The sequence below is a fragment of the Pleurodeles waltl genome, chromosome 11 (genome assembly GCF_031143425.1).
Source record: "Pleurodeles waltl isolate 20211129_DDA chromosome 11, aPleWal1.hap1.20221129, whole genome shotgun sequence".
NCBI classification, from domain to species: Eukaryota; Metazoa; Chordata; class Amphibia; order Caudata; family Salamandridae; genus Pleurodeles; species Pleurodeles waltl.
The window spans coordinates 626,671,314-626,815,492 of NC_090450.1; positions in this window are offsets into that span (position 1 = coordinate 626,671,314).

Below are 144,179 nucleotides of genomic sequence, written 5' to 3' on the forward strand. Positions count from 1 at the left end.
TAGAGGACACCATTAACACAATCTCCATTCTTAAGCCTGGGAAAGCTCCAGGTCCTGATAAAATACCAGGTGACCTTTATAAATCTGAACCCCAAATTTGAGCAAGTTATGCCAATCTTGTTTGTAACACAATATCAGCAGGGTAGGAGATACCAGATAACTGGAGGGAAGCTGAGGTCATCCCAGTTTATGAAAAAGGCAATCCATGTATACCTTCAAACTAGGAGCCTATCAGCTCTATTCATAACTTGCAAAAAACTTTTGCCAGGAAAGTCCTCGACAAACGTTTACATTGGGTTGAGGAAAAGCAGGAAAGTTTTGTCTCTGCTCCAAGCAGGATTTCGACCCAATACCAGTCTAGACTAGTTATTCTCTACTGGAAATATGTACTCTTACGGACGTAACAGTTGTATGTGGCTTTTGATGATCTTAGGGCTGCCTACGGTCTTGTTCTGCATAACAATCTGTGGTGAGCGGTGCTACAATGGGTGTTTCCGAAAACCTTTTTGCTGTAATAGCCAAGCTGCATACCAAGAACTATGCCCAGGTTCGGTGGGTCAGCAAGGTGGAACTGACGGACTGCATCTCAATCACATGAAGGGTGCATCAGAGGTGTGTCCTTGCTTTGTTCTCCCTTTATATTAATGATGTGGTGCAGCAACTTCTGCAGTGCTGGAATTACTCCCCTGCATTAAACAAGAAGAAGGTTCTTATTCTGCTTTTCACAGATGGCTCTCTTTTAATATCTAAAACACCAATGGGATGGCAGGTCTAACTTGGCAATTTAAATGGGCTTTTGCAGGTCATGAGGCATGGAATTAAATACAGCAAACATAAATTATATAGGGGGTTATTCCAACTTTGGAGGAGGTGTTAATCCGTCCTAAAAGTGACGGTAAAGGGACGGATATACCACCAGCCGTATTACGAGTCCATTATATCCTATGGAACTCGTAATACGGCTGGTGGTATATCCGTCACTTTTAGGACGGATTAACACCTCCTCCAAAGTTGGAATAACCCCCATAGTGTTTGGAAAGAGGGCCATGAAAACGTATAGCGTGAAAGTTGGGGGAGAATCTCTGGAGAGAGCCAATTATGTTGACTATTCGGGGGTCAGAATCTCAGATAGGCTCAAATGGGACTCTCAACTCAAAACTCCTTATTTAACTTACAACTAGGGCTATTTTGCAGTTACATAAGGCTTCTCTCTCTAGCTCGGTGTCTCCAGAATTAGAAGTATATTGTGTAAAAGCCCACAGCTCTACACTCTTTTGGGCGGAGGTTTGGAATTTTGCTGATACTCCTCAAATAGCCATTGTTGAAAAATGCTTTGCAAAACAGCTTCTTTTCTTATACCAATCAGTACTCTTTTAACACCACTTTTCTACGATTTGGGCATCAAGCAGCTCTCAAGTTTGGTAGCATTAAAACCTTTGAGGTATTAGGTCCATCTGTGGATTACACTTGAATTACAAGAATTCTAGGGACTCTTTTGAGGAGCATATTTTGTTTTATTTTCTGGTATATTTAAGCCACAGGTAGAGATGGATACACCCTATCTGTCGGAATCTTGGAGTAATCCGGTATCTTGTGGTTTACAGGCTCTTGATGACCAACACTTTAGATTCATTTGTGTTTGCAATCAATCGCTACTTGATGACAGTTTGGCATCAGTGTACATTTTTTCTGTCACTGCCCGAATCTGAGTTACTTCCATCTTTAGCCAGCCATTAAGGGTTATTATGTATTTGCACATTTTTAAACTTGGATCATATTCGAAGAATAATCTATATACTGTTTACACTCTTGTATTTTATGGATGATTGGTGTCAGCATTTACTTTTTTCTGTCTGCCACAATTGACATTTGATACTTGCCTTTCTGGTCAGTCATCATGGGTTGTTATGTATCTGCTCATTTTTAATTTGTTCATAAAGTGAGATTGTTTTATGTATCTATTGTTTATACTTATGCACTTTACGGCTGATTAATTTTAAAACTTTATACCGTTGAACTCTCATGCAAATAGTAGGACATTTTAATGCATTTTAGTGAGGTGCTTTATTCTTTGATCTTTGAACGCTACTTGGCTGTAAGTTCAATAATGTAAAAATGTTTTAATTCTTTTTGTGATTTTAGCTGCTTTGTTGGTTCTTAATAACCGAATAAAGTATTGGTTTGATTGATTGATAAAATACTCTGCACTCTGCCCTCTGAGCTGTCCAGGTTCTACCCTAGCGGTGATTTACTTGTATTAAAAAAGAATGCTTGGGTGTGGCAAAGGGTTTATTTTTCCAGGTCATAATGGCACTGAACAACTGCACATACTGGCTGCAATGGCAGGACTGAAACCTGTTTGAAAGGGCTACTTAACTGGATGGCACACTAAGTGCAGCAAGCACACTTGTAGCATTTAAATTTACAGGCCCTGGGTACATGTAGTACCACTTTATTGGGGACTTATAAGTAAATTAAATATGCCAGTTTGGGATAAGCCAATGTTGACAAGTTTTAAAGGGTGAGTGCATGCACTTTAGCATTGGTTAGCAGTGGTAAAGTGTGCAGAATTCTAAGGCCAGCAAAACCGAGATCAGCAAAAATGGAGGACGAAAGTCGAACGTTTTGGGGGAACTACCCTAAGGCTGACAGGTTTAACACCACGAAAATATGAAAATCCTTGCCAAACTCCATTGATTATAGTTATTGCAGTGAAACAACCAAAACTTGATGCAGAAGCTGTGACGTTATTGAATAGGTCTGATATTTCCTCTCTTAGGAGACTGCAAAGTTGCTCGCTTATGAGAATAAAACTACATCCATCTTCAAAGTACCTGTTTGAAAACTGTGATACCCTCAGTAAAAATGTTGAGTTCTTTCCTGTAAAAAGCAACTTTTAACACATTATTTTTTTCTCTTAATGCAAAACTGTGTCAACAATTGTGTTTTCCCTATTTACCTACTAGTTTAAATTTTGTTTGCAGACATCTTTCTTGATATAGTGTTGGAGTCAAACCTCAGTATTTATCTGAACCCTAATAATTGGTCAACAGTTTTTTGGGCTTCAGAATTCTCATTTGATTCAGAAGTTAGAGACTGCACTTCTCATTAGGGAAAAGAACAATTTAGCAGATTGAAAGAATTTAAAATATAGAGCTCATAAAGGACTGCGTTCTAGATGAAAAATAGGGGTGAGAATTTTGTTACAGAAAATGTAAAAAGCGGTACAAAGGAGCCTAGGCAAAAATCATCTTAAGCATGACCCATCTCATTTATTGTATAATCTAGACTTCTAGATGACCTAAACATTTTGTTTCAGGAGTAATCATATCTAGTCATCAGTCATGACTCCATGCACCACTAAAACTATAACATTTCAAAATAAATTTTACATGATACTTGCACATTTTGCATATTTTGGAAAACACTACAGCTGTAGCATGAAGCAAATGTATACATTTGTTTTGTACTGATAAATGGTGGCATGGCAAGCCTTGCTTGAAAAATAAATACAATATGATAAAACATTCATACTGTTTGTTACTGGGTTAAATGTCATAGTTGCTTCAAGCACAATAAGAGTGCTCTTTTAATTCAAATTTGTAATACATATAAACTCTTCGTGTTGTTGTTTGCAGAAATTGTGTTTGTAAGAAAAATACCTTGGGTTGTGGAAATATATATTTTTATTTTAAGTAAAAAAACACAATTTGCACCAGTGCAAAAAACCTCATACAAACAATTTCAGGTAGAGAACTGTTCAGATACTTTATTGATCATCACTCTTTCATGTGAAATAGTTCTGAACCACCACTTCTCTTTTGTGATTCCTTATTGGCTGGGGTAATATGCTCAACTACCATTAGGCTTTGTTATTTCCACGCCTCAGACAAAAAGCAGACCCTGACCATGGGCTCTCATCACCATAGACAAAAAGTCCTTACTATGAGGTCCATCCATGCCTGAGCCCCGTCAGACCCCTGCCGCCATTCTGCCGTTTAACAAGAGGCTTGTCCCAGAAGCGATGGCTCAATGGCTCCATTGAATTAGCCTTCTTCTTGGAAGCTATTATAATTCGACAAAATACTAGTTGCTACATCATGGCTTGCTCTCACTCTCAGAAGCCAATTGTATTAATTCTGGATCTAGGAGCAGGTAAACTCCCCTATTTCTCAGGGAAACACAAGGGCTATGTCCTTGAATTGTTACACTAGACAGACTGTCAGATATAGTCAGCTCTTCCCACCCGTCGCTCTACCATTTGTCACCCTCTCCTGTTTTTTCCAGTAAGAACCTCGCTATCAGCTGCTTAAAAATATAACAATAAACTATTCACGAGCTAGAGAAAGGCATCTGGGAACAACATTGCATCTGCACTGGAAAAACACATAATATGAAAATAAAACGAAAATGAAATGTGCAAGCCCCTTAACTTTAAACATGTGAATGCTACATTCAAAATGACATTAAAATGTGTAATATTTAAGTAACACAACATTTTAACTTAGGTGCTGATCATAATGGCTACGAAATGTGTTAACTATGCAAATGTAAAGTTTCGCACTTCAAGCTCTATTTAAATCACTACAATATGTTAGTGATCCAGATTAGTAAAGAGTGATTTCAGTGGCGTCTACTTCAGACTGAACATTATTATATACTGCTTTGTCCCCATTAAGTATATACCCAAAATTCATAAATACCAAGTTACAATTAGGCAAAAGGTCAGAACTACAGGGCTGCATTTTTTGTTTGTTTGAGGCTAGGCAGCACATGTGCTGCCTCTTCGAGACATGCTTTAAACAGTTCATAAGCTTTCATCCTGCCCTGTAGCTTTTTATTTGTTATTTGGTGTGTCCTTGAAAAGGGCTTCTTTGCTATTGGATAATGTATATTTCTTGTCCCACCTTGTGATCATTTGCTTCCTCCCCTGGTTGTTCCACAGTCATTCTTATCTGTTGTTTTTGCGCAATATTTTTTCTTTGGCTACTATTCTGCTTATTTACTGGTTGTGTTTGGAACTCCATCTAATGAACAGCCCTGCACTGCTTTTGTTTGTTGTTTTATTTGGCATCCCAAATGGCTATGCTGGCATTTGATGAACAGCCTTGCGCTTAATTTTGTTCCTAAAAGCCATACCTTTACCTGAAGCCGGATCCCCAGCTCCAAGATGAGCAGTTCTCCACATCCTCTGTCCTGCCCATTCGCTTCCATTTTCGATACTCCTATTTAGCAATCATGGCTGGGTCACTTCATAGCCGCTCCTTGCAAACCACCTCAATGCAGCACTCCTCTCAATCTATGGCTCACATTCTGACTGCCCCCTTGCATCTGCTGCTGTGGTTACAGATAAACCCTATTGTATCCTTTGTTGCAGTTTAAAGTTCTCTAATACCTTAATTTGGCTTAAGTGCCACACAAAGTTGTTAAATAAATGTAGAGATAAATAAATATTAAAGCTCATCATATCTCATTCTCCTCAGAGGAGGTACAGCCAGATGCACTGCAGAAACCTCCCTCAGTGCGCCCCCCCACCATCCTTCAACAATTGCAACTGAAAAAGGGCGTCATGCCCACTGGACTTTGCCCCTGAATGACCCCAGGTCCAGTGGGGGACGGCTGTGGTGCAAGGAGAGCTCTCTGCCCAAAAGTGAGAGAGGCACCAAAATGAACACCTGGTGTAGGGAGCCTGGCTCCCTACCAAGTTGGGAATCTTTGAGGCCAGGAGGCCTGAAGAAAGTGCTTCAGGTGGCAAGGGCTAGCCTCCAGGACCAGAACAGACCATATTGGCGTAAGGGGGCTACGAATTCTGGCCATCTGAAGGAGGTCATTGACCTTTGACCCCATTTCAGCATGAGAAGTGTGGGGATCCGCAGCTGTACCGGAAGGTGCCCCTGGAGTGTGCTAGGGTCCGGGGATGCCCCGAAAATGATAAGTTGGCAGGGGGAAGCACCATCTCTCTTCCTCAAAGAGGAATAGGGGCCCAGCTCCCCCTGAAGGAACACTGGAACCCCATCCCGGGGCCCCGATGGTGAGGAGATGAAGGAGGGAGTGCCATCGCACTCCCCCGCACAACCGAAGTGGCCACCGCCAGCACCACATCTGCCCACTGGAGCAGGCAGGAAACCAAGAAGGAGATGGGGGAGTATCAGCGTGCTTCCCCCTGAGGCCTGCTGGATGGCCGCATTTTGATTGTCTGCCTGCTGGAGAGGGGAGACCCAAAGTAGGAGCTGGCTCCCACATCAGCACCACCAGGTGCTAGCCATGTGAGGAGCTGACGGGAGTGGCAGGGGTTAGGCTTTCTTCACTGCTTCCCAATGTCAACTACATTGTGTGGGGTGTCCGGGTGGGACCAGACACCATAATGTGAAAGAGTTCATCACGAGGCCCCTAATGACTAAGCCATCAGAACAACTTTCCCTAGCACTGCGGGAGAGCTGCTCTTCAAATATGCATGGCACTCCCAGAGGAGCACCCCATAACGCATTGCGGGGCTAGCCAAAATGTAAAGACAAATTTACAAAATTGCTGTTTTTTGGTGCAGTGATGACTCCAGGAGAGCAGGGTCACTACCAAATTGTTTTCAAAGTGTGGGGGGAGCTGCAGGAGGAGTGTAGCCTTCACCCAATAATTTTTTCACATGTCCTTACCATCCGTTTCAGGGGACTGGGCAATTATAACCCCTCAAGGGTTCTAATGTGTTTTCAACCTCAGTCCCAGCTGGAACTTTTGCTCATTGTGGTGGAACTATGCCCTCTAGGGGTGAAGGTCATGGCTGCAGTCCTTGTATCCTGAATGTAAATTATATGATTTACCATAATGGTGTACACCCTCTTGGGGTGAATGGTTGTAATTACATGTGTACAGAAATTGAGTCCTTTAGTGACTATGCTCAAATGGTAACGTTTTCTGCTAAATGTGATTCAAAATGAATGGCTGCAGTGTTGTGGCTAATGATGTGACTTGTGTATGGTCATATGCAAAGAGACTCCCTAGCGGTGAAAGATGGAATTACACAATGTTTAACAATCAAGTGATTTCCTTTAGGGACTTTATGAATTGTGCATAATTTTAATGTGGAAGGTTCAACTTGGAATATGATGCACCTTTGCTAACATCCATTAGGGGTGTAGTTAGACTGTGAGGATCATTCTGAGAGCAATTGTAACAGCATAGATCATTCTGACATGCCTATGCATGTTTCTGGTTGATGCCTATTTGAGTAATGAGATTGACAGCCATCAGTGATCAAAGTAGAAGTACTTTATTGCCAGTATTAGGTGCTCTCACTCTATTTTACAGTCAACTATTGCTTTGGAATACAAGTTAATTTTTGCCATGTGGGTTGTTGGTTTATAGCTCCCTTTGGGAGAGACAAGAATGATTACACAATGCCATCCAAAAGTAATTTCCTCAGCTTGTGTATATTTGTAAATTGTTGCATAGTATTGAGTACTGTGTGTGTAATAATGTACTTTTGCTTTATCAAAAGAAAAGGCACAGACTGGACACTCATTTATTGAATGTTATTCTTGTGTGCTTGTGAATGGTGATTACTAGCCCACACCACCTCCCTTGAGTAGGCCCTGGACTGCTCTGCAATGCTACCCTTTGAGAGTCAATCACTACAATGGTGTGTTTCGCTCTCAGTGGTGGTCGAGTGTGGATCTATTACTTGTGCAGCCCACACAACTAATGACCCACCCTCCAACAGCCACCATTTTGACACAGCTGCACTCTAGCGTTCCGGAGGGCTAGATGAGTCTCTCTTATATGAAGATGTCAGCGGCATGGATGTGCCTATGGCAAATTTAATAATTCTTTAATCAACATTTGTGCCTTACATAAGCATGAGCTTGACATTTACAATCTTTTAGATGATCCCCAGTTAGATGTTCTCTTCATAACCGAAACATGGATGAGTGATTACTTGCCTGACTTACAGCTTGCGAATCCTGAAAATTATGCTTGGTCCCATGTTGACAGAGTGTGTGAACTAGCTATAGCACTTACCACTTAAGAAAAACCCCAAGTGTTCCACTTTCCATCTGGAAAATATGAATGAGGCAAAATCATTGGGCTTCTGCACATACCCCCCTGCACAATGTTCCTTTTTTTTGGGAATTTTACTTTACCACCCTTTGATTATGCAGAAGATTTTATCGGCTCACTGTCCCAGGCATTAGTGCTTAAGATCATTATCTGTGCTGATGTCATGGTTTTAGGTGATTTTAATATTCAGATGGGCAATACAGCAGACACCTTGGTCAACCATCTTACAGAAACTAGCGGCTCTCAATCTCTCTGTAATACCCACGAGATCCACTCACAGGGCAGGACACACCATTGATGTGGTATTGTCTAATATTCCAATTTGGTTGGCAAGTAGTCTGGTCTGACCACTCCTTAATTCCCCTCTCCTGGTCCGTACCCACACCTAAGGAGAATAAAGTAGATACTCATGTCTCCCTGGCTCGCACTTGGAACAAAGTAATGATCTGAAGGATGTTTCAATCTTCTCTTGAGTTATACTTAAAGGGGATGTCAGTATGGATGACAACATAGTGAGCAAGTGGCTTTCTGATACAGCTGGTTCTCACGTGAACTCGCCTTAGAAAGAAAAGTCAGTAAACAAACTCAAAAGATCCTGGACTCAACATTCCAAAGAGAAGGTAATTTACAGTATAAGCAAGCCCTGAATACTTGCCATAAAAAATTAAAGTTTGCATGTAGCACTTTTTACTGTCAAAGAATTAAGAAAGCAAATAATAATTGCAAAGAGATTTTCCAAAATTGTCTCAGACTGTACTGATCCCAAGGTGACAGTCCCACCTGGTGCCATTGACAATAATTCATGTATGAACTTGAGAGATTTTTTTTTCAAAATCACAAGGATTTTGTCACATTTATTAACATTAAATACTGCTAAGATTACAAAACTAGCATATAGTCCAGTGATGTCCACTGCAAATACTTAGCTCGTATAACTTTAACCCCGCCCCCCCTAGTGAGGACGAGCTGAATGACTGCTTCCGAAGGTGCAAGTCTGGCTCTCCTCTGAACCCGTACTCTCAGCTTATTTTGAGGCGATTAGCGGACTCTATATGCCCCGTGTATCTGGAGGTATTTATGGCATCTCTGCATTTGGGGATGGTACTAAACTCATGGAAAAGGGCAAATATTGTTCCTCTTTTAAAAAAAACACAAATGCTAATTCCAAGATCCTCTCAAGTTTTAGACTTCTCTCTTACCAGCCGCTTCAAAGATACTTTTAAAGACTGTTGATACTCAACTTTCAGTTTTTAGATATATTAATTCTTTAGCATACCTCCTAGTTGAGTCTAAGGACACTGCATAGCATAGAAATTGCCTTGTTGGAAATCACAGAATTATTCAGATGAGCCTTGATCTTGGTCAGAATGTCTCCCTGATTATGTTAGATCTTCTGGCTGTTTTTGACACAGTTTCACATGAGATCCTGCTCCAATAGCTTGAAAGAATTGGAGGGGGTGAGGTGGCTTTGAGATGGCTCAGTTCTTTTTTGAATCATAAAGAACAAGCAATGTGGTTGAAGCCCATTTTTTCAGATGTGAATACAGTGTGAAGACACTGAAGTGTGGAGTGCCACAGGGATCAGCACTGAGCCCCACTTTTTTTAACATTTAAATATCCCCCCTTACCTTTTCGGTAGAATCATTCTGCATTAAAAAACAATTATATGAAGATAAGGATATTGCTCTTGTACGAGGTTAATTCTGCTTCAGGCCTGGAAACTTTATCAGCACATGTAGAGGCAGTGATGGAAAGGCTTAGAGTCAACTGCCTACAGTGTAATCCAGATAATACGAAATTTTTGCTTTTTGATTCCAGTCTATTATCAGGGTGGACAGGCACCTGGACAAATGGCAGTCCTCCTCCCTCCAAAGTACGTGGCAAGGAACCTGGGAGTGCTTTTTGATGATCATCTCTCCTTCAAACCTGATATCGTCTGTAGTGGACTCCTGTTTCTCAATATTAAGAATGTTAAAAAAACTTATTGGACTTTCTTCCATAGGAAGCTCGGAAATCAGTGGTCTGGGCAGTGGTTTTATCCAGACTTGACTATTTCAATGTCTTTGTTGGGGAATCCCTATTCCAGAATACCTAATAAATTGTTTCCAAGTGGCACAGAACACTGCAATCCATCTGCTGTTAAACTAACAAAATAGTCTTCTGTGTCTCATTTCCCAAAGCAATTGCATTGGCTGCCAGTGAGCAAGACAGTTACTTTTAAGGCTTTAACTATTGTACACCAAGCCTTCTACAAAGCAGGACCCAAATATCTAGATTCCATGGATTCTACCCTGCTGGGGTCCTAAGCTTGAGGAATGGATTGATGCCAGTAGTACCCCACTTTAAAAGAAAGAGATCAGGCTCCTCTGCCTTTTCTGTACCAACTGCTAGCCCTTGAAATAAGCTCCCTTTTCAAATCAGATCCGTACCTAATGAGACCGACTTTTGGAAAATTGTTAAAAACAATCTGGGTATTCCTTTCAGCTTTTTGCCTCAACGCCAGGACACCCTTAGCCAAGCACTATCGAAATCCATAAATTCATTTTGTGAACACAATTGTGCACAGTAAATTCATAATTAAAGCAGTGAATATACTATTAGCAAAAATGAATTAACTGATAATGCTGTGTGATTACTTCAATGAGAATTCTGAAAACATTGTGTTTACACTGTAGGCTTCAAATGGTAGAAAGATAATTGAATCCTTCAATGCAGCAAGCTGAGAGAAATCAGCTTCATAATCAGGTGACTGTATCCTATAAACTCCCAATGAAATGTCTCTTCCCCTTACAGTTCTATAGAAAGGCATCACTCTTAATATGTAATAAGAAATGTACATAGGAACTCTCGATTGTAGCCCTGTAGCCCACTGTTGAGGTATATACTTAAAGATTGTAGTCCACAGCAAAGGGCTATACTGTTTTTAAAGGCCTTGAACCAGAGTTATAATCTCAAGCTACAGTTGCTCATCTATAAAGAGTCAGAAGGCATTTAACAACCAATTATAGCAGAAGGCAGAAGGGTTATTTTCCCCTTGGAACATTCGATCTACTGAGGGCAGTATGTTCTAAAATAAACAAGAAACTAAAGAAAAGCATTGGACCGTTGGGTCAGGAGGCATATACCAGCCAATATCGGTAATGAGAAACTTCTCTGTCTTCAAAGAAGCTCTCAACATTCCAATGCTCCAATAAAAAAAGCTCTCCACACATGTCACTGGCATGCGCCACAGGCAAGGGCATCTAAGAAGGGAGAGGGCCCTTAACAACCAGTATAGTCCAAGGAGGAAGGGCTACAAAGCTCTTAGAATAGTCTATCCATTGAAGGTAGAATGATTTAAATTAAACTGGGAGAAACAGAAAGAAAAACATTGGCAAACATTGTGAATTCAGAGTAAAAAGTGTAGACCAGCTAGTTTTGACCGTTTGCCATAACAATGTCTTTAATGGTGTTTGCATCATTCCAATTTCCTAAACATAGCTGTGAGAAAGTGGATTAATAAATGGTGTGGATGGCGTTTGAGCATACATTTTAGTAATGCTTTTATTGCACCAGCAGTCATCATTTGATAACATTTATACACATGTTTAAAAAGCCTAACCTAGAGAGAGCTGCATGGACACAGATTTTAAAAGTGTTCACATTTAAATTCTATGGCAGACATTGGGCTTACCATGGCAGACATTGTACCTACTAGAACTAACAAAGTGCTAACATGATTTAGAAATATGTTGCAATATATTTTAATTATTATATTGAATTATTAGTAGAGCTCAATATGATTTATAATGATTCATGATTAATTAGTATAAAGCTATATGTGTGCAGAAAAATAAATGCACATCTCTGTCATACCTAATATGATATTTGAATAAAGATTGCAATTATTAATTAAAACATTTTGCATATTATTAATGCTATTATGTGTGTTTTTTTAATGACAATAGTGATGCATTGTATTTTTGGTGTTAGCATAAGTAGGCCTGAAGTCTTAAGATTTGCAGCAGCATAAATTGTTGAATCATTTTTTTCTCTCTAACATAATTTTCCATTAGGTTGTTTCACGTAATTAGTAAAGAATCCTATTGTATTATGTGCAAGTTTTACAGTCAGTGTCCTTGAATGTTTCAAAATTAGAACATGATGACTGAAAGGTGAGTAATACAATTGTTTAAAAGAATTGATCCCATGAGAAAGGAGTAAATCGTCTTGTGCCAGGAGAAAGAACATGGATTGCAACAAGTGATGTACAAATTGTTAAAGTATTGGATTCAAATGGAAAGGAGGGATTACTTCATACCCATCCTGGGAGAGATTCCTGATGTTTCAAATACAATTTGTGCTTTAATTCCTACTGGATATGGCATCTTTTGCGAAATGTGGACTCTTGAATCTTGTTCTGGTAACTTGTCCTCTTGGATGTTTCCTGATTTCCATAGGCAGCCCGTGTTCTGCACTTTACCCCTGTGTCCTGATTTGGTTAGTAGTAGGGAGAACCTACGTCCCAATTCTTGATTTCTAAATCTTTGCAAATTGTCTTGACTAATGAATTCACTGTTTGAGTTGAAACATGTCTCTGTTTCACAAGTGATTGTTTTATTAATATGAATTGATCTTAAATGTTCAATGGTGCTGATTTTGAGCAGATTAAACTTACATCATAGATTTGGTCAGCCTATGGTGTTAATGTGTTTTTACAAATTGATTTTGCGCACAATGTATGTGTCTTTGGCTTTGTAGTTTTAAAATAAAACTTTTTAACTTTTATTGATTGGAGTTTTCTTTCGTCGCCACATGGAACTTGGTGTTTAAATTATTGATTGGGTTGAGATGTTTGTAAATGGTTACCACACTCCTCTCTGAGTGAAAAGATCCATCGAACAGAAAATGTAGTGACAAGAAACATTAGATGGGGTCAGAGTTTTTCCAGCCATTACAGAAGAAGGGGATGGTAGAAAAAAGCCTAAAACAAAAAGGAAGCAGACCTACCTGACAGAGCAGACTGCAGATGAGAATAAAAAGACAGTTGCACATGATAGTGATTCAGAAGGCAAGTTTATAAATCAGCTTTTAATGAATCTGGTCCTGTCATATCATTCAGTTGAGAGTGTAGTTCAGAGTGTAGTCCCAAGTGTGCCCACAGCTCAGTTTCACAGAGTCCGATTGAGGTAGTCCTGATTACACCTGTCAGTTCAGTGATGCAGGTACCCACATCTTATCCCGCAGTTCCTGTTGTTAGTAAAGAACAGCAAGTTAGGATCCCAGTTGTGAATCAGGTAATGCCAAGTACAAAAATGATTCCGATGGAATCAATGCCTAATGTGACAGTACCCATGCAAAATGTTAAACAGAGACAGACAATGCCCATGTATTCTCCAGTATGGACAACACCAAATATTGCACTGAATCAATCAGGACAGACTTTTGGAACAGTATAAATTGGTCAAAATGCAGGGGTGATGGTTCTGCAGGATCAGGCAAGTCTGACAAGACCTGAAGCATTGATAGTCCCCATAAGCATGGGTCCAGTTTTTCCACTGTATGCTCCAGGTAATACTGGGAGTAGCCTCCAGACCCCCAAATCCTGTGTCTGCAGGGATTTCACTGTGCGATACGCAAAGATCAGTGTATTAAACTAATTCAGAAATGAAAAGATTAGCTATGTCTGTTCCAGCTTTGACCCCCTATGTGAATTGCAGATCCCAACCAGATGTTAGATCAGACAGCTCCAATAATAGATGTGAGATATCCTCCAAGAAACCCAGTTTCACAGATGTCAGTGCCAGAACAGACAATAAGAGTACCATGTACTACATTTCAAAACCTGACATGGAAACAACAGCAGGGATTTTCAGCACAGAAATTCACTGAGTGGTTAGACGGTTTGAGTGGAGCAACGGGTACAGTAAGCAATAGTGTCAGAACAGGAGAGACCCCAGAAAGAGATGACGGTGAACATGCCCAGATAAAAATTAGAATTAAATTAATAAATCAAGGGAACACTCAATCTGAAAAGATTGGATACATACAATGACGAAGAATTGCGCTTCATGTGAAAGGATGTCACAAATCATACAGAATAGACATCAGAAATTAGTAGAATTGGGTGAAAAATATGATGTGGATTTAGAGAAATCAAGGGGCATATTTGTACTCCGTTTGCGCCAAATTTGCGTCGTTTTTTTCGACCCAAATTTGGCGCAAAACTAACGCCATATTTATACTTTGGCGTTAGACGCGTCTAGCGCCAAAGTATGAGTAAAGAGCGTCATTTTTTTGCGTGAACGCCTTCCTTGCGTTAATGAGATGCAAGGTAGGCGTTCCCGTCCAAAAAAATGACTGCGACGCAAATGCGTCGTATTTATACTCCCGAGCAAAAATCACGCCCGGGAGTGGGCGGGCCAAAAAACCCCGCATTTGCGCCTCTTTTTAACGCCTGGGTCAGGGCAGGCGTTATGGGACCTGTGGGCTCAAAATGAGCCCACAGCTGCCCTCCCATGCCCCGAGGGACCCCCCCTGCCACCCTTGCCCACCCCAGGAGGACACCCAAGGATGGAGGGACCCACCCCAGGGAGATTCAGGTAAGTATAGGTAAGTATACATTTTTTTTTTTTTAATATTTTCTTTTTGGCATAGGGGGGCCTGATTTGTGCCCCCCTACATGCCTCAATGCCCAATGACCATGCCCAGGGGACATAAGTCCCCTGGGCATGGCCATTGGGCAAGGGGGCATGACTCCTGTCTTTACTAAGACAGGAGTCATGTAAATGGCGTCTGGGCGTCGTTAAAAATGGCGCAAATCGGGTGGAGGCGATTTTTTTGCGTCAACCTGACTTGCACCATTTTTAAGACGCCCTAACGCCATTTTTCCCTACGCCGGCGCTGCCTGGTGTACGTGTTTTTTTTCCACGCACACCAGGCAGCGCCGGTCTGCTAGTGCCGGCTAACATCATTCAATAAATACGGCGCCCGCATGGTGCTTCAGAATGGCGTTAGCCGGCGCAAAAATTTTTGACGCTAAACTGCATTAGCGCAGTTTAGCGTCAAAAAGTATAAATACGGGCCCAAAGCCTTTGAGATGGACTTAAAGATTATAATTTAGTTCCACAGACATTGTAAATGAAAGATCACCCGGCATGAGAATGCACAATAAAGAATTAATTCTGAACATTCAAATATGGGGAGCATTAGATAAATGGGAAGGAAGATGCAGAAAGAAAAGAGAGCAGAGGAAAGCAAAACAGAATTTGCCTCTGACTGGAGCAAGTAAAGGTGATGAGAGTGTAAAAATGCTGCCTAAGACGGAGATGACATGTGGAGGTTATGTACATGTCCCTTGGAGCAGAAGTGACATATTGTCATTTTCAAATGATTACCAGAGGGACGAGAGAGAAACCAGAAGAATGGTACAAGCAAACAGAAAGGTTTGTGAAACTTTCAAAATGCTGGTGGGAAGATTTTAATACATTGTTTGACATTGTGGTTTCAGTCAAATTTGGGTTGAGTGCAAGTAGGGTGTTGATTGGTCAATCTGTGAAACACTGACAGATCCAGTAACAGGTGTGCCATCTGAAGAGGTGATGAAAGGGTGACGAAAGCAGCATTTCGCCCATTCGCCCAGCGGAAAACTCACCACAACATTGACGCTGACTCGAAATCGAACCTTAGGCAATGTTGTGGTGCGTCGGGTGTGACAGCACCTGTCGCGCATTTCACTGTTGGTAATCCGGGCAGTGAAATGTGTGACGGGCTTTCCATGGGGGCACCTGCACTGCCCATTCCAGGTACATGGGCAGTGCAGGGGCCTCCATGGGGCCCCCGACACCTGCTTTCCACCAGCCTTTGTATGACAGTGAGACTGCCATGCAAAGCCTGGTAGAAAAGGGACTTGAGCACTGCACTGGCAGATTGTGACCACCAAGACCGCCAGGCTGTCGACAGGCGGCACCTGGCGGTGACAGCAGTCGGACCGTAGCCCATCTGCCACAGTCATGATAGGGAGGTTGGACCGCCTTGTCTGCAGCAGTCCGACCACCATTGCAAGTGTGGCAGTCTGGAGACTGCCACACTCGTAATGAGGGCCCTGGTGTTCAGATGGATCATAATGGTAATGTGATTGTTGTTCAGTCAATGAAGAAGCTGAGCCCATATCATGCTTGCTGTAGTTTCGGCACTGGAAGTGGGTGTGTCTGTACAGTAATGTAAATAATTTGGTGCAGAACAGGGTGGTGTTGCTCTGAATGTGGACAGTATTCATGTTGAAATGCAGAGATTCTAAAGACCCCAAATTCAATATGTGACAGTTCCCACTGGTTCTGTCGAAGAGCCTGAACAGGCTGGTGAAAATCTGAGTGTGTCAAAAGCAATCGAAGGAGCAGAAGGGTCAAGTCAGAGTCAGTTAACTCCTGCTAGCTCAGTGAACATTGAAAATCCAGTTGTGCCTGAAAGAAGAACTGTGAGAAGAGACCAGTGGTCCATAAAAAGTCCAGACCCAATAGCAGATGTGCCTTCATCTATGGCCGAACTAGTTGAAGAATTGGATCAAATTGACAGTGAAAATTGTGCAGCACGGAGATCAAAAAGAAAAAGAGCACCAAGTCACAGGTACTCAGCAACTGAATGGTCATACTTTGTTGCTATTGAATGGGAGAAGTAATTAATTGCATTTCTTCTTGACAATTTGAATCCAGGTAAAAATTCTGGATCTTGAAATTGCTCTTGAACTGAACTTTGAGATTTCTTTGCTGCTCAATGAGCAGAGATATTACATGCTGGAAGTGTTAATCGGTGATTACCAGATGGTATATTATTAGAGACATTTGAACTTTTTGGTACAGACTTTGAAAATTTGCAAGAAAAGAAAAACTTGATGAACTTTTGAAAGATCAAGAACTGTTGTAAAGAAGTGCAAAATATTCTGAAGTATTTTTCATTTCGTTTTTGCTTTGTTCACGTTAAGAAAAAAAAACATTTTAAAGGCTGCTTTCCATTTTTGATTTTTGTTTTGCTTTTGGGTTTTTAAATTTGGTATTTTGGTCTAACTCTAGATGTCATGAATTCGGATCAAGGTAAACAGAGTAGGTATAAGTATGTGTGGATATGTATAGTAATAGTATGTGTGGATATTAGAATTTTGTTGATTGTTGGTTTGAGTATGTCTGTAAAATATAAAGTTGAGAGAACAATTACACCAGTGCATGAGGAGTCCCTTGTATGATGATGAGAGATTTCTTCATCTTGACAGTTCAAAGGGAGATTTGTCTTCAAATGTATACTACAGGTTACTGTATGAATACTTTGAAACTATGGATTTTAGTGATTGTTACGTGTGTGCATAGATTCCTTCATCAGTTCTGGAAGGAATCACATATCATTATTTGCCTTTAACTTATGAAATTAGTTGCAGTCTTGTATTAACCCGATTGTATAATCAAAAGTATAAACAATATTTCTATTCAAATATCGACCTTGTCTTTTCCTTTGCGCCTCTTAACCCGAATTTGAATAATATTGCTAAAGCTCACAATATTGATTTAGTGGGAGATTTCTTTGAACCAACACTAACTTTTGGAACTGCTAATGTGCATAAGAATAATTTAACCTCCATTCTTACACAGGCAGATAAAGATTTAATTGATCAAGTTGTTGACACACGAAAAGGAATGAAAACCAAAGTAGAAAAAGGAGTAGTTTTATAGGATTGGCAGAAATATGCTACACATCTTGCAGGTTGTGATACACAACGATGCTTAGCTTTAGATTGACAACATCAACATGAAGGGAAGCTATGTATATAAAGGCCGCAGTCATAGACTGACTATGAGTTTGTGAGGGACTAGTGAATGTGGACATATGTTTTTGTTTAAGTGTGTTTCAAATGTTAAGTTAAAAGGACAGAACCCTGCCATACCAGGTGTTTATTTCATTTGTAGGAAAAATGCCTATTACAAGCTGCCGAAAAGCTGGTATGGTATATGTTATTTAGGGGTAGTTTTCTGAAAATCTACCATGTGGACAATTTTGACAATCCAGTCTGGAGAGATCTAAATCCAGGACAAGAAGAGGAGCTAGGGCAGCAGGGATTACAGGTGATATATTTGGGGGTATATTTATACTCTGTTTGTGCCAAATTTGCATCATTTTGTTTATGCAAATTCAGCACAAACCAAACTCCATATCTATATTTTGACATTAGACACTTTTAACGTCAAAATATAGGAGTTTGCACCAATTTTGGATGTGTGCACCTACCTTGTGTCAATGAGATATAAGGTAAGCGTTCCCATCTAAAAAATGGTGTTATCCCCATAGCCCCATATTTAACCCCAGTGCTAAAATGACACACGGGTGGGAGGAGGGGCTAAATAATGGTGCAAAGCTTGTTTTGCACCTTTATTTAACAACTGAGTCAGACCAGGAGTTAGGGGACCTGTGGATCCATTTCCATGGTTTAACACCATGAAATTGGTCCACAGGTGCCCTCCCCAAGACCCAGGAACAACCCCACCCCTACCAGAGGGACACCAGAGGATGGGGACCCCATCTCAGGTAAGTAGGGTAAATATCGGTCAGTATTTTTTAATTTGTTTTAAAGTGCCATCTGGGGCCCTAACGTGGGGCCCCCTGCATGGCACATGGTACAATGGCCATGCCCAGGTGACACTTGTCCCCTGTGCTGGCCATTGGGGTGGTGGGCATGATTCCTGTCTTTCCAAAGACACGAGTCATGTTTTTGGTGGTTGTGCGCCAGAAAATGTCACTAATCTAGTTAGAGACATTGTTTTGCCTCTAACCAAGCTAGGGTCATTTTCTGACGCACAACCCCCTCCTTCCCTACCATCACCCCCAACCGGCTAGCGTCTTTTTTTAAGACGCTTGCCCAAGTTTAGCACCGGCTTGTGCCATTCCTTTAATTTAGCACCCAGCTGGAGCTGTGGAATGGCACAAGCTGGCACTATACTTTTTGCCACAAAACTGCTTTTGCTCAGTTTTGAGGCAAAAAGTATAAATCTGGACCTTGGTGTCCTCATTCCATCAGTTGATGTGATCTTGAATGATATCAAGATTAAAAAGTTGTCAACCATTGTGGAGAAGATATATACTGATTATGCTGGAGCAATGCTGCTCATGAATACGGAAATAGTTGCTATGAGATCAGTGGTTTTGTAAAATGGTCTTGAATTAGACATCCTATTGGGAAAGGAAGGCAGAGTCTACAAAGTTTTACAGAGTCTACATTGTTGAACGTTCATTCCAGACAATAGTAAGGCAATAAGGACGTTTATCTCAAACATGACAAATCTGAAAAAGGATATGAAAGACTTGAAGGAGACAAGTATCTGGGATACAATAGCTAAAGGATTTGCTGAAGTTGGATCATGGTTTGGAGATTTGGGAAAGGGAGTAGTGAGAATGATTCTGAGACCTTTGTTGATTGTGACATTGTGTGCTATAGTCGCACTTGGATTTTACAAGGTATACAAATTTTGAAAAGTACAAAAAGCTAGGAATACATAGAGGAGGGAAGAGACTGAAATGGAGAAAATTAGGAGTTATTACAAGAACCTGAAAAGAATTGAGAGTTTCAGTAGACCAAGGCAATTACATTATTAGATAACAAGGCTTTGAGTTGTCTCATTGAAATGAGAGTGACCTTTTTGTGATGGCATAGTTTGCCATCAGAGGAGGGACTATTAGAGCATACATTTTAGTGATGCTTCTAGTGCAACAGGAGTCAGATTTGGCTAACATTTATATTCAACCTAGAGAGAGCTGCATTGACACATATTTTAAAACTGTTCACGATTATATTTAATGGCAGACATTGGGCCTACCATGGCAGGCGTTGTGCCTACTAGAACTGACAAAGTGCTTACATGATTTAGAGCAATGTTGAAATATATTGTATCATTAGAATTGATTATTAATAGTAGAGATGAGTATGAATTATAATGTTTTATGATTAATTAATATAAATATTTATGTGTGCAGAAAAAATAATGCATGTCTCTGGGTTGCTTAATGTGATGTTTTAATAAAGATTGACATTATTAATAAAATTATTTTACATATTTTAATGATGTATTATTAATACTGAATATATGTTTGCAAATTATGTGTGTTTTATTAATGGTGATAATAATGCATTGTATTTTCTGTGTTAGTATAACTAGGCCTGAAGTCTTCCTATTCGCAGCAGCATAAATTGCTGAATCAGTTCTTTCAAAGAGTCCTATTGTATTATGTGTACGTTTACACTGCAGTGTCCTTGAATGTTTCAACATTAGAACATGATGACAGAAGGGAGAGTATACTATTGTTTAAAAGGATTGTTCTGATGAGAAAGGAGAACAATGTCTTGTGCCATGGGAAGGGGCATGGATTGCAACAAGTGATGTACAAATTGTTAAATTGTTGGATTCACACGGAAAGAAGAGCTGACTTCACACCCATCCTTAGACAGATTACTGATGTTTCAAGTTCAATTTGTATTTTAATTCCTATTGGATATTGTCTCTTTTGCGTACTGTGGGCTCATCCAATGGACCAATCAAACTATTTTGAGTATTCTTAATCAGGGAAGGACTTGTAAGTTTTAGTGGCAGTCCCCCACTTGAATCTTGATCTGTTAACTTGTCCTCTTGGACGATTCCTGATTTCCATGTGCAGCCCGTGTTTTCCATTTTCCCCCTGGTGGTGCTTCTAACGGACTGATGATCTACATCCTTTGCTGATGAAACTGAATTGAATGCTGAATCTAGCAAAGGTATATTCTAATGCAAATGTAATTTTCACTGACCTGCTTTTCTGAGTGAAGTTAGTGTGCTGACACCTGTCTTTGATTTTTCTTAGCTAGTTTAACTTAGCCTGAGATGTTTTCTAAATTATTTTTGTCTTTTCTTTTGGACTTTTGCCTGCATGTGTAGTCCACTCCCACACATGCTTGTCCTGATTTGGTTAGTAGTAGAGAGAACCTATAGCTCAATCCCTGAATTCCAAATCCTTTTAAAATTGTCTTGACTGATGAATTCACTGTTTGAGTTGATACATCTCTGTTTCACAAGTGATCTTTTTATTATTATGCATTGTTCCTCTTGAATGGTTAATGGTGTTGATGTTGAGTAGATTAAAGTTGTTTCGTAGATTTGGTCAGCCTGTGATAGTCATTTCTTTTTACAATTTGATTTTGCACACAATTTATGTGATTTTGGCTTTGTGTTTATAACATAATTGTTTGAAACTTTTATTGACTGGAGTTTTCTTCCGTGGCCACATGGGTCATGGTGTTTAAATTGTTGATTGGGTTGAGTTGTTAGTAAATGGTTATTACCACAATCTTCACTGAATGAAAGGATCCATTGACCTGAGGGAAAGGAAGCATTTTTCGAACCCTGAAGAGAGTAAGGGAAAATGTGCTAGCAATGGTAGTCCACCACAAGTAATAATGTCACTCTACCTGTTAGATCCAGTAAAGGTTTCAGTAATTTAGGCTTGAGCCACGACACAGAGCAGACAGTCTTAACATGATAAAATGTACAAAGCATTTAAAAACGTATCAAATCAGTTAAAAGGTCAAACACACAATACAAATCCTACTTCAATTTATAACAGTATCTCATAATTTAATATACATAATGACACCAGAAGAACAGACATCCAATGGGGGGAACTGGAGGCATGCATTTATAAAGTTTGAGTTACATTTTAGTGGCAAAATGCACAAAGCGCCAAACATGTGCAACTGTTTGCACTGGACCAGGACAAAAGTAAGGTTTAAGATCAACCTGTTTAAGGCTGACCCCTGCAAGTCAGATTCCATCCGGGCCATGGTACATTTTGACTCTGGGTTCTTTATCCTCCTGCCCTTCCACTTTGTTGTGGTAAAATGGGCATTGTTCCAGACTGCAGGTTCTCTAGACTTCACTGATGAACTGACTGGGCCCTTGTGACCACACATACACACTCAGGTAGACTCAGCAGTCCTAGCAGAGATTTCCAGGTCGTTTCCTAACAGACACTCCTCCTGAGTGGCAGGGCTTGCAGCTACCTTTTTCAGAAATGTCCAAATTGAGGGGACCAGTAGGATGGAGGGCCAGGGGAGCACCACGGCAGACACAGAAGGTGACAACACTGACTCTGATTCCTCCTCCGATGGAAGCTCCCTGGTGGTGGCGGACACCTCTTGAACCACCCCTGCTACAGGTTCAGCTGCCACTCCGTACCTCCACCGAGTTGCCCATGCCCGCTTACCCAGGAAGGTAGGCATCTCCTTTGCCCCACACACCTCAGGCCCTGCCCCAGTGAGCCCTGCTGCCCTCAGTGAGGAGGCTATTGACCTCCTGACATCCATCTCTGTAGGGCAGTCAACCATAGTGGATGTCATCGAGGGGCTGGCACCACAGATGCAGCAATGCAATGCATACCTGGAGGGCATCCACGGTGGGTTGGCGGCCTTACAGCTATCGTTTTAGGCTCTAGCCTCCTCTCTGATGGCAGCCAGTGTCCCTGTTTCTACTGTTAACCCCCTCCAACTATCACTTCCCAGTCCCAGTCTCCTCAATCCAAACCCATCCAAGGCACAGATACAGACAAGCATGCACACAAAACATCACACACGAGTAGCACAGCCAAACACAGGCAGCACACTTCAGGGCACATGCACTCACACAAACAGACACTTGCACACACAACCACATCCACTGCCTCCACTGTCTCCACCTCCCTCACAGTCACATCCGCACTCACACCTGCATGCACTGCATCAGCAGCCACCACCACCATCACCACATCATGCAGCACACACCCCTCACTTGCAGACACCTCCACAACATCCATCCACTCCCACCCTGTCTGCCCCACCTCCTAAGAGACACAAATGCACGCACACAGACACCCAACAGCCATCCACCTTAAACACGCACACTGTCCTTGCACCTGCACCCAAGTCCAGCAGACGTACACATCCGACAACCACTCCCTCAACCTCCACTCCCATCCCTCCTCCCACATTCTGCCCCAATGCCCCTAAGATGCTTTTGCTTGCACATCTTGACCTCTTCCCTCCCCCCAAGCCCCGTTCTGCCAGTAAGAGCTGGGTCCTAACGACCCAGCCCAGCACCTCAGCCGAACAGTCTGCCACTGCTCCCATCAAATCATCAGCTGCTGACACAAAGGGACCCCAGAGTGTAATGGATGCTACTCCTACTGAGAGCACACCTCTGGCTCAGAAAGGGAGGAATAGGGTGGTGAAAAGCAAGGGACATGAATCAGTGACTGTGGCCTTGCACTACCCAGCAAAGACAAATGGGCATTGAGCCCCCTCCAGAACCAGTGGGCAAGTTCCCCACTTAAATGACCGTGGCCTTGCACTCCCCAGCAAAGACAAATGGACACGGAGCCCCCACCAGAACTAGTGGGAAAGTTCCACACTTCAGAGACTGTGGCCTTGCAAGTTGGGCCTTGGACTGTGCCATGTGGCCATGTGTCCCTTTTGTACTTTGGACTGGCCATTGGCCCGTTCTGAACATTGTTGCCTGTATTTGGAATCAAATGGACAATATGGTGGCTGTTGGCATCAAATTACAGTGTTTGCTGATTCTCAAAGTTTCTTTTAATGTCTGTCCTGTGACATTGGTGTAACTCTGCAGCTAGTTCTGTGTATGGTGTGTGTGAATGGTGTGTGTTGTGCGTGTGTGTGTCACTCTCCTTTTCCTCCCTCCCTCCCTTGTGTGCTATGTGGCTGTACTTACTGTCATCATCTTCATCAGCATTGGTGTTCCATGAGGGCCATGGCGTAGAATAGCATTGGGAAGGCTTGAAGTTCCGGTTCCATGGCGGCGGCGGAGTACTCTGTGTACCTGTTGGTGAGTCTTTTGTTTTCTGTGTTCTGTTTCGGCTAGGCTTCTGATGGTGTTGGTACCCCCCGGAAATCGTGGCAGTTTGCTGTCATAATATGGTGGGCGGTACCTTGGCTTCCACCTGGCTGTTGATGGCTACCGCTATGGTCATTGGTGTTAACGCCCTGGCGATTGGTGTGGTACATTGGCTGTCTATAGTCATAACATGGCGGTATTTACCGCCAGCCTGTTGGCGGTATTACCATCACTTTATCACTCACCTCCAATGTCATAATGACCACCTCAGTTCTTACGCAGTGATGAAGTGACCAAACCCATCCTACATGCAGACCCACCAATCAAGTCCTTCACTTACCTATATCACAGCATTTATGGGTGGACAAATAATATAAACACACATCTGCCCACCTTGTGAATGATATCATTGCCTAATAATTTGCACAAAAAGTATATTCACATGCTGGATCCAGCTTAGCTCTATCAAAGCATTGCTATATTCCACAGCACACAAAAAGCCAATTTTCAAATTGGCACTCATTGATTGAGCATATATCCAATCCAACCACTTGAATACACATGTCCACCAATCAAGCCAGTTCAGAGCTCCATGTTGGGACAGGTTGTTCCCTTCTCCTTCATCCTCTGGAGTTGTCTCTTCTTCAGTGGAAATTTGTGCTTGGCGTGCTTGCTCCCCGGACATGAGGGCCATCTCAAAACCTGTATTCTTGGCATTGTGAATCAGCTTCTCCTTTCTTACTTTGACTAGGGCCATCACTTCCAGTATTGTGAAAGCTGTCAAGATAGACAGATAAAACTACATGCCCCCCCTTTGTAGAATGCACACAAACTGAATTAGAAATAATTTAGAATTTTTTTTAATTGCCTAATCAAAAGTCTGGTACCAATTCTAAATTAAAAATCAATTTTTGCAGTCTGTTCAATGTATTAATTTTTAATTTCCAACTTGATAGCAGAGTGTTACTTCTAAGCATAAGTTATGGATCCTACTGCTGGCCACCAATGTGAGAAAGTTGATTATTAGTTGGGGTGGAAGGTCGGAAGTATAGCCAATTTCAACAATTTTGAGGGGCCAGAGGCCTGAGTAGCAGAGTACCACCCAATAGAGTTCAGAAAAACAGCAGCATCAGGTACAAAAATAGAGCTGACCATGCAAAAAGAGACATTTTATTGCAATAGTTATGTCACAATACATTCTTCTGGGGCCAGCAGACAACATGAAAAGCAGACCAAAGAGCCGAATTACATCTGCTGTTCAAACAAATGAAAAGGGCAATAGATATTTAGCTCTCTTCTTCTGAGCATGATTTCCTAAATTTTCATTTATGCTAGTACCGGTATGTATTGTTTCTCGAACTCATTACATGCAATCAGAACTTTGATCTGATGGTTACTGCATATTTTGAAATTGAATTAAACTGCCTCACATGTTTATGACAAATTGCAGATTACATTTTTGCATTTATTTTGTGGTTTTGTACATATATTTTCACAGTTGATATTTCACATTTTTGACAACTATCACCAAATGATGTCTTTCATAAGAAGGAACAAGAAACCATGAATTTAAAAAATGGATTGCAGAGAAAGAGAGAGTCAGATATAGAGAATCTTTGTGTGTTATTGCCTATTATGAGGAATAAAATACCATCTTACAATACATAAACAGAACAATGCAAGTCACCGGGCTTCAGTCTTGTTCCTCTATATGGCCACATAAGTCCTCTGTGACTTACAATACTATTATAACATATGTGGGGATGCTTTATTCCATATGTGATGTGTTCTGCATGTTGAAGAAGACAGCAAGCATGTACCCTTTGTGCCTGACACACCAATAGGAAATGTCATGAAGCATTGTGCATGTCTTCACATTGAACCCAGGTTAGGTCCAGTGGTGCTGAAAATAGAAGTGCAGGAAGTGCAGCAACACCCTCATAATGTTTGAAAGAGTTTAGATGTGGAATGAACTATAAAAGGTCTCTTCAAATGTTTTTACTGGCAGTATTTGTTGTGTTTTCAAAGACAGACTACCATGTGTCTCCTAATCCTTTAGTGAGGTCACCGTAATTCCCATCACCCTCCCTCTAAAGGCTATTATAGCGCCATTGGTTTCATGGGCCCCATCTGTGAGCAAAATATTGAAAGATAATATATTTAGTTAACAGTAAGATGGCTACACTGCATGTCTCTGTGTCTCAATTTCTACAGACGTTGCATCGATTTTCCAATGTACGGGGATTGTCTTCTCTTTGGTGAAGTCTTTGAGGCCCTGAGACTTCAGAACAAGAGGCAAGCTCAATCCAAGCCATTGGAGTGCACTTGTGGGGAAGGCAGAGTCTTTCCAGCAGATTCAGGGGCCAGCAGGCAGCAGGGCAAAAAGCAGGGCAGCAGTCCTTTCAGCAAAACAGTCCAGGTGAGGCCTCTGGGCAGCCAGGCAGTCCCTCTGACAGAGTCCAGTTATAGATCCAGAAGTATTTGATTGGTGGGGTCAGAGATCCTGTATATATACCCAAAAGTGTCTTTAAGTGGGGGAAACTTCAAAGAGTAGTTTTGAAGTACACAAGTCACCCTTTCAACCCAGCCATGTCTGCCAGGAGCCCTGTGGGGGGTCATCAGTCTTTTGTGTGATGGCAGGCCACTGGCCTTTGAATGGACGTGAGTGCCCCTGCATCCTTCCTGCTCAGGGAGACCCATCTGTATGAAGATGAATGCAGATGTAGCTGAGTGTCCTGTGTTTATGGCTGTCTTGGTGGAATGCATAAGGGCAGCTGTCAACCAGCACAGCCCAGCACAGCCCAGCACAGCCCAGAAGTGGATAGGAAACAGGCTATAAGGCACAGAAGGCAGTAAGTGAAGGGCAATGCCCACTTTCTCAAAGTGCAATTTCTAAAATAGTAATGTTAAATCCAACTTCACCAGTAAGCAGGATTTTCTATTACCATTCTGGCCATACTAAACATGACAGGGCTACTCCTTTCAGATCAGAATCTACCACTTAAAAGTATATAAGGGTAGTTCTAATGCAGGCCTATGAGATGAGCAGGCCTCACAGTGCTGGTCACTACCAGGACATGTAAAACACACAGGTGTCCTGCCTTTTACTTATATAGCACCCTGCCCTATGGGTTACCTAGGGCCTACCTTGTGGGTGACCTATATGTAGAAAAAGGGAAGTTTACAGCTTGGCAAGTAATTTTAAATGCCAAGTCGAAGTGGAAGAGGAAATTCACAAACAGGCCTTCCAATGGCAGGTCTGAAACACGATTAAGTAGCCACTTATGTGGGTGGCACAATCAGTGCTGCAGGCTCATTAGCAGCATTTCATTTGTATTCCCTGGGCACATGTGGTGCACTTTACTAAGGACTTGCAAGTAAATTTAATGTGTAATTTGGGTATGATCCAATGTTGCCATGTTTCTATGGAGAGAGCATATGCCCTTAACACTGGTTAGCAGTGGTAAAGTGCACAGAATCCTAAATCAAACAAACATGAGGTCAGAAAAAGAGGAGGAGGAAGTCATAAACGTTTAGGTGACCCTTCAGAGAGGGCCAGTTTCCAAACACAACCCCCCTCCAGCCTAAAGCTGCAGTAAACTAATCAATACTTTGATGGACTTCTCTGTTTAGGGCGATAGAATGTGGACAATGGCCCACTACTGCAGGGACACTTGCCAGTTCTATGCCTTTCTGAACTCAGTTGGGCTCCCTGTCTATACTCTCTGGGGCCACTGAACTGACCCATGGGGCATCCTCATCTGTCGACCCCATCTGTGAAGCACCTAACATGTGCTCACAAATGCATCTCAGTAGACAGATAGTACCACCATGGCCAAAAGTGATGTGGCCCATTTCACAATTTGCATCTGACTTCTGACTTGGGTCTGACTTCTGTCCTCAGCCCAGGGAAAACTCTGTCTACAAGGGCAGCAACCAACAGAGGCTTCTGACAGCTGTCAACGTAAAGAGCCAGGCCATCCACTGTTAGGTGGAGACCCTACACCAGGTAAATGGGTAAGTTTCTCCTCCAGCATTTGGGCTAGCAAGGAGTTCTTTATGGGCTCCTGGGGTTTCCATGACCTCTGAGGCATCTGACAGTGAGGAGCAGTAGCCCCAGGGGATTTGCACTATACTTCCACTCTACCTCCCTCCAGTTCAGGGGTGGTTCTCCTGGCCCATGGGGTATCTGATTCCCCAAAATGCTGTCTAGGGGCATCTGGGGACTAACTATGATTCATCTCTGGGTCACCTCCCCACCCCACCCCACTCCAGGGCTACCAGGGAAATAGGGTGGAAAAAATCCTCTCAATGGGCTGGAGTCACCCAGCACACCTGGCCGGTGTACTGCTCTGTGGAAACTAGTCTCTCCAACATCATGTTAAGACTAGCCCTGGTGTCACTCAGAGCAGTGACTGGGACCCCATCCACTCCCACCTGGTGGAAGTGATGACTTCCATCTTCAGGGATCATCAGTTCACTCTCTGAGCCCACCTTCCAAATGAGGGACATTATGGCATGGTCTACGACCTGCTCCTGGGGGCTACTTTCCCCAAAGGCCACATTGGCCACCCCAGTGCATGGTGTCTTTGGACAGACAGAGTCCCACTGCTTGTGTCCCAGCTGGGAGCACTCAAAGCAGCGGGGCTGGAAATGGGGTGCCATGGGCCACCGCTCACCAGAACCATCACCCTGTTTCTCAGATCGGGCAGGGTAACTCTTTCCTCCTCCCTTACTCTGGGACTTTTCTGGGACATCTTTAACCTCCCTCTCACTCTGTTGGGAGGAACCTGAACCACCATTCTTGGGGTCACTCCCAGGTACCTTTTTGGACACTCTGGTGCTAGCCCAGATGTTGGCCTCCTCAGCAAGCTTCCTGGGATCAGTCAGCTTATTGTCAACTGGGGACTGGTGCACCTCTGTAAAACAGATACTGAGCAGGTACTCTCTCATGATTAAATTGTTTAACCCAACATAATCATTAGCTTTGCTACCCCGCACCTAGCCATTCAGTGCCTTATTGGAGTTATCAATGAAGTCTACAGAGGATTGGTTGAGGAGCTTGTGACTGTCCCTGAATCTTTGATGATACTTCTCAGGGATTAGTCTAAATTTGGCAATCAAAATGTCTTCATGGAGTGCACTTGGTCTGGTTCCCAACCTCTAATGTTAGAAGTGTGTTCCTCCCAAGTGTTGGCATATGTTTCCACAGGCCTGTCCATGGCCCCTTAGAAGTGGAAGCTGGTAACCTGCAGGTGAAAATTGACACACCTCTCCGTGCGCTCCAGAGAAATCAACGCAGCACCTGTCCTGCAGCCGACAATTCTTCCCAGGGCCTGCCTCGTGGCTGGAGAATCAACCAATGTCTGTTCTCAACATGGACCCTTCGTACAGTGCATCAGAATTTTCCACTTCTCAACCCTAGGCGTCAAATCTTCAACATCGCAGCAAGGACCTGAGACTGCATGTCCAGAAATTGACGCATTATTCTCCTGTGGGGGAAAGAATCAATGCGTCGTCTAACCGGTGGGTAAAGAATCGACCCACAGCCAATAAGGAACAACGGATTGCTTGCTTTTCTGATGCATCACCTCTCCTGCAGCTTTATTTTTTTACACATTTCGGGTACTTTGTGCAAAAAAAAAACACTTCAATTGTTTCTTATAGATTAAGACTATTTTAACTTTAAAAATTATTTTCTTTTGTAGGCTGGATGTTTGTCATTTTGTGTTTTCACTGTATTACTGTGTGTGTGGGTACAAATACTTTACACATTTCCTCTGAGGTAAGCCTGACTGCTTGTGCCAAGCTACCAAGGGAGTGAGCAGGGGTTATGTTAAGTGTGTGACTACCTTACTCTGACTAGCATGAGGGTCCCTACTTGGACAGGGTGCAAACCATTGGCAACTTGCCACACTTCTAAAAAATAGTAAGAGACACAGTTCAAGTTGTGAATTTCATTGTGTGCTGCAGTGAACCATGCATTATATCATTTGATAATGCATTTTTTTTCAACATTGAAACATCAAAAAACGTTAATATTCTATAACATATGGATAACACAAAATTTTAAGAACATCAGTTAGTGTTACAATATTACAGATATCAGATAATCCTAATTTCCAATGAGGCAGGTCATGTCTGGTGTAGAACAACTCCAAAAATTAGAACTCTTGCTCATAGACATCCTAATCCATGATTTTGCAATGGGTTATCCCTCCATTTTAAAATTTTGATTAGAAGCAAAGAAAATCAGGAGTTAAATTTGTGGCAAAATAATACTGAATGTAACCCATCTTTGCAAACGAACAAAACTGACGTTAGGTCCTTTATGACTTGACATTGCATCATGTTCATCTCGAATCGTCTAAATATTGAGTGTTTTCTATCCACAATTTTAATTAGAGATGGACTTCTCACTGCCAACACCTTCAAGGAAAGAGCTAAAGGTAGTACTGATTGGTGAATGAATTTCACAAATGTAAATCTGCCCTGTTCCTGGGGACATAGCTCTTGACAGATCAGAAAGCTTTAATTTGCAGAGGTAACATTAGTATCTGGCACTTGCTGACACCTAAATTGAATCCACCTACCTCAATTTACAAACTTTGTCCAAGTCAAAGAAATGCATTCGAGAGTTTGCTCTCTATCTACTGAATCTCTATTTTAGAAGGAAGTTGTAAGCATTTATCACCATAGAGCAAAGTAACCTCATATACCCTAAACAGTGCTTTAGTATTGTATTTTCCTAGTACAGCATAAAAAACTCAAAAGTCACAAACCTGCTCCGGTGACCTTAGCCACTTGCTTAGTTACATATTTTCTCCATGACAAATATTTGAACTCACTCCAAAATCGAGACACCCATTGTTGATCATCCTGGTCTTCTGGTGGGACACAACAGAAGTGTCAAAAATCATAGCTTAACAAGTAGCTTGTGATTGTCAGCAGAATTACGTGAATTACTTAAGAGGTGTTGTAAACCAATAAGAGATCATTCCATCGACATTATGTTGTTTGCAAACATTTTATTAGTTAATAAGCATTCACCAACTATAGAAGGATCATTTCAAGGTAAGTTAGCTAAGTTAGCTTTCGTGCGGGGTTGCCTAGGTGGAGAGAAAATGACAAAGGTGCTAGGACACAGACTTGTTGGAGTCTATATGCACCAGGGTCGTGAAAGTAACCTAATTTCAATCAGTCAATCAATCAAAGCATTTGTAGAGAGTACTACTCACCCGTAAGGGTCTCAAGGCGCTGAGGGGAGCTGCTACTGCTCAAACAGCCATTTCTTGAGGTGTCTCCTGAAGGTTAGTAGGTCCTGTGTCTGTTGCAGGTGGATAGGAAGAGTATTCCATGTCTTGGTGGCGACGTGGGAGAACGATCTGCCACCGGCAATCATTCTGTGGATGCATGGGACGGTGGCGTGGGCAAGGTCAGCGGACTGAAGCTGTCAGGTCGGGATGTAGAAGGAGAGCTGTCTGTTGAGGTATTCTGGTCCGGTGTTGTGCAGTGCTTTGTGAGCGTAGGTGAGGAGTTTAAACGTGATTCCCTTGTGATTCTCAGTTGACGGGGAGCCAGTGCAGGTCTCTTAGGTGGGCTGTAATGTGGCTGTGGTGGGGGATGTCCATGATGAGGCATGCGTTGCAGTCTTTTCTGGAGCTTGGCCGTGGCCGTAGAGGGTGTTGCTGTAGTCCAGTCTGCTGCTTATGAGGGCTTGGGTGACCGTTCTTCTGGTACCAGTACGGATCTATTTATAGATCTTCCAAAGCATGTGGAGGGTGTTGAAGCAGGAGGAAGAGACTGCGTTTACTTGCTGGGTCATTGATAGCGATGAGTTCAGGATGAACCCCAGGTTGCGTGTGTGGTCAGTAGGTGCGGTTCCTAGTGTGGCAGGCCACCAGGAGTCGTCTGAGGCATAAGGGGTGGAGCTGAGGATGAGGACCTCAGTTTTGTCAGAATTCAGTTTCAGGCAGGTGTTCTTCATCCATTCGGTGATGGCCTTCATTCCTTCGTGGAGGTTGGTTTTGGCGGTGGCGGGGTCCTTGGTGAGAGAGACCAAATCTTGCCCATGAAACAAATCTTACACAGGTATCTGAGTGCAACAGGATCAAAATGCCATCATGGATCCCAGAACCCGTTATCTTTTATTGAACAGTGTGGTAGGCCACCAGATCAAAGACTCGAAAAATCTATGAATTTAGTATAGACCTTCTTTCATCTATGGGCAGCATGCTTTTCCAGGAATGTCCTCACTACTTTAACATTACCTATGTCAGCATAATATTCTCAAACTTCGGTTGGCAAATAATTCGCCAACCACGTCTAACACAACTAACGGCCTGTAGTCTGTAACAACAGCCCTAACAAACTTTTTAGGTCTGGCCTAGAGAAAGCTTTAGACCATGAATTTAAAAAAAAAAGTGCAAATAAATATATATTTACATACATAGAGAGGATGAGCGAAGACTGCCTTATCATCTGACTTAATTTCTGAAACACATTTTGCTTCCACCTACCACTGCATACAAGCGTGGATTGTGAGACAGCCAACTTCAACCATTAGCACGCTTGCACTGTGAATGACAACATTTTGATTGAACACACATGCACATCTGCCTAAAAGGTAGTGAAATACAGTGCAACAACTGGTGGGTCAATCTCTTCTTTCATTTCATTTGTTATTTACTATTTTCTTTTTACTTTAAAATGTGTAATTTATTTTCCAAGTATTCCTTGCCAAGACAAAAGTTATCTAAAAGTTTCTTGGCTATGTTTGAGAAAAGAGGCAAAAAAATCAGCCCCTAAAATAGAGAAGATCATAATTCTGTGATAGGTATGACACTTGGTCCCTGAGCTCTATTGTTTAGATCTTCTTCGGTCTGGTGTTAGCCAAGATCTTTTGATTTTACTAAAATATAATATTAACTAATCCTTATAAAACACTTATGTATGGGGGCTTTCAGCCAGCCCTCTATATCCATTGGTCTATTGTGTGTTATTCAAATTTATGTTCCACGAACTACAGCATGCAGCACTGGACCAGACAACTTCAATCATTGACAGTGTGAGTGATGGCATTTTGCTTCTTTACAAGATGCTCATCTGTACACAAAGAAGTTGCCTTCAGTGTGAAGGACTACTATGTCACTGTGTGCTTCTTTAGACCTAAAAAATAAAAAAATGTTAGCACTGTTTTTCTTTTATTTATTTTCTTGAATTGGTGAGGCCTTGGAAGTTTCCCACAAAAACAAGTATTACGAAAACCATGAAGAAACAAAACAAGCATTGACAATGGCACCGGACCACTTGCCTTTTGCAATGCTTGTTTATTACTTGTACCACTGAAGAGGCAGTTATAGATACTGAAGTTTTCCGTGTGTTACCATGTACTACAGACGCGCACATACTATAACCATGTTCTAAGTCCTATATAGAATTCCATAAAGTGGGTTTCCCAGTCTTTCTATAAAGCCAGAAACACTTGATAAGCAATTCTCCGTCGTTAGCTCGAGCCACACATTGCCAGAAATTCCTCATGGTATGCATCATGAATATTTCTTTATCCTAACGAGGTTGGTGTTAGATAGAAACATTCTTATTAAATAACAAATGAGAAATGTTTATATTACTAACATCAAATCAAGCTACGTAAAAAAGCTACTGAGAAACATGCAAATACAAACATCTAAACATTGGACACTCATTCAAAAATGTCAACAGATATTAATACGATTAATAAAATCAACTGAATAATTACTTAGACTATCTAAATGCAACTTTATCTAGCTCGTCCATAATAAAAAATGTTTAGATCTATGCCAGCGTTAAACCAGTTGAATACCACTACATCAATGCTGGTCAATCGTGTTAAGACCAAACTCCTAAAAGAAAATAACAAATGTAGAAATGAATCTGTGGAAGAACTGCCTAACTGGCAGTGCCTGTTTTCGTATGCCACACTGTAGAAGATCCCAGGTATCTCAAGTCGAGGTGATTGGATTAGTGCTACTCTCACAAGTAATGTTAGGTCTGATAGATCATAATGAAAGGTTCACTAATGTAGAAATTGCAAAATGTAATATAGTGACCTTTACGAAGATATGCCACAATTTAGAATGTATTTATAATTTTCATTTTGCTGTTTTTTTGAAGCTATGTCAAGTAATACAGGTGTTAGGAGAAAAACATGGCAGATTCTATAACCACGTGTTACAGAAATTAAACTAAATCTTTTAATATCTATGACTGCCACTATAAGCTCTCCCTAAACATGGTAAACAGGTGCAAGTGTAAAGACAACATTCCAATTGGGCTTCGGACCAATCTCTAATCTCAACACCGGCAAAGGTGTATTCTTTTTCAGGGCCTGATTACGAGTATGGCGGTCCCCTTGCTGTGGCAGTCTGACCGCCGCATCCCTGATGATCTGCCCGCCAGATTACGATGCTGCCAGTCGGACCACCACAACACCACCGACATTACCAGGATCATAAAACCTGTGGTGTCAGTGGTGAAGAAAGCCATGGTCAAGCACAGCGGTGTCCAAGGCAGCACCACCATGCTGATTACGACTTTCCTTTCCGACAGCCTTTTCATGAAAGTGTCACCGCCACAAAAAGGCTGGTAGAAAGGCAGAGGTGGGGCCACAGGGGGGCCCATGCACTGCCCATGACCATGTCATGGGCAATGCGGGGGCCCCCTGTCAGCACACCTGGAATGCGCACTGTCTGCCACTGTCTGTCTCTCTGATAGCCGAAGCCAATGCGATCACACTGTTTCCCCTGTTCCCACAGGCCAGTCCGGCAGACACAACGTAACAGGGCGGTGGGGATGCTGCCGGCTTGGCGGCCGCCTCTCCACCATCGTATTGGAATTCTGGCAGTTGGACAACCTAAATCGTAATCAACCTCTCAGTCTTAATATGCCAGATGAAATGGGCCTTTAAGCTATATTTTTTCTTGTTCTTGAAAGAGAGCCATGCTGATGAGGCATATGTCAAACTAGATATAACTTTAAAATGAAAAACATTAAACTTTGGTTCATAAAATCAGAAAGGATTTCCTGTGGAATGGGTGACTAAACCCTATCAGTTTTCCTTTCTCCCAACAATTTGCAGTTTCCTTTTTCAGGTTTAGGAAATCTTCCAGATGTGACCCCAATAATTTCGAGGGACACAACAGTTGGTGATTGTTATAGGTGAATAGCAGGAATTCTGTTTGGTGGAGTAAAGTTTTCAGGAAATTGCTCGACATCCAGTTCTAACTTAGGGAGAAGCAATGTTTGAGGTGTTGGTTGTTTAGTGCAGAAGAGCCTTTCAAATATAGTTGTGAGAGCGCAATGTATTGGTGACATTTTATGCTGTTATTAGTGAGCGAAGCTAGTTGCACATTCCATGTAGAGGATGACAATGAAGATGAACACCAGGGAATCCAGGAGACTCCCCAGGTATCTTCTGGGATGTGTCCATGTGAAAGAACTAGAGAATGATGGATGTGTAGGAGGAGAACCCATGAAGGAAGTTTATTGTGACTCTCATCAGAGACATCAGGATGTGTATGAGGATGGGATGGTTGACAGTAAGACAGCTGAAAGGTCCCATATTATCATCTGGATTATTATTATTTTTTGCTGTATACCCAGTCCAAAGTCGGTAGTTCTGACCATTAGGTCACATCTACTCTCATCTTATTTATTATCAGGAAAGCATTGTGAAATGATGATGAGTGACACTTTCTTTAAGATCAAATCCGTTACGGTTTATTCAAGATAAGAGTTGTATGAAACACCCCAGCCAACACAAGTCTTCTCTCCGCTCCTCCTTTCCAACTGTCAGATCCCCTTAGTTACTGTCACCAGGTTCCGTAACCAGGTTCCTGTGAAGATTCTACATACAGAATGCCACACATCTCCCTCCCTTCATCAACAAAAGAAGAAATGTAACTCTAACAACAGTCAAGGGTGTCTAAGTAAAAATGACAACTTATAACATGAGAACACATAAAATAAAGAGACATAGGGGGTCATTCCAACCCTGGCGGTTGGTGTTAAAGCGGCGGCCAACCCGCCAACAGGCTGGCGGTCCAAAAAATGGAATTCCGACCCTGGCGGGAACCGCCAACACAGCCCGCCACTTTAACACTCCGACCGCCACGGCGGGACAAGCAAACAGCACAGTGGTCACCGGCAACAGACAGGCGGGAGACAATGTACCGCCCAAACTATCACGACCCACCAATCCGCCACCTTTTCCGGGGCGGTTGCCCCGCCGATAAAAGCATGGCGGAAACAGACTTTTCGAACTTGGAACCGGAACTACACATCCTCCCAGCCATTGTCTTCCTGCTCCTCTACCAGGAGCACGAACGCCGGCGCAGACGACAACGGTAAGTACCGCACCTACGACACAGGGGAGGGGGGAGGCAAAAAATTACGGGGACACACATACGCCACACACCCACCCCCACCCACTACAACACACACATCAATGCAGAGCAACAACTCAGAGTGACACCCCCCAAACCCCCCAATAGAATGCAAAGACAAAAGAAAATGATCATTAAAATTGAAGTATATTATAGCATATTTGAAGTTAAGTGAAATATGAAATATATAAATAAAATATATTACATCATGAACAATATATACATAGGTCAAAAGTCCGGCCCATATTGGCTATCATCCATTGTTTGTGGGCCAATGGGCCTAAACACATGGGCAAAGCCCACACACGAGACCCGATTCCATTGGAGTGAACACTGCAGGGGCATCAGATAGTAAAACTACAGGCACCTCAGGGGGAAGGGAAGGGGGGGCACCTCAGCCAGTTGAGTCCACGACGCCAGATCCACGAGGGGCCTCCATGCCCACTGTGCCATCCTGGGGAGTGCAAAGCCACAGTCTCTCAAGTCTCTACAGTGGGTGGGTTGCCCACTGTACCATCCTGGGGAGTGCAAAGCCACAGTCTCTCAAGTCTCTACAGTGGGTGGATTGCCCACTGATCCATCCTGGGGAGTGCAAAGCCACAGTCCATCAAGTGGATTACAGACTCCACTGGTTCTGGAGGAGGCATGGTGCCCAGAGTGCTTCGTGAAGCCCTGGCCTACACAGATCCGGCCCTGCCAATGGGCCAACGGTGCTTGAGATGAAGGGCCCAGCGGAGCAGTTCAGAGACGGCGGTGCCCAGCGGAGCGGTGCTTGACAGGAAGGGCCCAGCGGAGCGGTGCTTGAGATGAAGGGCCCAGCGGAGCGGTGCTTGACAGGAAGGGCCCAGCGGTGCTTGAGATGAAGGGCCCAGCGGAGCGGTGCTTGACAGGAAGGGCCCAGTGGAGCGATGCTTGACAGGAAGGGCCCAGCGGAGCAGTTCAGAGACGGCGGTGCCCAGCGGAGCGGTGCTTGACAGGAAGGGCCCAGCGGAGCGGTGCTTGACAGGAAGGGCCTAGCAGAGCGGTGCTTGAGATGAAGGGCCCAGCGGAGCGGTGCTTGACAGGAAGGGCCCAGCGGAGCAGTGCTTGACAGGAAGGGCCCAGCGGAGCTGTGCTTGACAGGAAGGGCCCAGCGGAGCGGTGCTTGAGATGAAGGGCCCAGCGGAGCGGTGCTTGACAGGAAGGGCCCAGCGGAGCGGTGCTTGACAGGAAGGGCCCTGTTCAGCGGTGCTTGTCTTGAAGGGCCCTGTTCAGCGGTGCTTGTCTTGAAGGGCCCAGTTCGGCGGTGCTTGTCACGGCGGGCCCAGTTTGGCAGTGCTTGTCACGGAGGGGCCCTGTTCAGCGGTGCTTGTCTTGAAGGGCCCTGTTCAGCGGTGCTTGTCTTGAAGGGCCCAGTTTGGCGGTGCTTGTCACGGCGGGGTCCTGTTCAGCGGTGCTTGTCTAGAAGGGACCTGTTCAGCGGTGCTTGTCACGGCGGGACCCAGTTCGGCGGTGCTTGTCTTGAAGGGCCAAGTTCGGCGGTGCTTGTCACGGCGGGGCCCAGTTCGGCGGTGCTTGTCACGGCGGGGCCCAGTTCGGCGGTGCTTGTCACGGCGGGGCCCTGTTCAGCGGTGCTTGTCTTGAAGGGCCCTGTTCAGCGGTGCTTGTCTTGAAGGGCCATGTTCAGCGGTGCTTGTCACGGCAGGGCCCTGTTCAGCAGTGCTTGTCTTGAAGGGCCCAGTTCGGCGGTGCTTGTCACGGCGGGCCGTGTTCAGCGGTGCTTGTCTTGAAGGGCCCTGTTCAGCAGTGCTTGTCACGGCGGGGCCCAGTTCGGCGCTGCTTGTCTTGAAGGGCCCAGTTCGGCGGTGCTTGTCACGGCGGGCCCAGTTCGGCGGTGCTTGTCACGGCGGGGCCCTGTTCAGCGGTGCTTGTCTTGAAGGGCCCTATTCAGCGGTGCTTGTCTTGAAGGGCCCTGTTCAGCGGTGCTTGTCACGGCGGGGCCCTGTCCAGCGGTGCTTGTCTTGAAGGGCCCAGTTCGGCGGTGCTTGTCACGGCGGGGCCCTGACGTACTGGCTGATGGTGGTGTGCATGCAGGTGTGAGTGGAGACGTCACAGGGAGGGAGGAGGAAGACGAGGAGGAGGGGGACACAGAGGAGGCAGTGGCTGTTGGCATGTCTTCATGTGGATGTTGCTTGTGTGAATGCTTGTGGGATGTGTGGTGCTGATGTCTGGATGAGCTGCTCTTGGGTGTTGAGGTGTGTGCTGGCTGGTCTGTAGGTGTGGCTTGGATAGGCAGAGGAACAGGGGAGTGGGACTGGGATGAGGAAATTGGAGGGGGGAGGCAGGAGACAGGGACAATGGCTGCCGTCAGTGCTGAGGCCAGAGTGTTAAACGATCGCTGATGGGCAGCCTGACACGAATGAATGCCCTCCAGGTATGCATTGCTCCGGTGCACCTCCCTTTCTACACCCTGGATGGCATTCAAAAGGGTAGACTGCCGAACAATGAGCGTCTGGAAGAGGTCAATGATCTCCTCACTGAGGGCAGCAGGGGTAACTGGGGCAGGGCCTGAGGTGCCTGGGGCGAAGGAGATGCCCGCCTTCCTGGCCGAGCGGGCACGGGGCGAACGCTGAGGGGCTGCTGGGAGGGCATGCATTGGCGACACCGTTGGCGGAGAGGACAGACACAGAAGCCCCCTGCACTACGCCGCGCACTCAGTGTACACTACTCAATTATTGTGACTTGGCCTACAAGCCTAGGGACGACAAATGCACACATAGGTAACCAGGGCCATGGATAGCTGTACTTAGCACCCTACAGAGGTGTGGGGCGGGGGCACAGGGCCATGCCTTACGGAGGGGCCTAGCCTACAGAAATCGCCCTGGCCTAGAGATAGCCACAGCCCTCCTTCCCCACCCAGACACCTCCACTGTGCGCTAATATAGCAGAATTTGCTGGTACTCACCCCCTTGTGTCTGCTGTGATGTCCTCACGCGCCCATCCAAATCGGGGTAGGCCACAGCCAGGATCCGGGACATCAGGGGGGTCAATTGCCGTGTGGCACCCCTCCTAGGTTGGGAGGCCATCCCCAGCAGAGCCTCCGCGGTCTTTCTGCTCCCGCGGCAGATGTCCTCCCACCCTTTCGGCAGTGGGTGCCCCGTCTGTTGTGGACCCCCAGGGTCCGGACGTCCTTGGCGATGGCACGCCAAATGTCGATCTTCTGATGGGCGCTGACCTATGTGACATGTACAGGGTGGGAAAATAAATATCATCATTTTCTGCATGGTCGATGTGAGTGGCCCCCCCTCCCCAACCTTGCCATATGGCACATGCTCTCATCTGTCGTGCGATGCATGCCTCATTCGCTCCCCTCCCCACCATCTTTCATTCACCCCACTCAACCCAGGCATTGGCCACAAAACATGGTCCCAGTGTACTTACCTGTTGGTCTGGAGGACCGTAGAGTAGCGCATACTGGGGGAGGACCCCATCCATGAGTTTCTCCAATTCTTCTGAAGTGAAGGCAGGGGCCCTTTCCCCAGTCGCAGCAGCCATTGTCTCTTCCAGACCGAGGTCACAGCAGCACTTGCAGTATAGGTCCTCTCCTGTGGATGATCAGGTCTCGAGTGATTAAGCAGATAGAAAATGGCGGTGCGTACCGCGGCGGTGCGTACCGCGACCGCCGGCGCACTTCCTCATTGGCTCCTGAAACCCATAGGGTCCAATGCGGCTTTGCACCGCGGTCTTCGACCGCCTACCGCCACGGTGTGCCACGCCAGCGCATTGACCTCACATCCCATTGTCAAACTTCACAGGTCAGGCAGCCGCCATTTCAAGGGCCCACATGGCTTAATTTCTACTGCGTCACACAGGCCTAGGCCTTGCATTGCCACTCATACAAGCCATTCACTGCATAGAGAATGTGAGCTGTGTGAACGTACCTGTGGGTTGCTTGACTCTGTGCTCCATGTTGTCCTTCCTAGGCACCGTCCGCTGGGACTTGCGAGGAGATGGAGGAATCCTCTGGTGTACAGACCGCTGGTGGACCTGTCGACAATGGAAGAAAGACATGTCATACTTACATACAGACTTGACCGTGCCACTATACAGGAACTGTGTGCCCAGACCTGATGTCACCCATCCGCCAACCCACAGGGATCCCCCCTCTAGTGCAGGTTCTGTCAGTGCTCCATTTTTTGGCAAGTGGGTCATTTCAATCTACAGTGGCCATTTCATCAGGGATGTCCCAGCCTATGTTTTCAAAGGTGTTGTCCAGAGTGTTGTCTGCCCTGATGAAATACATGCAGAGCTCCATTGTTTTCCCTGAGGTGGGTGATTTGGCTACAGTGAAGGGTGATTTCTATGCCCTTGGACATATTCCCAACATCATTGGTGCCATTGATGGGACCCATGTGGCTTTGGTTCCCCCCAGAGGAAGTGAACAGGTGTACAGGAACAGAAAAAGTTATCATTCAATGAATGTCCAGCTGGTCTGTTTGGCAGACCAGTACATCTCCCATGTAAATGCCAAGTTCCCTGGGTCAGTGCATGACGCGAACATCATGCGAAATAGCAGCATCCCTTATGTGATGGAACAGCTACAGAGACACCGTGTGTGGCTAATAGGTGACTCTGGTTACCCCAACCTGTCCTGGCTACTGACCCCAGTAAGGAATCCCAGGACCAGGGCAGAGGAACGGTACAATGAGGCCCATGGGCGTACTAGGAGGGTGATCGAGCGGACCCTCGGCCTCCTGAAGGCCAGGTTTAGGTGCCTGCATATGACAGGTGGATCCCTAATGTACTCACCAAAGAAGGTGTGTCATATCATCGTGGCCTGCTGTATGCTTCAGAACCTGGCTTTGCGACGCCAGGTGCCTTTCCTGCAGGGGGATGGTCCAGATGGTGGTGTCGTGGCAGCGGTGGAACCTGTGGAGAGTGAAGAGGAGGAAGACGACGGGGACGACACAGACAACAGGGACAGAGTGATACAACAGTATTTTCAATAACACACAGGTAAGATTCAACACCGGCATTTTACGATTACTTACAGTCTCCTGCCTCTCCACTGTCTGGCCTATTCCCCCAGTGTATGTTGATTGATTTGAGACTTTCCCTTTAAATTTCAGCGATGTGGCCCCCACTGCGTGACCTCTGCTTGGTTTACCCATGGACTACAGCTGTGTGACAGTGGTATGTTCTCATCACTGTGTAACAGGAAATTTTGGCAGCGTTATGTCTGATACATTTGTTCACAATACAGGCAGACTCAAGATGATTTTTGTGCAATAAGTGTTTTTATTAAAGTGCAGGAAATGGGGACATGGTTGCAAATCGGTGATGGGTGATGGTGGAGGAATGTCCATGGCAGAGTCCAGCTTTTCAGTCTCACAGGTGCATTGTCCATATGCCTGTGGAAGGATGGAGCAGGGGCAGTTAAAGGTTGGACAGGATGACAATGTGGGACAGTGGGATGACATCAGGGGGTATCCTTTGCTGGCGGGGGTCTTGGCATCCTACTCTGTCTTCTTACGAGATCTCAGGCCCCGCTTGCGGGGTGGTTCTTCTTCTGCAGGAGGTGGGGTTCTGGTGGCCTGTTGTTGTGTGGGGGCCTCCTGTCCACTAGCACCGGCGGAGGTGGTTGCCTGTTCTTGGTCCATGGTAGTGACAGGGGCCCTTTGTGGTGCCACATGGTCCCGCAATGTGGTGACAATCTGGTTGAGTGCCCCGACGATGGTGCCCATTGCGGAACTGATGCTTCTAAGTTCTTCCCTGAACCCCATGTACTGTTGCTCCTGCATGACCTGGATCTCCTGGAACCTGGCCAGTACCGTCGCCATCGTCTCCTGGGAGTGGTGGTATGCTCCCATGATGGAGGAGAGGGCCTCGTGGAGAGTGGGTTCCCTGGGCCTGTCCCCCCCCTGTCGCACAGCAGCCCTCCCAGTTCCCCTGTTTCCCTGGGCCTCTGTCCCCTGGACGGTGTGCCCACTACCACTGCCCCCAGGTCCCTGTTGTTGTTGGGGTGGTGGGTTAACCTGGGTGCCCTGTAGTGGTGGACACACCGCTGATGGACGTGTCCTGGAGACAGGTGCAGGGGCCCGCTGGGTGGGAGCTGTGCTGGTTTTCCCAGAGGGGGTTGGGTCTGCTGTGGCCAGTGGCTGTGTGAGGGGAACCGACTGTCCCGAGGTCCCCGATGGGCCGGGTTGGTCATCTGGGTCCAGGGAGACAGAGCTGCTGTCATCACTGGTGGCCTCTTCTGGGGGTGGGATGAACATTTCTGGACCCTCCTGGGCGGTGTGGTGGCGTTCGGGTCCTGCAGGGGTATAGAGGTATGGTTATTGCTTCAGTGTGTGCCATATCGTGCAATGGGTGGGTGCCCGTGTACCCCAGGGCTGGCATTCCTGTGTGGAGGCTTTTGTGAGGGTGGCTTGTGGGGGAGATGTGTATGTGCAGTGGGCATGCTTTGGTGATGGGTGTCCATGCTTTGTGGACGCATACAGGGCTAGGTGTTGGGATGGGTGGGTTGTGATGGTGAGACATTTGCAGGGAGTAGGTGTGATGGGGGTGGGGGTGAGGGTGGGGGTATGATTTGGGATGCAGGTGGGGTGGGGGGGATGAAGTAGTTAAGATTTGACTTACCAGAGTCCATTCCTCCAGATACTCCTGCGAGGCCTTCAGGATGCAGGATGTGCAAGACTTCCTCCTCCCATGCTGTAAATTCTGGTGGAGTAGGTGGGGGTCCGCCGCCAGTCTTCTTCACCGCGATGTTGTGCCTTGATACCATGGAACGCACCTTCCCCCATAGGTCGTTCCACCGCTTCCTGATGTCGTCCCGATTTTGTGGATGCTGTCCCACAGCGTTGACCCTGTCGACTATCCTTTGCCATAGCTCCATCTTCCTGGCAATGCTGGTGTGCTGCACCTGTGTCCCAAAGAGCTGGGGCTCTACCCGAACTATTTCCTCCACCATGACCCGGAGTTCGGCGTCTGAAAACCGGGGGTGTCTTTGGGGTGCCATAGGGTGGTGTGGATGATGTGTGGGGTGGTGTATGTGTTGTAGAGTGTGGTGAGTGTGGTGATGTGTGGTGTTTTGTGCGTGGATATTGTGTGGGTGATGGTGTGGTTTGCCTCTGTGTGATGGTGTTATCTAAGCAGTGCTGTCTGTCTCTGGCTTTCTGTCGGTTTTTTGGTCGTAAGGGTTTGTGGGTGATGTGGGTGTGTGTTTTATATTGTATTGGGTGTGTGGGAGTGTTGTTTGTATGTGTATCAGGTGTGTGTATTTCGAATTGTCCAATGTGGTTGTGTTTTGTACGTGTGTGTGTATTTCGAACGCGGCGGTGTGTACCGCCAATGGAATACCGCGGTTGAAAGACCGCCGCGTGGATTCGTGGGTCGGAATGGCATGGGCGTATTTCTGTTGGCGTGACGGTGGAGGTTTGGTCATCGCCAGTTTCCCGCTGACCTTTGGTGTGGCGGACTTTTGTGGATGTCGGGTTTTTGGCGGTTTGCCAGTTGCGGGTCAGAATAACCGTGGCGGTGAGCGCCTTTTACCGCCGAGGTCAGAATGACCCCCATAAATACTAAACAAAGTCATCTAAAATTTTAGGGCGTTTGATAATTCTTGAAGACTTCCTTGGTAAAAAATGATCGTCAACATTACCATGTTTTCCCTCTACATCATCTCCCACAGCTTTATTTTTCCCACAAGCAGATTTCACTTTGACCACTCTCCCAATATTCCACACTTTGTGATCTTCAGTTCTTACAGCATTTCCCAGAACTTTCTTAACTCTGAGAGGCATAGAGAATTTCGAATGTTCTTTTGAAAGACCAAAGTGAGGATTCTTTACCCTGACAAAATCACCTACTCGAATCACTACTTTCTTGACTGCTCTCCGCTTATCAAATCTGATCTTTCTTTCAGAAACCTTTTTAAATTCTTTCAAACATTTCTGCTTATCATTACATAAAGTTTCAGATTTTGAACCAACCTTTTCATTTACCCATGAAGGACACACCAACGTGTTAGGTTTTCTCCTTCTGAACAACTCAAAAGGTGAAAAACCCGTAACAGAATGAGGAGTCAACCAATAGATCCTAATCTTACATGACACTTCCTCCTTCCAACATTTATTATTTGCTAAAGCCATTTGAATAGTTTCTTTTAATACTCTATTTAACCTCTCTACCATTCCATTGGTCTCAGGATTGTAAAGAGAAGTTTTCTTATGTTTAATGCCTCTTTCACTCAAGAAGCGTTCCATGTCCTGTGAGACCAATTGTACACCATTATCTATCAGTATAGAGGAAGGAAACCCTTCTCTGTCAGAAATATCATTGAGAAAACCTATTATATCACATGTTTCTACGGAGGTAGTGATTTTGAATTCAGGCCACCTTGAATTCATATTCATTAACACGATTACATATTTATCAGAGCCGGAATGTCTAAACGGACCCAAAATGTCTAACGAAATTTCTTGCCAAGGTTCTTTTGGTAGCTCCCTCACTTTCATGGGTTGGGTTCTACAAGTTAAAGTCTTGTCAGCCTTGGAACATTCTGCACACTCCCTAACACATCTTTCGATTAACACATCCATACCTGCCCACCAATACATGAGTCTCAACCTTTCTTTTGTTTTGGAAATGCCAGGATGGCTCTCATGAGCTATAGAGATTAGCTCATCTTTCAACTTCTCTGGAGGAACAAGCCTAGTTCCTCTCAATATGAAATCACCATGAGTTGACAATTCATCTCTGACTCTCCAGAATCCTCATACTTGTTGATCATTCTTTTCAGTGCCATCCCAACCACCTCTGATTTTTTTAAGAACTTTCTGTAAAACCTTGTCCCCGAATAACTTCAACATCCATTCACTCTCCCTAATTATACCATCCCTGATCATACATACATCAACATCATCACTACCATGCATGGAAGCATCTTCAGACTCCACATTGTCATTTACTAACCTTGAACAACAGTCTGCAAGGTTGTTTTCAACTCCAGGTATGTACTGAACACCAAATGTGAATTCCTGCAAAGCTACTACCCACTTTCTGATTCTACCAGATACAGCATCCAAACCCTTTTTTTCAAAGATTTCTTTTAACGGTTTATGGTCAGTTTTTACCAAGAATTTGCTACCCCATACAAACTTTCTTAGGTTATTCACCGCCCAGAACACAGCTAACTCTTCCTTGTCGATAACAGAATAGTTTAATTCTGTCCCCTTCAAGGACCTCGATAAAAAGAGTATTGTTTTTTCAACACCACTATGTGTTTTTATTAAGACAGCCCCAAGGCCCTTGGTGCTAGCATCCGACATTATCCGACATTATTACTCTATCACGTCCAGGTTCAAAGCTATTTAAACTAGAAGCAAATTTCAAACTTTGTTTAATTGAAACAAACTCCTTTTCACACTCATTACTCCAGTTAAAGGTGACACTCTTCCTCACTAATTCCCTCATACATATAGTTTTGTCAGCAAAATGATCCACGAATTTACTGTAAAACTCTGCCATGCCAAGAAATGTTACCACCTCGCCTTTTGAGGAAGGACTGGAAAAATTAACAATAGTATCTACCAACTCTTTCTTGGGTTCAATACCCTGGGAAGAAATTTTGTGACCAAGATAATCAATTTCATGAAGATTAAATTTGCATTTTCCTGCTTTTAAGGTCAAACCACTCTCTTCTAGTCTCTGAAGGACTCGGCGTACTCTTTCATTGTGTTCTTTCCCATCTCTACCATATACAAGAATATCATCTTGATGTATCTTGATTCCTTGCAGTCCTTCTAGCAGTCTTTCCATGACACGTTGAAATACAGCAGCAGCTGAAGCCAGGCCAAAGGGCATATGGATAAACCTGTAGATGCCAAAAGGAGTGTTGAATGCTGTTATCTTGAGAGTCTTTATGTAAAGTAATCTGGTGGTAGGCAGACGTTAAATCTATAGAAGAGAAGCAATTCGCATTTCCTAATAAAGATAGCATTTCCTTAATGTTGGGCAAGGGATAATGATCCACTACTATGCACTTATTTAGTTCTCTCAAGTCAATGCAAAGCCTTGGTTCGCCATTGGCCTTTACAGCCATAACCACTGGGGCCAACCATTCAGTGGCTTCCACTTCTTTGATAATGCCATTCTGTTTTAGCTTATCTAATTCTGCCTTCATTTTTTCTTTGACCATTAAAGGTACACTTCTTACTTCACTGACCACCGGTGTGACATCTTTCTTCATCTTAATTTTATGTACTTAACCTTTCATACATCCAAGTTTGTTTTGAAAAAGATTTGGAAATTCTTGCTCATATGAAGGTCTCGGACTGTTAACATTGACATACTCATCGTCTTTCACAGTATCAATACACACATCATTTTTCAATCTTACAGATGGACATTCATTAGGGTCAAGAGACACTTTTAAATCTCTCTGGTGAAACCAGCTAATAAGGGAATCTCCTCTCATAGAAACATAGACCTTACCAGCCGTAAACCTATTTTTGAATTGAATTGAGCCAACAAAGTAACCTAATAACTTAATTGGTTTTCCACCATACCCTTTGGGTGAAATGTCTTGTTTGAAACGTTTTACAGAAGTTCTGAGATGTTTTTCAAATAGAACCCTAGGGATAAGTGTAATTTTTGCTACAGAATCAAACATCATGGGAATATGTATTCACTCAACTTGTACAGTCTCTATTGGACCACTGTTATCATTTCTGACCTGTAAAACAAATTCTTCAGGAAAATCTTCATCCTCTAAACTTATTTCCTGAACCCTTTTTTTTTATGTCTGCACTCCTGCAACAAGAAGTAACATGCCCTTTCTTACCACACTTCTTGCAAGACACTTTCCACCCAACACAGCCTTTGAAGTTAGCATAATGACCAAACTCTCCACACCTATAACACCTTCCCTGGAAATTTTCCTTCTCCTTATTGACTTTCGAATTCTCCTTCACCATTTTCTGAGGTTTCACCCTCTCTTGTGGGTTCTTCCTTTCACTAACAAGATGTACATCACATTCTCTTTCAGTAAAATTTTTCTTCTTAATTTCTTCAACACAAGCTGAACTATGTTCATGCATTTTAGCAATTACAATTACTTCACTAAGAGAAGGATTATCTTTGTTCCAAAAGGATTCTCTTGCTTTCTCAATGCTTCAGCCCAACATGAACAGGTCTCTTAACCTTTCTTCTTTATTACTCCCAAAACTACATGATGAGGCTAATTTCCTTAGGACTGTGATGTATTCCTCTACAGATTCACCTGGGTGTTGAACCCTTTTCCCGAAGTGATACCTTTCTAAAACTGTGGAAACTTTAGGTAAATAATGCAAATCAAGTTTCTTGGTACAAATCTCAAAATCATTGAGCTCACTCGCATCTTCAACAGAAAGTTCAGGAAGATTCTCAAAAACCTCCTGACCTTCAGCCCCTAGGCAGTGTAACAAAAGTGACATCTTGCGCTCGGCACTCAACGAAGTGCCACAAACCCTTGAATAATGTGCAAATACACATTTCCATTTTTTCCACTGAATCTGTGGTTCACCAGGAGAAGGTAAGAAAAATGGGGGACAAGTTACATTCTGCATGGTGAATGATAATATTAAAAAAAGTAATAATATCTCCTTTTAAATTATTAAAACTTGTACAACTCTAAAAAAAACTTTCCTAAATATCATGCAAAATACCCTTAATTATTGAATCTGTAGCTACTGTTTTACTCTTTTTAAACATAAAGCTACTCAAAATAATGCAGTATTCAGTAATCAAAACTAAAGAATTTCCTCCTTCAACACAAAAACTTATATATATATTATAGGAAAGTGTGAGATTGAAGAACATTAAAACTTTCAAAGTTCAAAAGCCTTCCTTTGCTTTCGACAGTTTCATTCATAAAAGTACACTACTGCTTGTACAGAACAGTTTCAGCTTTAAAAATTATACCCCCAGCTCTAGGAAGCATTTTTCTATGACTCCTGATCTTCCTTTGCACCCTAGCGCCACCATCTGGCACCCGGAACAACTTCCTGGAGACTTCAAGAGAGAGACACCGTCACACACTTCGCGGAGCAGCTGAGAAATTGAATCGCCAGTATACACTGCGGCTAGAATCAAGACCTCGAAAGAGACGTCATCGGACACTGTGGCTCCGCGGCTCCGTTGCACCACGGAGGAGCGGAGAGGCTGAGAAATTAAATCGCCACTTCGCTGACGGCTGAATTGTCTCTCCGCAGCTCCGTTGCACTGCGGAGGAGCAGAGCCTCTGAAAAATTAAATTGTCGCAGTTGACGCTGTCACACACAGTTGCTCCACGGCTCCGTTGCACTACGGAGGTGTGGAGCAGCTGACACTTAAGTCGCTGCCACCCTGACAAGCTGAATCAGACGGCGCTCCTTGCCTTGAAAGTGAAGCACTTTCAACAAGCTGAATCGGCTCTGGGGCAAGACGGTGCAAGACGCCGCTCCTTGCCTGGAAAGTGAAGTGCATTCACCAAAGAAGCTTGAACCTCAATCTCACAACTTGCGGCGCCCCGACCGAAGCTTGCTGCCAGAGTTCATCGAAACCAGGTCAGCTTTTACGCAGCTTCGCATATCCAGTAGTAGTGTTGGGGTGTTCACACTTCACTTGTGAAGTAAATCTTGATGGGTTCTTTTTCCTCGTCACCAATGAAATGATGATGAGAGACACTTTCTTTAAGATCAAATCCGTTACGGTTTATTCAAGATAAGGGTTATATGAAACACCCGAGCCAACACAAGTCTTCTCTCCGCTCCTCCTTTCCAACTGTCAGATCCCCTTAGTTACTGTCACCAGGTTCCGTAACCAGGTTCCTGTGAAGATTCTACATACAGAATGCCACACATTGTCCATGATTTTATGGATATAGCAGTCTTCATGCAGCATGATGGTTTAAAATTGGTTAGGAAATTGTGCAGTAGATTGTTATCATTGATGTTATCTCAATGTTGTGCATAGACTACTTTTTCAATGGTTTTGCTGATAAATTATAGATGCCACTAGTTGGCACGATTGTCATGGTCTAGTCTGGATTTCTTCAGGAGAGGGAGGTTCACTTCTGAGAAGGTGCTTTAAGTGAAGCAGGTGGTGACAATCGTAGTTAGGGGTGAGAGAGTTTTCTTTATTTGGCTTTGATGAAGGATGAGGGTAAGACATAATTTCATACATGGTAGTTTGAGGGAGTTGAGAATTGATTGTAGCAAGGTCTGTGAGAGGCACAGGTTTGAACAATGCCTAATGTGGATGCCGCACAGAAATGTGGGTGTCAGAGAACAAGGAAGTTTAGTGTTGTCATGTGCTATCTGGTCTTCTGCATGTTTCCACTGAATAAGTGGCTGGTGGCATTGGACTTGGTCATAGAATGTGGGATGGAAGGGCTATTCAGGCAGTGCTTGATTATCTTGAAGTGCCTTTGGATTCTTTTGGTTGCTTCTTTGTAGGTATTGATATAGTAATTGGAATTGGCTAAAGTCTGTATGTTACATGAAAGGATTCTGGAAGGAATCTTTAAGAATTCTGTTTTTCTTACATTTTCTTTCTTGTCTGGGATGAAGAGCTTGTAGTCAATGGGGACCTTGGAGTACCAGAATACTGAATGCTTTGGCTTGCATTTGCATGTTTAGGTTGGAGGATAGGTGTTGAGATGATTTTCCAGTAATGTGCTTAATTCGTTTAGAAGGGTAATGGCATCTGATATGGAGTGCACAGTCTGAGAGATGAATGAGCTTTGGGTTGTTGATGGAGAAGTCTTAGAAGGATCTCAAGGTTTGTTCTCTTTGTAGTTAACCTCAATGTGTTGGTTGGATGGTAAACAGGGTGATGGGTGTGGTGAAGTGGTCAGACCAGAACATGGGGTGGGATCCACATTGATGGAAATATGAAGAGGCTTGCAGCTTTTTGGGAAAGGGCTGGCTCCTTGTCCTGGTCTTATATGGAAAAAAGGTTTCAAACTCCTGGGAATCTGCTACCTTTTGAAAGTCCTCAGATCCACAGATCTGATGCTGAAACCAACATCTAGAAGTTACAAGAGGTTTTTCACAACTCTTGTTTCAGCTTCACAAGTTTCTGACCTAACCGGAATTATCCACAGGAGACAACATATGAGCTCTACCTCCTCCAGCAACATGAAGGAATGTCAACTGAACAAGGAGTCTTCACTGGTGGCACCTGGACAACGTTAATCATGCAGGTGAGCAAGACACAACCTGCTCTAGAGAAAAATACATCAACAGAAGTCAAAGATGAAGACACAGACAACTGTCTTCATTCCTCAGGTTGGCAAGTAAGAATTATTCTGCACCGCTGCAGGAACGCAAGTCTTCTGCCAGTCAGCTATTCCCAATGTGGCCAAGCAAAACCTAATACTAGCTACATGCTTCTCAATACCAAGGATTCAGCATAGCACTGTGATGCATTTTCTTTCCTGGTTAAGATGCTTCATGGCAACAAAACTGCCCCAGAGTCCCATGAATTTAAACACATAGATGGTAGACACCTACCTCAGTTGAGTGGAGCTGTTTACCTCCCCAGAATCCGACTGCAGCCCACCCATTTAACCCAGCTAGCTTCAAAGTTGGATCTCTTGATTCTAGGAAAGCACATACATTGAACAGAAAAGGTGCCATGGGGGTCTAGTAAATCCCTGATGCCCACCCTGATAGTTGTTGTAGTTTCCTTTTTCCTTTTCTGTCTTTTTTCTGGTCAATCCTTTAAATTAACAGGTTGTAGGCACACACGCCCAGAAGATGTGACAGAGTGTGTTCTAAGGCAGAATTGTATATATCTTCGGAAAGCACTTAGCTGATCAAATTCAGAATAAGTTTCATATTCCCAAACTGGTAGAAGACTATATCTTAAAGCAATCTAAATTATAAATTGATCTTTTCAGTTGAGATCTAACTAAATGTTTTCCATAGCACAGCCCTGTCAAATGTTAGAGATTTAAGATTTAAATGCATTGTATTCATTGGGGATGTGATCTGCAAGTGGTTGCTACAGAAACATATTCTAAGTGTATTTTTGTCAATGAATTGTAAAACTATTTCCTTCTCTCCCACACCCAATAGTTGCACTTTGTACAACAGTGCCATTGCCTAGTGCACAGATATTTGCCTTACCACAATGATAGTTGTGGCAATTTGGAAATAAATATGGCTATCCATATTAGCAACTACCATTGTGTGTGGACAATGTACCAAATGTCTGGGGAAAAAGGAGAAACATAGCAAAAATAGAAAATAGTTTACTATCATCCTCTTCGAAGAAGGCCCCAAAATGCTCCAACTTGCATTTAAATCAACCATCTGAAAAGCAAAACTGATCTATGTTGTTTTTTAAGTGCTGATAAACTTGTTGTTCTTAGTAGCAAACTGGTAATTTTCATAATTGATTCACAATATTATTAAAGAATGAAAGACAAGGAAATGGGAAAAATGCAACAGGATTTTAAGTATGTGAGAAGCAGGAAATATATGGATTTACAGAGGGGTGTGAGCGAGAAAAGGATTGGTGGCTGAATGGATGGAGGAGTGATGCATAGATGGATGGATGGATCAGATCTGTCAACTCACACGATGCCTCTGTGTGACACACAATATTGACTCCCATTACCCGGTCACCCAGTGAGGAGCCAATACCAAACAGTGACAGAGAAAACAAGCTGAAAACTACTGTAAGCAGTGGTTTTCAGCTCATTTTCGGAGGCTTTTAACAGCTCTGGTCCATTAATGGGTGTGAAAACACCCAAGGACATCAGCAACAGCCTCAGCAAGTTATTTATTTTTTTTTTTTTTTAGAAGGGACTTGGGGCCAGGGTGGTGGCAAAAGTGACTGTTAGGTGCTTCTCAGCATGAGACCATGCCCCACCAAGGGCCTGCCCCCTCTTCACAATGTGAGATTTGTGTTCAAGTTGCCAGGTCTGATGGATGGATGAATGGATGGGGACATGTATGTGAATTAACAAAAGATGATGGGTGAATGAATGAGAGAATGTAGCATGTATGGATGAAAAAGAAAATGGTATGAAAGGGATGGGCGGATGGATGGATTGGTGGATAGATGGATGGGTGGCTGGATGGATGGGAGATCTGAGAAGGATGAGCGTAATGGAGAAAGCAATAGATCGAGGAATGCAAGACAAAGAGAAGGAGGAATTGATGGCTGTGAGGAAGAAAGACACAGCTGAATGGAGAGGTGCAAAGAAGAGAAACACTAATGCATGTGTAAGCCTGAGGGTGGCAGAAAGATAAATGGATTGCAATGAACTGTATGGGAGAAATGAAAAAAGAAGTGAGGCAGAGAGAGAAGTGGGTGAACTGATGGCTATCCAAGTGAAAGTCAGTGATGGGTGAAAGTGATAAATCAGTGAATGAGAGGTTATTTTCCTATAACCTCTCTGAATCTCTTCAAAAATTAAATTGAAAGTTAGTACAATTTGCTACAATACATAAGGAGGCACAGAACTTCAGCTAGATAGTATGTAAAGCTCAGTTGGTACCATTTGACACACTTGCACCTGAAACAAGTCTAACCCAACTGATGTCAACCTGATTAGAATCTTTTGTAACAAGAAGTACATAAAAAGGCAAGCTTTGTCAAAGAACATTGCAGGTCATGCTAGTGATTGGTATAACAATGAATTCACACTCAAATGTCAGCACAGAACACAATCACTAGTGTATTGTAAACAATAAAGTTTTAGGGATAACCCTAAAATGTATACCTTGATTATGAAACAGAAACAGACTAAACAATCTATTTAAGTACAAAAACAATCTTTTAAGTATAAAACTTTAAAAAGCTATGAAATAGGCAGTAGCATTTCCTGACCACAAGACATTCTGGGAATTTGTCAAACAAGATTTCTCAGAAAGGACTTCAAAAGTCCAGGATCCAAAACTAGCACACATTGGGTTATGTGTATGAACTCTTTCAATAATACCACGATAGACCATTCATCGAACTTGTGCTTCTCTTTTCTCACTTGTCTCACTTTTTCCACACATTTTGGTGACAGTGAGTTCTGGAATCTGAGAGGAGCGACTAATTTACTTCCACCCAGCGTTCCCTCAAGTCTCCCGATAAAACCAATACCACTGGAAGTCAGTGTTTTACTGCCTATTAGACTTATTAGTGTATAAAGCCTTACATAGTCATCGGCCCTGCTGGCGTTGGCATAAGTATATTAAAGGAACATCCATACTGATGATCCACAGTCCTAACTCTATATTCAAATCCATATTCCAAGGTTACAATTTCAAGCTCTTGGAAGACTGTATGATCCATATTGGTTTGTAAAAATGGGATCCCCCTAATCTCAAGAATTGTCACCTTTAATGTTATACCCATGTGCATAGTAATTTTCATAGTTCGATTTAGTTGAAATTCATACCTAGACACATAGTGGAAATATTCTTCTTAGCAATCAGATGAGATTTCACCAGGGGCTCTCAAAATTGCACAGTGCAACTATGTTTTGGGTTATTAGCCTACAGGACCTTGGGAGTAGGATTTGTATTGCAGCAATGTGCATCTGTTGGCATATTTGATTATAGTCAAGATCATTGACTGTGGAAAAACCTACTGGCTTTAGGGAGATTCAAGAGGTTTGGTACACTTTCTTCCCAGTCTACATCATAACACCTGGACAAAGACAGCTAAAATGTAATTACACAAACCCTCAATTAGGGTCATGAGATCTGACCCTTCCTGTTGATTATGCCTCTATTTCCTCCAGAGTAAAGTTACATAAGGAAGGAGGGGTGGACTATGTAGATGATCCTAGTTTGTTTGACCAGGCCTCCTTGGTATGCAAAAGGTTTTTGCCACATTCACTTCCATGCATTGAAAATCAGTCAGGATGAGAGACAAAAATGATAATTGGCAAACACAGCTTTAAGAGGTCTTGTTGAAGGAATTCACCTGCAAAATGTAAAATTATACAAGTAACTTGATATTATATCTGACAGTAAGTTGATATGGGGGAGATTATTAGAGCTGAAAAGCACTGTTAAAATAGAACCTTGAATGCTTTCAGGCACTGAGTCGTAGGTTCAGAGGGCATTTCCTTTGACCTTAGTCTCCGCACACAACAAATTATGACTGTTCTATCTAAGTCCTCAATTTACCTTTGTAAATCAGTCTCTTTGTGTTCCATAAAATTATACAATTGCACAAAGTGGCTATGGAGGTCTCTGGGTGTTGTGATTTTAACCTATTAAAATAATTAACAAAAATGCTACCTCTAGTGAAGTTCAAAAGTAGACAAGGTATCACGGTTGACTAGGTGAAAGTGTTGCCCTTTTTCAATTTTTATTCATTTGGATGGAAGCATCAAATTTTCTGTTCCCTTCTTTCATTCCTTGAGTGCCCAGTATATTCAATTTTAGAAGAGAGGTCTGCATGTACACATGGGAACAGGTGTAAACAAATGGGAGTGTTCAATGTAGACTAGTTGTCTGAAGGCCCAGGCATTGGTCTGGGCCTTGTGCTGAATGTTATATGTGTAACATGGAGGGCTGTGGTGAGGTAAGTTAGAAGAGTAGCGATCAGACTCTGATATAAGATAGTTTGAGAGAATAGGGAGGAATAAAAGTTCCAGGAGGAAGGATGTGGGGCTAGTCATGCAGGCGGGATAAGTTGCATATGAGCAAAGAATTACAAAGAGTGCTGCAAGCCATGGAAGAGGAAAGGTGCAGGCAATGCAGTGCAGGAATGATGGACGGTGCAAGTTGGGAGGCTTCAGTGGAAGTAGCTGTGCTGGTGTGGACCTTGAGTGAACAGAACACATCACCACCACGAAAATATTGCCACACAAAAATATGAACAAGCATTGCACATTACCACCTCCAGAAATCTGTTTTTATAACGTGGTAAAAGTTCCTGGCACCAAACACTGCCTGAATTTACCACCCACGACTCGAAATAGCGCCAGTCAAAAATATTATGTGATCACTCCCCTTGGCCTTCTGGAACGAGCAGTAGACAAACTATTTTTCAGCTAAATGCAATGTGAGCAAAATAGTTCTATGAAAGATGGGTTTAAGGCTAACTAATTAGAAATGTATGACAGGCTTGAGTTTCTGAACGTGGCTTCCGAATAGCTAGCTTCACATGCAAATCAACAGGAAACAGCAATTTAAAAAAAAAAATCATTACGCTTCCGAAACCGGTTTCAATATGCTGATGAGATAGTTGGCAGGGGAAAATTAATCAGGTCTCATTGTAGTTTGATTTTATTCACTAGTCGCCAGAGTGTTGTCTTGTGATTTGGCTTGTGAATTTGACCTGGTTTGATAACCTTGTACTGCATTTGGGGTTCAGAAATATTCTATGGTTGCCTAGGATTTAATTCAATTCTAGATTGAAAAGCATTAGTGTAAACCAGGGCGGCTTTCCTTTTTTTTGGAAATATCACATAGAGGGTCGGTGATGACGCTTTTTATGCGGTGGTCCTTGGTGGCAAGTAAGCTAATGCTTGGCACAAACATCTTTTAACATCATCTTATTGCAGGAGATTTATAGAGGTGGTAATGTGTGACACGGAATGTTTGTACATTTTGTTAAGGTGGTGATGCTTTGTGTTGTTCTTTGTAATGCTGCATTTTAGTGGTCCATTTTTGTGTTGTGTTTTACTGTAGTTGTTTTCTTCTGTTTTGACTGTTTTCTGGTGCTATGCCCCCTAACCTATTAGTTGTGCAGTTATTTCTTTTGTTATGTCATAAGGTTGTGTTACGTTGTTTGTTTTAGAAATGCTAACGAATGCGGTTTTATTTCCAGCTAAAAGCGGTATGTCACTTTAAAGTTCTAATGGCAAGCTACCATTTACCCGTCTAAGGTGATAAACAGCAAATGCTACAGCAGTTAACTATTTGACATTCCAGTCAGAGAAAACATGTGGCAAGCAACTGTCTTAAATTAGCACTTCGAGTACTTATTTCATGTGATTACGGCCGCCAGTCTTTGCTCATTTAACTCTGACCATTCGTACACACCAAGCTTCTCTAGGTTGGCGACCATCCTGGCTTGTCAACGTTTATCATTAGTATCAGACTAAATTTATGTGCAAATTTATGTGCAAATTTATGTGCAAACAGTAGCCAAATGGATTTACTTGGAAAGAAAGTCATGTGGTGTACAGGGTGTGTATTCCTAAGGCACATACACAAAGAAAGGGCAGACTAGAAGTCACTCTTAAATCTTTTCACACCTGAGGAGCAAGTCATTTTCGTCCATTTTCATGGATCGCTTATCTGTTCGTAGAATAACAAATGCACCATTAAAAATGATTTTTTTCTGTATATTGGTTCACTCAAGTACCCATACTGGTATGAAAAATTATATAAACCCGACCATTATGCTCTTTCCGAAGAACAATTCACTAGGTGACATATGTGTATCACAGACTCAGGGTTTGTTTGGTGTAGACGGGATATTAGATACATTCTTTTCATGAAGGGGTATGTCTTGGGCAAAGAGTAAGAGTTGCCATGAGAGGTCAGGAGCTCCTAGTCCTGCCAGGAGTAGGGGCATAATAGCACCTGTAACGCCCAGCGTTCAAGTGGGCGATCTGTAGCAGTTAAGGAGGGCCTGAAGGTGCGTTTATTGCATTGTTTTAATTTTTTGTTCGGAGGGAAGGTTTTGCAGCTACTAGGGGTATAAAAAGAATAGAATTATTGCAGCTTATTTAAATGTGACTGACATTACAAGATTTGACCAAACAAAAGTAAAAATGCCTGCATTGGGAAAAGAGTGATGGACAAGTCAAATTAGATGTTTGAAGTATGTGACTAATGCTGCATTGCACGTACAACCACAGAATAGAGAGGACAGGATGTCCCTGGTGACTGGAGCTGTGATTTCACGGAAAAGATCTTGTAAAGATAAACCTGTTGACACGAGGAGACGCAAGAGTTTGGTCTGGATGAGCATATTAGGATCACCTTGTTCTAAGAACAAGGAAGCCTCCTGCCTGGAAGTGGAAGTTGTTTGTCCTTTCATTGTGTTCTAATGAGAACATGGGTGGGTTACAATCAGGTGAACTCCTTAAGAAAACGTCTATAATGGAAAACAATAATTGAAAAAACTCCTTGTAGTTTTTGTAGGGTGAGAAGGTGTTGCGAGCTTCAGTAAGATGCAAAGAGCGAATAGCACCTGGGCAGCAGGTACAGGCTTTCCTCACACATGGGAGACACAAGGTGAACATAGAGGGAAGAAATGAGAATGAGAGACACAGGGGACATAGGAGGTACAGGAGTCACAAGGGGGATGGGAGGGAATGAGGGCAAAAGAGGGCTTGAAAGGGCAATATTTACTGGGGAGGGGCAGTGTTAGACTTTTCATCCTTGACGTGGACTCCTTTAACTTTTTGCCTCTGTTTCCCAGTTGTTGATGTGTGCTGGACTTTGTTTTTGCTGTTTTTGTTACTTTGGGCACTTACCACTGCTAACAAGTGCTAAAGTGCAAGTGCTCCCACACAAAATGTGTGTGTAATTGGTTTATCCATGATTGGCATATTTGATTTACTCGTAAGTCCCTAGTAAAGTGTACTAGAGGTGCCCAGGGCCTGTAAACCAAATGCTACTAGTGGGCCTGCAGCACTGGTTGTGCCACCCACCTAGGTTGCTCTGTAATCATGTTTCAGACCTGACACTGCAGTGTCTGTGTGTGCAGTTTTTAACTCTAAATTGGACTTGGCAAGTGTACCCACTTGCCAGGCCTAAACCTTCCATTTTCTTACATGTAGGACACCCCTAAGGTAGGCTCTAGGTAGCCTCAAGGGCAGGGTGCAGTGTATGGTTAAGGTAGGACATGTAGTAATGTGTTTTATATGTACTGACAGTGAAATACTGCTAAATTTGTTTTTCACTGTTGCAAGGCCTGTCCCTCTCATAGGTTAACATGGGGGCTACCTTTAAATATGATTAAAATGTACTTTCCCTTTGGGAGCGGATAGACATGTGGAGTTTGGGGTCTCTGAGCTCACAATTTAAAAATACATCTTTTAGTAAAGTTGATTTTAAGATTGTGTGTTTAAAAATGCCACTTTTAGAAAGTGGACATTTTCTTGCTTAGACCATTTCTGTGACTCTGCCTGTTTGTGGATTCCCTGTCTGGGTCAGTTTGACAGTTGGGCTGGTTGCACCTCTCACTAGACAGTAACACAAAGGGAGCTGGGTTGTAGTCTGCATTTCCTGATGAGCCATCTGTGCCAGGAGGGAGGGGAGGAGTGGTCACTCACACCTAAAAGGGCTGTGCCTGCTCTCACACAATGCAGTCTCCAACCCCCTGGTGTGTGTCTGGGGCCTGGCCTGGGCACGGCAGGATTTCGCAATCAAGAGAGACTTTCCTTTGAAGTAAGCCAACTTCAAAGGGCAAAACGGGTATAAGAAGGGCACCCAAAACCACAGACTTTAGAACACTTCTGGAAACCAAGAGGAACCTCTGCCTGTAGAAGAGCTGAAGAGCTGAGGAAGAAGAGCTACCCTGCCTGTGACTGAGCTTTGTGGAGCTATCCTTCAGTTGCTGCTTCTGCCTGTGCTAGAAGACAGAGACTGCACTTTGTGTTGCCGTCCTTCTTGTGAAGAACTCTCCAAGGGCTTGATTTAGAGCTTTCCTTCTGTTGTTTGAAGTCTCAGGAATAGCAAAGAGTTCTCTCTGCCAGCACCTGGAGCCCAAGAGAGACTCCTATTCTGCCAAGTGGTACCTATCCACTTCCAGGGGCCCTGAAAAGAGAAGCTGGCAGCCCAAGAGTAAGAAATCCACGCACTGACCGCAGTGCGGGGAAAAGATCGATGCAACTCCAATCTGCGGCTGAAAAATCGGCACACCGCCGGCTTTGCAGCTGAAAATCGGCACTCGCCTGCAATGCGACCAGAAGATCGATGCCCGCGGCTGGAGAAACGACACGCAGCATTGCTGACAGAGGCTGGTGAGATCGCAACCCGGACTGCGTGTTTTTCAGATCATTGTGCAGCAGAATTTCTGACACAAACACCTCTGGGCGTGTAAAAACGACGCAAGGCCTGCCCGGACCCAAGAGGGCTCACCAGATCGACGCATCGGTCTGCTGTGGAGAGAAGAAACTAGGCACAGCGACCCAACTGGAAGAGAAACGACGCAAGGTCTCGTTCATGAGTGAAATCGATGCATTGCAAGCCCTTTTTGACGCACACTCGCCCATGTGGATTTTTTTTTACGCACCCAAGGTTCATTTTCACACTAACAGCGTTAGCGTTGTGTTTAAAACTACATGAAGACTCTTTTTGGTTTTTAATTGATGACTTGACTTGTGTATTGCAGATTTTTGTCGTTTTGGTCTTGTTTTGTTCAGATAAATATTTTCTATTTTTCTAAACCTGTGTTGTGTTGTTTTGTAGTGTTTTCATTGAATTACTGTGTGTGTTGGTACAAATACTTTACACCTAGCTCTCTGAAGTTAAGCCTACTGTTCGTGCCAAGCTACCAAGTGGGTGAGCGGGAGTTAGCTGAGGGTGATTCTCTTTTACCATGACTAGAGTGAGGGTCCTTGCTTGGACAGGGGGTAACCTGACTGCCAACCAAAGACCCCATTTCTAACAGGCAGCTAGAAGTGATCAACTGGAACTTCACAGACAGGGGCACAGAGTTGCACATGTTAGACTGGCATTGCGGAGCATACACTGATGTAGCTCAAGAAGCCAAAGGTGGCATGGGAAATTTTGTGTTCAATTTTGGATGCTGTCTCTGGAATAATATGTATATTTATGAAGATCTTCACAGAGGTGTTGTGTTCTTTACTGTAAGTCTAATCTGGAATATTGTGTCTGGTTCAGAAGCTATAATGCAATTTCATGTATCCACTTCTGGAGGCCCTATCTGGAATATCATGTTCAGTTCTGGAGTACTCATTGGGAATATTGCATCTATTTTGTAGGTGAACATCTTATTCATGAACGTAGGAATTTTGTGCAGTTATCTAGTCCTGCATGCATGTTACATTGTGAATGAGGATTATATTTAGGTTACACGTGTGTACTGTAGTCCAGGTGATTCTGCTAAGTCACCCATGTATTGCCGCATCATGTGACTGCTTCCAAGTATTTGCCAATATTGAAGGCAATGTCTTGATTGTTGGTGCACAAACTATCAAGGGTGGTTGTCATGCAGATGGAACAGAGCTCGATATAGTAGAAGGAACTACAGGGGCCAAGCTTTTCATGACTTATTTGGTTCAATTTGGCCATAGCCTGAGTGGAAGACATAGATTTTCTGGCATCTCTAAATTTGAGTAAGTTATCCCTCAATCTCAAGGGAAGAGCAGGGCACTGACAGTGTAGATACATATACAAAGAGGCTGCTGCCCCCAAATTTATAGGGAAAAGGTAGATGATCAACAGAATTAGAGATGTTGACTTAAGGTGCTTCATAGAATGTAAGGATGGAGATTCTAGTGTGGTAACCTGGAGCTTAATTATGGATGGACAGCTGATTATTGCAAATCATCTTTAACCTACCTTTTACAGGGCCTTTGTCCTTATTTCTTTATTTTTTCCTGCTTTGGTAGAGTAGAAAACACTGGATTCCCTGTTGTGTAGAAGGCTAACATTTTTGCTTCTTCTTTAATTGGTCCCTATGGATCATTTACCCTGGTAATCATTTACAGAGATGTCCGTCCTCTGCTTCTGTCAAGTGAGAACAGAAATGAGTGGGGCAACAACAGGTCTAACCTTTCTTTCTCTCCCTCTTCCTTTTCATTTTTTCATTTCATCAGTCATGTAAATGAAAGAGTGGGGATGTACTCAGCCCGAGGGCCCTGTTTCCTCTAAATCCTTTCCTATTTCCTAGTATAAGTAGTCTCCTTCCCAACTACCACCTATATTAAACCACCCTATCCTAGTTATGATTTTAGTTTCTACAAGTAGTCCATGTCTTCACCAAGGAATGACCTTCAATTATCCCGAACCCCGTGCCAGGCATAATGTATGCAAAGGGGGAATTCCCCTCGTGGCAGGGGGTGGGGGGTGAACAAATAGTGCAAAGAAATCTAAAAGATTTCTTTGCATTATTTTTTCTGTCACTTTTAATGCCTGCTCAGAGCAGTTGTTAAGAGGGGGCACACCATTGTTCACAATGGGCCTCAATGGCCTTTGTAGGATTAGCGCCAAGATTTTGAAGCTAATCCTGCAGAGCTTTAAACTAGCATATCAAATTCTGTAGCTAGTTCCCTCACTACCACCATGGTACGCTGTATCTTAGATATGGCGCACACATAGTATCATTAGGGGGGTGATAAGGGGCACAAGAAAAGTGGCACTGCAATGGGTGTAGCACCATTTTTCTTAAATCTGGCCCTAAGTCTCTTTACCCCAAGACCCTTTTACATACTGGTCCTCTTCTTAGGAGAAAATGGCAAGTCATACAAAATGATAACCAGATACTCCTGAATAGCTTTTCTCCAACTACATTGGTTGGTCACCACACTCTTGATGGAATCCATGCCTCCTCCACTGTTGAGGGTCACCAACCACCACTGAGTATCACTGCAAGGTTGCAGAGGCAGGTTGGCTTAGTACACAACTGCACCTTTGTTTTGTGATGAGCTGCTGACGAGCAAAGGAGAGGCATGCTGTCAAACGCAGCGCAATGCTGCGAGCCACGAGTGGAGTCGATCGTTGGTTCCTTGACTCCGCAGGCTCCCGGCCGCTTCGCATGCCTGCCGGCTACCCTGCTGGGGCTGGCTCGCTGGTGCCTGTCCGCTGGTCCATTGGTCCACCGGCTCCCCGCCGGCTTCCTTGCTCCTTTGCTGGTCCCACTGGCTGCTGGCTGCCAGTACTCCACCCGCATATGCGATCAAATGACTGTGCGCCTACTGGTTCCCCTCTGGCTTCCTTGCCAGCCCCGCCAGCAGCTGGCTCTCTAACCGCACATGCCACCGGAGGACTGTGTGCATTCCTTCTTCTTGGTAGGCCTAGGGCAGGAGCCCCTACCCCGACCAGGCTGTCAAGCTGTGTACAGAGCTCCCGAGGGCCCAAGTCACCCCCCTACTTGCGCCTGATCACCCCTGAAATTTCTGAGAGGAGATGCCAATCCACCTTGAGGACGTGAAGATGCTGCAGGAGCCGCAAAGACATGAAGAAGCCCTGAAGAGCGGAGGGAGCACCGGTGGTGTGCCGGCAGTGGGCCAGTAGTACGCCGCAAGTTGTGCAGCAAGTCACGTAACCGCTTCTTCACCCCCCTGGCCCGTCATACGGTTCTTTTGTGGGCCACAGACTCCCCAGCCGGCCCCAGTAAGTAAGCTGAGAAGTAATTGTGCGGGCTATTCAAGTTCGGTAAGGCCATCTAAGTCCTGTGAGGGATGCATACATCTGTCCATTGCCACAGAGAGAGGCAGTTGCCACAGAGAGGGGCAGTGGGAAGCCTGGATACGGCAGAGAGAAGCAGCCAGAAGCCCGGATACTGCAATCAGGGAGGAGCAGCGTGAAGTAAGGCGCCATGAGGACCCACGAGGAGGCACAGGAACCACATGGAGATGTGTAGTAACTCCAGAGGTCTCTGGGAGGAGGTCTCAGGCTATTGCAGTGAAGGTGCCCACCCGAAGCAAGAGCTTCTGTTTCAGCCTCTGTTTGTTCCTGCTACAAGGTACTGTTGTTTTCAGTAGGGTCTCCTGCTAATTGGAATATCTATTGTTGCAACTCAAGGCAAACTTCCAACATAACATTGCAAGTCACAATGACCGCTAAATAGCTGAGATCCGGCCGATTACTCCTGGGAAAATCTTGCTCTAAAACTAAATTCAATCCTCTTTGCAACAAGGGAGCAGTCAGTTCAGGTCTAAAATGCAGAAATCAAATCTCTCTATGGGACAAAGAGAAGGCTCTCCCTAATCCACCTAAATTTGGATCTCCTGGCTGTAGGGTCATTCTTCCTTCAGGCAAATTTCTCCCTCCTAGCTCTCATCTTAAGGAGTCAGCACATTCTCACATCTCGGCAGAACCAAACCGGGGCCTCTCCATGCCCCTTATATCTTCCGTCAATCTCGAGTCTCTGGCTTCTTGCAAAGCCGCCCCGTCTTCTCTTAGTGCAACTCCCCCTTCAATCCATGATTCCATCGGCTCGGCCCTTGTAAGGGAGGTTTTACCTTTTGGATCTGTAAATGTTGCTCCTCTCATTCATGCTGGCATGGAAAATCCCTCGGTGGATTTCATCCTCCCTGATCTAGACTTGGAACTTCTCAAAAGATACGGGCCCTGCCAGGAAGCAAAATCTCCCTCGCTTCCTTCTCTGCCTCCATCTATGGGTTTGCAGCTCTTCAGCAGTACTCCCTCTAACCACTCTTCATTATGTTCACATCTCTCAGTGACACCCGACCTAAGCTTAAATGTTAATTCTCTAAGTAATCCCCCTGACCAAAATGTTTTGGTCTCTTCTTCGCTTTTAAGTCTATAGCGTCGCTTATCTTCCATTTTGAACTGTCTAGAAAAACTGGTTGGGGGATCTGACTGTATTTTTTATTCCGTAACGGCTATACTAAAAGAAATGACTGCCGGCAATTGATTTAATCCCTAATTATTTAGATTACAACTCAAAGTTCATTTAGCACAGCCACATACTCCTGGGAACAAGGATATATCCCTTGGTACTGACTTTTGTTCTCAGGTTGGAGCACCCTAGATTGAGCTACCACTTAGGACTTGCTCCAATCGAAAGCCCAGTCATCTCCAATAGATTCGTGTTGGGTGATTTTTCATCAGGGAAAGGCCCCGATCCTGATCTCTAAAGCTCTGGGCAGGACATGTTTCCAGTCTTCAAAGCTCGACCAAAGGCAAACAGTATGACCAGGACCCCTGGTCTGTCTGTGCAAACGCCAACACATAAAACGAAAAAAGCTAAAAGGACTAAAAATCCAATAAGAAGGTTTTCTAAAAGAAGAAAAAGGTGTGATTCTCCAAAGAACACTCCGTCCCACAAGAACTTTAAACCTGGAGGCTCCGGCTCCGGCTCCACAACACCATTCCTCATCTACCATATCTCGAGCAATGATTGTGCATCAATGTTCAACCAGCAGGCCAGATATGGACGATTCAACTTTGATCCATGATCTGACTATAACCCAATCTATTAGGCCATCTTTAAACCCCCTTGCAGAATCTTTTAGAGTACCTCCAGGGCTCAAGCCCGCATGGGTTCTGTCACAGCCCCCAAAAATGGAACAGAGACGAAACCCCAAGGACACTTTGATTATAGATTTTATGCTCTTATTCAATACTGATCTTGTTTTAAATATATCTCAACTGTTAAAATGTTTTTCAGAGATTGACCCACTTAGACTAATTAAAAGTAGCGACCTACACCTGGTCTCTCTGGAGGATTCGGATTTTGGTCCTAAGTCCAGAGTCTCCTTTTTCTCAAAACTGACCATTAGCAAAATCCTAAATAATATAGAATGTCTACAATGTAAAGGTATTGATGTGGTACCTGTCTTGAGTGAGATAGGAAGCAGGTTAACCGAGTGGGCCCCTCAGCACCCTCATGATGTTATGTAAAACATATTCCCACGTCTATCCCCCTAGTCAATCTCGACACCTATTCCCTTGACTATCAGGATTTAAATATCTGATTGGGGGAGCATGGCTGGGAAGTTACTCAGGGATTCCCCAGTACGTTCACCTCACGATCTATGCATTAATTCCCACTCTTGGAACTGGTTACCGGCAGTGTTAAGTAGTTCCACCAGAATTTCCCATTCAGCAGCTCCTTCAAAGTAGCAACAAGCTTGCTTACCTTCGTATCTTAGAATGTGGCAGGTATTAACTGTAAAGGGTAACAAATTGATTTCCTGGACTCCCTAAATGCTGATTTAATTTGCCTTCAAGAAACTTCGTCCACTGGGGAGCTATTGTATGATAAATACTATTTGCTCTTCTACAATGCTACTCCATCAAAGAGGGGTCACACCAAGGGTGGGGTTGCAAGTTTGTTGTCTAATAGGCTTCCCTGGAGGTATGAATGCTATAGAGACCCCAGTAATCTGTTTTTAGCCATAACCTTACACAGCATTGGCAAAGGAGATGAGGTGATCCCATTCGCATTGATAAACTCTTATTTTCCCCCCTTGTGTCACTTTCAATAATCTTTTAGCTAAGGTATTTCACTTCATTAAGGAGCTATGCGATAGGGAGTCAGGAATTCAAATCATTTTGGTTGGAGATCTAAACTGTATGTTTTCTAATTTAGGGCTCCCATCTTTTTGGGATGAGGAAAAGGAGGAAGCATTTGGGATACCTCCCTGCATTTTCCCCATAAAATAATGTCCGATAAGCGTGGGATGCTCTTCCTCGAGTAGTTGAAAGCGAATGATTGCATTGTTGCAAAATGGTAGACTTCAATCTGACTCCACAGCCCACCTCATGCATAAGTCAACCGGGGGTGCTGCAATTTTGGATTATGTGGTTACGAGCTATCAGGCATTCTCTCTGGTAAAGGACACAGCTGTGTTACAGACTACTCTCAGTGATCATAACATCTTTGTCGTTTCTCTTGACTTGAAGGTGCTCTCTGTCGATCCCTGGAGTTTGGAAGGACAGTATTAGTTTAACGTCAAAACAGGTAGAACACATTGGTCCCCCGATAATCTCAAAGGGCTCAAAGGTATCTTAGAAACCACTCTGAATGACCTCAGCAATTGGGTAGGAAAACTTATGGAGAGATTCACTGCACTTATGCAAAGGCTTATTTTGACCTCCCACTAGAAGATCCAGAGCAAACACATAATAAAACCTCACCCTCTATTCTTATTGAATAGAGAAATCAATGTTCTTATTCGTAAACAGTATAGGGAACATACGTCAGTAAGGCAATCCCGGCTAGACATTCTAAAAAGGAGGAGGAGGCGTTTAAGAGCTCGCCTAAAAAAGGACACTACGGATAGATTCTGGGTTGCGGTAAGAGAAGCAGTTTCCGCCGGCCATACCAGGTGCTTTTGGTCATTGACTGCAGAGGGGTGTGGCACAAGAACGAGGCCCCTCCCAACGTCCATTAGCGAATCTGGCTCGTCGACAGTTTTATCTGGCCTTTATGCTTCTAATGGGACTGCCATGGAACTCCCCCAAGTTAGGATGGATTTCTTATAATCATATCCCACCATAAAGGAAATTGAGGTTGCTATAAGAGGAATGCGTAGCTCTGCCGCAATGGGCCCAGACGAAATCCCCATACAGGTAATAAAACACGATATACCATCCTGGTGTAAGATGTTATTCCCGGAGTTTCAATACTGCTATGAAACCAGAAATGTCCCTCTATCCTGGAAGGGTAGTATTATCATTCCCCTGCACAAGAAAGGGGATTGAAACTGCCCTGGGAATTACCGTCAGATTGCACTCTTGGATGCGGTCGGGAAAATCTTTGCCAAGTTTTTCATCTCACAGATTAATGATTGGGCATAAAGGGGTAAAATTATCCCCCTGGAACAATCTGGTTTCAGGAGAAATCATTGTACAATTGATAACATCTCAGTCCTTCAAGTAATTAATGAGAAATATGTCTCTCTGAGAGGGGGAAGTAATCTACGCAGGCTTCGTAGACTACTCCACATCATTTGATAAAGTAGATCATACCTTGCTGTGGGAAAGGCTCTTAAGACTAGGCATGCCTGGTATTCTCCTTGACTTAGTGGTCGCCCTTCACTCCTGCACCTGGTGCAGGGTATTGCTAGGGGGAGAACAAGGCCTGTCCCATATCATTCCTTCTAAAAATGGCCTAAAACAGGGGTGTATGTTGGCTCCACTGTTATTCTCTCTGTACCTCTGTGACTTACCTACTCATTTAACTCAGTGCAAGGGTTTCACACCTAAATTGAGAGGTAAACCATTATATTGTCTGTTTTATGTAGATGACATAATTATTTTTGATCGCACCCCAGAGGGGCTTAATAACCGTCTCCAAGCCCTCGGGCAATACACGGAAGCCCACTTTTTAAAGGTAAACTGCTCCAAAAGCAAAATCTTGTGTTTCATGGGAAAAAAAGGTTTAAATATAGCATTTTTTGTTGGACCTTAGGAGTCCAACAACTTGAGAAAGTAAACTCATACACCTTTTTGGGCAAAATGGTCTGTGGGAACCTTAAAGATAGAGAGCATACAAGGCTCAATCCCAGGCCAACGGCTTGAACGCCCTTTATAGGACAACAGGTAGAAGGCACTTCAAACATCTTCTAAAGGTTTATCAGACAAAGATACCCCCTTCCCTGCCCTATGGTATAGAACATATTTCGGTCTCCAAATGGATCTTTCTTGATAAACTCGAGGGACGTGTTTTGAGGAATCTCACATCCGTAAACTCCGCCTTCTCTGCAGCGATATTAAGGCTTGACCTGGGCTTGCACAGCACCTTCTTCCAAGGATTAGCTGTGGTAATTCACTGGATGGTTAGCTTGATGACAAGCGGCGATGACTTCCTACGGTCATTGTTAAAAAATGAAATCTTGGCCGTCCACAGAACAAAATATACTATCTGCAAGAATTTTAAGTGTGCTGTACAACTCTTAGACTTAGATTCCTCTACAATTTTTAAGTTCCCTCCAGCATTGCACAAATCTACAACTAAGAAAGCAATTTAGGCTGCAAGTTTTCACCTGGACAGACAGGCTTGTGTACACAGGCAGAGTTTTCAAATTATATCCGATATAATAAGGCCGAAGGTAACGCAGCCCTACCTTAGCTGGAACCTGCCTCATGGGGTGAGAAGATTCTGGCTCCTGCTCCAACAAGGGCTGCTTCCTCTTAATACATTACAGGCTAGATGGGTCAGTCCCTCTGCTATTTGTAATCTTTGCCATAATGGTGCCCAAGATTTGAAACATGTTATATTAATTTGTCTGGTTTCATTGCAACATCACCATAGGTGGTTGCGCCCTATTTGTCTTTCTTCCTTTATGCACTGCTTCGGAGCTATTGCATGCTCTCTTCATTTCACCAAATGAAATATTTTATATCAGAATTTTTAACTATTTTAAGTGATTCTTATCTTTGTAATAATTTAGTTAGCCGTCTAGGAATTCTTAATTTTTTACTTTGGTTTTTCTTACATTATGTGTATTTTTAAGTGGACCTCCTGTGGAGTTCCATCTCATAATAAATAAAAAAATTGACTTGATTGGTTCCTTGCAATACATGTTACTGACAACCAACAATTCTCTATCCAATGACATTTTGAAACTACGAAAGGTATGTAATAGGTTGCACAATATGGCAATAGCAAGAAGTGCATATTTGCAACAAAATCTAAAATGTATTTCATCTAGGTGCATATTCTAGATACTATCACCCAAATCAGTTCTTCTCATGTTACCACTCTTAAAATGAGGGACTCAGCTGGATTGCTGTGATTCAACCCAGAAACTTCAGACCTTACAAACAGATTTATAATTGATACATCAGCCAAAGGAACTATCTTGCAGTCTAGAGAGTAATATTTTTTCCCACTCAGGCCTCCACATGTCCAGGTTTTAGATTACTTATGACCTGATTTAGATCTTAGCGGGTGGGTTACTCTATCACATACATGAGGGTTATTCCATCTGCTGTATAACAATTTCCATAGGATATGATGGAATTGCAATACAGTGGTCGGGACATCTGGCACGTTTGTGACAGAGTAACCCCATCTGACAAGATCTAATTCAGGCCCTAAGTCTCATATCATTTTCTTAACGTGTTTAAAATGTTTCTGTTTTGTCTCTTGCAGTATTTCAGCACCATCATTGGGGTCACACTGTGGTAAGTTCATAGTAGAGATGAGTGACCACTGGAAGGTCAAGCCAGGCTTGAGCCAGATAGTTGGCTCTGACTCAGCTTGAAATCCTCTTGGATGTTCGATCCCACACCAAAATGAACCTTAATGTGGCTTCTGCCTGCCACCCATGCTCACACCTCATGTATCAGGAATTAAAGAGAAAACAATGTAAAATGAGTGAGGAAAAAGATTCCCAAGAAGAAGCTGGGTTGCACAATGTGAAACCAGTACCTGGGCTTAATCCCAGCTTCCCCTCTGAATCAAGATTTTTGATCCTGGCAAATATTTTATTTTAACATACCTCCTTTTTCTTCTCTTTATCATCATATATGAGAGCACGTTCATATGTGTGAGCTCAACATAGGTACAAAAAACTATCATGTGTTAGTTGTTTTAATAGATTTTATTGTTGATCAATGTACAGTAAGGTTCTAGCCCTCATTTAGGGTGCGTATGACAACCAAATTGCCACTTTTTTCAGGAATGGCATAGACCTCAGGGCAAAAATACTTGTGTTCTCTTCTTTAAAAAATATCTCTTTTAGTAACTACCTCTCAGCTGAGTGATATGATCTTATTTAATAGGCTTAAACTTTCTGGTTGTTAAAGTACAGTTATAGGTCTGGTTTGACAGTGCACCTCTTGACATACATTATGTGATTAACCTAAAATGACTTTAAGAAACACTACCAGACTGGGTATTTAGCTTCACCCATATAGTGGTAGCCAGGACTACATATTTTGATTGGGCAACAGTTGAGTGCTTCAACAAAAAAGGTTGCCATCCATGCAGCTGTGATCATTTGGTTTATTTATCCAGCTACCTTAGCTTGAACTTTCAAGAGCACACACATGACACTGTAATGTTATTAAAGTCTCTTAGATAATTCACAGTGTCTGTTTTTATCTGGCAGTGGCACTGATGGGATGGGAGTCCTTAGTTTTAGACTTCAGAGTGCAGTTTTGTGTTTGAGAGCCCAAGGCTACACTAACCTACATGGATTTTTAGGTGTGCTTTGAAAGTGCAACTGCCTCCTGACCTTATGTGAAGAACAAAAAAGTGCTTTTTAGAGTCTTACTGAGAGAAGCGCTCTCCTGCATGTTGGTTCTCCTGAGCACAGGATTTGTTTAGCCTCAATTTGTGTGCTTAAATTAAAAAGATTGCTTGTATTGCAATTTTTGGCCTGTGGCAAAGTTTATAATTGATGCAGCAGGACTGAGTTGGTTATGGTAGCAAGCCAATGATCATGGCTATAGGCCTGATCTGTTTATTATGAAACATTGTAATAAAATCACTGGACCTAATATATTCATTGTGAAAAGCAAATGTTAAATTTGATAGGGATGCAAGTGTGGATCATTATTGCACTATCTAAAGGCTGACATGTAGGAAGTTTGTTGCATATAATTGCAACAGATTTCCACAGAAGGCAATGGTTTTACTGTTGATCACCCATTGTGACAAGCTGTGGATGTAGAAGATTTTCTCTGTGAAAATCCTTGATAGGCTGTCTAGGGAGAGACAATATTTCCCTTGGCCAACTGTAATTTTGTATACCTTTCTAATTTTATGACTGTGACCCTCATTATGACTTTGGCGGTCAGCTGACAGCCACGCCAGCGGCAGAGGTTGTACCGCCTCCAGGCTGGTGGTTGTATCACTGCCAGGCTGGTGGTGAAGACCACCGTATTCTGACCAGGGCGGTGATCCCTCCCACATACAGCCAATGCACCGATTGAACCGCCAGTGCGGTCCAGCCACCGACGACGGTGGTTACCATCTGCAGCCTGGCAGCACACCATTCACCACCCACCACATTACGACATGGCAGACCACCAGGATTTCCAGGGCGGGACCACTGCCATGAAAAGCCTAGAAGAAACGAACATTATAAAAGGAGACACTCACCTCCAGGGACACAGAGGAGCCCGCAGCCGCAATGGAACCTGAACTGGAAGTTCTGCCGATGCTGTGCCGCACGATAGAAGACCAGGAACAGCAATGTCGACAAAGACGACTACCATAAGTACAGCTGCCTAGCACACAAGAGGGAGGGGAGAGTGACAAACCCACACGCACAACACACCCCACACACACATACCACACACATGGAGAACAATCCGTGGAAAAATACAACAATTACATAAGCCATAAGGAAAGAAAGCCAGGACAAATACCTGTGAGTCAACCACTGTATTCCGGTGGGAATAGCACCCACAACAATACTAGAACTATATGCAAAGGGCCATTGGCCAGTCCAATTGCCCACTGTAACCCACAGGGCAATGAAATAGGCCAAACTTGACTCCTGACAGCCCAAGTGACTCCACTGGGAAGGGAAACCAATGTGGCATGCAGGCATCTTAGGGGATGGGGGTAGTGGGTTGGGGGTTTTCTTTTTGGAAGGGGGGTCTTTTGACTTTGGTTTAGGAGGGGGTGAGCTCTTGCTCCTCTGCTTAGGGGGTGGAGAGTGGGTCTGGAGCGGGAGTGGGAGTGACTGGTTTGTGTCCTGGAGTGGAAATCTTTTTAACAGGGGGAGGGACATTGGAAACAATAGGGGGACCATGGAGGACTGGAAGCTGGAGGGACTGGGCTGGGGGAGTGGGACCTTACGTTTAGGGGCAACATGGAGTGGGTCTGGAGGAGGAGGAAAGAGGTCAAGGCGGGTAAGGAAACATTTTTTAGGTACAGTGGGGCTGATTGTGGGAGCAGGTTTGGGAGTGGAGGTAGAGGGAATGGTTCTAGGACGTGCAGGTGTGCTGGACTGGTTGTAGGTGCAGGTAAGTGTGCTTGTGTGAGGTAAATGACTGTTGAGTGACTGAGTGGGAGTACATATGTGTTTTTGGATGGGGGATGAGAGGGAGGGAGAGAACAAACAGGTAGTGTATGTGAATGTTGGGGTGGTGTGTGCAAGTGAGGTGGGTGTGCTGCATCTGGTTGTGATGGTGGTGGTGGTGACTGCGTATGTGGTGAATGGGGTGCTAGTCTGCATGTCTGTTGTTGTGTTGACCATGGGCAAGACTGAACAGGTGGCAGGGTCTGGGACTGAGGATGCAGAGCTTGCAGCTGTGAGTGCTGATGTGACTGTGAGAGAGTAGGTAGAGGAGGATACAGTGGAGGCAGTGGCTGCTGTTGTGTATGCTTCTGTGTGTTGGCTGTGTGTATGCTTGTGATGTAATCAGTGGTGCTTGTGCTTGTCTTTGTGAGTCCTGTTTGTTGTCTTTAGTGCATGCACCTCTGATTGTGTGCTTGGGCTGGGTGGGGGAAGAAGGTTCTGGGACTAGGTAAAGATAGTTGGAGGGGGGACGGAAGAACTTGGGACACTGGCTGCCATCAAAGAGGAGGCCAGAGCCTGAAACAATCCCTCTAGGCAAGCCAAGCCAATGTGAATGCCCTCCAGGTAGGCATTGCATTGGTTCATCTCGGATGCCAGCCCCTGGATGGCATTCACTATGGTTGACTACTCTACACAGATGGATGTCAGGTGGTCAATAGCCTCCTCAGTGAGGGCAGCAGGGCTGACTGGGGCAGGGGCTGATGTGCCTGGGGCGAAGGAGAAGCCCACCTTCCTGGGTGAGCAGGCAAGGGCAGCTGGGTGGGGACTACTGGGAGGGCGGTGCTGGAATGGCGGTGGCGGAAGATGATGTTGCTGGGGTGGTCCCAGAGGGGTCCGCCACCACCAGGGAGCTTCAATCGGAGGAGGAATCAGAGTCGGCAGTATCAGTCAGCTCCTGTCTTCCCTGTGAAGCTCCCCTCGCCCTCTATCCCAATGGTTCCCTCGGCATCGATGGACACTGCCTCCTGGGTCCAGTGGGCTGAAGCTCCCCCTCTCGCTGGTGCCCCTGCTCCTTCACCAGATGATACTAATGCACACAAGGACAGGAGAAGAAAAGCAGGGAGGCTGGGGCAGAAAGAAAGGGGGCACAGGGTCAATAACTTCTATGACAGCACATATGACATACACATCACAATAACTCAATTATATATTACACTATGCAGTGAAAACCACACCATTGCCTGTGTACAACAGCTGAAATGAAACTACCATCTGCACACCTACTGAAACACTCTAATTACATGTCTCCCTGTTGCCAAAGGTACAGCTACACTTAGGCCCATTTTTATACTTTTTTTGTGCCGCATTTGCATAATTTTTTGACGCAACAGCGGCGCAAACGTACAAAATACATTTATATTTTGTAAGTTTGTGCTGCTTTTGCATTAAAAAATGACATAAATGCGGCACAAAAAAAGTATAAATATGGGTCTTACTCCGTTACAGTGTCTGCACAACTTGCAATTGTCAGGTCACACCACCTAGGCAGTGGACATCAAAGCATCACTCCAACACTGGTGAGTCAGGACGCAGGCCCTTACTGAAGTGGAAATCCCAGCAAATGACTAATAACAATTGTACATACCACCCACCATAGCAATGCAGAACTACAACATTACCTACATGGGCATACCGAGGCATTCACTAACCATTCCCTTGGCATCCAAAGACCATGCTAGGCATTAGGAAACAAATGTACACAGTAAGTACTCACCCCCTTGTGGCTGCTGTGCTGCCCTCAAGTGTCCATCGAACTCTCGGTTAGCCACCACCAGTAAGCAGGCCATTATGGTGGTCACTGTCCGACATCCCCAGCTGGGCCTTCACAGTCTTCTGGGCCCAATGTCTCAAGTCCTCCCACCTCTTTCTGCAGGTGGTGCTCTGCGGCTATGGACCCTAGGGTCCTCACGCCCTTGGCGATGGCATGTCATAACCCGTTCTTCTGATGGATTCTGACCTGCATAGGAAACACAGTCAGAAGGACACCATTAATTACACACTACAGTCAGTTACAGCAATGGACTACATACTGCATAGATCCCACAGTCATCATACACATCACTCGTACCTCTGTGTACATATTGTATGCAGCAGACAATACTCACTATAGGACACACTGCATGGAAACACATTCATCAACATACATCCATGTTGCATCCAAAATACCTAAAAGGTGCTCACCTGTTGATCTGGAGGTCCATACAACTGTCCATACAAGGGTAGGACCCCATCCACAAGTTTCTCCAGTTCTTTGGATGTGAAGGCTGGAGCCCTATCCCCTGTAGCATGGGCCATTGTGGGTTCCAGACACAGGACACAGCAGCTCATGCAGTGGACGTGTTAATAGGGTGAGAGTCAGGAGTCAAGTCACATGAGCTTCTGAAAATGGTGGTCACGTCCGCGCCCGTAATCACTGTCACCGCCGGTGGTGATCATCATTGGCTCCTGTGCGCCATAGACTTCAATGTTAACCAATGAGCAGTCGCACGGCTGTTCAGACCGCCCTCTGCCATAAGGTCAAATGCCAGCGGAGTGAGGTCACTTCCGCCTGTCCTCTGCATGCAGGACAGGCAGGGCCTATTTTCTGATGTTTGTTGTCATGGTAGGCAATTAAATGTGCATCATAAGTACTTATGGTACAAACCAAGGTAATACCTACACATCTACATTATACATTTGGTGGCAGAATCTGGCTCATAAATAACAGCTCATACCAGTGCACTGCATCTAGAAGAGTAGTTGACTTAAATGTTAAATGTGATGGGACAATTCACGTCTCACAACTGAGACTACATCTGTGAAGCAGTATGACCATTTAATGAAAATTGATAGTATGAGAAGTCCTTTTGCATGTAGGGGTCACCTGAGCTGATTCCAATCATTGGTTGCCTGACATATATGAGATAGCTCTATTTACTGTGATTTTGTGTGTTTCCATCCTTCCTACTATCACACACGTGTGATGTTTTGTTTGTTCAGATACCAACCACTGCATAGGAGGAGGAATGCACTGGTGTACTGATACCTAGTTGACTTGGCTACAATGAAGGAACGCCATATAATTCTCACCTACCGTCTGGACAGGGCTACAATCACTGAACTGTGTGCACAATTGGAGCCAGATCTCATTACTGCTCTTCATAGTCCTACTGCAATACTTCCTATAGTACAGGTGCTGTCAGTGCTTCACTTCCTGCCCAGTGGATCATTTCAGGTGACGGTGGGCTTGGCTGGAGGTATGTCAGCCAATGTTTACAAAAGTGCTGAGAAGGGTTTTGACTGCCTTGCTGAAACACATGAGCAACTATATCACATTCCTCCAAAGGCTCTTTTCTATACATTGGGACATATTCCACATTTGATTGGGGCCATTGACGGAACCCGTATTGCTTTGATCCCTCCCAGGATAAATGAGCATGTGTTTAGAAATAGGAAGAATTACCATTCTTTAAATGTGCAGATGGTGTGCCTTTCTGATCAGTATAATTCCCACGTTACTGCCATGTTTTCAGAATCTGCACATGATGCCTATGTAATGAGGAACAGCAGTGTCCCACAGATGATGGTACAAATACAGAAAGATAGGGTCTGGCTCATTGGTGAGCATGATGTTACACACAATCAATGTCACAGTATGTTACCTAGAGTTGTCCTCTGTGGTATTGTACATATGCAGTTTGAGTTTCTCACTATTTCCATGTGACTCTGGCTACCCAAACCTGTCCTGTCTGTTGACACCAGTGAGGAATCGGAAGACAGAGGCAGAGAATCAATAAAATTAGGTACATGGACGAACCAGAAGAGTCATCAACAGAACATTTGGGCTACTAAAAGCCAGGTTCAGATGCCTACATATTTCTGGTGGATCCCTACTCTACTACCCTGTGAAGGTCTGCCAGATAGTCTTGGCCTGCTGCATGCTTCACAATTTGCTCCTCAGAAAGCATGTGCAATTCCTGCAGAGGAGGGGGAAGACAATGCACCTGCGGCAGCAAAGGAAACTGAAAACAGTGATGAAGATGGGGAGGAGGATGATGTGGACAACAGGGCACATCTGATACATCAGTACTTCCAGTGATAGTCAGGTATGACTGTAGTTCTGTTCATACCACTAGTTCAGTGAAGAGCTGTGTGGCAGCAATGATGTAACAAGCTCTAATGTGTGCATGATGAAACCTAACACCGTTCCATCTGTGGTTAGTTTTGCCAGTGGTATGATGATTGGTTAGAAAGCTAATTCTGCCTATGCAATCTATCAGCTGTTTTGCAGTTTCACGTACATGCCCACGTCCAACTGTGTCCTCAGTCCATACAGTACTTAGCGTTTGTTGCTGGAATTGTAGTGTGAGTTTGAATGTGTTTATACAATCTCTCTGTGATTTCATTGTCCCTAACAGTTTGGCCAGGGCTAGGTGTTACAGAGGAGGGATTGGCTTACTGAGAACATGTCATAGCGAAAACAGTGGTATCTTGCCTAAGGCCCTTACAAAAGTCATGTATTGCTCACAAGTAGTATTTGGAGCTCATTGCAGTGCAGAACATAAAGTTGCTGTGACCAGATGAATGTAGGCTGTCATGTTACAGGGGCTCATGTTGCTTTGCTTCCCTTCACTGCTACTTTGAATGCCACTAAAGGTTTCCCTTTTTTCAGATGTTGGTGTGGTCACTACTGTGTACTAATGGAATCACAACAGACTGCTTTCACACAGTTTGGTGGATGGTGGCTTGTGGCAGGCACTAACACTGATAATGTGTACCCCAAGCTGTCTGTACGTTGGATGGATTCACACTTTACATGATATTTGCCCATGGAAAGTTCAAGACATTGCATGTATATGCACGAAATGCACAAATCCTTCTTTGTGTTTAAGTGTGTTTATTACAATTACAAATAGGAAGGGATAGTGCAATTGAGTGGGGGTGATGGTGGACAAGATCGTCAGTGTAGAGACCCAGTTAGTTTGTAGCACAGGTCCAGAATCCATGGGGCCATAGGACAAAGGAACAGTGACAGTCCAAAGTAAACAAGGTATCTCAGTGGCACACATGGGAGACATGTTGGTGAGGCTCACTTCCTGGCAGTGGTTTTGGTCTTGGCTACAGTCTCTGAAGGATGTCTGGTTCGCAGGGAATGTTTGTGGGGTGGTTCTTCTGCTACAGAGGGAGGTGTGCTGGTGGTCTGTGAGTCCTGTGGCAGGGCCTCCAGCCCTCTAGCTGCAGCAGATGTAGAGGGCTGGTCAGTACTCTGGCTAGTGAAAGGGGCACGCTGTTGTGCTGAGCACTCCAAATGATGGTGGCAATTTCACTGAGCACCCCTGCAATGGAGGCCATGTTGGCATTGTGGGCCTGCAACTGCTGCAAGACCTCCTGGTGGTGTTCCCTCCACAGCCTCTGGTTCTCCTGCCTGAAATGGTTGACATCTGTTCCCCCTAGCTGCTCCAATTAAATCTGTTGTGTAGAACTTGGTGTACCTTTTACAGAGGATAAAATTCATACCCTCCCCTTATATATTGTGGAAAGCAGTATGGATAAAGGATACCAAATCTTTGAACAGGTAGATAAGAGGTGACTGTTTGGTCCTATAAGAGATGCAGCAAATCCCCTGGTTGAATCATACCAAGACGTTATGTACAGTTATTGGTTTGTCTACCTTGTTTGATAATCCAGAATAGCTAAAAGGGATCTCCTCTCTAAGATCACTAAGATGGGAATTGAAGAGAGGGAAGTTATTTTTTAAACATCTTTTTATTTTTTAAATTCAGACAATGGCGGTCATTATGAACACAGCGGTAAACACCGCTGACCGCCTTGGCAACAGTGAACAGAAGACCGCCGTTGGCGGTGAATAGAAACCCACCATATAATGGTCCAAAATTCCGAATCTGCCAGAAATCACCAGTCCACCAGTTATCGCCAGGACCCTGTCAGTTGAAATGCTGGACCTCCCACCCCACCATTGCCAAGCACACCCACATCCCACCCTCCAAATAATGATGCACAAATCACCTTGGTGGTCAGTGGAAGCCGAACGACCATTGGCGGTGCAGACCACCACGGGTGGCAAGTGGACCCAACAGCAAGAAGTGCACACATTGGATAAGCTAGAAACCCACACACCTGACACATAACCACAACACCAGAAGACACTCACAGACACACCCCACAATCCTTTGCAATGAAAGTAGGCTAACGAAGACAGAGATAACCAGAAGCAGACACCAAACGCGACTATACACAAGACTCACACCGAACCACAGAAGAGCATCCGCACCGCGATTTCACCCCCAACACCATTCACCACACTCACCATGTCACCCCCTCAAACACCCACACTTCACAGAAAGGGAGCTAAGGACCATGGTGGATGAGATCCTGAAGCTGGAGCCACAACTATTCGGGGCTCAGGTGCAGCACACACCCATCGCCAGGAAGATGGAGCTATGGCAGACCATTGTCAACAGGGTCAATGTAGTGGGACACCATCCACGCACCAGGGACATAACCCGCAAGAGATGGAACGACCTATGGGGGAAGGTCAGGGCCATAGCATCAAGGCACTACATTGCAGTCCAGAAGACTGACGGAGGACCAACACCACCCGAATACATTGACTGGGATGAAAAAGGACTGGCCATCCTGCACCCTGAGGGACTCACTGGACTCACTGGAGGAATGGACTCGGGTAAGTCGTCTACAATTACCCCATATCCATCATACTTGTAATGCATGCACCAACCCACCCCTCCAACACCCATCAGGGCCACTACCCCATCCAGCCCACATTGACAACATCCAGTCACCCTGCATGCCTGCAAACCCACTAACAGGCCCTCATCCCTCTCCCTGTGCAAGGCACCAACCCCTGCAAGGATTCACAATGGCACTACACCACCAACAATGCAACTCCACATCCAAAGCAAAATGCAGTGCAAACCTCACAAAGGCACCCTGCATGGCCCCAAAGTGTAACACCTGCACAAAACAGCCCAGCCCTGTGCACCCCATCCGATCATGAATTTGTAACAGACATATCCATTGCCCCCAACAGGCACCACCACCCATTCCACCCTAACGGACAGGAAAAGGAGTGCCAGTGCCCCCCCCAGGGAGACAGAGGCACCTCACAGGACACTGGGGATGGATCCCTGGACACTGATGAGCAGGCTGGCCCCTCACACAGTCCTGGACTGTCACCATTCAGCAGCCCCATCCAGGATACCTCTGACACCCCTACCACCCAGGCAAGAACGGCAGCGCAGGGCAACAATCCCCACACCTGTGTATCGAGGCCACAGACCGGTGGAACACAGGTACAGAGGCCACAGTCACCCCCTACCAACAGGCAGGAAAACAATGGTGCCAGTACAAGTGGGGCTAGGCCCAGTGAGAGGGCATCAGTGGCCCAGGGGGGAGTTCACAGGATGGATGCTGCAGCCAACCCAGGATGTGATCTCTGAGGGCCTGGGGGCCTACCAGCATGCCCATGACAGATTGGCCCAGATAGTATCCACCCTGGAGCAGAGTCAGAGGATGCAGCAGGAACACCACCAACAGGCCATGGAGCAGTGGAAACTGCACAACGCCACAATGGCCAGCATAGCAGGAGCACTGCTGCAGCTTGTACAAACCCAGTCTGAGACCCACACAGGACAGGTGGCCCTCACTACAGCACAGAAGACAGACCGGACAATGACAGCATCAGCAGGAACATCTCACAAACTACCCTCAGAGGAAACCCAAGGAACAACCATGTCATGCTATCTAGGTCAACAGCAGGTGCACAAACAGACCCTCAGGCCAAGATATGAGACTGGAACCCCTGCCAAAAACAAGGCCCCCTCAAAGAAGTTACTCTGCAATAACCTGCCCACCAACCATCTGACAAAATCAACCAACAAACAGTGCTAACAATCAATAAGAACTCATGTAAGCATTGAAGGACCAATCAACACTTACAACAAGGCTGCCACCATGTTGACATTGAGGACAACCACCCATGACCAACTGCCATCACTGTAATTTTCACTTTTCAATCCCTGCACCAAATAAAACACATATCACACCTGTAACACTGTCCCCCGTCCTAATGTGTGAACAAAGTGAAGTATGGATGCCACTGGCTGATAACTACTTTATTTGTAATGCATAGCATGAAAGTACACACTCATCTTACATGTTGTTGTGCCTAAATGTTGTAACAAAAAGAACCACTAAATTGTATTAGGTCCCATGCCGACCTGGACCCAGTTGCAAATAGTAGAGTTCAACCCCCCCAGATGACAAAGCATACTGACAGTTTGTTTCACAAACACCAATGTCAGCCCTTAGTCCCACATAGTTACTGGAAGTAGAGTTGTATCAGTTGGGTCCTGGAATTGACATCTTCCCCTTCCTCATCATCACCATCACTCTCGTCCCCTCTCTGAGGAAGCTGGTCAGGATATACAGCACCATCCAACTCTAAGAGGGGGATATAATTTCTCACTGCCACGATGTGCAGCAGGCCACCACCATCCTACACACCTTTTCAGGCCCATAGGCCAGGGAACCCCCAGAGATATGTAGACCACGAAATCTAGCCTTCAGGAGACCTATTGTGCGCTCTATCACCCTCCTAGTACGTCCATGGGCCTCATTGTAATTTCTTTCTGCATCTGTCCCAGGATTCCTCACTGGTGTCAGGAGCCAACACAAGTTGTGATAACCAGAATCACCTAGGAAAAGGTGCAAAACAGAGCAGTCATTGTCAAGCCTCTGAGTCAGATAGCCTGCCTGTCTGCTAGGTGGCAGTTAGTAACAGGAACACCTACCTATGATCCACCCTCTGTCTTCTTGTAGTTGTTCCATCTTGTGTGGCACAGTACTGTTCCTCAGCACAAAGGAATCATGGACTGAACGGGGGAACATGGCATTCACATGTGAGATGTACTGGTCTGCAGTACACACCAATTGGATGTTCATGGAGTGAAAGTTCTTTCTGTTTCTGTACACCTGTTCACTGACTCTTGGGGGTATGATAGGTATGTGGGTGCCATCGATGGCACCTATCATATGGGGTATGTTTGCAAACGCATAGAAGTCAGACTTGATGGCAGGGAGGTCAGTACTTTGGGGAAACCTCACATAGGACTGCAGGTGTCCTACAAATGCATTTAGAAATCTTGTCAGTATCATGCTGAACATTGGCTGTGAAAATCCTGCACCCATGCCCATTGTCACTTGAAATGAGCCTATGGCCAGGAAATGGAGTGCAGAGAGCACCTGCATTTCAGTAGGGAGGTCATGCTGATTACGATTTGCCGCAGTCAGTGCAGGATCCAGTAATGCACAAAGTTCGAGAATAGTCGCACGGGTGAGTCTGTAATTGATTATGATGTGACGCTCCACCATGGTCTGCAAATCAACAAGTTGTCTGTACACCGATGGGGCAATTCATCGCCACAAGGGTCGGTACCTAGGAGTGATTTGAAACAAGTGTGAGGGACACACATACATAGGCACACATTGTCATTCATTGAGCACTGCTGACTTGATTGTAGGGACTCAAAAGCTAAATGTTTTTGGCATAATTTAATCTAGACCATAATGATAGGACAGGGTTTGTCATGTGTGGTATTGTGAATGTTCACATGCATTGGTGTGTTAGGTGAACACTAGGGCCTGCATTGTGCAGATATCATTTTAATTAATGCGTAGTTAAGGCCAAAATGTCTGCCCCCTGTTATCCAGAACTGTTGTGGTGGAAGTGACCTCATACCACTAGCGGTGGACGTAACAGCTTAAGGCGGTGTTTACCGCCGTTCGCACAGTCATTGGTTAACATGGATGCCAATGGGGAATCCTGGTGTATCATGATCACCATGGCGATGATGGTGCACACCGCCGTGGTACATACGTGAATTCATCACCCCAACTTCACTTGACTCCCAGATCTCTGGTCAAAGAAATGGCACATGGTGCAGGGGAAAGGGCCCCAGGCTTCACCCAAGAGGAATTGGAGAGGCTAGTGGTCAGGGTACTGCTCCTGTACGCCAAGCTCTTCGGACGGCCAGAGGTACAGGTGAGTCAGGGGATTGTGGTCAATGGTTGTGTGTAATGTATGGTGTTGGAAGTACATATGTGTGCACCTCTGACCCTGCATGGGCCATGGTTCATGACATGCTGCGTGCGAATGTCCTGTACGTCTGTTAGTACTGTCCGTCCCATAGTGGACGTATAGCCAGCTGTACATATTTTCCAAGTTTCTAACCTCTGTGTTACATTTCTGTGTATCCCTTTTAGGTCATCCTGGTGGTGGCATACCCAGACCTGGATGAGCGCTTGAAGGCTGCACAGCAGTCACAAGGGGGTGAGTACACATATCACAATCTTAACCTTTGTTGGATGTCTGTGTGTGCATTAGTGTTTATGCTGCTTAGTTGCAGGGACTCTGACCGATGTCCATGTAAATGATGGCTCCTGTAGGGTGTAGGTGTATTTGGGTCAGGTCTCCTACACCACGGGTCCTTAGGTAGTTCAGGGAATGGATGTAGAGCAGGGTTCCGGGCACTAGTCAGGGGCATGGCCATGGGCACAGTGGAAGGTGCTGTCTGTTGGAGGGTCTTCTGGGTGGGTGTATGTATGGCCACTATGTGCACTCCTTTCAACTATTTACAAGTGTCTCTCCTGTTTTGTCTCCCCATCCCTGTTCTCTTGTGTTGTTTGTGTACATCAGCATCATCTGGTGAGGGAGCTGAGGCACCGGCGAGTGGGGATGCAGCGGCCCACAGATCCTCGGAGGCACAGTCATCTGACGCCAAGGGGACCAGTGGGTTGGAGGGCGAGGGGAGTATCACGGGGAGGCAACTACCACTGGAGGCACTGACTTCGATACCTCCTCCGATAGGGGCTCCCTGACGGTGGCGGAACCTAGTGGGCACACCCCTACAGTATCATCTTCCGCCACCCCCCAAGCCATCACCGCCCTCCCATTTGCTACCCACCTAGTGGCCGTGCCCGCTCACCCAGAAGGGTGGGCGTCTCCTTCGCCCCAAGCACCTCCTTCCCTGCCCCAGTAAGCCCTGCTGCCCTCACGGAGGAGGCTGTTGACCTCCTGAGAACCATCTCTGTAGGGCAGACAACCATCGTCAATGCCATGAAGGGGCTAGCATCAGAGATGCAGCAGAGCAATGCCTATCTGGATGGCATTCACGGTGCCATGTCTGGCCTAAAGAGATCTTTTCAGGCTCTGGCCTCCTCTTTGATGGCAGCTAGTTTCCCTGGTCATTCTGTCCCTCCTCCAACCTCCTCTACCCCTTCCATCACCCCACTCCCTTCACCCGTCCAAAGCACACAATCTGACATGCAGTCAAGCACCTCAACACACAAGAAGCGCTTTTCTAAACACAAGCACCACACCTCCCACCACAAGCATTCACACAGCCAACATACACATGCACACACAGCAACATCCATTTCCTCTAGTGTGTCCACCTCTTCCGCCTCCCTGTCTGTCCCCTCTACATTCACTCCCCCAGGCACTGCACCTTCAGTCACTGTTACTAAGCCTATTCCTGCAGTCACCACAATAGCAGACATCCATAAATGCACCCCAGAAGCTACACCTGCACTCACCACAACTACTGTAGTTGACACATGCAGCACACTCACCAGACTTGCAGACACCCACACAACATACATCCACACTGGCAGCCTGTCTTCTCCCACTGTGTCCACCCCCTGCTCCAAAAACATACAAACACACCAAGACACCCACCCATCACACATCCACCACACCTCAGCAGACTGTCCAGTCACCTGCACCCACAACACGCACCCCTACAACACTTATATCCACACCCTCTGCCTCCACTCCCACGCCCTCCTCCAGGCCCAACCCTATTGCTCCCAAAAAAGTTTCCTCTCCTGTGTTGGCCTCTTCCAACCCACTGGTCCACGCCGTCTTGTCCCTAAATGTGCGCACCTCCATGTACTTTCCACTCCTTCCACTTCACAGCCCGCCCCTGTCTGCCCTTCATATACCCAAGCCCCTTCCTCAGAGAGGAAGAAGCTCCGTGCAGAGCCAATTCCATCTGGCTCCACCCAGTCAAAGCACACACCCCCACTTTCCAAGGCCAAACTGAAACCCCCTCCACCTTCCGAACGCAAGTCCAAGCCCCACCCCCGTCACAAATCCCCACCCCACCACCTGCCCCTGTTTCCTAAGGTGCCTGGATGCCACATTGTTGCCCCATAAGGTGGAGTACCGAAGCACTTTTGGGAGTCAGGTTGGGGCCATTGTAACCCAAACACGTCTGGCACTATGGACTGACCATTGGCCTTAATGTGAATAGTTAGCTCTGTGAGCTGAATTAAAATGTTATGTGTGGCCTGTGTTTTGGTGGCAAACTCTTGAACCCTGGTCTCTCGTTTCATTGTTTGTGGGTGTGGGGCATTTGTATGTACTATGGTCAGGTTGGATTTGCCTTGTGTCGGGTAAGTACCTCTTGCTGTGGGTGTATGGCTTGTTTCAGCTGGTTCATTATTTGGCGGTCCAGACAGCTCTTCTGTTGGCGGTTTTTACCTCCACCACCAGCGGATCGGTTTTGACCACCGTGTTCAAAATGAGGGCCAATGTCAGGATCCAGCAATGAACGGACTAGGGCAAACATGTTGCAACACTCCATCTTTTGGAACATTCCCCTTTGAGACACAGATAGATATACTTTATACCACAATGCTGACCTTGCCAGTACCTGTTGCTCTCCACACTCATACCCTCAGTCTGATATGTTGAATTCTTCTTGGAAGGAGCGCCATTTGTCCAAGATCATTTCCACCTTTTTAACAAACCGCCTTCCTTAATATACCACTTTTTCCACATTTTGGCACCAGTCCATGTCCTCCTGCCATTCTTGAATCTGGGGAGGCAGTGGTGCTCCCCATACTTTCTTAATATTCCTTTTTGCCGCAATGGCTCCCATCTCCAACCACAACGTGGTGTACTTCGGCCATGTCCCCTCACCTTTCACATTGAGGAGAAACCATTTGGCATCTAGGGGGACTTCTTCTGCCGTCACTCTTGCCATTACCCTTGTGACACTCTCCCAATAAGTCTGAACCATTGGACATGTCCACGGTTTATGTATGAATGTACCTTGCTGACCATCTCCCCATATGCAGCTCCTCGAGGATACCCTCCCCATCCTATATAACAGTGTTGTTGTATAGTAGGATCTATGAAGAATGAGAAGCTGGGCTTGGTGAAACCCAGCCCGTATTGCTATGACTCTTGGACTTTGAAACGCCTCACCCCAAGCATCATCATCAAAGCTCCCCAAGTCCACCTCCCTCCTAGCGCTCAGGGGACCCAAAACATTCAGGTTATTATTCATAATCTCTTTATATATTAGTGTGTGAGAAAAGGGCTGATTGCAGAGGCCCCCTAAATGTTTGCCCCCATTTTCCATTTTTTGCTGGTGTTTTCCTGACTCTGATGGTTCCCTGGGTACTACTAACCAGTCCAGGTCCTGTGCTCTGTGTAAAATCAGTATGCAAATTAGGCTAATTATAATTGGCTAAGTCAACCTACCTATAAGTCCCTAGCATATGGTAGGGCATGTAGGTTTAGGGACCCCAGCATAGGTAGTGCACCAATAGGTGCACTGCTGAGGTGCCCAGTGCCATTTTAAAGGCAGGCCTGCCTTGCTAGCTGCTTTTAAACTATATATATATGCAAATTCAACTTTGGAATTAAAAGTAGTTCCAAAGTCTTAAACTACCTTATTTTTACATATAAGTCATCCCTAAGGTGTGCCCTATGTGCCCCTAGGGCTGGGTGCCATGTAACTATAAGCAGGGACCTTATAAACATAGTTTTATAAGCCCTGGTGAGGTAAAACAGCCAAATTTGTGTTTCCCTCATAGTAGTGAATGGCCTCCATAGGCTCGAATGGGGACACTTTATTTTAATTTTTAAAGTCCCCTTAAGTAACAGACACCAGATGTTTTGTATCAAATTAATTGTTATAATAAATCCCACAGCTTCCAGTTGTTGGATTTAATATAACTTGTTCAGGTAAAGAGTTTTAAACTTTACCTGAAAAGTTGCCAACTTCAGCCCTGCAGTGTTTTTGCAGCTGTGCTCTGATTGGCCAGCCTCTGGCAGCCTGGCCAGGCTACCTTGATGAGGTGTGAAGTGGCCTGGCTCCACACAAAGAGATGTGCCTGTGGGAGGAGATCTCCCCTCAGCAGATGGTGAGGCAGGAAGGGGAAGGGCTGCCAAACTGGTCTTCAAAGGCAGAGGTCATTTGGAGCAACCCAGCAACACCCCCACATCCTGCAAACCCAGACAATTAGGGCCCCCTTGATTAGATTAGGAGAGGGCAGGAGAGGGGTGTGTTTATGATTTTTAGCCACAGCAGTGGGTGGGCTCAGCCAGATGTAACCTCCAAAAATCACTTTCAGCCGTGATAGATTTTTGAGGAATGTTGCTCCCTGGGATTAATTTTTGCCACACTTCCCAGGGAATCCCAGTGGTCATCACAGGGGGGAGGACCCTGCCCCTGATTGGAGAACCAGGACCCCCTGTTTTTCACCCAGGAGCAAGGATAAAACTGGCAGACCTGCACCCACACCTCAGATCCCTATCAGATTCCAACAAGGAAGAACTACAGGAGAAGAAGGACAGCCCTGCTGGACCCCTGACCTGCACCTGGACACTGCACTCTGGAGGACTGCACCAGCTGCACACTTGGGCTTCACCACTAAAAGTACTTTACCTGTCTTCTACTGCTTCAAGAAGGGACTCCCTGTTTGCTACAGGTACAAAGGAGCTGCCTAGGGTCCCCTGCATCAAGTCCTGCAAGCAGAGCCCAGCAGACCAGCGTCCAGTGGCCATTTGAGGATTATGACCCGGTGCATTCTGGGAATTGTAGTCCCAACTCCCAAAGAGCAACTCAGAGCTTCTGGAACCTTGTATCAAGTTGTGGTCACTTCAAGGACACAAAAAGTACCTCTGGAAGAAGATCCAGAAGTTTGGAGACGTTTGGAGGTGCATTGTGGGAGTTGTAGTCCCAGACCCCAAGAGGCACACCAGAGTCTCTGAACCCTTGTCTGGTGCTGTGGACCAATTTCCTGAATCAAACACTTCTGAAAGTAAGTATGACAGTGTTACCTCGTGTGTGGCCTGAACTCTGGACTTTGTTCCTTTCCAGTGCGACTTTTGTTTTATTAAACCCTTTGAACGCTAGTTGCTTCTATGTGCTAGAAAGCATTAATTCTTTAAACATTCACATCTCCGGTTCCCCTTATCCGATTTTATTTGTTTTGGTGTCATTTTAAAGATAAAAATATAATCTTTGTTTAGAAATTGATCTTGGATTTTTAAACTGTTTCCTGTGTTTTATTTAATTACTGTTTTGTGATATTTGAATGTTTTGTGCTTTGTCTCCTAAGTTAAGTCTTGTCGCTCGTTGCCAAGCTACCAAGGGTTGAGCTGGGTTTAATTTACTGAGACCTAACTGGACCTAAGTGGAGGTTAGTGGCCTATTTCTAAGTGTAGATACTTACCTGCCCTTACTAATAACCCATTTCCAACAATTAGGGAGATGGCTTTCTCTGGTATAGGGTCCATCAAAAGTAGATTCTTAAGCAGGGAAGATTTCTCTGCCTGTAGCCCTTGGGTGAGATGAGTTGTGAGGGTGCGCATCATCTGTCAATAATCTTAATGCTCAGAGTCAGTCATCTGAAATTTGGTCTGTAATTTACCAAAGGGCCCCCCATCCCACCAGTCATCTCCCAGTCATTCTATGCCCAGGAGCGCCCATTTTGATAAGTGCTCAGGACTTTCCAATACAGATAAGAGGTCACTATCTCACAGGGGAGTTTGTTCCGTTATTTTCCCTGCCCATCCCAAAAATCTCAGGGGCGCCTCCCATATTTCAACCACTGTCTAAGTGTTCATCAGCAGGATCATTCTTCGTTCAGTCTTGTAGAGTATGGCATGGTAGTCCCTGGTGCCCAGTCATTCATGAATATTAACTGGGAGGCCCAGTAATATATCAGATTAGCTGGGATTGACAGACCTCTATCATAAATCCCTTTTTTGAAGCTTGTTCAATGCTATTCTAGGAGTCCCATCATCCCAAAGGAGAAGTTGAATCTCTCGATCAACTTTGTGAAAGAAGAATCTTGATATGGGGAATGGTGTATTTTGTAAGATGTATAAAAGGCAGGGTGAAGCCATCATTTTATATTGGACTGCCCTCCCTATCAGGGATAGTGGCAGCTTCATCCAATGACTACATCTCAATGGTGTCTGTTTAATATGACATATAGGTTCCTGTTTAGGAATTCCACCGTATCCCATGTGATTTAGATACCCATATAGATAACAACGGCTGGTTTCACGGTCAACGCTATCTCACGTTGTAAGTGTGGTACCACCCCCAAACTAGCAGAACCATGCAAGATTTTTCCCACTGTACCTGGTAACTGAAGTGGTCCCCAAATAAACAGAATACCTGCAATGCTCTATTGATGGACATGGTTGGATTTCCAAAGTATAACAGAACATCATCTGCATAGAGAGATATGCGTTCCTCCCATGCACCTGTTCCCCTAATTCCATAATTAGAGGATCAGTCCAAATCCAGGCTGCTAATGGTTCCAGTGCCATGGAAAATATTATGAGGGATAGCGGGCATCCTTGCCAGGTAGCCCTAACCAAGCCAAACCATCGAGACAGCACTCTGTTAACTCTGACCTTCGCCACCAGATTTGTGTAGAGGAGTTGGTCCTAGGCACAAAAACTAGGGCTGAATCATATACTCTGGAGGATGGCAAAGAGGTTGTCCCACTCAACACTATTGAATTGCCTACATGCATCCAACGAAAGGATTATTACCAGATCTACTCAGAGGTCTTGTGTCATGTGTAACATACCATATAAATGCCTCAGATTAGACGTGTACCCCTCTGTAGCATAAGTGCTGACTTGTCGGGGTGTATGATTGTAGTGATGATTTTCCACAATCTAAATGCCAGTCCCTTGGAGAAAACCTTGGCTTCAACATTCAGCAGAGATTTTGGGTTGGACAAGAATTCCATTGGGGGGTTCTTGGGGAGCACTACAATAGTTGCAATTCTTGGATCTAGTGGGAACTCACCCTCTTTAACCCCTTCTATGCCGGGGACGTAATGGTTAAGTCCACCGGCACAGTACTCCTATGCCGAGGATGTAACTATTGCGTCCTCGGCCTCGAACTCAGAGGGAGCACTAGCGCTCCCTCTGTGGGCTTCCCTCCCCCCAAGGCAGGGATGGAAGGGGAAGCCCTTGCGCTGACCTCATCAGAGGCCACTTCCCCATTGCGCTGGAAGCTCAGCTTCCAGCGTGATCGGAAGAGAAATGCTCAGCATTTCTCTTCCGATCATGTGATGGGGGCCTTCCCTTTGATGTCTCTCAGAGCATTTCAGAAGCCGGATTGTGAAGCAATCCGGCTTCTGAAATGCCCACTAGACTCCAGGGATTCATAGTGAACATGAAATTGGCATAAGGGGAGCGACCCATTGGGCAAGAGGCACTCCCCAGGGGGCCACTTTTTTTCAAAGCCTTTTCTGCCCTCACTGGGGGTAGATCGGCCTATTGCTATTAGGCTCGATCTGCCCCCAGGGGGCAGAAACCTCTAGGCACCAGAGATAATTTTCTTTTTTTTTCGGAGGTAGGGAGCGATCCCTTAGGCAAGGGTCACTCCCCTTGAGGGCAAATTATATTTAGACCATTTCCGGACGTTTTCTGTTAGGCCAATCTGCCCCCAAGGTGGGCATAAAGCACTAGGCACTGGGGATTTTTTTTTTTGCACCAATTTCATGCAAGGGGAGCGACCCCTTAGGCAAGGGTCTACCCCCGAGAGGGGGCACATTTATTTTAGGCCATTTTTGCTCCAATTGGGGGCAGATCGGCATATTTCTATTAAGCCGATCTGCCCCCAAGGGGGGGCAGAAACCACTAGGCACCAGGGATTTTCTTTTTGGCACCAATTTAACGCAAGGGGAGCCACCCCTTAGGCAAGGGTCACTCCCCAGGGGGCCAAATTTATTTTTGGCCATTTCTGCTCCACTTGTTGGCAGATCGGCATATTTCTATCAGGCCGATCTGCCCATGGGGGGCAGAAACCACTTAGGCACCAGAGATTGGTGTGTGTGTATGTGTGTGTTTCCTTTAGGGAGCAGCCCCTTGGGTAAGGGTCGCTCCCCATTGGGGCACATTACTGTTGGCCATATCTGCCGCCCTTGGGGACAGATTGGCCTATTTTTGGAAGGCCCCTTTGCCCCCAAGAGGCAGCAGAAAGCCCACCAGAGACCAGGGAAGTTTTGTTTTCCAAAATAGGAGTGTGGGGTATGGCCATACCTCCACCCCAAATAAATGGGGGCAAAGTTGCTATGCCCACCAGTGGGCAGATGGGGCAATTACCCCTAATCCACAACCTGGGGGGGCAGAAAGTCTACTAGATGGCAGGGAATTAAAAAGAATTGTGAGGTGGTGGCTACCAACCAGTGTGGGCCTGGTAATGCCCCCACCCCAACTGATGGGGGTAACAGTCTTTCAGCTCTCCCCCGCACACTAAAACATCTTATCCCACAACAAGCAAGAAGATATTTGATTATCTGGGGTTTTGGTTTTACATTTGGGCCATGAGAGCTTGGCTAACTCTCAAAATCGTCCCACTTAGAATGGTGAGGGCTCACTTTATGGAGTTTGGGACGCTGCCATGTAGAAAAATCTACAAAACCTAGACACATCTGAAAACTAAACACCCGGGTGATTCCAGGGTGGTGTGTTTCACATGCACCCCACACCATTTTCTTACCCACAATGCCCCGCAAGCCTCCAACTTTGCTGGAAATCACACATTTTCCCACATTTTTGGGATGGAACCTTCCGGAATCTGCAGGAATCCACAAAATTCCTACCACCCAGCATTGTCTCATCTATACCAATAAAAATTCTGCTGTACTTGTCAGCCTAAAAATTCAAACTGCCCTTTTGGACCCGCTTTGGTTCCTCCTCAATCTCGACATGTTTTTGGCTCTTCACTGTCACAAGCACTTGGCCTACCTACACAAATGAGGTATCATTTTTACCGGGAGACTGATGGGAACGTTGGGTGGTATGAAATTTGTCCCAGTGCGGTGATCCCACATAGAAATGTGGGAACAATTCGATTTTTTAGCTAAATTTGAGGTTTGCTGAGGATTCTGGGTAAGAAAACATTGGGGGATCCACGTAAGTCACACCTCCCCGGACTCCCTCGGTTGTCTAGTTTTCAGAAATGTCTAGGTTTGGTAGGTGTCTCTAGATGGCTGCTGACCCCAGGACCAAAAACACAGGTGCCCCGCAAAAACAGGTAGTTTTGTATTGATAATTTTGATGTGTCCAAATAGTGTTTTGGGGCATTTCCTTTCACGGGCAGTAGGCCTACCCACAACAGTGAGGTACCATTTTTATCAGGAGACTTGGGGGAACGCTGGGTGGAAGAAAATTTGTGGCTCCTATCCTATTGTTCTTTTGGCCAAATTTTGAGGTTTGGAAAGAATTCTGGGTAACAGAATCTGGTCAGAGCCCCACAAGTCACCCCATCTTGGATTCCCCTAGGTGTCTAGTTTTCAAAACTGTGCAGGTTTGCTAGGTTCCCCTAGGAGCCAGCTGAGCTAGAGGCCAAAATCCACAGCTAGGCACTTTGCAAAAAACATCTCTGTTTTCTTTGTGAAAATGTGATGTGTCCACATTGTATTTTTGGGGCATTTCCTGTCACGGGCGCTAGGCCTACCCCCACAAGTGAGGTAGCATTTTTATCGGGAGATGTGGGGGAACACTGGGTGGACGGAAACTTGTGGCTCCTCTCTGATTCCAGAACTTTCTGTCTCTGAAATGAGAGGAAAAAGTGTTTTTTTGGTCAAATGTTGAGGTTTGCAAAGGGTTATGGGTAACAGAACCTGGCCAGACCCCCACAAGTCACCCCATCTTGTATTCCCCTAGGTGTCTAGTTTTCAAAACTGCATAGGTTTGCTAGGTTTCCCTAGGTGCCGGCTGAGCTAGAGGCCAAAATGCACAGTCAGGCACTTTGCAAAAAACAGCTCTGTTTTCTTTGTGAAAATGTGATGTGTCCATGTTGTGTTTTGGGGCATTTCCTGTCGCAGGCGCTAGGCCTATACCCACAAGTGAGGTACCATGTTTATTGGAAGACCAGCAGGAACGCTGGGTAGAAGGAAATTTGTGGCTTCTCTCAGATTCCAGAACTTTCTGTCACCGAAATGAGAGGAAAAAGATTTTTTTGGGCCAAATTTTGAGGTTTGCAAAGAATTGTGGGTAACAGAACCTGGTCAGAGCCCCACAAGTCACCCCATCTTGGATTCCCCTATGTGTCTAGTTTTCACAACTTTGCAGGTTTGCTAGGTTTCCCTAGGTGCCAGCTGAGCTAGAGTCCAAAATCCACAGCTAGGCACTTTGCAAAAAACAGCTCTGTTTTCTTTGTGAAAATGTGAAGTGTCTATGTTGTGTTTTGGGGCATTTCCAATCACGGGTACTAGGTATGCCCCCACAAGTGAGATACAATTTTTATATGGAGACTTAGGGGAATGCTGAGTGGGATGAAATTTGTGCCTCCTCTCACATTCCAGAACTTTCTGTCACCGAAATGAGAGGAAAAAGGTTTTTTTTGGGCCAACTTTTGAGGTTTGCAAAGGATTCTGGGTAACAGAACCTTATCAGAGCCCCACAAGTCACCCCATCTTGGATTTCCCTAGTTGTCTAGTTTTCAAAACTGCGCAGGTTTGCAAGGTTTCCCTAGGTGCCGGCTGAGCTAGAGGCCAAAATCCACAGCTAGGCACTTTGCAAAAAACAGCTCTGTTTTCTTTGTGAAAATGTGATGTGTCCACATTGTGTTTTGGGGCATATCCTGCTACGGGCGCTAGGCCTACCCCCACAAGTGAGGTACCATTGTTATCAGGAGACTTGGGGCAACGCTGGGTGGAAGGAAATTTGTGGCTCCTCTCAGATTCCAGAACTTTCTGTCACCGAAATATGTACCTAGGATTCTCGATGAACCTACAAGCCCTATATATACCCACAACCAGAAGAGTTGAGTAGATGTAACAGTATATTTTTTTAAAAATCTGACGTCGCAGGTAAAAGTTACAGAGTAAAACATGGAGAAAAACGGCTGTTTTTTTACCTCAGTTTCAATATTCTTTCATTTCAGCTGTTATTTTCTGTAGGATACACTTGTAGGATCTACACAAATGACCCCTAGCTGAATTTGGTCTACTTTACAGAAATGTTTAGCATTCTGGGATCCAGCACTGGTTTATCACTGATTTCTGTCACTAACTGGAAGGAGGCTGAAAGCACAAAAAATTGTAAAAATGGGGTATGTCCCAGTAAAATGTCAAAATTGTGTTGGAAAATGGGGTTTTCTAATTCAAGTCTGCCTGTTTCTGAAAGTTGGGAAGATGGTGATTTTACCACTGCAAATCCTTTGTTGATGCCATTCTCATGGAAAAAAACACGAGCCTTCTTCTGAAGCCCTTTTTCACCATTTGTTTAAAAAAAAAAAACTTTTCGCTGTATTTTGGCTCATGTATTGGTCTCCTTCAGGGGAACCCACAAATTCTGGGTACCTCTAGAATCCCCAGGATGTTGGAAAAGAAAAGAAAAGACGCAAACTTGGCATGGGTAGCTTATGTGGAGAAAACGTTATGAGGGCCTAACCGTGAACTGCCCCAAATAGGCAAAAAATGGCTCGGCAGCGAAGGAGTTAAGCACCACTTGGTACATTGCCAATAAATGTTTAGATATCTTTGAGGCCATTCCTTTGTGTATTTGCACCAGCATACCATTCAGGCCCATTGCCTTCCCAGAGTGGAAGGATTTCAGGGCTGCTATGGTTTTGTTTTCCATGATCTCACTCTACAGAGCTTTTCTGTCGTCTTCTGACAGGGTTTGGAACTCAAAATAATCCTCAATTATGGCACCCGAGACCAGTGTATAAAGGGCCTCATAATGGTAAGCAAAGGCATTGGTTATCCTATCGGCCAATCCCTGAAGCTCCCCACCTCTGTCGCAGATCTGGAGTAACCACCACCTGTCCTGGTCTCTCCTCTCCAGCCATGCCAATAATTTGCCCACCTTATTTCTGACTTTGTATAGCTGGCATTGTGTAATAAGGGCATCTTCTCTGACCTCCCCTTCTGATATTGGCCAGAACTCATTCCATTTGAGTTGTAATCTATGCCCTTCTTTGGTATCGGATTTCCCCCTCTCCACATCTTCAATCTCCCTTTCCACCTTTTCTAATTCACCTTGTTGATCTTTTTTAATCCCAGTGATCAAAGATATCGCCTTTGCTCATATCACTGACTTGAACACCTCCCACAACATGCTGTAAGAGTGCATATCCCCCATATTGTCTCAAAAATAGTCCACTGTTGACTACCTGAGCTGCTCCATCCTAGTTTTTTCCCTTAAAATACCAGGGCTCTAGGCACTGTATCACCTCTCTCCAATTAGCTCTACCCTGTAAGACAATCTCAAACAGAGCATGGTCAGATATACCCCTTGCCTTATGTTGGGTATCTGTGTGCATCTATGTGGCATGTCAGGAAGTAAATCAAGTGGGAACTGCTGGAGTGGACTGTCGAGTAGAAGGTGTTTTTGGCATGCAAGGGGATTATGTGCCATCCAATGGCATACATAAATGCTGGCAATGGGGAGGAACTACTTGTCATGACCTGTCTGTTGGGGGATCCAATACTGCACTTCAGTCTCCTCCCATAACTAAGACTCCTGGGGCATTCCCACTATAATTGACTGAAATCAGGAAGTGTTTGTGCATGCATTTTTTATGGGAACATAAATCAAGCATATATTTAAGGTACATTCTTGCCATACGCTGGATTGTACAATGAATCTCCAACAGTAGTCGTGCTACGTGGATTGTGGGATGTAGGGAAGTGACTTCTTAATTAGTATCCCAACCCCATGGAGTCACCTATAAAGCTTGTGTGTGCTGTCAGGTGGTAACCCATCCTGTCTAGGGATCAGTATTTGTTACCCCTCAGATGAGTTCCCTGTAGAAGTGCAATGTCGATTGATTGACGGAGCAGTTACTGCAATACCATTGTTCTTTTTATTTTGCTTCCAAGCCCATTAACATTCCAGGTCATTATCTTTAGTGTATTTCTACTTGTGGAGTCTTCCCCCTGATTGTGGGCACCCCCCCCATCCCCATGTGTCATATCCACCCTATGCATAAGAAGCCCCCTTATCTATGCCTTTTGCCCGCGTCACTATCCCCATCATAGTTTTGCCCTGCATTGTCTTATCACTGTAATTAAAATCCATTATCAGAAACACAAATGGAAGCAAACCATAACCCAACACCTCCCTCCCATCCCACCTGCAAGGCAGGCATAGAACTGCCCACCACTCCAACATGCAGAGTTCCTGTCTCCTCAATAGAAACATCAAACAATGAGAACGTTGCTTGTACGCTGATCAGAAATCAATTGTTAATCGCTACATCTCAGTGATTCTGTAGTAGTTTCTGTCACAGCATGCACCCGGCCTATTAGATTCCCCTCCAGTAGCTTTGCAAAAAATACATTTTGGCTGTACAGCAGTCTTCCCTGGCAGTTCTCAGTATTATCTTCCAAGGAGTGATGGTCATCCAGACGTTTGTTGTCTATCTTAGTTTTCCTGTTTCTTTTCTTTGTGATCAGCCAGCGCTTCAACCAGTCCAAGACCTCAGGTGATTCAAAGTGCCAGGCCTTCCCTTCAGGAATGACCTGGAGTTTTGCAGGGAACAACATCATATATTTCAGATCCACTTTGCGAAGAGCTTTTATAACTTTCAGGAAGCTGTAAAGTTGATTCTGTACCTGAAGCATGAAATGATGGAAGAACCAGCTTTTTATATTCTCAAATTGAATATCTCCCTTCCCTTGAGCCACTTGAAGGATGATGCTGTGATCCCTATAATTGGGCAGACCAGTGCACTGTGTGTCCTCTCAGTTGTGAAGTATTAGGAGAATATTTTTGGTTTGAGTTGTTTGGGGACGAGCTTCTCCATGAATAGCTCAACAGTGGGGCCTTCTGTGGTACTCCTTCTACACAGATATTGTTGTGCCCTACCCCCCTCCTGATCCTCCAATTTAGCCACCATCAGAGTATGCTCCTTCACCAGTCTTTGAACCTGTTCCTCAAGTGATTTTGTGGACACCTGCAAGGCGGTGGCATTTGATTCAGTGCTGGTTACTTTGTCTGAGATTTTCTGGCATTCCATCTGGAGGATAGAGACGTCTATCATAACTACATCCATTTTCTGCTCCATCGATCCCTTTTAGTCTTTTATCGCCACCATTATTTCTTCTCCTTCTTTTTGTGATCTTTATGTTGCACCGAGGAAAATGTTTATTTTGCCATTGATAAGATCTTTACATTTTATACAGTGCAGACTAGCCGTGCAGTAGCTTCAGCAAATTAATTCCTGTTTTATTTGCTTTTCAATTGTGAACTTTTTTGTGCACATTAAGAAAATTAGAATGAGGTGTGTGGTATTTTAGACTGTGTTATATATTGAAACAGATTTTTAGACCTTAAAAGAAGCATTTTATATCAGTCAAGTATACTTAACATTTTTGTGAAACATGTTATGTTATGAGACTTTTATAGGTGTATAGGATTTTTAAAAATGTTATCCTCATATGAAATATATATGATATTGATGTGTAACTTAAGTGGCTAAATTAGCCGAATAAAGTTGACAAATCAATGATTTTTTTTTTAAATTTAAAAGTTTTGCTGCAAACAAATTGTGGCTACATTTAGGTGGAAGCAAGTATTATTTTTGTGACGTATCTTGCAAAAACAAGTGTACAAAAAATAACCTTTGGACCGGCGTAACAAAACGAAGATATTTGAAGAATAATGAAAAGGTGTCTGTTTTATCCAGGTGACTGATTGACACCTGATCTGTTCAATAGAAGTCAATAAGGACGCTCAATGAAGGACCACATGCCAATTATGAACACAATTTAGCTTTACTAGAGTTTCAGATGAATGCATGCATTTGGCACATCAACGAAATAGAATGAAAAGAGCAATAAAGAGCATCAATTTATATATGAACACACGACAAAGAGCATCTATTTATACATGAGCAAAGAGTTCATTGACAGATATAAACTTTGATTAACTGCATACAAAAATGCATATTTCTATTACTGCAGCAAGCTCACACTACGATGTTCAGGAAGCAAAATATAAACGAGCTGAATACTTCAGATTATAAACACAGTGCAAGCATAATAATCAATCATAATAATAGAGCAGAGAAACAAAGGCCTTTCATCCCTGGGTGGAACTTAACTTAGTCCATGAAATGCTGGGAAGCCCTCTACTGCCCACTTAGACCTCTCACCCCCTCGAGCGTCACGGTCTCTGAACAGCAAAACAGGGAGGCAGCACTGTGGGCCTGGTGATGGCAGCTTTCACAACCCCATCTGCGAGCTTCAATCCCCTCACCCGCACTTCAGTGCTTAAATAATCTGAAGCTTGGATTCTATCCCTTTCTAGCATTCTCTAGCTATAATATCAGCACGGGTCTCTTGGCTGCTCTGCCATTCCCTGGCCATTGTTTTCATTACATCTTTTTCGTGTACTCTCGTTCTCAGTGTTGAGATGACCTTCGTCTTTCGCTCCTACACATCCTGTTTCTTACACATGCAGCTGCGAATAATTTTATCTATGGAATGTTGGGAAACAAGCTTGAAAACAACATCGGGAACTTTTCCATGTTGTTCGGGTTTCAGCAGGCATCACGCTCATCTACACTGTTCAAGCTAATTAACCCTTCGCATCACAATGTCTTCTGCACCTTTCCCTATACTGATCAGTGGCAATTAAATAGCAAAATGTATGAGTATTGTTGGGAGATATTTTACAAAAAAATGAAATAAAGTTGCAAATGACAAGCATAGACACCATAGCAAGGGTCAGGCTTTAGATTTATATAAAAATGAATTATTGGGAATTGGAGAAATATAGTAATTGCATGTATTATTTCCACATCTCCAATGGTACTTAGTAGCAATCACTGCATTTTGCCAATGGAAAATGTGACACTTTTAGTCATACCTAGCATTTTAGCCAACTGAATGCTGAATTCTGGGATTTCAAGTTTAGATCATAAAAATTTAAATGAATGCTAAAACATTATTGCAGCCAAAGTGGTTTTGGATAAAAAAAAACTAGGAAGGTTTGAATTTGATATTCAAACCTTTGGGGCCACAAATTATAAGGAATAAAATATCCTGGCCACAATATGTGTATGGCACAGAACACTGGGTGATTGTAAATATTTTTATAACGGGGAGTAAAGTTATTTCATCTAATATATGAAATACATCACAGAAAACAAGAATTAATAATTTATTTAATTCCTTTAGTTTTAATTAGGGTAACATTTATTTAAAGGTTTAGGCTATACTTATCTATGTGAAAAGATTTGGGGTTAAGCTTTTGAGTATTAATTTAAAGATAGGGTTGAGGCTACTGATATTTTGAGAGGCATGGTTATTGTAAAAATATTTGAGGTGTTTTGACTTAGCAATAATTTGCCTTTTTAAATAACTTTTAAAATAATTTAATGAATGTATTGATGTAGTTAAAGAAACCATTTCAACTTAATATATACATAAGTTAATGGATAAGGATTAGGTTCAATACCTTGTAAATTGAATTTAAGAAGCTATAATTAGGGGTAGGGTTAGGGTCAGGGCTAGGGCCAATGTCCTGTTTGCTATTGTTATATTTTAGATTACAGTGAAGGTTAGAAACAGGCCTAGAGCAGGCCTGGTCGAAAAACTCCGCTCTGCTGATGAAGTTTGAGGATTCGGCAACTCAGTGTCCCGCGGAGAATGTGGAGTTACCGATTTACTCCTCACTCCACAACAAAGCAGAGTTTTTTTCTGTTTTTCCCCCATTGGTGCACGCCTACTGTCATTTCGCACATGTGGGAAGTGAGACGAGAGACTTCCGTTCTCTCATGAGCACAAACAAGATTTTTTACCCACTCGTGAGAGTTAGCACCGCACTGCACCAGCAACTTCCGGCGTGTCTTTTGTGAAGTAGGTGAGTGCGAGTGAGTGCGATTGTCTAATGCTGCAACCTAGCGAAGCTGAAGCAGCTAAAATCTACAACTTTGAGTTAAAAATCTTCTCTAATGGACTGTTTGCATTATGGTGAGGGGTGCTATTTTAATTTTCTTTTTTTTAAGAACAGGAAGCGCCCCAGAGACTCCAACTTCCAGTTCCTGCCCAGCAGGCTCCTCCCAGTGCTTTGTCCATCTCCTGGTCACTTTTCACTTGGATTTCGAGTTGGAAGCATCACTTTCCTTGTCTCCTGGATGTATCATTTGATTTAAGGACTTGTATTTGAGATTTCACATGCAAGTTTATTTGATAGAGGGCATGCACCAGGATTTATCTGTACTTTTATTAAATGTTTATAATTTATTGTGTGGGTGGCCTGGATTTGGGACCCAGTTATAGTTTTACTTGTAATTTGTGTTCTATACAGGAAAAATGTTTTACAGTTCACTATGTTTTCTCCATGCTTTGTTTTGTAAATTTGCAATAATCATTTAATTCACAATGTTAATGTTGAGTGGCCATGGGGGTTATTACGACCTTGGCGGGTGGCTACCGCCGGCCGCCAATGCGGCCGCACTCACGCGGCCCCCATTATGACATTCCCGCTGGGCTGGCGGGCGCAAACCAAGTTTGCGCCCGCTGGCCCAGCGGGGATGAGGCCGCAACATAGGAGCTGGCTCCTAATGGAGCCGGCGGTGTTGCGGCTGTGCGACGGGTGCAGTTGCACCTGTCGCGCTTTTCACTGTCTGCTATGCAGACAGTGAAAATCTGTCCGGGGCCCTGTTAGGGGGCCCCTGCACTGCCCATGCCATTGGCATGGGCAGTGCAGGGGCCCCCAGGGGCCCCAGGACACCCCTTACCGCCAGCCTCTTCCTGGCGGTGCAAACCGCCAGAAACAGGCTGGCGGTAGGGGTGTCATAATCCCCAGGGCAGCGCTGCCCTGGCGGATTATCACCACCGGGGCTAAAACGGCGGGAAACCGCCGGCCCCGGCGGTGCGACGTCGTAATAGTGCTGGAAGCACCGCCAGCCTGTTGGCGGTGCTTCCGTCCTTTTAGCCCTGGCGTTCCGAGACCCCCCTAGTCTGCTAAAGGAATAGGCCTTCCAGATGTAGGCTCAGTACTAGTCAAGGCTGCATGATGAAACAACTATTTGTGATGTCTGTTGAATTGAAACACAATGGATGGCATTGGATTAAAGATACAACATTTTTTTTGGTGGTATTTCACATTTTGTTCTGCAAACAGTGTATGGTGGGGTAATAGTACTTGATGCCTTTGTATGATGTGTGTTGTTGTAACATATTTACCCCCATTTCCGTTATTGGAATTACTGACTTAATGCTGTTTTTTTCTCCTGTACCAATGCCTTCTTTATGTGGACAGTGCATGAGAGTGTTTGTCATAGGTCACCATTTGTCATGTGGCCAGGGGCCCTTTTTGTATAGTAAATTATAGTACTATACCTATGTGTTTTTTGTTTTCTATTCATCCTGCTTGTTGTTTGACCATGTGTCTGGCAGCCATATTGTGTAGGCAGCCAATGTGCTTTTAGGCCTGCATATGTTCTTCTTTGTTGTGGTGGCCATGCCTCCTTGCTTGTTGTTGTTTGACCATGTGACTGGTGGCCATTTTGTTTAGGCAGCTAGTGTGCTTTTAGGCCCGCATGTGTTCTTCTTAGTCGTAGTGGCCATGGCTCCTTACTGGTTGTTGTTTGACCATGTGGCTGGCTGTGATTTTGTGTATTATTCAGACCTAGTAGGTCAATGCCTAATACTAAATGTACTATATGAGCAGTGCTTTATATTTTGTTTGCATTTCTCACCTCCACCACTTCTTGCCTCTCAAATCCCTATGGTTTTTCATGGCAGTCCCCCTTCCCCTACTATATCAGTAATTGAATTCATTTATTTTTTAAATGTTATTCTTTTTTTTTGTAATTTGTTTCGCAAACTTTATTTTACTTAATATTATAACAACAGTATAATAATAATAAGTAAATATGTTTTACTCTTGGTTTTATATTTTTTTAAACAAATTACAGTTTTGTGGGTTCTTTTTATTATTTTTATTTTTTTTTAATTTCCCCATTAGCCCTATGTCTGCCATGAGTGTACAAGTGCACTCTGGTACATTATTTAAGGATTATTATTCCATCTGTCACCAGCACCTTCATGAGTGCCACATGCCAACTTGATGCAGATAAAGCTAAGAGTTACATTCTGTATGTTGTAGTTGTTGCTCCTTCTTATCCTTCATGAGTGTACATGATAATGAAAGTTAGGTTGGTTTGGTTTTAGGAATGAATTCGTATTATCTCCTAATTGTTTATAAGTTTAGTCAAGTAACCATTAAATGATATTGCTACTGCAACAATGCCATATTTCACTGATCCTTCTTGCATGTTTGCTTTTAGGTGCACGACGAGAAAGAGATACCACCCACGGTACTGGCTTGTGCACGACGTGATGAGTAACCACACTCATGACCACACCAACATCTCTTCAGCTTGTGAAGCTAAGGGCTACAGCCAACTGACAGTTTCAAGATGGCCCCAAAGAAAGCTGCTACCAAGAAAGTGGCCAGTGATAAGAGGGAGCTTTCCACCACTGGTATGTCACCCCAGACCTTTTTTGGGCAAAAATGTGTGCCTCCTGCACAAGCCTTTGGGGAGCAAGCTAGGAGCAGCACTCCCGCATCAGCAGCCATATCCCAAACTAGGGCCAAGACTGGCACATAAGCAGTCTCTCTAATCACAAGAACGCTGACAAGCAGTGACGTTGAATTGGACTTATCTCTTTCTCAAAGCAGTACCCAATCATTGCCAGAAACTCAGGCCAATGGCAGCCAAAGCCAGCAATAACAGTCCAATTTGAGGAAGCCAAAGAAGCTCCTCTTTCACATGATCAACTGTCTTCTACATCTCCGCCATCTTCTTCTCTTCTGATGACCAAGACTCCACTCGGATGCCACCTCAGTCTGAGACACACCTGGAACGGCAAGGAGTGAAAAGGAAGGTTCCTGAAAGCCTTAGAATTGTGGATGAAGAAGAGGAGGATGACGAGTCTGACAACAAGCCAGTCTTTCAAGCACTGAAAAGTATAACGGGCTGTCCATGGGGGCCCCTGCACCCCGTCTCCACCAGCCTTTGTATGGTGGTGGAACTGCCATGCAAAAGCTGGCAGATACAGGAGTCGTAATCCCCAGGGCAGTGCTGCTTGCAGCGCTGCCCTGGCAGATTAAGACAGCTGGCACAGCGAGTATGTCGGCTGTCAAAAAAGTGGTGGTGCCAGCGGTCGGACCGTGGCGCTTTTGCCGCAGTCATAATGTGGCTGTAGTACCGCTGCTTTGGCAGTTGTCCAACTACCACTGCGAGTCTGTCGGTCCTAGGACTGCCAGACTCGTAATCAGGGCCTGAATCTATTTTGTGGGGGTTAGAGAAATCATATCTGTCGGTGTTGACATAGCTGAAATTTGTAATGGTGTTCGGAAGCATGCAACAGTAGCTATCTTCACCATGGAGAAATCCCATACAGCTGCAAACATCTTGGATGACTTTAATAACAAGGTCTTTGAATGGCTGCACCCCAGAGAGCTTAACATTTGTTACCACGGACAATGGCAGTAATATAGTCAGATGGTGTATATTTCAGGGTCCTGTGTTTGGCGCACTTCATAAACATCATTGCACAGGACATTCTCAAAAAAGAACCCAGAGTCAGCAACTTACTGTCCACATGCAGTAGAATCTGCACTCATTTTAGTCATTCTTTTAAAGCCTGCAAGTAGTTGAGGATTATCCAGCGTGATAATAGAATGCCAGTTGAAGCCCTCATTCAGGAGGTGCCAACACGTTCAATTCTACTTATTACATGTTGCAACATCTGTTTGAGCAGTACAGACTGATCAATAAATATGTCACGCAAAGAGGGGATTCAACTGTGAAAGGCATGATCATTGAGATGGACCAACGTCTGCATGACAGAGATGCTGCTTCCTTTTAAATTTTTCACACAGAAAGTCAGCAAGGAGGACTGTATCATTGGGGCCAAACTATCCCATTTGTGCATGTGCTGCTGAAACAGCTAAAGGTGGTGTCTCAAACGTATGCAAGTGTTGATGAAAAAACAGATGCGGAGGAGTTGCCGGAGAGCTTAATCCCTCGCTTAACTGTTAATACAAGGCTGCAAAGAGACATTGTATCATCCAAACATTACATCTGTGCCACAATATTTGACCCATGGTTCAAACAATTACTAGCCACTTTCATTCCTTTTTCAGACGTGGATATTTCAACCTACAAGATGTGAATTGCTGAGCAATCCAGAGACCTAGAAAAGAACGGCTGGAAATTAGAGGCCCACTCATGTGCAGAAGTTATGGGGTGCAGCTTTCAACTTCCATTGAGCCTGCGGACAGTGCTGTTGACTCACAGCATCCAAAATTAATACCAGCAACAAGGACAGGAACAGGAGCAGCAGCCCCAAAATCTGCATTTGACTGTTTTCTAAAAGCAGGGCTTAAGTCCACTGCAGAGGTGAAGGCAAAAGAGGTCAAGCAAGGTAGATCACCAATGACTATTGAGAGGATGGTTCAGTCCTACATGGAAGACCCAACGGAGGACTGTCTGGGGAATAGGCGCCAATGGCCAGTGCTCAGCAGGCTGGTAGTAAAGTATCTGGCTTGCCCTGTAGCCAGTGTGTCTGTTGAGCATGTGTTATAGTTAGAAGGACCAGTCTCTTGCCCCAAAACGTCGAGAGATTGACCATGATCAAAATTAATTAGCACTTTGTACCACCAAATTACAGTATACCTGAAGTACAACAGGAGGTGGATGAGGGTGATTGGACAGACTGAGGTCTTAGTAATGTGTTAGCTGACCAACCTCTGGGTGAACCACCTGAGTCTGAGGATGAACTCTCCTTCCCTGACTTGACCATGGGCACCATAGAACTTTCTACTTTCTTCTATTGATTAACTGCTTTGAGAAAAACATATATCTAGCTGGGGAACCTTATAATTTTATATTGTTTGTTTCTGTCTCAATGACTAATGACCTACAACTCTTTTAGCCACATGTATGGCTGGGTTGGATTTGGACAAGTGTGCATTGAAGAAGCCTCCAAACCCCCCAAAATCACTTCAAGGAGATTTGAGAGACAATACCTGCCTGTACCTATCCTTCCTTTTTTCCCCTAGCAGGACTGCTCCAGATATTTGATTTACAACTTACTGGCCAATGTGTGTTTAATTTTCCTGGATCAGCAATGTGCCACTACGCTTGATTGGAACAGGTAAGTAATGCTATAAGATACTTGTTCCAATGTTGAGATGGTTCATGTGGCTCATATCTAGTGGTGGCAGGTAGTGAGAGTGGGTGTTTATTGTTTAACTATATTATTATGCTTGCTTGTGTTTGTGTTGTGATTGATTTACAATGTTGGTGGCATAATAATAATGGGTGATAATTTTTTTTACTGAAGGTGATTTCTTTTCCCTTTCTATGACACTTAGCAAAATTTGTTTACTGGCATTTTCACACTGCTTTGTTTTCTGGTTCACATTTATCATAGAAGACCCAACTAGTCTATTTAGCTAACCAATAAAATCCTAGATCAGAAAAAAAAATATTCAATGTTTCACTTGTTGTTAAACACAGCTATGCGCTACAGGTCACGCTATTAAAATTGGGTTCGGAGTCTTTGACTCTCGGGAGCAGTTGGTATGGAATTGGACATAATAATCTTTAATCAGAACCTGGAGGACAATGGAAGGAATCTCAGTGTGGATTGACAACTTAAACAACTTCCAGAAGAAGGAAATTATCAACATGGAAATCAACATGGATAATGGTGAGTCTAAGAGGCCAACTCCAATCTGTGGACTGGTGATGAAAGGTGTGTTGATTACTTGATTTGGGAAATGCAACGCTGCTGCGTGTGTCTGCTGGCTGGCTCAAACTTGAAACTTTGTGGTTGTGTGGGGGGCCTGTTGTAGGAAACTGGAGGTAACAGGTATGTGATGGATGATAATGTTCCATTATGTACATGCTCTAGGCTAAATGTTATGATCATCGTGACAGTTGTGAGCTTGATCATCCCGATGCATGCTGCCACTTATCTATGATTATTGGTTGTTGTACTTGCTCTCACTTAATTCATCGCACATTAGTCATAAAATGAATGATCACAAAGGTCTTTGCTCTTACTCTGCCACCTCTGAGTCTTATTGGTACACTACTGCTCATAAAGCTTACCTTCCATTCAATCCTCCTTGATTCTACAATATCATGATAATCATTATGTCTGTAGGTCTTCTCTTCTCCTGTACCATAACCCTCATGATTACCTTATTGGACCGCTCCAGGCAGATACCCAAGAAGATTGGCAGGGCAATCCAAGAAGATTTCAGATGCACCACCCAATCTGACTAGTATCTGACTAGTATAATTTTTCTTTCAATAATCTTTTTTTAGCACTGTGTGTGTTAGCTTCACCCCAAGATTAATTATATGTACTATTTTTGCAAAAGTAGGTGACCAAACATTTTTAGATATATATTATAACAACTTGGGTCTCACTAGGGCTGACGGAATGTAAAGTTATCTGTGTCATGCATGTTCATTTTTTCTATTCCTCCCACAACAGGCTGCTGATCATTTCCCAGATGAAAATTGTGTTTGTGTAGTGTTTGTCTTTTTGTCACACCCTTCCCCAAATCCCTTTCCCATCCATTGATCAAAACGCTAACCCTCTTCCAGTGGGCTGTTTGATTCATTGAGGTGTTACTTAATAATTAACACCATTGATTAATCACACACTTAGTGGGCGGATGTGGTGGAATCAATGTCAAATCAGTGGGCAGGATCTTCATTTGAGTTCACCTAGGTGGAGTGGGACCTCGCTTCTGATGTCTTCACTGTTAGTGCGCTAGCATGCTACTACTACACCACCATGGTACCTTGAGAAACCATGCAGCCCTCGCTTCATCTATTCAGGTAAGAAAATTATGGAGCATTGCTGTACTTTTAGTTTAGGCATCATAATTGGCAATGGCAAATCTCTCCGCCCCACTCCTATAGGTCAAATTTTTCCGAATGCTCTGCAGAGACTAGGAGAGTATTAAGACAATGGTGCCTAACCGCATAAATAATTGGTATACACTATGAGCAGATTTGTAAAACATGCTGCGCTAAAAGGAATAACCGCATAAATAATTGTTATACACTATCAGCAGAGTTGGAAAACAAGCTGCATAAAGGCAGTAGTGTGAAGTAAAACACCCAAAAAAGATTTGCGGCATAAACATTTGTAAATAAATGTTTCTTTTCCCCCATCCCTAACAAAAAGAATAAACATCCACCCCTTACACCTACAACTGGCCCACCCCATCCCCAAACAAGAGTCCCTTTCCCCAACCAATATCTAAAAAAAGCTGTCCAATTGTCTACGATATAACACAAAACTAAGTAGAAAGGTCCTACAAAAATCCATTCCCTATCTCTCCACCCACAACAAGTCCTACCCATCAAAATAAATGGTTGAAAAAGGTGCAGAAAAGGGTACTAAAAAAGGGCCAGGATTCGTTTGAGGAGCTCCTCCATGTGTGCCTGTTGGGCCTCTAACACCGCACGCCTCTGAAGGACGCGACATTGGAAAATGGTGTCTGGGGCAGGGGGTGGGCGGCAGGGATGATATGGGAGCAGATTGCTGCCCTGGAACTGTGGTGCTGGTATTGTTGGGCTGGAGGCACTGGGCCTCACCCTGAGTACTGAGCGGGACTGCTGCTGATACTCCCTCCTCCTCTCCCTCAAAGACTACCAGCCTCTGGTACTCGGCCCATATGGCCTCCAGCTTCTGCTGCTGCAGCAGGGCTGCTATTTCCTGCTGTGATGTTGGATTAGCAGAAATAGCTATATCAAGAAAGGAAAAAGAGAAATTGTAAACAATGCTGTAAGCAAAACACTTGTTTAAAATCATGTAGTGTATCAGCACAGTAGCAGTACATTTGGTGGTCACCTCAGGCCATTCAATTTTAAGGTGATTAGAGTCACAGCCATTATGCACTATGGAGTACAAATATTCTTCTCTCTCCTTGTACTAAATTACTGTCTGCATCTAGGGCAGCTGTAGTAGAAAATTATCTTATTCCAATGGCCCTGTTCTTCTTTGTACCCGGATTACAAGGCCAATGAATACTAAGAATGAAACAAGCCATGTAATATAATAAAGTCAGTCATGCAGACATCCTGTCTGCCATAAGTAGGCGATTGGAAAAGCGATGCACTGCAGTACAGGGAAAGGATTAAGGAATGGGATCTATATAAGTAGATTGTATTTGGTGGAATTGTGTCGTCACAGACTATCCCATTCAGGAAAATCAAGGCACTTACTTAGTACTACTTTACTCAGTGTCCTCATGCCCCTCCTCCACCACACTTTGCAATAACTACTTTTTTGGCAAAAAAATACAATTGCTTTGCAGTAAGGAGAGGAATCTTCTAAACTTACTCAACTGCAGGGTAAGGATGGATTAGGATCGGTGGGTAGAGTATACACTTTAATGATCAATAAATTCCTCATCATGCTCATCATGTGCCTAAGGTTTGGCTTCTAGTGTGACTCATTGTGGTTGGCAAATGTTGAAAGGGAAAAATTAAAACAGACATAAATCCGTTATGTAAGCCATAACAAATTATATTTATATCACTTGGCTAGAAAAATGTGGCATAAGGAAAGATTGGATTTTTCAAATTATTCAGAAGTCTGAGACAGAACTTAAAATAGAATAAAGGAGTGAAGTACTAGGAACTGACTGACCCAGTGGGCACTGAAAGGAAAGGGAAACACACAGAAGGGGAAGCTTCTAGAGGGTCCTAGAAAGGGACCACACCCTAACACACTCAGTAAGCCTGCAGCAATACCTTGGAAATGAACAGTTATTGCAAACATCATTAATGGTGCTTTTCAAGGTTAAACTCAGCAATGCAAAAGGTCAACATACTGCATATAAATACAATGCATGAATTATGCTCCTGCTTAATGACTGGGTTTTTGCATTTTTGTCGCCCATAGAGTGCACAGTATCCTGATGTTGACACTGTCGCTGCTGGCCCCAGCACTGGTGGTTGGTGCAGCTAGAAAAAAGCATTCCACAATTTAGTTGCCAGATACTCCTCACTCTATTGTTTTTTTGTAATAGCAAAATACAACCGCAATACATTAATATGTTCCGCTACAGACTTCTCTTCTATCAAAATATCAGGTGGGCATTTTGTTGTTTTAAAAGCCAGGTGGTAGAGTAAAAAAAAACTTTTGGTAATGGAGGGGCAGAATTTGCCATTGATGAATCTAAGTTTTACAAGAGAAATAAAGGGTGCAAGAATTGGTCAATGAAGGACATATGGTCTTAGTTGGCTAATGCGGTGGGGCCATCCTCCTCATACTTCCAACCATGGGGCACGGTAATGAACTGCTAGTATACTAATAATACATATATAACATCAAAGGGTAGAAATAATTAGATGACCCTGTTCCAAAACATGTTTTTTTTCCTTTTTTTTAATGATTGAGCTGGAGCAAGAAAAAGAAAGCCTTATCACGAAACATGGGTAGAATACCTTACATGGGCATGCAATCTTTAGTAGATGGATTCTCTGATCCTTACCACCACTCCACAAGATAAGATATGTAAGGGGAGAGGGAAAGCTCACTGACAAAGCAGAAGAAAGGAACCTACAGACAGACTAGTACAGCCAAACAGTTTGAAGTAAAGAAACTTGAAATATGGAAAATAAGTAAATAGGATAATGCAGGGATAAGAAGAATTTACAAAACAGATAAATCAAAGTGTAGTTAAAAAACAAATTAGGAGACAGGCACAGTAATAAGGTAGAAAATAATTCTACATTTGGAGCAGTAAAAGTCAGAGAAATACATATTAAGATTAACAACAGGAGGAAATGCTGGGGCCAACAGAGCCATCTGCCCCCGCACTTGTGGATGGGCCACCTTCAGCTACCTCACCTGCCTCACCAGTCCTCTTCCTGACCCTGGATACTGGATGATGTAAGAAAAAAATAGAAAAGATTAGTGGTACAGTTAGTAAATAATCTCTCCAAGAATATTAATTTTTCAAAGGAAAATGCAAACACATTTCTACATCAGAGGTTCAGAGGGCCTGTATAATAATAATAATACTAGTATCATGGACCATCCTATTCCAAATTTCCTAATCCTATTCCTAATTTTCTAAACTATATTTTGGAATTACTAATAAATTGCAATGATTGATTTCTACAGTTCACGACACCTACACAACAGCTTCGGACACCAGACCCAGCCAACCACCACAGAACCTACAACCCCAGCCATCATTCTCAACACCTGGACTCACATCAGCGTGGAGGAGACCAAAGCTACCATGAACTCCATCCACTCTGGTGCCCCTCTTCACTTCATCTTCAACAAAGCCGACGACATCATCGCCCCTCATCTCCAGACCATCATCAACAGCTCGTTCGCTTCTGACACCTTCCCCGAGAGCTGGAAACACGCGGAAGTCAACGCCCTTCTGAAGAAACCTACGGCGGACCCCAGCGACCTGAAGAACTTCCTCCCCATCTCGCTCCTCCCCTTCCCTGCCAAAGTCATCGAGAAGACCGTCAACAAGCAACTGACCAATTTCCTTGAAGACAACAACCTACTCGACCCCTCCCAGTCCGGATTCGGAGCCAACCACAGCACAGAAACCGCCCTCATCTCAGTCACAGACGACATCAGAACTCTGATGGACAACGGAGAAACAGTCGCCCTCATCCTCCTCGACCTCTCGGCTGCCTTCGACACCGTCTGCTACCGCACCGCCTGCGCCGCCTGCGCTCCACCGGTATCCAAGAACTGGCCCTGGACTGGATCACCTCTTTCCTCGCTAACCGCTCCCACAGAGTCTACCTCCCTCCGTTACGCTCAGACCCCACCGAGATCATCTGCGGCATCCCACAAGGCTCCTCGCTCAACCCCACTCTCTTCAATGTCTACATGAGCCCCCTCGCAGACATCGTACGCAAACACAACATCAACATCACCTCCTACGCCGACGACACTCAGCTGATACTTTCCGTCACCAAGGACCCCACCAGCACCAAGACCAACCTGCAAGATGGAATGAAAGACGTCGCAGAATGGATGAAACTCAGCCGTCCAAAACTGAACTCAGAAAAAATGGAAGTCCTCATCCTCGGAAACACCCCGTCCGCCTGGGATGACTCTTGGTGGCCCACGGCCCTTGGCACTGCACCAACCCCCTCAGACCACGCACGCAACCTCGGATTCATCCTGGACCCACTTCTCACCATGACCAAACAAGTCAACGCCGTATCATCTTCCTACTTCCTCACTCTCCGCATGCTCTGAAAGATCTTCCGCTGGATCCCCGCCGACACCAGAAAAACTGTGACCCACGCCCTCGTCACAAGCTGCCTGGACTATGGAAACACCCTATACGTAGGAACCACCGCTAAACTCCAGAAACGGCTTCAGCGAATATAAAACGCCTCCGTCCGCCTCATCCTCGACATACCCTGCAACAGCCACATCTCCGCCCACCTGAGACACCTGCACTGGCTTCCCGTCAAAAAAAGGATCACCTTCCGGCTCCTCACCCACGGACACAAAGCCCTCCACAACAAGGGACCCGAATACCTCAACCGTCGCCTCAGTTTCTACACGCCCACCTGTCAACTTCGCTCCGTCAACCTCGCACTCGCTGTCGTCCCTCGCATCTGCCACACCACGGCAGTTGGGAAATCCTTCTCCTACCTGGCGGCCAAGACATGGAACTCCCTCCCCGCCAACCTCAGGACCACCCAGGACCACCCTGCATTCCGGAGGCAGCTCAAAACCTGGCTCTTCGAGCAGCAGTAACCCCATTCCCCTAGCGCCTTGAGACCCTCACGGGTGAGTAGCGCGCTTTATAAATGTTTTTTGATTGATTGATTGATTGATTCTCATTCTCATTCTCTCAATACATAGATTGGATGCATGCATGCAAAACTACTATACATCACTGGAAAATTGATTGGCAGTTGCACTGTACGAGCTACAAAAAATAAAGACACAGCGAAGTGAGAGAACAAGCTAACTCACTAATGCTAATATTAACTATGGCTATCTCAGACAGGGCACAAGATGAGTCTCTGCATTACTTCTTAATCAGCCCAAGCAAGTGCCAAAAACAAGTACAATTAGGAAGCGCCAAGCCCCTGTTTCGATGACAATCACATAATATTATATTTGTAACACAAAGTTAACTTACCTGCATGTGAGCAGCATGCCTGCTATTTGGGAAGAAACTATTAGCATAGAATACAACAAAAAATTAATTATTACTCACCGAGCCCCCCAAATCTTTATGTATAGCAGGTTGAGCAGGTTTCATGGTCCAGGATATTGGCCCACTGGTGCGTTAGCTGTTGCTGGGTGCACCGGACCCCAGAGCTATGGGGCACCTCTCCCAGCATTGCTGGCGCTCCCGGAGGCTGTATCCAGATCCGGGCCTGCTGAGTGCTGTCATGGTTGAGGGTAGGTGGCACTGCATGTAAAACACCAAGGCAGCCACCTCCACCTTGTTAAAAATGGCACAGGCTGCACCCTTTCATGTCTCCGCCAACCGCAAGGAAGGCAACTGACGGTGGTGGTTGGGATCCTGCCGCTGCCGCTCCCCTGCTTTGCCACAGCTCTGGGGACTTGGGTGGGAAGAGATAAGGCAGAAGGAAGAGAAAAAAAAAAGAGAAAGTAAAGCAAAAAGTTAAAAGGTCACAAAAAAGACAATAAAATTAGGGGAAAAGTTAAACTATAAAAACACAAAGAGAAAATGTAATCTAATTAACAGAAACTAGGACAAAATAGCTTTTAAAAGTGTGGGATGGGGCAGGTATAGAGGGATATAAAAGTAGGCCCCTGCACCATAACAAGCGACAAAACAAAACAAGATGGCCACGCCTATGCGAACCGCGTGGTGCCCTTTAGACAAGAATTTCAATGCGAGGATGCACTTCGCATTGCCAGTGATATTAGATGTCATGCAAATGGGCGTGGCAAGAAACTCTGCCTGATAGCAGAACTCTGCATAGCGCAACAGAGATTTTTTGCAACTTTGCGCAGTTTTGCATAGCACTGCCACGCGAACTCCTCTGAGGCTTAGTTTAGAATTAGTTTTATGTGTAATATAAGAGGTGTGGCAAAGGTTGAAAGGATGGATGTTAATAGATAAAGGTGTTGAAGTGATGTAGCTCAAATGGATTTGGTCAAGTAAAAGTATGCATCAACTTGCAAAACATTATGAATGTATAGATGCCCTAAAAATCCATGTGGCACATCATCACCCTCCTCCATATGCTTAAGTAGATATCATAAGCATAGCTGGATTTCTGGATTTTTTTAAAATGTGTATCGTCGGTATTGCAAAAGATACTTTTGAATGCATATTCCACATCATCAAAAAGCTACACGTGTGCCATTTATCTTCTACAATAGACAATCGTGATTCACCATACTATTGTTATGAGATACGCAACTTCAATACTTGTTCCACATATTTTTTGGTTCCTGGCATGATGCTGACGTGCTGGACGCCTCTAGTGTCTTGGCACAGATGCAAGTATTCTCAGTTACAGTAACAGTGCTACTTAGTGAGGAGAGCTCAATGATAAAAAAGCACCTCTACCAATCTTAATAACCTCTTACAGCTCCCCACTGGCCATGTCGAGTCACAAAGGCTACCCCTCAAGTCCATGTTTGGTGACGCTCAACTGGCACCCAAAACTCAGGGGAAAAAGAAAGTACAACACACATATTTGAACTATTTGCAAAATCATGAAGCAACCGGAGTGTTTGGAGATGATCTATGTGCCTCCATCATAGAATTTGCCAAATACACTCACTGACATTAGTGAGCTTTCCACAGGGTTGCTTTATTCTACCCAGCATGGTCACCAAGAGCCATTCGCAAATCCTGGAGGAAAACAAATAAACACTGCCTGGTAAAATAACACAATTACATCAGCTTTTGACAATCATGAAATAGCATCTATCAGCATCCTGGAATACATCACTACCTTTGTCACAACTAAGCAATGTAAAAACCTGTAGGATGTCAAGTGCATACTGGGAGCCTGTAGCATCTCCTGGCTAATACTGGCAAATGTTTTGCCATAGCTGTGTGTAGTATCTCGGGCTGTGACGGGTGGTGAACTTAGAATGTTGTGAGGGCGAGTATGTTCTCTCTTTGGAAGTTAGAATGCTGTCATTGGAATTATGACTCGGTTGAGGCTCATCACTTCTAGCTAGAGTGAGCAATGTGGCCCAATTGTTCACAATACCTTACTTCTCTTCCACAGTGAAGTGTCTGCCATCTTTTCTACACTAATCACCACATTTTCTTTTTGCCAATGAGTTGTCAGTGGGCTGCTAGTAACCCTCAACCTGCTGTATTTTTCAGGCATTGCAGACGGCTGTACTCTTTGTGTCTTTGTCAATGCCTCCCTCTTCATAGTCAGCCTGTGCATCTCCAACAAGATCACTGGAAGCTCAGTTTTAATGAGTGTTAGGCAGTGGGGATGTTTGTACCCTTCACAAACATCTAAGATCAGAGATCCTTCGCCCCTCTGAGCAAGGATCCTTTAAGCCTGCAGTGGAATGCAATGTTTGTTCTTGTCTCATTCTTCAGCAATATGATAGCAAAGCTACTCCAGTCTAATTGAGGATTCCACAGCATCTATCATTTTGTCATAGCACATCTACAGATTGGTGATGTACACACCCATCTTTGCATAAAATTGTATGTGAAGCACATGTTAGTCATTATACTGTTTGCTGCTTGTCAAGTATAGAGGAATGTATTTGGAGGTCCCAGTTTTCAAATTCACATTTTCATACAACACTTTCTCTTCTCAATATATTGTTTCATGTTGAATCTCATTGGCCCACCCTCTGTGTTTGTTTATTCTATGTTGGTGGATCTTTTACTTACTCAGCTTTTACATCTGTGCTGGGCACACATGTTAGCCAGCTTTTGTATGTCACATCACAATTTACTTAAGATTTCTATTAGTGACTTTGGGCCTGATTACAACTTTGGAGGACGGTGTTAATCCGTCCCAAATGTGACGGATATACCACCTACTGTATTACGAGTCCATTATATCCTATGGAACTCGTAATACGGTGGGCAGGATATCCGTCACCTTTGGGACAGATTAACACCGTCCTCCAAAGTTGTAATCAGGCCCTTTGACCTTTCTAATTCTACACTCATCTTTGTTCTCCTTTTAACCACCAATATGCAATCAGGTAATTCACTCCCTCCTTTCCTGGAATGCTCTGGTGATCTGCCTATTTGCTTGAGGCATTGCTTCGATGGCTTGTGGGCCATTGGAACTTCAGGATTTAGCCTGGAACTAAAATATGCTTCTTGGTTCATTCTTAAGGACTCAAAAGAAGAGCAATTTTCATGCAACTTCTGAAATTGCCTCTCAATGCTGATGAGGCACTCAATGAGTACCAAGAGGTGAATAGGAAGTTAGAAAGCTAGAAGGTGCTTTCATGTAATGCCAAGTTTGGTTGTGCTAATGCACACATTTAAAAAAAGAACGCAGAGTCATGAAGGAAGTGCTGACTTGTACATCACAGCGCTGCAACAGCTAGCTGCAGTTGGATATTTTGTAGAATATGGTGACCAGTTGGTCAGGGAACAGTTCACTAGCCACTGCTGTGAAAAAGGTATTGATTTGAACTTTCTCTCCCAGGGGAATTCATGTTTAGAAGAGACTATCCTCACTGAAAAAAGTATAGAGACATCCCATATCTCCGCAAGTGAACCGGTGAAAGCTCTCTGAGGTGGTGTGTGCTCTTGAAACAAAAATAAATCTATGGATTTTACTGACAAATAGGACTTTTTATAGACAGAGGAACATTTGTTGCCAGTGTGGGTTTCCTCCTCACGCAGAAGGTGGTAAACCATGCCCAGTCAGAATTTCTACAAGTGGATTAAGTAGTAAGGTGTGACACTATGCAAATGTGGGTCAAAGTGTGAAGCAAGGAGTGAACAGGGTAACAACAGTTTGTGAGAAATACGACTCCTCATCAATTGTTAAGCTTGCGGACAGTGACTTGCATGACATGACTGAGATCATAAAGGACGATGTTATTAGGAATGGGATTCTGATGGACTTAAAATAAAAGGGGGTGGACCATCTGCCTCTCTTCCCAAGCCTCATTAAGCACTGGAGACCCCATTCTGCCAGAGATCTTTTTTTAATTAAAATGGAAGGGGGGCCACATGTCCCCATCCTGAGCCCTGTGAGGCCCCCTTCCACTTAAAAAATACAATGAAACCTGGGTATGATGTTCCCAGGGCCAAAAGTGACCCGGGGAGGGGGGCCATGTGCCCATCTACCTCTGAAAAAGACACTAGGCTCAGGGGGGGGTTTGTTCTTGGGATCAAAATCAGCCTGGGGGCGGGTCCACTTCCTTCCCCGTAAATAAGATGTTGCGAGCCCGAAAACAGCCAGGGAAGTGGGGCCAAGCGCACCCCATCCCTCAAAAAACAAATGCCTTATTTTCCCACGTCTGTGCCCACCCTAGGGTTTTTAAAAAACAAGCACTGGAACCTGGACTTGTTTCTTTTTTTTTATTTACTACAGATTTGCAGATAATCTGTGAATTTGCAGCAACATTTTTAAAAAGAAAATGTTTTTGGCCCCAGGCAGTTTTCAAATGGGGCCCCACCATCAGGTCTAGTGGGTCAGGGTATCCCTTCCCTGCCCACTTTTGTCTTTTTTTAAAGACTTTTTTAGGACTTGGGACTGAGGACTGAGTCCTTAGTTGGCTGCCACCACATCCTGGTTGAGGGGATGGCAGTCAATCACATCTCAGCTTGAGAATTATTGGGATCCACAGAGATTCTGCATCCCTAGTTATGCAAAATATGTGAGCATCAATTGCTCAAAAACTACTTAACAGATTTACACAAAAACACAAAAAGCACTTTTTCTCAACCAAGATCTAGCTTTCTGCCAAATTTGGTGTAAATCTATTCAGTGGTTTAGGCCTTAGCTTTGTCTAAAGTTAAAATTAATGAGGAAAACAAATTTTCTCGAACCCCGCTTAACAAACTATCCCAACACTTTCTATGCACAAATTAGTCAAATAGTAGGACTTTTAAAAAAAAACTTTGGTGGAGATTCATCAAACAGTGCCAAAGTTATTAGCAAAATGCACAAAAAATGCATTTCCTATGGAATCCTAACTAAAACTACGCAGTGGTGGCTACCACTGGGATATATATATATGTGTGTATATATATATATATATATATATATATATATATGTATATATATATATATATATATATATATATATATATGTATATATATATATATATATATATATATATATATATATATATGTATATATATATATATATATATATATATATATATATATCCTCTAAAAGAGATCAGTCCACTCTTGTTCAGTGAATACCACTTGATTCCAATAATAGCATTCAATCATCAGATCCAAAAGATAATTATGATATAGTTCCTCCAAAAGATATTTAATGATTATTACAGCCAACATGTGTCTTTTTCAGGTCTGTTAATTAAAAATAAACAAACTTTAAAACATATCATCATTATGTGCAGTAAATCAACAAAAGCCAAAAAACATTCCTTATTTGACGTAATCAAGCTTAGACATCTCAATAGTAAAAACATATTGTATATGACACCACCAACCTGCATACGTGCTATCTTTATGTGAAGTGACCTAACATACACTAATGCAAAGATTCGCATAACATGATTCATGTTAGTATAGAAACACAGTAGAAATATAATAGTTGATTCAGAAATGTGATACATTATTGCGAATTAGGTAAAGAAAATTGTAGTAAAATATATTTTAAGCGCACCTTGTTAAACGATGTTGATGACGAATAATACACTTAGGCCCTCATTCTGACCCTGGCGGTCGGCGGAGAGGCGGCGGTCGGACCGCGAACAGACCGGCGGTATTAAAAATGGCATTCTGACCCTGGCGGGAACCGCCAACACAGCCCGCCAACTTAACACTCCGACCGCCACAGCGGTACAAACAAACAGCGCGGCGGTTCCCGCCAACAGCCCGGCGGCAGACAAAGTACCGCCCACCCTATTACGACCCACCAATCTGCCACCTTTTCCGGGGCGGGAGCACCGCCGATAAGAACACGGCGGAAACAGACTACGAACGGGAAAACGCTCACCTCTACGCACTCCACGCGAGATTCCGGCAGTATGGAGCCAGAGTTACAGGTCATCCCCGCACTCCTATTCCTCCTCATATACCAGGAGCACGCCCGGCGGCGCGGAAGACATCGGTGAGTACTGCACCTACGACACAGGGGAGGGAAAAGATTACCGGCACACACCCACCCACCCACACCCACTACAACACACACATCAATGCATTCCCACAGATCACTGTCACAACCCACAAACCACCCCCCTCCGAAATAATGCAAAGACCAAAAGAAGAGATCATAAACGGCCAGATATATTGAAATATGGACACCAGTAATCCAAATAAATAAATAAACTATGTACAAAATATATACAGCTACTAAATGTAGTCCAACCACTGTCCGTGGATCACAGGGGTCCTGTGCAAAGGGGCAAGGCCCAGTCCCACGACAAGAACTCCACGGAGAGAACACTGCAGGGGCATCAGAAAGAAAATAGGACAGGCACCTCAGGGGGAAGGGAAGGGGGGGCACCTCAGCCACTTGAGTACACGACGCCAGATCCACGAGGGGACTCCATGACCACTGGCCCATCCTGGGGAGTGCAAAGCCACAGTCCATACAGTCCATACAGTGGGTGGCCTGCCCACTGGGCCATCCTGGGGAGAGCAAAGCCACAGTCCATACAGTCCATACAGTGGGTGGCCTGCCCACTGGGCCATCCTGGGGAGAGCAAAGCCACAGTCCATACAGTCCATACAGTGGGTGGCCTGCCCACTGGGCCATCCTGGGGAGAGCAAAGCCACAGTCCATACAGTCCATACAGTGGGTGGCCTGCCCACTGGGCCATCCTGGGGAGAGCAAAGCCACAGTCCATACAGTCCATACAGTGGGTGGCCTGCCCACTGGGCCATCCTGGGGAGAGCAAAGCCACAGTCCATACAGTCCATACAGTGGGTGGCCTGCCCACTGGGCCATCCTGGGGAGAGCAAAGCCACAGTCCATACAGTCCATACAGTGGGTGGCCTGCCCACTGGGCCATCCTGGGGAGAGCAAAGCCACAGTCCATACAGTCCATACAGTGGGTGGCCTGCCCACTGGGCCATCCTGGGGAGAGCAAAGCCACAGTCCATACAGTCTATACAGTGGGTGGCCTGCCCACTGGGCCATCCTGGGGAGAGCAAAGCCACAGTCCATACAGTCCATAACAGACCCCACTGCCACTGGAGGAGGCAAGTTGGCCAGAGGACATCCTGCAGCCCTGCCCGAGATAGATCCTGCCCTGCCACGTCTGCCAAAGGGCCAGCGGTTCTTGCCCTGAAGGGCCCAGTTCAGCGGTTCTTGAGACGGCGGGGCCCAGTTCAGCGGTTCTTGCCCTGAAGGGCCCAGTTCAGCGGTTCTTGAGACGGCGGGGCCCAGTTCAGCGGTTCTTGAGACGGCGGGGCCCAGTTCAGCGGTTCTTGCCTTGAAGGGCCCAGTTCAGCGGTTCTTGAGACGGCGGGGCCCAGTTCAGCGGTTCTTGCCTTGAAGGGCCCAGTTCAGCGGTTCTTGAGACGGCGGGGCCCAGTTCAGCGGTTCTTGCCTTGAAGGGCCCAGTTCAGCGGTTCTTGAGACGGCGGGGCCCAGTTCAGCGGTTCTTGCCTTGAAGGGCCCAGTTCAGCGGTTCTTGAGACGGCGGGGCCCAGTTCAGCGGTTCTTGAGACGGCGGGGCCCAGTTCAGCGGTTCTTGAGACGGCGGGGCCCAGTTCAGCGGTTCTTGAGACGGCGGGGCCCAGTTCAGCGGTTCTTGAGACGGCGGGGCCCAGTTCAGCGGTTCTTGCCTTGAAGGGCCCAGTTCAGCGGTTCTTGAGACGGCGGGGCCCAGTTCAGCGGTTCTTGAGACGGCGGGGCCCAGTTCAGCGGTTCTTGCCTTGAAGGGCCCAGTTCAGCGGTTCTTGAGACGGCGGGGCCCAGTTCAGCGGTTCTTGAGACGGCGGGGCCCAGTTCAGCGGTTCTTGCCTTGAAGGGCCCAGTTCAGCGGTTCTTGACACGGCGGGGCCCAGTTCAGCGGTTCTTGAGACGGCGGGGCCCAGTTCAGCGGTTCTTGAGACGGCGGGGCCCAGTTCAGCGGTTCTTGAGACGGCGGGGCCCAGTTCAGCGGTTCTTGAGACGGCGGGGCCCAGTTCAGCGGTTCTTGCCTTGAAGGGCCCAGTTCAGCGGTTCTTGAGACGGCGGGGCCCAGTTCAGCGGTTCTTGAGACGGCGGGCCCAGTTCAGCGGTTCTTGCCTTGAAGGGCCCAGTTCAGCGGTTCTTGAGACGGCGGGGCCCAGTTCAGCGGTTCTTGAGACGGCGGGGCCCAGTTCAGCGGTTCTTGCCTTGAAGGGCCCAGTTCAGCGGTTCTTGAGACGGCGGGGCCCAGTTCAGCGGTTCTTGAGACGGCGGGGCCCAGTTCAGCGGTTCTTGAGACGGCGGACGGTCTATGGCCAACTGCTAATTGCCTGGTGGTGCCCTCCTGGGCAGCGGGGATGGTGCTCCTTCACTGCCCACCTGGGCTGTGGGTGGTGGGGCCCTCCTGGCCAGCTGGGCTGGGTCCTCCCTGGGCAGCGGCTATGGGGGTGGTGGGCTCTCCCGGGGCAGCTGTGCCGGTTCCTCCCGGGGCAGCGGCTATGGGGGTTGTGGGCTCCTCCTGGGCAGCAGGCCTGCTGCCTGACCTCTCCAACTTGCTGCCCTTGCCCTCCTTAGTCGTCGGCCTGTGGCCCTTGCCTCCCTTTGGAGCTGTGGCTGGTGACTGTCTCTGGGTGGTGTCCGGGGGGGATGTAGAAGGCGGGCTCCTGCGGTGCCCCTTCCGCCTTCTGCTCCTCTTCCCAGGGGGTGGGCTGGCTGTCCCCTTGCTGCTGGGCGAAGATCCAGACATGCGGGCTGGCGGGCTCCAATACCCCTGCACCCTTGTCAAGGGGGCTGCAGGGCTGGTGGTGGCTGAGGTGCTCTTCTTACCCCGACGAGAAGGAGGGGGGGGCTCAGGGTCAGGAAAGAAGTTAGTAGTGGCGAGGAAGAGCTTCTTGGGACAATGGAGAGTGGTAGGTACAGTGGGAATGGGAGTGGAGGGAGAGGATGTGGTTGTAGGTGAGTCACGTTTGCTGTCTTTGGGTGCAGGTGCAGGAGGGATAGGCTGTCGTGAGGTGGATGGCTGTTGGGTGGGTGGGTGGCTGCGTTTGTGTGGTGTGGAAGAGGGGGTGACAGACACAGTGGGAGAGGACACAGGGGACGTGTAAATGGCAGTGGGGATGGTGACTGCACGTGTGCGGACTGGAGTGGAGGGTGTGCTGGTGATGGAAACACTGGCTGATGGTGAGGTGAATGGAGGTGTGAGTGTAGACGTCACAGGGAGGGAGGAGGGAGACGAGGAGGTGGGGGTCACAGAGGTGGTAGTGACTGTTGGCATGTCTGCATCGGAATGTTGCGTGTGTGAATGTCTGGGTGATCTGTGGTGCTTATGTTTGGATGAGCTTCTCTTGGGTGTTGAGGTGTGTGCAGGCTGGTCTGATGGTGTGGGTGGGACAGGCAGAGGAACAGGAGACTGGGAGGAGGGAGTTAGTAGAGGCAGGCAGGAGACAGGGACAATGGCTGCCGTCAGTGCTGAGGCCAGAGCCTGGAACGATCGCTGATGGGCAGCCTGACCCGAATGAATGCCCTCCAGGTACGCATTGCTGCGATGAACCTCCCTCTCCACCCCCTGGATGGCATTCAAAAGGGTAGTCTGCCCAACAATGAGCGTTCGGAGGAGGTCAATGACCTCCTCACTGAGGGCAGCGGGAGTAACAGGGGCAGGGCCTGAGGTGCCTGGGGCGAAGGAGATGCCCGGCTTCCTGGCAGAGCGGGCACGGGGCGAACGCGGAGGGGCTGCTGGGAGGGCGGAGATGGTGCGCTGGGTGGCGGCTGTACCTGTAATGGCGGGGGGCACGGATGGTGCCACCCCCGCAAGGGAGCCCCCTTCCGAGGACGTGTCCGTGTCGCTGCAGGCTCCAGTCGTCCCCGTCGTGGAGCTCCCCTCGCCCTCCGTCTCACTGGTCCAGTCTGACTCTGTGGCATGGCCCTCCTGGGCCATGTGAGATGCAGCTCCCTCCTGCCCCGATGCCACTTCTCCTCCGCCTGATGATGCTGATGCACACAAGCACAGAAAGACAAACAAAAAGGGGGGGGGAGAGAGAAATAAAGGGATATTGAGTACATGGATCTCCGGTACAGTTAGCGGACATGACAGACACAGATGTCCCCTGCACTAAGTTGCGCACTTGGGGTCCGCTACGCATTCCGTGGAACATGCCCTACACGCCTAGAGTTGTCAACTGCACCCATGGATGACACGGCCCAGGGATGGCTGTACTGACACACTACTGAGGGTGGTGGCTGGGGACACAGGGGCTTACGGGGGTGCCCAGCCTACAGATATCGCCCTGGCCTAGGGGGACCCACAGCCCTCCTCCCCCACCCAGACACCTCCACTGCACGACAACAGAGTAGATGATGCTTGTACTCACCCCCTTGTGTCTGCTGTGCTGCCCTCACGCGCCCATCCAAATCAGGGTAGGCCACCGCCAGGATCCGGAACATCAGGGGGCTCAGTTGACGGCAGGCACCCCGCCTACGTTGGGAGGCCATCCCCAGCAGAGACTCGGCGGTCTTCTTGGTCCCGCGGCGGATGTCCTCCCACCTCTTGCGGCAGTGGGTGCCCCGTCGATGGTGGACCCCCAGGCCCCGGACTTCCTTGGCGATGGCACGCCAAATCCCGATCTTCTCATGGGCGCGGACCTATGTGACACGTACAGGGAGGGAGAAATACCACGTTCAAGTTACTCAGCATTTTCCTTTCCAGTGGCCCAACGCCCCCCATCCCCGCCAGGCCCCCCGCCAGGCCCCCCGCCATGCCCAACATGCCCCCCATCCCCGCCAGGCCCCCCGCCAGGCCCCCCGCCAGGCCCCCCGCCATGCCCAACATGCCCCCCATCCCCACCAGGCCCCCCGCCAGGCCCCCCGCCATGCCCAACATGCCCCCCATCCCCGCCAGGCCCCCCGCCAGGCCCCCCGCCATGCCCAACATGCACCCCATCCCCGCCAGGCCCCCCGCCAGCCCCAACATGCCCCCCATCCCCGCCAGGCCCCCCGCCAGGCCCCCCGCCATGCCCAACATGCACCCCATCCCCGCCAGGCCCCCGCCATGCCCAACATGCCCCCCATCCCCGCCAGGCCCCCCGCCAGGCCCCCCGCCATGCCCAACATGCCCCCCATCCCCGCCAGGCCCCCGCCAGCCCCAACATGCACCCCATCCCCGCCAGGCCCCCGCCAGCCCCAACATGCCCCCCATCCCCGCCAGGCCCCCAAGCCAGCCAGTGGCCCCAAATCCAGATAGAATTAAACTCACTTGTTGGTCTGGAGGACCGTAGAGTAGCGCATACTGGGGGAGGACCCCATCCACAAGTTTCTCCAACTCCTCTCCAGTGAAGGCAGGGGCCCTTTCCCCAGTCGCAGCAGCCATTGTCCCTTCCAGACCGAGGTCACAGCAACACTTGCAGTATAGGTCCTCTCCTGTGAAAGTTCAAGTCGCAAGTGGATAAGTAGATAGAAAATGGCGGTGACGTCCGCGGCGGTGCGTACCGTGGCGGTGCGTTCCGCCACCGCCGGCGCCCTTCGCCATTGGCTCCTGAAACCCATAGGCTTCAATGTTAACCAATGCGGCTTCGCGCCGCGATCTTGGCCCGCCGCCCGCCGCGGTGTGCCACGCCAGCGCATTGACCTCACATCCCATTGTCACACTTCACAGGTCAGGCAGCCGCCATTTCCAGGGCCCACATGGCTCAATTTCAACTGCGTCACACAGGCCTAGGCCTTGCATAGCCACTCATACACGCCATTCACTGCATAGAGAATCGTATACTGTGCTAGCTGTGAGTACGTACCTGTGGGTTGCCTGACTGTGTGCTCCATGTTGTCCTTCCTAGGCACCGTCCGCTGGGTTGGGCGAGGAGACGGATGAATCCTCCCGTGTACCGACCGCTGGTGGACCTGTCGACAATGGAAGAACGCCACATTATCCTGACCTACCGTCTTAACCGTGCCACTATCCATGAACTGTGTGCCCGGCTGGAGCCCGACCTGATGTCCCCCATCCGCCAACCCACAGGGATTCCCCCTCTGGTGCAGGTCATGTCAGTACTCCATTTCTTGGCAAGTGGGTCATTTCAGACAACCGTGGGAATTGCTTCTGGGATGTCTCAGCCCATGTTTTCAAAGGTGTTATCCAGAGTGTTGTCTGCCCTGATGAAATCCGTGAGGAACTACATCATTTTCCCTGAGGTGGGCGAACTGGCTACAGTGAAGGGTGATTTCTACGCCCTTGGACATATTCCCAACGTAATTGGTGCCATTGATGGGACCCATGTGGCTTTGGTTCCCCCAAGAGACAGGGAGCAGGTGTACAGGAACAGAAAAAGTTACCATTCAATGAACATCCAGGTGGTGTGTTTGGCTGACCAGTACATCTCGCATGTAAATGCCAAATTCCCAGGGTCAGTGCATGACGCCTACATCCTCAGGAATAGCAGCATCCCTTACGTGATGGAACAGCTAGAGAGACACCGTGTATGGCTAGTGGGGGACTCTGGGTACCCCAACCTGTCGTGGCTACTGACCCCAGTAAGGAATCCCCGGACCAGGGCAGAGGAACGGTACAATGAGGCCCATGGGCGTACTAGGAGGGTGATCGAACGCACCTTTGGCCTCCTAAAGGCCAGGTTTCGCTGCCTGCATATGACCGGTGGATCCCTAATGTACTCACCTAAGAAGGTGTGTCACATCATCGTGGCCTGCTGCATGCTTCACAACCTGGCTTTGCGCCGCCAGGTGCCTTTCCTGCAGGAGGATGGTCGAGACGGTGGTGTTGTGGCAGCGGTGGAACCTGAGGAGAGTGACGAGGAGGAAGACGACGGGGCTGAAACAGACAACAGGGACAGAATCATTGAACAGTACTTCCAATAGGACACAGGTAACATTTCAAAGATAATTTAGTAAAAGTTAACTACTCTGCAGCATCTCTGCTGCCTGTCTATTTGCCCCAGTGTATGATGACTGAGTTTTGGCTTTTCCCTCCCTATTTCAGATCTGGGGTCCCCACTACGAGTCCTGTGCTTCGTTTCCCCATGGACTACAGCTTTGTGGCAGCTGTTTGTTGACTTCACCATGTACAAGGACATATTTGCACTGTCATGTCAATTACAATCTATTGAAATCACAGCCAGACTCCTGATATTTTGGTGCAAAATAGGTGTTTATTGAAGTGCTCAAAATGGGATGGGTGGTTTCAAGTGGGTGGGGGCTATGGTGAAGGAATGTCCATGTCAGAGTCCAGAGTAACAGTCACACAGGTGCATTGTCCAGAGGCCTGTGGAGAGATGGAGCATGGGCAGTTCGAGGATGGACAGGGTGACAATGTGGGACAGTGGGATGACATCAGGTGGTATCCATTGCTGGCGGGGGTCTTGACATCCTACTCTGTCTTGCGAGATCTCAGGGCCCTCTTGCGGGGTGGTTCTTCTCCTGCAGGAGGTGGGGGTCTGGTGGGCTGCTGCTGTGCGGGGGCCTCCTGTCCACTAGCGCCGGCGGAGGTGGATGGCTGTTCTTGGTCCCGGCTAGTGGCAGGGGCCCTTGGGTGTTGTTCAGTGTCCGCCCTGCTGTTTACGAGGTCCTGCAGCAGCCCTACCATGGTAACCAGGGTGGTGTTGATGGCTCGGATGTCCTCCCTGTACCCCCGATAGTGTTCCTCCTGCAGCACCTGGATCTCCTGGAACCGGGCCATTACCGTCGCCATCGTCTCCTGGGAGCGGTTGTATGCTCCCATGATGGTGGTGAGGACCTCGTGGAGAGTGGGTTCCCTGGGCCTCTCCTCCCCCCCCTGTCGCACAGCTGCCCGCCGAGTTGCCCTGTTTCCCTGGGCCTCTGCCCCCTGGCCGGTGTGCCCACTACCACTGCCCCCAGGTCCCTGTTGTTGTTGGGGTGGTGGGTTATCCTGGGTGCCCTGTAGTGGTAGACACACCGCAGATTGACGCGCCCTGGAGACAGAGGCATGGGCCCGCTGGGTGGGAGCTGTGCTGGTGTTCCCAGAGGGGTTAGGGTCTATAGTGGCCTGTGCCTGTGTGAGGGGAACCGACTGTCCAGAGGTCCCCGATGGTCCGGGCTGGTCATCGGTGTCCAGATCGACAGAGCTGCTGTCATCGCTGACGGCCTCTTGGGTGGGGGGTGTGGAGAATTCTGGCCCCTCCGCCGCGGTGTGTTGACGGTCGGGTCCTGCAGGGGTATAGAGGTATGGTTATAGTTTCAATGTGTGGCATATGGGTGTATCTGTGGGTTCCCGTGTCCCCAAGTGCTGGCATTCGTGTGTGGGGGCTTTGGTGAGGGTGGCTTGTGGGGGGGATGTGTATATGCATTGGGCATGCTTTGGTGATGGGTGTCCATGCTTAGTGGACGCATGCAGGCCTAGGTTTTGGGATGTGTGGGTTGTGATGGTGAGACATTGGCGGGGAATAGGTGTGCTGGGGGTGGGGGTGAGGATGGTGGTGGGGGTGAGGATGGTGGTGGGGGTGAGGGTGGGGGTGAGGATGGTGGTGGGGGTGAGGGTGGGGGTGAGGATGGGGGTGGGGGTGAGGGTGGGGTTCGAGGATGGGGGTGAGGGTTGGGGTCTGATTTGGCATGCAGGTGGGGGGGAAGCAGTATTGAAGCTTCAACTTACCAGTATCCATTCCTCCGCCGACTCCTGCGAGGCCGTCAGGATGCAGGATGTTCAAGACTTCCTCCTCCCATGATGTGAATTGTGGGGGTTGAGGTGGGGGTCCTCCGCCAGTCTTCTGCACGGCGATGTTGTGCCTGGATACCATGGAACGCACCTTCCCCCGTAGGTCGTTCCATCGCTTCCTGATGTCTTCCCGATTTCTGGGGTGCTGTCCCACTGCGTTCACCCTGTCGACAATCCTCTGCCATAGCTCCGTCCTCCGGGCAATGCTGGTGTATTGGACCTGTGTGCCGAACAGCTGGGGCTCTACACGAACGATTTCCTCCACCATAACCCTGAGTTCTTCGTCTGTGAAGCGGGGTTGTCTTTGGGGTGCCATGGGGTGGTGTGTATGATGTGTGGGGTGGAGTATGTGTATTTAAGTGAGTTGAGTGTGGTGGTGTGTGTTGTTTTGTGTGTGGATAGTGTGTGGGTGATGGTGTTGAGTGGCTGTGGCTGTTATGTTTTGGATGCTGGTGTCTCGCTCTTGCCTTCTTTACGATTTTGTAAGCGTAGGGGTTTGTGGGTGATGTGGGTGGGTGTTTTATATTGTATTGTGTGTGTGGGAGTGGTGTGTGTATGTGTATCAGGTGTGTGGGATTCAAATCGTCCAATGTGGGTGAGTTTTGTTCGTTGGTGGGTATTCTGACCGCGCCGGTGTGTCCCGCCAATGGAATACCGCGTTTGAATGACCGCCGCGTGGATTCGTGGGTCGTAATGGGATGGGCGTATTTCTGTTGGCGTGGCGGTGGAGGTTTGGTCACCTCCACCTTTCCGCCGACCGCTGGTCTGGCGGTCTGTTGTGGCGGTCGGATTTTCGGAGGTTTGCCTTCTGCGGGTCAGAATGACTGTGGCGGGTTTCCGCGACCGCGGCGGGATTATGGAGGATTTCTGACCGGCGGTAGGCGCCTTTTACCGCCGAGGTCAGAATGACCCCCTTAATGGTTGCATCAATCAATTGTTCCTATTTTTGGTTCGATAAACTCATAATAAGTGTAACCTTCGCAATAACCAAAGCAAAACTGATAAGTACTGGAAAAGTACATTTGCATGCATGAATTTTAGATCCAGTACCATCACATGTTCCAGTACCATCACATGTTCCAGTACCATCACATGTTCTAAGCGGTTTTCAATGAGAAAATATGACAGTTATACAATATATTGCTAAAACGTGCAAGAATCTTATTAGGAAGTTAAATATGGAAGAGACATTCTATGAACCCCCATTTACCAAAAGAATTGTGAAACGAATCTCAAATTTACAGCTAGATTTAAAAAAATAACTTTGCTACTTCAGGACTCGCTCTTGTGAAAATGCAGATATAGAGTCAGTTTCTATTCTGTTCTTAGAAACCTAGTTCACAGTATAAGGCGGGGGAGGATGGAAGTTAAAACCATTTGAGCTGTCGCACTACAGATAACTATTTTTTAAGCAGAAGGCATTCCCAGGACGTTATTGACAAGTGTTGAGTAAGAGGTCCTGAGGTGAAGCCTACACTGCCCTCCTCCTTCGTCAGTAGCTATCTAGGGATGCCCTCCTGCTTAGAAAATAATGCGTTTGTAAATCAGTCTTTTGACATATGATGTGCAGTGAATACAATTATGTGTTCAATGTTGTTTCCTTTTGCACTAAATAGGTGGAGGGTTATAAAAAGCTTTGTTGCAGGCTAAACGTTCATCTTTATTGAAAGTAATTGGCGTTTTTGAGGCTCACGACAGGAACTCGTCAAAAGACAAATAAGAAATTGTACTAACCATTTACATCACTTATTGGCGATGCCACAATAATTATATGGGCTGTGGAGAATATTAAGGCATTTGTACCCTGTTAAAATGTTAATCCTTTTAGAATGTGAAGATTCATTATTGAGAGCAAACAGCAGGAAGATATTTGTCAATATATCGTTTTTAATAATGTGTGCTCAAATTATAGTCAGATCATCCAAAATCGTTGCTATATGGACATTACATTTTTTCTATTGGAATGATCAAATTCAGCTCCTGCGTGTATCAACAATAATTCTACTACTTTGTAAGTCAGAAGAACAGGCTTCCATCTATAGCTATTTCTGTAAAACCTTGTACCCACTGAAGTGCTCCTTCTAACACTGTAAATAATATTTTCGATTATGCTGTGATACTGATTGTAATTCTCAGTACAGGGCTGACTAGATATTTGCCCTGCAACTCATAAACAACAAATACAGTGCTTTTTCTGTTTTACTAATACTTAAGATGTTTCAGATTCGAAACAATTATGAATATTTACATATATATGTGCATATACTACCAACTTCACAATTTGTAACTTCAAATAAACCTCTACACAGGCAAATCCATTACAACTTATTTTCCAAGACTCCAGTCTATGAGTAAATTCCTATCGACCCATTTATGTCTATATTTGTAAACTTAAATGAAGAAATAATACACACAGGCCCATATTTATAATGTTTTACACAAAAGTGGCCTGGAAAATAAAAACTGATACAGTTAGAAAAAGAGTGACAGAAATTCAAGGTGAAAACCAGAAGAGGTTAGGAGAAGTGGGAAGGAGGTGGGAGAAAGCTTTTTCAAAATGTTTAAGGAAATATACACAGAAGATCTAGAGGTGTCATCAGAGTCAGTAAAGAGATGGTTGGGGGAGTTAGAACTAGCTTCTTTGAGTGAGGAAGAAAATATGGTTGTTAATGAACCGATTAAGAAGATAGAAGTAGAGCTGGCCATAAAATCTGGCAAATTATGTAAGGCACCAGGGCCAGGTTGGCTACCCATGGAAATCTATAGAGCACTGGGAAGTAGTATAGTGAAATTCTTGAGGGAACTGTGTAGTAACATTACAGAGGCCGAAGCAATGCTCCCCCTTCCTGGAAGGAAGCTATTATCACAATAATTTTAAAACCAGGCAATAACCCTCTTAAACTGTGATTTTAAAATTTTCGAAAACATTTTGGCAGATAGATTAGGTGGAGTTGTGGGGGAAGCTTATACACACAGATCAGAAAGGCTTTTTAAAAGGGAGACATATGCATAAACTGACACAGGGCTTGGTAGGGATAATCGATTTTGCCACCACATGTCAAGCTCCTTTAGTGATCTCAATGGTTGACACTACAAAGCCATTTGATATGGTTAACTGGGGTTACTTAAATACATTATGGGGGTGATTCTGATTCTGGCGGGCGGCGGAGGCCGCCCGCCAGAATTCCGCCCCCATTATACCGCTCCGCGGTCAGAAGACCGCGGAGGATATTATGAGTTTTTCCCTGGGCTGGCGGGCGGTCTCCAAAAGACCGCCCGCCAGCCCAGGGAAAAACTCCCTTCCCACGAGGATGCCGGCTCGTAATCGAGCCGGCGGAGTGGGAAGGTGCGACGGGTGCAGTGGCACCCGTCGCGTATTTCAGTGTCTGCAAGGCAGACACTGAAATACTTTGCGGGGCCCTCTTACGGGGGCCCCTGCCGTGCCCATGCCGTTGGCATGGGCACGGCAGGGGCCCCCAGGGGCCCCGCGACCCCCCCTACCGCCATCCTGTTCATGGGGGCTTTCCCGCCATGAACAGGATGGCGGTAGGGGGGGTCAGAATCCTCATGGTGGCGGAGCGCGCTCCGCCGCCATGAAGGATTCCCCCGAGCAGCGGTAAGTCGGCGGGAGCCCGCCGACTTGCCGCTTCTGACCGCGGCTGAACCGCCGCGGTCAGAATCCTCGTGGGAGCACCGCCAGCCTGTTGGCGGTGCTCCCGTGGTCGGTGGCCCTGGCGGCCACCGGCCGCCAGGGTCAGAATGACCCCCTATGTGAGGTCTATAACCCGGGTGGAAATTTTATTAGGACATTACAAAAGATTTATCAAGATCCTGGTGCAAGAATTTTGGCCAACGGCTCTCTAACTCCCCCTTTTGAGATAGAAAGGGTAATGAGACAGGGATGCCCGCTATCTCCGTTATTGTTCGACTTATATATTTAGCCATTGGCATGCAGAATTAGAAGTCATCAGCGAATTGTACCATTTATGTGTAGGAATCTACTTACAAAGGTGTCTTTATATGCAGACGGGTGGGTGATTTATACATCTAATTTAAGTTAGACTAAACCAGCCCTGGAAGAAATGACAGCAGAATTTGGGGAAATCTCTGGTTATGCCGTCAATAACCAAAAGACTGAAGTTATGGTTTAGAATATGGACACAAGAAGGCCTGTAATTAAAAAGGAGGTTAAATATTTAGGGATCACCATAACCCATGATATAAGTAAATTAGCAGAAACAAACTTTATGAAGGTGATAAGGGATGCAGATCAGTTAATGAAGAGATAGTTAAATTAAATCTCCCTCTTACTATTATGGGGCTTGTAAATTTAATTAAGATGGTGATTGTACCTAAATTTACATATATTTTTAATTCAATACCATTAATGTACAACAAAAAATGGTTAAGGAAACTCCAGGGTAAAATTAGTATTTTTCTTTGGGCTTCTAAGGGTGTTCATATTGCCTGGAAAAAGTTGAGAAGAAAAAAAGAGAAAGGAGAGTCGGCTGTACTCGATATGCAAAATTATGCATGGGCCTTTTTTTTTTAAATGAGAGGGAGTTCTTAAATGAGCCAGGTTGCTCAGATTTGGGGCAGATTTTGAAAGCAATGATGAAGGGAAATTGCGAGCCACAGAAGAGTTTTTTATATAAGTTTGGAGACCCTAAATTCTTTAAGAAAGTGCAATTTAAGGTGCTACAGGACTAAGGCCCTCATTACAACTTTGGCGGGCGGCAACTGCCATCCGCCAAGTTGTAACCGCTGCGCGGCCACCAGTGCGGCCGCACTTCCGCTGTGGCCATCACAACATCCCCGCTGGGCCGGTGGTTTTGCGGCGGTGCGACAGGTGCTGTTGCACCCGTCGCACTTTTCACTGTCTGCTATGCAGACAGTGAAAAGCTCCATGGGGCCGTGGCAGGGGCCCCCTGCACTGCCCATGCCAAAGGCATGGGCAATGCAGGGGCTCCCAGGGGCCACACAACTCCACTTTCCGCCATCCTTTTCATGACGGTTCCTACCATGTTCTGGAGGATTACAACCACCGGGACCAACGTGGCGGTAAACCGCCGGTCCCGGCGATGCGACCCCGGCGGTTGTAATACACAGGATTGCACCGCCAGCCTGTTGGCGGTGCAATCCGATGAAACAGCCGTGGCGGTCTTTGACCGCCGGGGTTGTAATGAGGGCCTTAGTGAGGCTTTGGCATGCAGTCAGGAAGGTTACAAACTTGCTGTACTATAGCGAGCATGCCTCTGTTTGTGACTCTCCAGGCTCGCCGGAGTGAGCAAAAGATGCTCTGGCGGTCCCATTGAAAGACACTAGACTTTTGGAGTGGGGACAATTCAGTTATAACAGAGAAGTCAGGTCGTATGAAAACCTTCATGGGGAGGTGGGGGGTAAGCTTTCTAAGTTTAAATACCTCCAGATAATAAGTTGGGTGAGGAACGTGAACGAGGAGGACAAATAACTTGGAGGAACAAGTGCACTTGGAAATCCCTCTGAAGAAGGAAGTGGGCAGATGGTACGGGCTAATTATGGATATTGGGGACAGCGAATTCACCCTTCTGGAAGAGTGAAGGAAAGAACACTTGCCGGAGCTGTTGCTAAAAGATTTATGGCAAATATCTATGACACTTTTCTATAATACAGTTAAATCTGCTGCTTTAAGGAGAAATCATCTGTTTTCGATTCATAGAGCCTTTTGGACACAAGCAAAGCTCTCCAGACTGGACCAGGGTAACTTGGGTAGATGTAAAAAGTGAGGGTCGGTATCCACAGATGATCTACATATGTTCGTGGAATGTCCACAGCTCAGTAAGTTTTGGGAAGAGGTCGGTGAAGCAATTAGCAAAATCTCCCCATAAGCTCCAAGGTAAGCATCCTGTTAGTTATTTTTTGATTTTTGCATGAACCACTGATGATCAATAGGGATGGCACCAAATTGCTTTTCTATGTGATGCTTGTGACTAGGAGGGAGATTTGTAAAAAATGGATCAGTGCCTTTCCTCCTACCTCTTTGGACTGGAAGGATTCTTTAATGTACAATTTGAAGTTAGAAACAAGGGAGGACAATAAGAGAAATAGATTTGGAACCCCCTGAAAAGATGGTTGGATATATGAAAGGATAAGTTTATTCAGTAAATTTGACGCAGTCCTATGATTATATCCACTTCTGGGTATACCGCTATGCTTCGACAGCTCAGATGTATTCCAGACAAAACCAGTCTTGCGGATTTAGGCCACGAGTAAAATCCACACTGAAAGGACCCCCCCCCCCGAGCTGAACGGTTGAAGGTAAATGAGGACCACCAAAAAATATATATAGAGTGCCGGCTGGCGTTATTCAAGAGCGCCAGCCAGGCGCCATATATATGGAATGCCGCAAGCAGCTGCAAAGCGTGGGGTAGCGTAAATAAAAATGACGTTGGCCGGGTGGGGGGGGGGTTTACACCAAAACATGATGTTAGTCTGGTTAGAGGCGAAAAGAATGCCTCTAACCAGCCTAGCTTCATTTTCCGACGCAAAACCATCCATGCCACGTGACTCCTGTCTCAGAAAAGACAGGAGTCATGCCCACCACCCCAATGGCCAGCACAGCAGAACAGTATCCCCTGGGCATGGCCATTGCACCTTGTGCCATGCAAGGGGCCCCAAGTTGGGCCCCCGATGTCACTTTAATTTAAAAAATAAAATACTTAACTATATTTACCCTACTTTCCTGGGATGGGGTCCCCCATCCTCCGGTGTCCCTCTGGTGTGGGTGGGGGTGTTCCTGCTGCTTGAGGAGGTTCAACCATGGAAATGGGTCCACAGGTCCCCTTACGCCTGGTCTGACCCAGGTGTTAAATAACGGTGCAAAGCAAGCTGTGTCATTTTAGCATGGGGGATAAATATGGGGCTATGGGGTTAGCACTTTGCCTACCTTGCATCTCATTGACGCAAGGTAGGTTCACGCATCTAAAAAATGGTGCAAACTCCAATATTTTGACATTAGACGTGTCTAGCGTCAAAATATAAATATGGAGTTCGTTTTGTGCCAGATTTGCATTAAAAAATGACGCAAATTCGGCGCATTTGGTGTATAAATATGCCCCACAGTCCTGCTGATCAGGACTTAAAATTCCACTTGTGACTACAGCAAGAAAGTATGAAGTAATACATGAATTAATTAATAGCCAATTATCACAGCACAGTAACCAATTATGAATCGCTAGATTTCTGGCTGAAGAAGAAATGGCCAATGGCTGTGGAGGTTAGTTTTTTTCCTGAAGGCTATAGGTTGCTGCTTGGTGAGGACATCATAGGAGTTTGCTTTCTATAAATCTAGTTCTATCGCGCTGCAAACTATTGACAAAAGTATATCTGCAAAGTATTCTAGAGCATTTCGATGCTCTTCTCAATTTCGTGCGCAACAGAAGATTGAATTTGCCATATTTCTGTAGAATGCATATGTGAAAAAAGAAAGAGACGTAAAGAAATTACCTTAATAGGAAATTCTGTTTGTTTGAATGGTTTTTGTTGTCTGAAGCTCATGCAGACGTGTATAAAACCATTGTTAGTTACATTAATGGCACTGAACTAAGGATTATTTGATGGCTTTGTTATGCTCAAGAATAGCCAGATGTACACTTTGTAATTGTTTAACAGTTTTTATTTGCAATAACATTATGTACTGTAACCATACCTGTGTTAGGTCGTGTGCCAAATCCTAAATTAACAACGTGAAATTGATTTCTTCTGGAGGCCTCCGTTGTGTGAGGAAAAAGACTGTTTCAGAGGGCATGGATCACACTGCAAGTCCAGGACCTTCGGAAGGTGTTGAAATCAGAATATTCAGAAGATCCTCACGTCTGCAACGGAGGCTCAAATCAGTTGTTACAACATGTAAAGTGATACATAAACGTCTGTAATGACTGGCAATGACACAGATGAGATCCTTTAGGCAGCTGTGGATCTTGGAGGCTGTGTCAAGACAGGGACTGGACAATTTTTCTTAGAAAACGTAACAATTCTGGTGAATTGCAGCTTCTGGCCTTTACTTTTATAAAGAGGTGGTGCAAACTCGATTAACTGTTACCTGTTGAAATTGTGGAATAAATAGGATTTCCTGGATCATATGGATTGGTTAAGTTCTGGTTTTTCAATGTTCACTGTTGTAAGGTATTTTTTGAAGTGGCGGCAGCAGTATTTCTGTAAAAACGCCTTTTTTACAATTGTCTACATTTATTGGCTTTCCAGACAGAGGCTTAGTTATGCTTTAATTAGGGTCATTTAAATGCCTATTTTTTACTGCAATCAATATATATATATATATATATTGTTGGAAAGTGGATTATTGGTAAGGGCAGGTACCTAAACTTAGCAATAGGCCACTAACCTCCACTTAGGTCCAGTTAGGTCTCAATAAATTAAACCCGGCTCAACCCTTGGTAGCTTGGCAATGAGTGACAAGGCTTAATTTAGGAGACAAATGTGTAAAGCATTTCAAAATCACAAAACAGTACATAAGTAAATAACAAAACAAAATAAAGATCCAATACCAATTTACGAACTTAGATTATATTTTTATCTTTAAAATGACACCAAAACAAATAAAATCGGATAAGTGGAACTAGAGATATGATTTTTTAAAGAATTACAGTTTTCTTAGTGCATAGGAATGAAAAGCATCAATCTGGTCGCACCTCGACCAGGGGAAAGTCAAAGTTTGAGGCCAACCGCGATGGAGGCCTGTTTGGCTACAGCAAGCTGGAGGCCTCAGTAAAATGTTTACCTTCGGACTTAGTTGTTTTCTTGAAGATTGTTTTCAGTAGGACGAAGTCGCCAGTCTGATCCAACCTCCCTGGAGCCCTTCCTCGGATACAGGTCAGTGGAGCCCTTGGTGAAGATTTCTACGTTCGGACTTAGACGATATTTCGAGATAAAAATCCTTCGACCAGGCCGAACCTGAATCTTGATCCAACATCCCTGAAGCCCTCTTTGCATACACTTCTCGGGAGGTCCCGGTCAACTTTCTACATTCGGACTTAGTAATTTTTTCTGAGATTTTCTTCAGCTGGACAAACCTGCAAGTCAGGCTGGGTCGCAGTTGAGGCAAGCCGGCTAGAGTTGGCATGGCGGGTCATCCCCTTTATGGAACATTTTCCAAAAACTTCTCCATTCTTCTCAAAACGTCTGGATCTTCTTCCGGAAGGTCTTTTAATGTTCTTTTGGAGTCCACAGCTCACTCCAAGGTTCCAGAAACTCTGAGTTGCTCCTTGAGGGTGCAGAATACAACTCCCAGAAGTCACCTGGCTCAAACTCCAAAATGGCCACTGTACAGTAGTAAGCTGGTCAGTTTCTTCAGGATCTGAGGAAGGGGACTCAGGTTAGCACTTTCTCAACTGTAGCAAACAGGGAGTCCCTCCTTGAACCAGTTGAAGTCAGGCAAAGTTCTTCTTGTGGTGAAGCCCAAGTGTACAGCTGGTCCAGTCCTTCCGAGTGCAGTGTCCAGGTGCAGGTCAGGGGTCCAGCAGGGTAGTCCTTCTTCTCTTGATGTTCTTCCTTGTAGGGATATGTAGGGATATGGTAGGGATCTGAGGTGTGGTTGAAGCTCTGCCATATTTATTGTTGCTTCTGGGCGAAAAACAGAAGGGGCCTGGTACTCCAACCAGATGCAGGGTCCTTCTCCCTGTGACGACCACTTCCTGGTTACTGTGGAAAAAATCTATCCTAGGGAGCAACATTCTTCAAAAATCCATCATGACTGAAACTGATTTTTGGAGGTTACATCTGGCTGAGCCCACTCACTGGTGTGGCTGAAAATTCTAAACACACCCCTCTCCTGCCCTTTCCTAATCTAATCAATAGGGCACCTAATTGTCTGGGGTTGCAGGATGTGAGGGTGGTGCTGGGTTGCTCCAAATGTCCTTCCTTGCCTTTGACGACCAGTTTGGCAGCCCTCCACTCTTCCTGCGTCCCCATCTGCTGAGGTAGTTCTCCTCCCCAGGCACATTCTTTGTGTTCAGCCCAGGCCACATCACACCTCATCAAGGCAGACTGGCCAGGCTGCCAGAGGTTGAGCAATCAGAGAAGGGCACTACAGAGCGGAAGTTGACAACTTTTCAGGTAGAGTTTAAAACTCTTTACCTGAACTATTTATATTACATCTAACAATTGTAAGTTGTGGGATTTATTATAACAATTAATTTGATACCAAACATGAGGTATCTGACACTTAAGGGGTTAATTAAAATAAAGTGTCTCCATTTTAGCCTATGGAGGGCATTCACTACAGTGAGTGAAAAACGAATTTGGCAATTTTACCTCACCAGGGCTTATAAAACTATTTTTATAAGGTCCCTGTTTATAGTTACATGGCACCCAACCCTAGGGGCACATAGGGAACACCTTAGGGGTGGCACATATGTAAAAATAAGGTAGTGTAAGGACTTGGAAGTACTTTTAATTCCAAAGTGGAATTTGTAATTAACTGTAATTTAAAAGCAGCAAGTAAGGCAGGCCTGCCTTTAAAATGACCCTTGGCACCTCAGCAGTGCACCTCTGGGTGCACTACCTATGCTGGGGTCCCTAAACTTTCATGCTCTACCATATACTATGGACTTATAGGTAAGTTGACGTAGCCAATTATAATTAGCCTAATTTGCATACTTATTTTATACGGAGCATAGGCCCTGGGACTGGTTAGCAGTACCCAGGGCACCCTCAGAGTCAGCAAAAAGTGAAAAATGGGGGCAAAAAGATAGGGGGCCTCTGCAATGAGCCCTGTTTTCTCATATATATGTTTTTGGCTGACAACTGGCTTGGCCAAAATTAAGGAATTGGAAAAAGCATTGAAGGGTTTTAAAGGAACAGATGAAGGCGAAAAAGCCATGGATGAACTAGAGAAAAGGCTTGAAAAACATGAAAAAGAGGTACAGATGAAGAAACTTAAGAAATTCAACAGAGACAAAGCAGACTATGCAGCAAGAAGAGTTTATACATTTGCGCAACACTTCGATGCCCCATACAGCAGGCAAACAATGGTTCAGATACTGGCTAAGACTAGACCTCCCTCAAGTGTGGAAAGTTCAAATGTAAGCTCGGGAGAAGAGGTCCCCAGAAGGGCTTTACCCAAATTGGATTTTACCAGAGAAATGCACCTTTTTCAAATGGGAACCAGGAGGAAATGTAGGGGGGCCCAAAATGCAGGAAATCAAATAGAACCTGGATGAGCCGCAAAAAGAAAGGCTGGCAGGGGTCACGGAGATAATGAAAGACACACTCTAAGATGACTTAGTCATAAACCTTTCATCTAAACAACTTGATGTGAGACACAATCATCTTTCGAATAAAGGATTAACGTTTTGCCCTAGTGCTGAAATGGATTTGGCGAAAGCAAGAAATGACTTGTATAAGTTCTGTAGAAAACTGAAACTCAAAAAATATTATGCAACAAGATCCCATCATAGAAGAAAATCCTCTGCACCTCAGGAGCTGTCGATTTTAATAAGTGCTTATATCGGTCCAATGAAAGATCTGTATAGCCTAGAGATGGAATCTAGGGACTTACAGTAAGCCGGTAATGATGAGATCTCTGACTGAGAATTTTGTGCGACAAGAGGCATTGAAACCAACAAAGCCTTAGCAAGTGAGTGGATGGTAAATCAAGTCCAAATTTTGCTCACAATTACTACCAGGTAATAATGTGGACCTTTTCCAAGAACTGGTGGCAGAAGGTAAAGGACCCTAGCTTCAAAAGAAAACACAATTCTATCCAGATAAGAAGGAAGAAGACTACAGACTAGGGGCATTAAGGGACTTACAAAATGACAGCAGTATAGTCATCAAGCCCTCTGATAAAGGGAGAAGAATTGTGATTATGGATGAGACTGAATACCATCAAGAAACTAAAGGATAATTGAGCAATCTATTTTATTATGGAAGATTAGACGGGAATTCCATGGAGGGGATCATGTTGGCTTTTTAATGACAAGTTAAACAAATGGCACACACAAGGACTCTTGAATGATGAGGCCTTAGTGTATTTAAGGCAAAATCACCCTACAACACCAACTATTTATGTGCTGCCTAAAGTCCATGGGTATCTAGAGAACTCGCCAGGTTACCTGTCAGTGAGTTCCTGTGAATCTTTGATGAAAAATATTTCAAGGTTTGTGGATATTTTTCTGTTTCCGAATGTGACTAGCCTTCCCTCATACATCAGAGACTCCATGGATTTTTTTTAATCGAATCAGTGACATACCTTGGAAAAAAGAGTACATCATTGTGATCGTCGACGTAGTGTCCCTGTATATTTCCATAATTCATGAAGGTGGTTTGAAAGCCTGTAGATATTTTTTACTCTCCAGGCCCAGCCAAGAATACACCATTAGGTAATTAATATATATATATTTATATATAGATAATCATGTTTTTACTTGCCTATATCTTTGACACCATTTGATGAAGCTTCAAATAATTTCCAAAACAATTGTCAATTTTATGTTTTGTTGGGCATGGAAAGTTTTGGAATGATCTGTGAAGCGGGCCAAGAAAGAGAGGGGGTCAAAAAAGTGTGTTACCCATGTTAGTTCCCATAAACTCTGTAGACATGCCTGCAGCCCAAACCGTTGGATGGAATTATACCAAATTTGGCAAAAAGGTAGCTTTTGGTACACAGATCAACCCTTCTTTTTTGTGGTGTAAATCCATTCAGTAGTTTTTGAGATGTTGAAGGGAAAATAAATGTGTATATCTAGGACCGCACTTCCTGGGGGTCACCTGCTGGGTTCTGATTGGCTGCCAATCTTTCAAACAAGAAGTGTTGGCAGCCATTTTGGGACTCGGCTTCAATAATATAATGGGGGTCCTGCAGACTCCCCACACCCCTGGGACTGCCCCCTCTGTTGGGCTATGTGTACAAAGTATGTGGGGGAGAACAACCCTGGGGCTGAAATCGGCCTACAGAGGGGGGGTCATGTGGCCCCCCTCATTTAAAAAAAAGTATTTGCCCCGTTGTGGTGGTGATTCCCAGGGCCCGGGGGGGGGGTCCTTGTGACCCCTATAAACATATTTAAAATAGCTCCTGGAGGTGGCAGTTCCCCCAGGGACAGGGGTATCTGCGCACCCCCCCCACATAGTTTTCAAAATGTAGCCCCGGGAAGATGGTGGTGCCAGGGCTCAAGGGGCTCCATCTGGCCCCCCAGTATATTTCTTTTATGTTACCCCAGTAAGGTTTTACTCTCTGGGACCTGGGGGTGGTCTGCGTGGTCATCCTCATTTTTATTGTTATATCGCCCCATGGAGGTGGTGGTGGTCCCTGACCCCGGGAGGGCCTGCGTACCCCAAAGTTTTTTTTTATGTAGCCCCAGGGAGGTGGTGGTCTCCAGGGCACGGGGGCCCTTCAGACCCCCCATATATTTATTTAGTATTGCCCCTGGGAGATGGTGGTCACTAGGTGGTCACTAGGGCCCAAGGGAAGTTCACATGGCCACCCAAAAATTTTATTAGGTAACCCCTGGGAGGTGGTGGTCCCCGGCACCCAGGTGCCCATGCTGCCCTCCTAAAAATATATATTTCATGTTGCTCCCTTTAAGCTCCAAATACCTTCAGCCATTCGTGGTGCGGGGTTTGGAGCTTAAAGGGGGTTGACCGCAGCCAGGCCCTGTGGCCAACACCACCGAGCACAGCCAAAGGCAATGCATGGCTGTGGTTGGATTAATTTGTAGTAATTAAAATTACTTTACTTTTAAAAAAACATGGAAATTCACTGAAAACACCAAAGATTACAAGGACGTTTTAGTTAGAAAATAGAAATTCAGTTAAAAAACCAAAAGTTACACAGACGCTATAGTTAGGCTCAGATTATAAACGTATAAAAACAGAAATTTGGCTCTTTCTAGTTAGAGGTATTTAAAGTAACTATAACTCGTGCCCTAAGGTAACTATAACTTGCCTCCTCACTATGCACTGTTAATTACCCCAGATACTACAGCACTCATGACATCTTTTATTCAACCATTGATAATGTCACTGTATCCTTTGAAGTACAATTATTAATGAGATAACTGTGCATGGTGAGGGCATGAGCTATTTTACCTTAGGGCCAGAGTTATAGTTACTTGGAATACCTCTAACAGTTGAATTTGTGTGTTTTTGTACATTTGAAATCTGAGCCTAACTTTAATGTCCCTGGAACCTTTGATTTTTTAAGTGAGTATATATATATATATATACATATATATGTATGCAAAACACAAGAGAGAACTCCTGGTAGTTCCCAAATTAAGGTGGAGAGCAGCTCTAGTAAGGAGCACTCTACAACACCAGCGACACTCTAGATTTGCTCACCTCAAATGTCTGTTTATCTAGTAAAGTTTTTAAGCATAGCATCAGCACAGTGCTGTCCACGCCGAGCTAGATAGGGACAATACTGTACCTGGAATGGTAAATGGCTTTTGTCATTTTACAGCTCGGTGAGGATGACACTGTGTCAATCCTATGCTTAAAGATTTTGCTGTACAAATGACAAAAGACTTTGGGCCAGATATAGGTATATTCCAATTTGCGACTTGCAAACTGCGAGTCAGAGCGACTCGCAATTTGCAAGTCGCAAATTGGAATGTAGGATGGTGTCCCTGACACCATCTGCGACTCGCAAGGGGGTCGCAAAGGCCCACCTCATTAATATTAATGAGGTGGGTCGCAATTTGCGACCCCCTTGAGACTTGCGGCACTCACAGGGATGGTGGCCTGCTGGAGACAGCAGACCACTATGTCTGTGACTGCTTTTAAATAAAGGAGTTTTTTTTTTTTTGTAATGCAGCCCGTTTTCCTTAAAGGAAAACGAGATGCATTACAAAACTAATATATGAAACGTTTTCATTTCAGTTTTTCAGAGCAGGCAGTGGTCAATAGGACCACTGCCTGCTCTGGAAAAATGTTTTTAATGCCATTCATTTGAAATGGGTGCTAACTGCGATTGCTTTGGGACCGCATTCGCGGTCACAAATCAATCTGGCATTGCACTGCAACTTGCAATTAGGAAGGGGACTCCCCTCCTAACTGCGACTTGCAAACCCATTTTGCGATTTGGTAACCAGGTTACCAAATTGCAAAACGGGTTTTGTGCATTGCATAGTGCAGCTTGCACGTCGCAAACAGCAAAACCTGCTGCTTGCAACGCGCAAATTGTTACCTACATCTGGCCCTTTGTCCCTATCTAGCTCAGCGTAGACAGCACTGTGCTGATCCTTTGCTTAAAAACTTTGCTAGATAAACAGACATTTGAGGTTAGCAATTCTAGAGTGTCGCTGGTGTTGTAGAGTGCTCCTTACTAGAGCTGCTCTCCACCTAAATTTGGGAACTACCCAGAGTTCTCTCTTGTGTTTTGCATAATTTATGAGTCACTCTAACCCTGAAAGGGACTTGTTTTGACATATACATGTATGGATAGATAGAACATGCCAGATGCTGTTGGCCTTCAGATGTGGGTTGGTTAGCATGTAGAATTTGTTGATTTTAATTACAAGGTGGTTGTGTTTCTGTGGAGAGTGGCTGGCAAAATAAGCTTTATTTCAGGGTGTGTTGAGTTTTCATTGATCTTGAAATCTTATTCTTTAGGTTTCCAAGTCCTCTGGTCATTCTTCAGGTTGTGAAAGTTTTTAGTGCCCTAATAGTCTCAATTATAGATACGTGATATCTGCTTATGAGTAAATTCTTACCCTATGAGCTCTGGTGATTTCTACAGTGGGCATAGGTATCTGTTAAAGAGAATAGAAAGTGTGCAGGTTTCATTTGAAGTTGGGGTGGTGATCTCCCACAAAAACCTTTCTCTTTTCTTCTTCTGAAGAACTGAAAGCTTTTTAAGAAAAAATTTAAATATGTTGCATCAATTACAGAAGGCATAGATAACCTAAAACTTGTGGTTGTCGGTGTTTAATGTAGCAGTGGGATCCTGTGGAACCAGATCTGCCAATTACATATCACCCACAATCCCAGAAAAGGCCCTCAACAACAAACCAGACACCCTGAGTAAGCCTTTGATGTATTCTCTTTACTAAAGACCACAGAATAGGTAACAGGTAAAATGCTTGAATTAGTTTCAGCCACAGTGGGAGAAACAAGATGGCCTGGAAAACAGCCTCAAGAGATTGCCAGTGGCTGATAGTTGATTTTGCAGTAGACAACCCAGGCCTGATTCACAAACCGCACTTTATAGCAAGTTTTGTTGTACTACAGTACTACTACAAAAACTTACTATAAAGTGGTATTCATAAACTGCACTTTTGTATTACCTTACATTTTTCTGCAGGTTAACTAGTTTTGGTATTCATAAACTGCACTTTTCTGGAAACTTACATTTTTGTAGTAGCTTACACTCCTGTAGTATGTCTCTACCTTCATTATTTTCTATTGGTGGGTGTTGCAGTACCAGTGATTCGCTATGTGTAGTGTTGTAAATATTACAAAAGTATAAGTTACTACAAAAGTGTAAGTTGCTAGAAAACTGTAGGTTATGACTACTCAAAAGTAGTAAACTTACTCAAAAGTGTAAACTTACTCAAAAGTGTAAGTTAACTTTGTGAATCTGGCCTCAATACAGGGGCATCTAGATGTGGGTTCTTTGTATGCATGCCGCAGGACTTAAGCTATGCATCATTGATGAGGTCTAAGTATGTTACATCAAAACTGATCTTGGGTTGCTTGTGTTCCTATCTGGCATGGGTCTGACCTGCAGTTTGGATTGGGTGGTTTCTATTTCATTAGGGCCAAACCTAATTAGCATGCGGTCTCTGTCTGCAGTAGCACACTGGATTTTTTTTTTAAATGACAAAAAACTAGCTACAAACCTTCAGCATTGGCTAAGGTTAACTCAACCATTCATTCCATCATGTTGTGTGTTGTTTTTCTAAAGTAAGCAACATATACTAGACATTTATCTCTTAACTTTCATCTACTTTGTCATTGAGGTATCATCATTAAGTATAACATGGACTGCACCACCGCAGTACTTTACACATAGCTGTATCTGTCCTTGTGTCTGAACCATCAAACAAAAGCCTGACATTATCATACACAAGGGCGTTAAAAATTATAAACGATTGTACCGTTAACATTGCATAGAAAATATGCCTACCACAACCATGTTATTTTTGGCATCATTTTCTTTGGTAGACTTTAAACTAGTTGCCTGTTACTCCCCAGTTTTAGGTAGGGTCAACATGCTTTATTGACCGATTGTATATCATCTGGAGGTTTGATAGGACTAGATAAGACTCACTACTGGAAAAGACCCATTTTAATAACTGGGAACGACAAAAAGGTCCTAATGGATGTGTCAGAACCATGGAGAGTTAGGATTGCTAGGACACAATGTACTGGTTCACCTCCAAATCTATTAATTATAAAAGTGTCAGAACTACACATACAATTGATGATCCCTGTGTATAATTCACAGCCAGTCATGTGGTGCAAAGACTTTCTATTGACACAATGACTGCTGCCAGAGTGAGCAAATTGCATATGCAGTTTGGACAAAGAACAAGGAAATGTTTTTTCCTTACTCTGATTTATTTTCTAAAAATAAAACGTAATCAGAAGAAATGAGATATTTACAGCACCATTTTTGTTTTGCCATGCTATATATCATTACAGAAAAGAAAGAATAAGAGCCACAACAGTTTAACCTGTTTTAAATTAAAGTGATTACAATAACTATTTTTTAAATAAATACTGACTACTTTTAGGTGTATTTAATTGTGCAGTTCTTGGTGTGTGCAATGAACATAAAAGAACAATACACCTAGGATTTCCTCAGAGCTCTATGGCCTCATAAAAGAACACAACCTTTTGTCTCAATCCTTTATATGGTCATCAACTTCTCAGTGACTTTCAATATACTTAAAATGTACAACAGGAGGTACTTTATCTTCTA